Source organism: Scardinius erythrophthalmus (genome assembly GCF_964197995.2).
Source record: "Scardinius erythrophthalmus genome assembly, chromosome: 13".
Lineage (NCBI taxonomy): Eukaryota > Metazoa > Chordata > Actinopteri > Cypriniformes > Leuciscidae > Scardinius > Scardinius erythrophthalmus.
Genome location: NC_138233.1, coordinates 21104275 through 21248453, shown reverse-complemented (window position 1 = coordinate 21248453; position 144179 = coordinate 21104275). Strand labels below are relative to the sequence as shown.

At 36.8% G+C, this 144179-nt stretch overlaps 8 protein-coding genes across 16 annotated transcripts; 5 read left to right on the top strand and 3 right to left on the bottom strand.

Annotated features, from left to right (window-relative positions):
- The first annotated feature begins 30326 nt into the window (after nucleotides 1-30326).
- Nucleotides 30327-35051, top strand: asah1a (N-acylsphingosine amidohydrolase (acid ceramidase) 1a). Its single transcript, XM_081382312.1, has 14 exons — nucleotides 30327-30474; nucleotides 30564-30607; nucleotides 30736-30826; nucleotides 31015-31098; nucleotides 32082-32160; nucleotides 32378-32452; nucleotides 32550-32595; nucleotides 32697-32841; nucleotides 32921-32975; nucleotides 33177-33258; nucleotides 33581-33712; nucleotides 33794-33917; nucleotides 34083-34139; nucleotides 34312-35051. Exons 1-14 carry the CDS (start codon nucleotides 30406-30408, stop codon nucleotides 34399-34401), a joined length of 1173 nt encoding a protein of 390 aa, XP_081238438.1. The 5' UTR covers nucleotides 30327-30405; the 3' UTR covers nucleotides 34402-35051.
- Nucleotides 35052-36591: 1540 nt separating this feature from the next.
- fgl1 (fibrinogen-like 1) lies at nucleotides 36592-39925 on the top strand. Its single transcript, XM_081381992.1, has 7 exons — nucleotides 36592-36803; nucleotides 36932-37106; nucleotides 37228-37387; nucleotides 37465-37562; nucleotides 38947-39035; nucleotides 39275-39462; nucleotides 39613-39925. The coding sequence occupies exons 1-7, from the start codon at nucleotides 36735-36737 to the stop codon at nucleotides 39770-39772; spliced, it is 939 nt and encodes a 312-aa protein (XP_081238118.1). The 5' UTR covers nucleotides 36592-36734; the 3' UTR covers nucleotides 39773-39925.
- Nucleotides 39926-40516: 591 nt separating this feature from the next.
- mtus1a (microtubule associated tumor suppressor 1a) lies at nucleotides 40517-73524 on the top strand. Of its 5 annotated transcripts, none has more exons than XM_081381922.1 (15): nucleotides 40517-40590; nucleotides 48400-50069; nucleotides 51055-51274; nucleotides 51729-51890; nucleotides 54035-54145; nucleotides 54495-54596; nucleotides 61370-61590; nucleotides 64770-64836; nucleotides 68919-69133; nucleotides 69399-69504; nucleotides 69637-69707; nucleotides 69850-69945; nucleotides 71178-71291; nucleotides 71426-71523; nucleotides 72005-73524. In XM_081381922.1, exons 2-15 carry the CDS (start codon nucleotides 48510-48512, stop codon nucleotides 72216-72218), a joined length of 3357 nt encoding a protein of 1118 aa, XP_081238048.1. In that variant the 5' UTR covers nucleotides 40517-40590; nucleotides 48400-48509; the 3' UTR covers nucleotides 72219-73524. The 5 variants fall into 5 exon arrangements, with proteins under 5 accessions (XP_081238048.1, XP_081238047.1, XP_081238050.1 ...); XM_081381921.1 differs by having other exon boundaries at nucleotides 71175-71291; XM_081381924.1 differs by lacking the exons at nucleotides 40517-40590; nucleotides 48400-50069; nucleotides 51055-51274; ... (1 more) ...; nucleotides 54035-54145; nucleotides 54495-54596 and adding an exon at nucleotides 56984-57238.
- Nucleotides 73525-74839: 1315 nt separating this feature from the next.
- On the bottom strand, nucleotides 74840-81399 carry pdgfrl (platelet-derived growth factor receptor-like). The gene is made up of 6 exons (XM_081382502.1): nucleotides 81204-81399; nucleotides 80146-80425; nucleotides 76831-76982; nucleotides 76445-76744; nucleotides 76177-76313; nucleotides 74840-75162 (listed from the first exon to the last, which is right to left on the bottom strand). The coding sequence occupies exons 1-6, from the start codon at nucleotides 81256-81258 to the stop codon at nucleotides 74971-74973; spliced, it is 1116 nt and encodes a 371-aa protein (XP_081238628.1). The 5' UTR covers nucleotides 81259-81399; the 3' UTR covers nucleotides 74840-74970.
- Nucleotides 81400-83077: 1678 nt separating this feature from the next.
- Nucleotides 83078-99839, bottom strand: slc7a2 (solute carrier family 7 member 2). Of its 4 annotated transcripts, XM_081382765.1 has the most exons (14): nucleotides 99619-99825; nucleotides 99484-99515; nucleotides 97359-97746; nucleotides 97114-97269; nucleotides 96165-96330; nucleotides 95915-96051; nucleotides 95606-95828; nucleotides 92997-93133; nucleotides 91125-91227; nucleotides 87939-88138; nucleotides 87692-87858; nucleotides 86494-86602; nucleotides 86201-86341; nucleotides 83078-84417 (listed from the first exon to the last, which is right to left on the bottom strand). In XM_081382765.1, the coding sequence occupies exons 3-14, from the start codon at nucleotides 97726-97728 to the stop codon at nucleotides 84350-84352; spliced, it is 1977 nt and encodes a 658-aa protein (XP_081238891.1). In that variant the 5' UTR covers nucleotides 97729-97746; nucleotides 99484-99515; nucleotides 99619-99825; the 3' UTR covers nucleotides 83078-84349. The 4 variants fall into 4 exon arrangements, with proteins under 4 accessions (XP_081238891.1, XP_081238892.1, XP_081238894.1 ...); XM_081382766.1 differs by lacking the exon at nucleotides 99484-99515 and having other exon boundaries at nucleotides 99619-99839; XM_081382768.1 differs by lacking the exon at nucleotides 83078-84417 and having other exon boundaries at nucleotides 86065-86341; nucleotides 99619-99745.
- Nucleotides 99840-109517: 9678 nt separating this feature from the next.
- On the top strand, nucleotides 109518-118285 carry mtmr7a (myotubularin related protein 7a). Its single transcript, XM_081381941.1, has 14 exons — nucleotides 109518-109748; nucleotides 110462-110584; nucleotides 110709-110871; nucleotides 111821-111978; nucleotides 112065-112193; nucleotides 113757-113891; nucleotides 113981-114113; nucleotides 115117-115226; nucleotides 115310-115435; nucleotides 116473-116522; nucleotides 116613-116813; nucleotides 116916-117050; nucleotides 117273-117399; nucleotides 117576-118285. The coding sequence occupies exons 1-14, from the start codon at nucleotides 109725-109727 to the stop codon at nucleotides 117936-117938; spliced, it is 1977 nt and encodes a 658-aa protein (XP_081238067.1). The 5' UTR covers nucleotides 109518-109724; the 3' UTR covers nucleotides 117939-118285.
- Nucleotides 118286-119910: 1625 nt separating this feature from the next.
- Nucleotides 119911-126715, top strand: cnot7 (CCR4-NOT transcription complex, subunit 7). 2 transcript variants are annotated; one of them, XM_081382795.1, is made up of 7 exons: nucleotides 119911-120020; nucleotides 121031-121240; nucleotides 122732-122925; nucleotides 123110-123271; nucleotides 123453-123597; nucleotides 125218-125328; nucleotides 125417-126715. In XM_081382795.1, exons 2-7 carry the CDS (start codon nucleotides 121124-121126, stop codon nucleotides 125546-125548), a joined length of 861 nt encoding a protein of 286 aa, XP_081238921.1. In that variant the 5' UTR covers nucleotides 119911-120020; nucleotides 121031-121123; the 3' UTR covers nucleotides 125549-126715. The 2 variants fall into 2 exon arrangements, with proteins under 2 accessions (XP_081238921.1, XP_081238920.1); XM_081382794.1 differs by having other exon boundaries at nucleotides 119912-120080.
- A 107-nt stretch (nucleotides 126716-126822) lies between these two features.
- zdhhc2 (zDHHC palmitoyltransferase 2) lies at nucleotides 126823-142157 on the bottom strand. The gene is made up of 13 exons (XM_081382148.1): nucleotides 141794-142157; nucleotides 135976-136002; nucleotides 135461-135555; nucleotides 134832-134952; nucleotides 134560-134629; nucleotides 134438-134470; nucleotides 133352-133472; nucleotides 132695-132827; nucleotides 129559-129685; nucleotides 129382-129474; nucleotides 129053-129156; nucleotides 128825-128884; nucleotides 126823-128246 (listed from the first exon to the last, which is right to left on the bottom strand). Exons 1-12 carry the CDS (start codon nucleotides 141912-141914, stop codon nucleotides 128844-128846), a joined length of 1086 nt encoding a protein of 361 aa, XP_081238274.1. The 5' UTR covers nucleotides 141915-142157; the 3' UTR covers nucleotides 126823-128246; nucleotides 128825-128843.
- Between the last annotated feature and the right edge of the window lie 2022 nt (nucleotides 142158-144179).

Genomic DNA, 144179 nt, shown 5'->3' with positions numbered 1-144179 from the left:
GGTCACTTCAGTGGTTTGGGAAAAGCCTGTAAAAGTCCTGGCAGAAAGGGATGCATATGGATGTAGTGTAACGACGCCCAGTTCCAGGAATGCACTAATATTTTGTTGGTAGTAGCAGTTTGCAACAATTGGTGGTTAACACTAAGTTGTCAACACTTCGGAAAAAATAATAATTCGTCGTTACACTACATCCTTATGCATCGCTTTCTGCCAGGACTTTTACAGGCTTTTCCCAAATCACTGAAGTGACCTCGACGTCTGGGTTAGCAGTAGCATAAGCCATTGGGCAAGTGTTAATTAAATAAACTCCTGCTGTACTTACAAACTTTCCAATGCCTCGTTTTATGAGTACAGAACCTATTTGTACTTCTGTAGAAGTTTGGTACCATTCTGGGCATTATTAGTGGGGTAATTTACGAGATACAACCTTGGTTCTCTTAGCACCTGCACTAAGCCATTCGGCTGATATCTCTAAATAAGCTCTAACTTTAATAATGTTCGACCAAGGGAAAAAAGGCGTCTGGGGGGGGGGGGGGTGTTTGGCTCGAGGTCATGGTGCAAAGGACCTAGGTTTATTTTACTCCGAACCATCCCTTTAACTGTGTCTTACATTCATCGACCCACATCACTTGTGCTTAACAGAAGCTATAACATGTTTGCTTCACATGAAAGAACCAATGAGGTTCATTCTCGTGTGTTACACAGCACGTTTGAGCTTCCACAAGAACCAATGAGGTTCATTCTCATTTTACGCAGCATGTATGAGCTCCGCAAGAGGTTTGTTCTTGCGCGTCAAGCAAGTTCAGTTGAGCTTCTGATTATGTTTGCTGATCAATGTTTAAATGTGAATAAAAGACTAAATTCAATCTGTTCATCATATAAAGTGATCAAGTTTCTTCGGAAAATTTGGACTTAATCGATCAATTCATATGGATTAGTTTTACAATCTCTTTATGAACTTTTTGAAGCGTCAAAGTGTCAATGGAGGGACAGAATGCTCTCAGATTTCATCAAAAAGATCTTCATTTGTGTTCCAAAGATGAATGAAAGTCTTACGGATTTGGAACAACATGAGGGTGAGTAATTATTGACAGAAATTTCATTTTTGGGTGAACTATCCCTTTAAACCCTAATGAGCTAAGATATAAAATCAGTATGATTGCAGACATACAGAAGCAGAACAACAGAAATAGTGGTTATAAAAGGAATCCATCATTGACTGAATCATGACTCAACCCATTCAATAAGAAAAGAAAGCCTGTGAGATGCAATCAATAGATTACACATATCTTTAAGAGAGGAAAACTTGGATCATGGCTCAGTGAATAAATGAAAGACACTTTGGTGTGGAAAGAAACCATTTGTGTTGTTTTTTTATAGGTCTAAATTCAGTGGACGTTGATTTAGACAGCATGAATCATCCTCAGATAAGTCACACTCAGGGATTAATTAGTGGAATTTTCATATCGCTAGTGAAAGCATCATACACTGCCACTTATTTCAGCATACTATCAAGTCAGCACCCAGTGTGTGATATGAAATTAACTAGATGGTTTTAATTCTGAGCTTTAATATAAAATGGCATTGAGTATACCGGTAGTTGTTGGGCTTTCTAGTATTTGATTTATTGTGAACTCTTGGGAGGTTATTTGGACTCTGTGCCTGGTATGTGTGGCACACCTGCACAGCACAGATTAGAGAAGATTTATCTGGGGCTTTAAAAAGAACCAGTTTGCCATTGATTTGTGGTCAATCTATCATTTAATCTGGCTGACTGCAGCTGCCATTGCTGCTGCTTCTTAGGTGAGGAAGGTGTCTCTCTTTTACCCACCCAGGAACAGGATATTTTGTATGGCCTAAGGCATCCTTCTAAATGATTCACCCTTAGAATGTTTCTTAACATCTTGTCTGTTTACAGAATGTGAGTCAATGTAATGTGTTTACAACAAATGTACCTGGAATGATATTTCTAGGATTTTGTCCACAGTTGGGTTTATGAAAAGCATTTTTGAAGCCCAAAGTGGGCTGATCCGGTCATCGCCATCTTGGCAATATGTCACTGTGCGTCATTTTATGGTGTTGTGATTTTCTGCTGTAAAGTTTGTAGCAAATTAGCTCTATGAAATATTAATAATCAATAATAACTGGTTATAACTGATTATGAATATTTGTATTAGTTAATATAATTAATTAATCTGTCGTAAATTAATATTACAATCAATTAACCTATTTGTCCCGTGAACACTCAGGATTAATTGTTTATTAACTCTAAGAAATGTACATTTCCGGGGCATGGGAAATGTCTTTCTTAATTTACAGTACTACTAAGAGCAGTAGCAAAAATCTAAATGATTAGTGACTCCAGTTATGAGCTTGAGACAAGGACAACTTTACGTGTGACATGAACAAGATTTTATTGAGATTTTATTTTAGTCTAAACACTTAAACTACTCTAACATACACACACATACATGCATACAGTTTACCAAGGGAAAGAGGGCTGAAGCAGAATACAGGAAAGCAAGAAGTTATAGCATTGTTTGAAATCATTGTTTGTCAGCAGATCTACAGCCTTGAGGCAAACCATCAGTTTAGTTCTAAAACGCCCTTCTTTAAAGGGGTAAGGATACTTAATGTATCAAATAATGAGACTAAGTTTGATACTTGCATGTCTCGCCCATTTGAATTAAAATGTCCTGATGCAATTTGTTGAGGCTCCAGTTGATCTTTGCTGATGTGGTCTTGATGAGAGAGAGAACCAGTGGTTTTCAGAGTATCTTTGGTGAATGGAAAGACAAGGCCGCAGCCTGGCACAAGCTTGGTGGGTCCTTAGAGGCTTCTTCTTCACGTCATCATTTCAGAAAGGGACTAAAGAGAGAGCTAAAAGCAGATCAGTGACTTTAAAGCGTGAAGATGGCACAACCTCTGGAGGTCCAAGAGCCAATTAGAAGATTTCCCTTTGGAGGGAAATTTTACGACCCTTTGTGTTCTAGCAGGGCATTTGAATATGTACTTTCATTGGGTGTTTAAGAAAAGAATCTTTAAGATTCTTATAATACTAATGCATCACAAAGTTAGCAACATGTAATGTAAATTAACAAATCGGAGACGAAGATTGGATTTTTTAGAGACCAAACATGACGCACATATAATGTTGGTTAACCATAATATGCAAAGTCTGAAACATTAACCCAATTGAGTTTACAAGAATGCAAACGCCACATAAAAGGGAAAATCATGAGATGGGAAAATTAGATACATGTTTACACATTTATCAAGTGGTTATATATAGAATATATATATATAGGATTAATAGGGTTTTTATTTCTCTTCCTCTGCAAGAATTTAAATGAGAGTCACAGCTCTCAGGACATTCTTTTCGGTCGTAAACCCAGTCTCAGTGTGTGTCCTGTAACAAGACACTGCGTCCTGCCAGTGTGTTAGCTTCATTTGGGGAACGTTTCACAGGCCTTATTTGGGAGAGTGAGTTTGCTGGATTATTCATTAAATAAATGAATAATTTGTGTGTGTCTGATTGGTCCAGACGCTACATACCCCCTTTTCGATCGTTGTTGTCCCTCTCAAGGACAACCACGAACGACGTTGGAAGTGCAGAAAGATCAGACACACCTCTGTCATACAAGGTTGGAGGGCCATGGTGGCCTCTGGTTGTTTGTGTTTCCTGGAGTGGTGGTCGTTCCATCGGTTGATGTAGGCAGTAGCCAAGTCCAGGTCTCTGCAGCAGGTGCCGAGGCAACAGTTGCCTTGAAGGTGTGTCACTTGTCCTTTGAGGCAGGTGGTTGCTTGTGACTGCAGGGAGTGGTTATGGGTATTGTGTAGTGTGAAGAGAGTTTCAGACTGACCTAGTGTTGGTAGCAAAAGGGCAGCAGGTGGTCATTAGCCCTTTTTCCTGCACCCAGGGACCATGAGTCTGAAGTCTGCAGTGTTACTCTGCTCTGGCTGCAATGCTGACTTAAGCTTGCCCGAGCTGTGTTGGGCAAGAGTCAGAGGTTCGTTCTTCCCAGTACTCCTCAGGGGAGTTCTGATCAAGGATCTCTTTTACTAGTGCTTGCAGCTCTTGTAACTCAGAAGCAGGCATGTCCAGCTGTCTTTGTGCAGCCTCTGTTTGGAACCTGCGTGAAAGGTGTGGAGGAGGATGTTGTTGTTGAAGACTGCTGTGGGACGTCCTGTGGTGCTTGCTGGGTGAGGATGTCCTTTTCCATGGCTCCTCCCAGCGGTTGGTCTTGAGTCTAGATCTATGGCCATGGTGATGGTTTTGCCCTCTGCTGGCTAGCTTTTTGTTAAAGGCTCTTGCATTGTGGAAATGCTGGGTGCCTTCTGGTGTAAATGCAGGGATCTGTCTGGCCATTCGGTTGAGGTCTTTGAGTGTCACTACATGTGTCATTTCAGGATTCGTTTGAATCAGTCCTTTTCCTTCTGCGGCTGCAGAAGCTTTAAGGAAATTGTCTGATGACATGTTAAGCAGAGGGGTTTGTCTCCCCCCTTGGTAACTCTGTGCTTGGCTGGGGGAGGTTTCTCTGCTGATTGCAAGTGGGGGAGTGAGATGTCTCTCCTGCTGTGGTTCTTTTTGCAGCAGGTAAGAGTGTCTCAGTTCTCGTTGGACCATGTCAAGTTCATCTTTGGTGTTGTCCAGCTGCTGGGTCAGTGCCTCAATTTCAGCTCTGGACACCTTCAGTTGACCTTCACAGGCCATGATTCTGGCATCTTTTTCTAAGATTTCAGAATTTGCTGCTTTTAACAGTGACTCTGTGTGAAAGAGTTCCTTTTCCAGGTCCTCTCTGGCTGTCTTTTCCAGCTGCTCTTGTTGTTTAGCAGTTGTCAGTGCAGTTTGAAGACTGTGGATTTCCTCCTGTGTCTCTCTTCTGCCAGGGTCCTTGTGTCTGTCCTGAGCCTCCATCTCTAGCTGGTCTGTGCGGCTTTTAGCATGTGTCAGCTCCTTTTGGGACTCTATGATCTGGAGTTTGAGGTTGTTTACCTCCTGTTTCAAACCTGTGAGGTTGTGGGCCAGGAAGATAACCTCAGTCAGATATTTGTGGTCATACCTCTGGTTTGATTCATCTTTCATTAGTTGTCTTCCCTTGTTTTTCAGTTGCATTTGGCTCTTGTGCTGAAGGTCATCAGCAGCCGTGGGTAAAAGGGTGTTCTTCAAAACACCTAGCCAGTCATTTTGGTCTGCCATCTGGGCAGTTAGGCTGAGCATCTGCAACATTCTGGCACACTTGTGGTGAGAGTAAGGGCAAGAGACTAATGCAAGATCAAACAGAATTTGGAGCTAGAGGCAAAGTGAGACAGCTAGGTGTATAATGTACAGGTAGGTTTTGCCAGGTGTGGTTAGCAAGTGAAATGTGTGCCTGATTATTACTATCTTAGCTGCAAATAGCAGGATGCTCAGATTTGTTTGGATCTGAGTGGCTTTGCTAGAAGAGCGTAAGCCTAGATTTAATAAATGACTTAAGATGGTTCTTATGGTCAAATTATTTCTCAGAACTTACTGATAGCATACAACAGGCTTGATCTCTGAACAAATTAAGAAGAGAAAGAAAGAGGAAGAGGACAGCTTTCCGATTAGATTGTGTTTATTAGTGGTACTCAAAATTATGCCATAGCAATCGTCTAGATTACTTGTGTAGCTGGCTCATAAAATTGAAGCAACTGTTGAAAATAAACAAATCAAGAAGGAAAGTTGTCTAGTTACTTTTGCGGTTTTATGGGGAAATAAAACCACACTAGAACAAGTGGGTTAAATAAAAAAATTAATAGCTGACTTCTATTATGATTAAATTTAATAAAAAGATTTAAAGTGATTGAAACAGCTGAATAATCTAGTATTGGGAATAATCGATTGCACTTATGATCAACCATTAGATTTGCTTTGGACATCATTCTATAGTTAGTCACAGCTGCTGTGTGTTCAAGACCATACCATGTGTTTGTCCCTCCATAAAGTTTAGTCAACGTGCCATTGAAAGTTCCCAATAACTATAAAAATTCTTCTCTAGCTAAACAGTTTACATGTAATTAAGTTTAGATTTAATTAACAAAGTAACCGCAAATTTAGCTGAACAGCGTTCAGTAAGGAATGCACCTGAAGTGCAGGTGAAATTAGATGAGAAGAATAAAAGTTAAGGAAAGAGAAAGTGAGAATTCAGAAACCAGAAATGGGATTAAAGGAAAATGGTTTAGATAATTCACACTGCATACACACAAGCTGTAGTTAAAGGCTTCATGTAAATGATGCTAACAACTAACTGTTGAAGTTATTAGTTAGCTTAGCCCAAGCTGAAGGGCTGCTAGGTTGGGTTAGCTTAGCCTCTTCGGTTGTTTGTTTACAAAATGGCGTCGGAAGGTAACACATGTGCTATCTAGAGTTAGCACTTCCTGTGACAAGTCGTTGTCATGGGAACCAATGCACTTCAGAGTTTCAGTGAGTGAGACACAGTTTTGATCACCAGGTAGCTATGCTTTTTAAATGCACGGATAAAGTTTAGATGAATGACATCAATCTAACTATAATTTGTAAGGCTTCTACACTGTAAAAAGGGGAGCATCGCCCATATTTACATTTATATAACACTGTACTGAGATTCCTTCATCAGAAACAGGTTAAGCAATACTGCATTTGGAATTCTTTAACCAAAGCAGAATAATCAATTCTGGTACAGTTTATATGCCGCTGAGCTGAGATTCCTTCGTCAAAACAGACTTACGCTTTAATACTGAAATTAGGGTTTCTTCGCTAAAATCATATTACCCTTACACTGATACCATTTGAAAATATGCTTAAATGTGTTAAGACTTTTTCAATTACAGTAGCGATGTCAATTCAAATCATCATTTATCCGTATTTAAACAAGCCAGCAACTAGCGACCTTAATGCGGTATCGCATGTTGTGTCCTATTCTGACTAGAATTATCAAATACACACTTTTAGGTTGACAGTAATGTAGCAAATTAGCTCTATGAAATATTAATAATCAATAATAACTGGTTATAACTGATTATGAATATTTGTATTAGTTAATATAATTAATTAATCTGTCGTAAATTAATATTACAATCAATTAACCTATTTGTCCCGTGAACACTCAGGATTAATTGTTTATTAACTCTAAGAAATGTACATTTCCGGGGCATGGGAAATGTCTTTCTTAATTTACAGTACTACTAAGAGCAGTAGCAAAAATCTAAATGATTAGTGACTCCAGTTATGAGCTTGAGACAAGGACAACTTTACGTGTGACATGAACAAGATTTTATTGAGATTTTATTTTAGTCTAAACACTTAAACTACTCTAACATACACACACATACATGCATACAGTTTACCAAGGGAAAGAGGGCTGAAGCAGAATACAGGAAAGCAAGAAGTTATAGCATTGTTTGAAATCATTGTTTGTCAGCAGATCTACAGCCTTGAGGCAAACCATCAGTTTAGTTCTAAAACGCCCTTCTTTAAAGGGGTAAGGATACTTAATGTATCAAATAATGAGACTAAGTTTGATACTTGCATGTCTCGCCCATTTGAATTAAAATGTCCTGATGCAATTTGTTGAGGCTCCAGTTGATCTTTGCTGATGTGGTCTTGATGAGAGAGAGAACCAGTGGTTTTCAGAGTATCTTTGGTGAATGGAAAGACAAGGCCGCAGCCTGGCACAAGCTTGGTGGGTCCTTAGAGGCTTCTTCTTCACGTCATCATTTCAGAAAGGGACTAAAGAGAGAGCTAAAAGCAGATCAGTGACTTTAAAGCGTGAAGATGGCACAACCTCTGGAGGTCCAAGAGCCAATGAGAAGATTTCCCTTTGGAGGGAAATTTTACGACCCTTTGTGTTCTAGCAGGGCATTTGAATATGTACTTTCATTGGGTGTTTAAGAAAAGAATCTTTAAGATTCTTATAATACTAATGCATCACAAAGTTAGCAACATGTAATGTAAATTAACAAATCGGAGACGAAGATTGGATTTTTTAGAGACCAAACATGACGCACATATAATGTTGGTTAACCATAATATGCAAAGTCTGAAACATTAACCCAATTGAGTTTACAAGAATGCAAACGCCACATAAAAGGGAAAATCATGAGATGGGAAAATTAGATACATGTTTACACATTTATCAAGTGGTTATATATAGAATATATATATATAGGATTAATAGGGTTTTTATTTCTCTTCCTCTGCAAGAATTTAAATGAGAGTCACAGCTCTCAGGACATTCTTTTCGGTCGTAAACCCAGTCTCAGTGTGTGTCCTGTAACAAGACACTGCGTCCTGCCAGTGTGTTAGCTTCATTTGGGGAACGTTTCACAGGCCTTATTTGGGAGAGTGAGTTTGCTGGATTATTCATTAAATAAATGAATAATTTGTGTGTGTCTGATTGGTCCAGACGCTACAAGTTGGGATTGACTTTCTTTTGGAGCCTGTCTCTTACGGCCAGTCAATGAATTGATTCAAGAGAGAGACTGAAAGGTTGCCGCTTGGGCAAAACTCAGTTTAAGAGTTGGCTCCCTTTCAATTAAAATTTAAAAAATCAATGGAAAATTTGAATCAAATTGGCCACAACAAACAATAGATTGGAAATTGGCATTTGCTGAATTTACTGAATTGCAATACAAAATATATCCATCCATCCCTCATTCCATAAAGCCTACAAAACCTTGAAACTTTATTTTAATTCTTTACTTCCTTAGATTCATCTTGCATATTATTCATTATGGGTGTCTTTAAGTTGGAGCACATTGGCTAAGACAAACCTCATTATGAACAATTTGGATACTATGGACAAAATTTATTTCTTTCTGTATTCACTGTATGCACTACTCTAATTTGTTAAACTAATATAGTGTAACTAAAAAAAGCAATTAATGCATAAAACTGTGAGTCGTTGGATGCATAATGGCTAGAAAAAAATATACATTATTATAAATATACATTATGAACAAAAGGCTGATGAGACATTAACCTCACGCATAGCATGATTTATGAGCCGTAAATTCCTAATTCAGGGGTGTCATTGTATTACAGAAAATTAGCTCTTCAAGCTTGATTACAAAAGATGTATTTGTGTTATGGTAATTAATCAAAAATGATTTACAGTGAAGTCTTTTAAGTGGACATTAATAAGCTCTTAAATATGAAACAGATTGAGGTGACAAGGTAAAGCTGGCATTATACATTAAATCTGTGTACATAAAAGGACAAACAGATCCAGTGAGTCAAAAATACAATGGAAAGTGAGCATCTTCCATAAGCAATCCATAAGCACCTTCAAAGTGTTTTGACCAACAGCATCCTCTTCCCCCTCCTCCCCATCAGGAAGGTTGCGTTCTCATTAACTCTCTATGTGATAAACTTGGAAATAGGTAGCCATCAGGCCTGGAGAATGTACTCCATCAAACATGTCAACACAAATGTGTCCTTGAAAAGGTCTATTAGTCATGCACAATTTAACAAGCAACTGTGGGGATCTGTTAAGTAATCACATCACAAGACATTCCCCTCAACTTCCAGCTTTTCACTCACAGCTGTTACGCCAACTGAACAATCTCCTAGAGCACACAGTCCATACTAATCGCTCACTACAAATTACTCATCTTATTGAATTGTTGAAGAATCATTAAACTTGGACAACATTTTTTTTTTTTTGAAAGGAGACTGAATGTTAGATCAAGTAAGCAAATTTTACAGTATTAATCATTAAGCATTTACTAGTTTTTTGGTTCAGTGGTTTTCTGATTCATTCCCATGCATTGGGGCATGAATAATTAATATGGTTGCACATGGTTTTATATTCACTGATGATGATTTTATCACTTTCAGTGATATCTGGAGAGTTCGTTCCTAATTATCAGTCTACGAGAGGCATGGTATGGTATTTTATGAGTGTCTTTTGTCTCAGTGATGAGCATTTGTGTGATGTCATTAATTTAAGACTAGCACATTGCTTTGTATATTTCTCATCAAAAACATGTGGAAAACAATCTTGGAACAGTTTGCATGGAAACCTTTCAAGACAGTTTCTAAATCTAACTTTAGATTTTAAGTAATACTAACTTGGCAGCATTTTAAATCCACTTGAGACATACTGTCCATAAAATAATTAAGCAAATAAAAAAAAACTTTATTATTTTAAAACTTTTTTATTTTATTTTTACATTTAAACTGATGCAAGTTAAGCTCCATCCACACACAAAATAGAATCAGCATATTTTAAGCCATTACATCAACACCTCTCACAATGGGAGTGGGGGAACGGATTCTAACAGCTGTTTTTTTGCCGTCGGATTCTGTTCCCCCCATATTTCTGACACACTGAGGTTCTAATATTTATCAAATTGATGCTGTTTAAGATCCATCCACACACAGAATAGAATAAGCTTATTTTAAGCCGATACATCAACATCTCTCATCATTGGGGTGGGGGAACGGATTTCGTCAGCTGAACTATTTGCCGTCAGATTCTGTTCCCCCTATGTTTCTTACACAATAAGGTTCTAATATTTATCAAATTGCAGCAAATTGCTAGCCTCAATAGCCTAGTGGTCAGTGCCCTAACATTTTTTTTTTTTTTTAGCTTTGGGCGACCAGAGTTCAAGTCCTGGGTCGTCGAACTTTCTTGATACTATACTTTCCTATCATAATAAAAGGCAAAAAAATATATTCTTTAATTAAAGATTTAGTTTGAGTTATTTGTCAAGTTATGTTATCGAACTTCTGGAAAACTTCTTGGTCATCTTCCCCTATGATATTCAACAGGTGAGCCATGAATTATATACCCCACATAAGGAAAAGTACTATTTTGTCTCTTAAAAAGTAATAACTGAAAAGCTTTGTTGCTTTGTGAAAAGCCTTTGTGCTCCGGTTGAGGAATACCAATAGTTCAGTGCATTTGGAGTCACTGAAACTCTCGATTCAGCTGCTGACTTCTGGACTCCAGTGGTGAATGCCCCAGCTGCTATGCCAAATGGAGACTCAATCACACGGGCACTGGGGCTTAACCTGCGGTTTTCTCTATTTCCACAGCCTTGCCCTATCTGCCATCTATACGGCCCGACTCCTGCCGAAAGCTATTCATCACCCTGTCACCTGCTACAGTCTAACCCGCTGCCAAACTGAGCCATTCCTAATGGACCATCATATTCGCCTGACTTCGTTCCATTTAGCATGGAGCACAACTCTGCAAGGGCTCTGTCAGAGATGATATGCCGCATAAAGATGGATTTGTGGGCTCAGCCATGCCTCCCTTCAGTTGTATCTACTCAGCACTAAGATGACAGTAAAAATATACATGATTTGAGTGGAATGTGAGTAAAATTGAATGAAGCAGGTTATTTTTTATTCTGTTATGGTGAAAGAAATGCAAGTTTCGTAATAATCAAGATGATTTATAGGCAAGCATGCAAACAAAAACCAATACATTTAGCATCTAAAGGAGTGTGGTCTGCAGATATATGTTTGTTATATTTTTCAACTATAAAATAAATTAGTTTTGTTGATTTCTACATATTTTCATGCTGGATTTTATGCATAGTTTAATCCATTGCACTACATGTGTATTATAGCTCCCTGGAGTACTTAATTCTGATTGTTCAATCACAGCATTTAGCAGTCAAATATTTTTATAGTGACCACTGAACTTTATATTTTATAGTTTTTCTTGACAACCTCTTGTAAATTAATTCTGAAAGTCATGGTTGGCCCTAGAAAAATGTGCATATTTACCCTTTATTCAAATATTATCAAAAAGTTGTTAAAGATTATGGATCCATATTGTGTAGTTGCGCTTGGAGTCAATTGTTTAGACGTAATTTTTTGCCTGGCTGTCATACAGAAAATAAGTTATGAACGCAAGCAAAAACTACTTTTGGCCACTACTGTATTTACATTGACGGATCAAAAACATACAAAAGAGCTAGCGGTACTGTGGCTAAAATGTAAGTTCCTCGACATTAACTTCTTGTTTATTGACCTTTAAATCAAAATCACACTCGCAATTGTGATTTTTTCCAAATATCAGCACTGCGATTAAAAGGTAAACCTCATCTAAACTGACTTGACTCTACTTTTGTGTTTGGGGAAAGATTAATAGGATAGTGGTTTTCATTTGTGGCTGACAGATTGATCCAAGTATAAGTGGCAAGGAGAAAGAAAAGCACATCTATTGTGATGTAATTATTGTAGTACTTTTAATAAAATATTCAATTTGTTATCAGATTGCGGTATTCAGTGACCACCAGTATTGCTACGTGGCCTTAAAAAATGGGAGAGTTTCTTCCCGACACTCTCCCAGAGGACAAGTTCTGTCAGCTGTGTCTTTAATCTTTTCTCTTTTTTTAGGACTTTGTCTGGTCGAGATATGGAGCATTTTCGTGTTTTTTTCATCAGAAGAGACTGATGTAACGCTTCCACATGGTAGTATGGTATGGTGATAATTTGATAAATTTGATGTTTTAGCTGTTGTTTTTCATAGATGTGTAAGTGACTCATCTATTCTCTCCAGTTGTCAGGGACTCTTGTTAGGCAAATGATGTTATCTTTTGAAGTATTGACTCTTATAAAGAATTTTGTACAAATACAGAAGTTGAGATACTGTAGTTGGAATATGACTGACATTAGATGTTGTATTTGTAAATTGTTTTTTTTAACATGTTAATATAAAATTGATGTGTGATTTCATCGTTCATAAGCCTTCAAATAATTCAGTGATATATTTAATGCATTATCATTCCTTTAATGTGTAATAATACTGATTAAAAGTGTTGCACCATGGATATTTCAAGGCTAAATCTGTTTACTTCACAAGGCTAATTTGATTGTGTAAAGACAGAATTTCTCATTTCATCCTTGACATGAAACACAATGTATTATGATAAAATGACAGCTTATATGTCAAATAATGTGTTAACGTTGATTGTGCTTTCACTGCAGGAATATGCAAATGATTTTTCAAAAATATTCTGCATAAGCGATTTTCCATGACCATATCCCAAACGGAGGCCTTTCATCTGAGGTGAAGGATCAGAATAAATAATGATGAAGACACACCATCTGTCTCTCGTGAAAGTGTCTATACACAAAAATACTTGCTAGTATTTATATTTTTGTGCCCACTCACCAGTGATTCATTCAATTCATTGCATGCTCCATTTCCATGCATGCATTGTATTTTATCAAAAGGTGATTTTGTGCACATTTTTGTATGTTTTTTTCTTTCCGTACTCAGCAGAGGAAACTGGAAATTGGCAGGGGGAAAAAACTGTAGCTTTGATCAGATGCTTTGTTGAAAAGAAGCATGCTTTCTAATGGAACTCTGAGGTATAACTGCACAAATGCAAAATGAACAAATAATCAGAATTCAACTATATTTTCTAATGATGCATCAAGAGGTTGTTTTGAGAGTTCTATGGCAGGGGAAGGGAACTTTCTACTGTCAAGAGGCTTCATCACACCATCTGTTAGGGAGATGTGGTTTTTTTTTTAGTGTGTGTGGGATCATCATTGCAAATAGCTGCTTGATGGCTGCATAATATTTTTATTTATGTCATCTGGTATTAATGTGTTAATCTATTCTAGAGGAATTAATCATGCATTAATCACTTCCACCTGGGATGGACAATGACACTGGGAGTCTCCTCGCTCTAGTGCTTTATGGTGTATCTCCATTTAGGTCTAAAAATATTCAATCAAACCTAAAATAATGATTGCTTTAGTTCATTTAATGTGTATTTGTTTTGTTTAGAAGTTAAGTGCTTCCAAAACTTATCCTATAGCCCTATTTGGTCTAGTACTTCTGAACAACATTTGAGTTGAAATTCTTATCACCCCACATCTGTGATTTTACTGATTTTACTATGGGGTTACAATTGTAATCGCACCATGTCCAATGTAGACAGTGAAGGGGAAGGTGTGGATTCTTGAATCCACTTCAACAGTTTCACTGATTGTAATGGGTTCTATTTGCATTTGATGCGAGAGTCCACCCCTTGGTGATCATGATGCTTGGAATCTGTGAATGATCACAATTTGTGTATAATATGGTTTATCCTTATGGAAATATAAAGAAGCCTTTAACACCAACAATCTTTTGAAAAACGGGGTGTTTTAACCTCACAAAAACAGCACTTTAGCTCAGTTTGAATGAAGTGACCTTAGAATACGTTTCCTTTCAGACAGAGATGTAAAATCCAGGATCAGAAAGTCAAAGTCCTCCTCGGTATTTTGTTCCAATCACCTGGATTTGCTAATTAGCACAGTTTTTCAGCCAGGAGAAAGAACTAATTAGTGAAATCAGCTGGCTGAGTTCATGGGTGGAATAAACATATGGCAGGACTTTACACCTCCTTTCAGAGGTGCAAAATTGATTTGTTCCCACCCTGAGTGTAAAGCAAAACGAATGATTGGTAGCGAGAACGTGCTACGATTGGTCAGCGCAATGTTGCCATTATCTGATTGGCTTGAGTAGGCAGTGTGTGGAGTCCACCTATTTGTGGATTTGTCTGCACATCTTGACCTTAAAAATGTTTCAAAATCCACAAATGTGTGCAGCCATCCACAAATGTACAGGAAGCGATTCACAAATGAATGCCAGGCAGAGTTAGACTTGTTTGATGCATATCAATGCTACAAGATGCAAATCTCATTTTATTTATTTGTGAAATGAATTCATTTTTTGTGAAACTCCGATGTCATTCAAATAATTTGATGAGACGGAGTTAGATTTCTCAGAGGACCCTTTGAGTTTTCCGAAAACCAGTAGGTAATTTGCTCCGGAATTTTTACACAGACTTGGCAGTTTTGGTCAGATTAAAATCTCAAGTAGGCCTACATCTGTGAAACATGAATTTCTCTAACCTCCTCCAGGAAAAATATAGAGCTGGTAAGTCCCGCCCATCCGTAAAACCCCCAGTGGACCTCTAGGTTGAAAAATCGTCAATGCAAGTGAATGGGAGAAAATAATTATTTTCTGGTCCCGTTTGAATTGTGCCATGAATGTGAACATATGTTGTCTGTGAATTTTTTTATATAATTTTTCATGTTACGAGTTTGACAGTATATGTTATGATTCTTCGACTAGCAGTTGTGGAAAAGACATAACGAGAAAGACTACATGTCGCCTATGTGACGTCACCCCATAAAGTTGACTTACCCGTGGTTTTCGCCAACCTCAACGATTTTGTCCTCTCCCTGAAAGAAGGCGGTGAAGTGCACCAAAGACACAGCCATGTTTAGCGGGATCCGTGAGCTAGTGTCCGTGTGCGAGTGGTGGTGACGTTTCAAACGCGTCGAAAGCAGCGAAGAGTTGTAGTCCACAAAGTGCTCTCACACAAAGTCTAACCGTATCAAACTTCTACCCGCTAAATTGTAGCATTCTTTACACGAAAAAATATATAAAAAATTCACAGACAACATATGTTCACATTCATGGCACAATTCAAACGGGAACAGAAAATAATTATTTTCTCCCATTCACTTGCATTGACGATTTTTCAACCTAGAGGTCCAGTGGGGTTAGCGGAAGGGGCGGGACTTACCAGCTCTATAGTCCTAGGGCTTTAGTACGCTGGTCACAACATACCTTTGAAGTTCAAATATTAAGAACACACAAGAGGATCCATTTAGATTAGGATATTCTGCACACTCCTCCCTTACCTAGGGGCACATCACCTCTGTGTTCACATGTCTGAATTAATGAAGTTTCAGGGTTATATTGGCACACTGGCATAATCTGTAGTCACATAATGTAGTATAAAGCCAAAAACAATTACATGCATCAGTGACTCATAATGCGTTTATAATTCAAAATAATTTCATTACTCCCTTCCTTTTTTACATGATTTCACACTTCATTGTGCGGTATTAAATGATAACAATGGCACACATTAAATCCAATGTCTTTTTTCTCTCAATGTAACTATTATCATTATTAATATAAGCCAATTACTACAGTGCCTCTGTTTTCTAATTCATAACAGCAGAGCTATTAATGGCAGCACCAGCTGTTCTGTTATTTCACTGAAATCTGAAACTAAAGTAATCCATTTTTCTCATGATGTCTCTTGTAATCTGTCTGCTAATTAGGAAGGCCATTATTCATTATCCAAAACCACGTGCGCTTTCACGAAAGCCATTCCAAATTATTTCCGTCTAAAGACATATGGCTATTATTTTCTCTCCCCTCTATCCCACATATAGAGGTTCTGCTGTGGAAGCTTTCAGGAGGTATATCCCCTTTAAATACAATAAACCTAAATACCCCTGCTAACTACAGTACCTGTCTGTGGAACTTCCAGACAATGACGGATGAAAGCCTCCCTATCAGAACAACTGAAGGAACTTTCTGAGGTGCGCTCTCCAACCCTGCACTGATAGACACTTTCATTAAGTCCCTGTCCTGAAGTCTTTTGTCACTGGAAGACAATGACAAAGAACCAAACTGATACAATATTCTCCTTTCTAGCTCTGTGCCAGCCACTGAAACAACATATTGTACGTAGCCACCGACCACATAATATCCCGTGTAATGTCTCAAAGTAGTTAAAGATTAATGAACCTAATATTAGTATTACTTTCATCACATCTGATGCTTTTGAGTATTGAAGTAGGCTAATCACTATTTTGATGCATTGAGATTCATTCAATGTTCTGGCTTATCTTGTGTTGAAGAGGCTTCAGTTTAATCATTGTTCCTGTGTGCACGGCCAGCAAGGACGCCGATAAGGTTAATAACAAACTTGATGTGCTATTAGTGTCGTGTTCTCTGACAGAGCCTAATGGAAAATGAGTAGCTTAATTTATCTGGAATCATGTTGGTAATTAGGCTATTCATGACTATGAATATCTGTAATGCAATATGTTCTTAATGTTCGATTGTGTGGGTTTCTGTTGCAATTAATGAGTTTGGTAGAAGTGCATCACTCACAGAACTAAGACAGAAGCAATTACAACATGACAAGTTGAGAAATGTTCCAGTTTTTTTTATATCAGCAAGCTTTGTGTTATTGTTATTTTTTCTTTTCTTTTTTCTTTCCCTTTGGAGATTTTTTTTCAGATTTTCTTTCTTTTCTTTTTCTTAACTTACCCAAAGTAGCCTTTCTTCAAAGAACCAACAAATATATTTTTCAAAAATCTGATTCTGATTGGATAGGTGCAGCCTCGTTATGCATCATATTCATGCATGGGGTTTGAAATCAATCAAATCAAAACTGACTTATTTCCTGATCTCATGACAATGGATCTGGACATGTTATTCTGGTAAAAATGTCTTTGAAAATTTTCATCAGAATGTAACTTGCTCTGCCTTTGAAATGACTTTCATTGTTATCAACATTGTTTCATTCGCTCATTTATAGAGAGCTCTTTTCATAATATAATTTATTTCTGATGAATAAAAACAAGTCCCAACTGCACATTTATTTATTTATATACTTATAATGAAACAGATTTAAAATTTCATTAAATATAAGACAAATTGAAAGCAGCTCTACAGAAGATAATAGTGTCATTATTCAGCTCAATTCAGTTCAGTGTTGATTCAGTTCAATTCAATAGCTGTGTAAATTTCAACAATAATGAAATGAGTACATTTTAACTATACAGAAGACAATATTGTCATTATTCAGCTCAGTTCATTCAATAGCAATGTCAATGTTGCAAAATTCATTCGACTCGAGTAATTGTACTCTAAACCATCAGCGGTGAGAAGAAGAAAGCTACACAAGATTTTAAATGAACAATCTCTTAAATATTTTCTAATTTCACTAAACATTTCATTAAGTTTTGTGAACATTTGTACTAAACATGGACCTTTATGTTCATTAAAAATACTTGTATGCTAAATGTAAGCAACTAATTTAGATAGTCCATAATTATACTATACCAGAGATATGAACTATATGGAATCTATGCTTCACATATCACACAGTCCTGTTCTTTTTGCGTTGGTGTCAAACAGATGTCAGAAGTGTAACATTTCACCTCACTTCTTCCTTTCTCCCAGAGATGCTATTGATAGAGGCAAAAAAAGGGTCTGTCAACCTAAGAGTGTGTGACATTTGATAGATGCTTACAGAGGCTTAATTGGATCACCACAGCAACTAACCACTCCCTGTAGCACTGCCTAGTTAACTCCCTATTGTGACATGACATTGTTCCAATATATCACTTCTTATTACTGTCTGTAGCTGGCTTAAGCCTCAAAACAACGTCTGAGCTTGCTAAAGCTTTTTACTTTAACTGGATTTAGATCCAACAAGTCCAGGTGGTTGTCTTTCTGATCTGCTTAGGATTCACAAGCCCTAGATTAGTGTCGAAGAAGATTTGTATTTAGTCTACATTTGTAAGGAAGAATTATTTTATTTTATTTTATTTTATTTATTTTTATTTTATTTTTTACATATCTTAGGGAGGTCCAAATCTGCAGAAATTTGATGGATGGATGGATGGATGGATAGATTAAAAATGAATAAATAAAAGTTAAGAACAACAAAAGGAATGTAAAAATAAATACATAATAAATAAAGGGGGAAAAGTATTAATTCAGTATTATAAATTCAGGATAAAATTGTTAATTGTCTTATATTTGTTAATTTATTCCCTTATTAACTCCTATTATTACATTAATAATTATTAATTTTCCACCGGACAAAATTGCGATTGTTAACTCATGATTTCTGTTCTGTCTGTGCGCACCAATCTTGCACTTCTATCTCCTCCTCAACCAGACCACCTAGAGACTTCGGGTTTTCGCCATTATGTTAAGGAAGGCATCTCGGGAACGCACAAAAAAAAATCCTTTTAAGAAAGATTTACTATCTCTTAGTGTTGTGATCCCATGTCGTGAGAATATTGCGCTAAAACACTCACTGAGTTTTTATTACTTGTTTAATTGGAACACCAAATATTTAATTGTTATTATGGACATAAGAAACCTTTAAATTATGTGTAATCAAAGTTCATTTTGAATGTCAGTGCTACCCTAGTGAAAAAAACCTATACCAAAATATATATAATATATTTGTTTCATACTAAGTATACTACAAAGAAATGATCATATTTACTGACATATCACTTGAGACTTACTGATATAATTATTATTCAACTTTATTTGGAGTACTTCTTATTGCGCAATGCACATTTCTTAATATTAAGCCTTAAAATGTGTTTAATATCACTATATTAGCACCTCTGTATAATATCAGTCTGTATAAATCTGTATAAAAGTTTTTAAATGCAAGATATTTAAAGTGTACCTAAAGTATACTTGCAATGATTCCACTTTAGCACAATCAAATATACCGGTACTTACAGTAAGTTTATCTTTAGTTGGACCTCAGCACTATTTTCGGATTACTAAAGTGCATTAAGTACTAAATTGGTTGTTAAGTATATCAATTTAGTATACCAAAAGTACAATTGCAGGGTTTTTATATTAAGGTACATGTAAATGTAGGCTATTTACTCCATTAGCATTCAAGCTTCTGATTTATTGCCCTGCAACATAAATGCTTGAATTATATTCCGCTTTGACAATGAACCAGTGTACATCAAACACTTCGATCATCAGTCATGGAGAGATGTTACTTTTAGACAAATTTTTAAATGGTTTTAACGGAGCAGAATGCATACAATGATTACAGATTTTTCAAATACAGATTGTGTCCTTTTATATTCTATATTATTGTTGTAATATAAATATAGTATTTCACTTTTCATGAAAACAAGGTTAGATAAAGATGTTAATGGCATCAAGTAGGCTATAGGCTACATAACCTTGGCGTACAGATGCACAGTATATCAAACACAAGATATGCTATCATCAATGCCAGATGAATGCTATCTGTTACGGTACACTTAACATGCAGCCTGCACTGTGCTGGTGGAGCAACGTCCTCTGAAATCTGAGTATGATGGATGCTTTTGTGCTCTTTATGCTAGTTTTACCTTTAAAAGTCTTTTAAATATGATTAAGCCATGCACCCTATGCCTTATATTTCAGGGCATGCACAGGCAGGGCAAATTCGAGACATTTGGAGGCCCTTGGCAAAATTTGTGTTGGAATCCCCTCTGTGCCACAGCCCCTACTAAAAAGCACTTGAAACAAATATGATTTCTAACCATTTCATTTAATATATATATATATATATATATATTTTTATAACTAGTGAAAATACCAAATAAATATACTAATGTATTTGAAATACATTTGTTTTATGCTAAGTATAGTATAAATACATATATATATTTATGTACTTAATACATTTTTTCACTGTTGGTATACTGTGTTATCCGGAAATAGTGCTGAGGTCCAACTAAATTAGTATAGTATATTAGTATATTTGATTGTGCTGAAGTGGAACTATTGCAAGTATACTTTAGGTATACTTTAAAATTGTTGCATTTAAAGACTAATAGTGATGGACTTACTAATAGTTATATTAAAACACATTTTTAGGCTTAATATTAAGAAATGTGCATTGTGCAATAAAGAAGTAGTCCAAATAAAGTTTAATTTAAGTCTCAAGTAATATGTCAGTAAATATGTTAACGGATTTATAGTATACTTAGTATGAAATAAATATATTTTAAATACATTTTGGTATAGGTTTTTCTCACTAGGGTACACTGCCCCCCTCCACAAAGTTTCACAACCTTGAGGAAACTAACAAAGTCCTGAAACCGTCTCTGCGTCCTCCTGACTCTCTTATGCCGCAGATGCTCTTCTTGTGTTACTGTAGCAGGGCTATCTGAATGCAAAGCTTGAGAAGTTCAAGAACTGGTGTGGCTGCATGTAGGGGACTGGAAGTGCTCGACTGGGGTCCTGCCTCGGCTTCCGGGGTAGGCATTACTTTAGAGGAGCCCGGTGCCGAGGCTACAGCGGCACTTCACCTGTAAAGTGTCAGTCTATCTCAGTTCCCTTTATATAGGCAACTAAACACAGTAACCAACTTCTCCAATTCTCTCCTGCACAGTGCACAGCCCAATCCACTGGGAGTCAAGTTTAGGGCACCTGGCCTTCTTTCTCTGAGGGTACACCCACACCTACGGTGACCGGGAGGGGACATGTTCGGTTCACTTATTTTTGTCGTGGCCACAACATATAAACTCGTGGGAACGTGATATTAAGTCGTGGGAACGTCATAATATCTCGTGGGAACGTCATATTAAGTCGTGGCCACGAGATCATTTTGTTGAGGTAACGACATCATTATGTCGTGGCCACGCGATGCAAAGTCGTGGCCTCGAGATCATATGTTGAGGGAACGATATATTTTTCTCGTGGCCACGAGATCATTTTGTTGAGGTAACGACATCATTATGTCGTGGCCACGCGTTGAGGGAGCCACAGCGGCCAATACACCGTACCATAGACTGGGCTACAGCAGAGATGGAGATGACAGAAGAAATAACATTTTACTTTAAATTAGGAATGTCATATAAAGATATAGTGCGGTCTTTGGCATTAAGACATGGGTACGTTATAAAGATAAGCGCATTCTTAGACTTTTTTGTCGCACGCATATTTAGGGACCGTCTCAAAATTACATGCGACATTGGCATAAACGTTTCTAACTTCAATAGCATTTGAAGACAATGACTTACAGTCATAAAACCAATTGTACATTGTTCACCCAGGTCTCATGTATGATGCACACCTTTTAGATTTTTAATATTTATTACAATAAACTGCTAAATCATATGCAAATATTGTAGGCCTATTTCACATACTGTATGGGATCATACACAAAATATGACAATATTTAAAGCTCAATATCATTTGAAGACAATGACTTAGTCATAAAACCAACTGTATATTGTTCATATAGGTCTCATGTATGATGCACACCTTTAATATTTTTGATATTTATGACAATAAACTGCTAAATCATATGCAAATATTGCTATGAATTTCACTACTGTATGGGATCATATACAGAATATGACAATATTTAATGCTCAATAACATTTGAAGACAGTGACTTACAGTCATAAAACCAACTGTACATTGTTCATATCTCATGTATGATGCACACCTTTAATATTTTTGATATGTATGACAGTAAACTGCTAAATCATATGCAAATAATGCTATGTATTTCACTACTGTGTGGGATCATATACAGAATATGACCACATTTAAAGGTCAATAGCATTTGAAGACAATGACTTACAGTCATAAAACCAACTGTACATTGTTCATCTAGGTGTCAGGTATGTGGCAGTAGTGAAATATGCCTACAATATTTGCATATGATTTAGCAGTTTGTTGTCATAAAAATCTAAAAGGTGTGCATCATACATGAGACCTGGGTGAACAGTGTACAGTTGGTTTTATGACTGTAAGTCGTTGTCTTCAAATGCTATTGAAGTTAGAAATGTTTATGCCAATGTCGCATGTAATTTTGAGACGGTCCCTAAATATGCGTGCGGCAAAGTCTAAGAATGCGCTTCATGTGTCTTTCACTTATAACGTACCCATGTCTTAATGCCAAAGACCGCACTATATCTTTATATGACATTCCTAATTTAAAGTAAAATGTTATTTCTTCTGTCATCTCCATCTCTGCTGTAGCCCAGTCTATGGTACGGTTACAGTATTGGCCGCTGTGGCTCCCTCAACGCGTGGCCACGACATAATGATGTCGTTACCTCAACAAAATGATCTCGTGGCCACGAGAAAAATATATCGTTCCCTCAACATATGATCTCGAGGCCACGACTTTGCATCGCGTGGCCACGACATAATGATGTCCCTCAACAAAATGATCTCGTGGCCACGACTTAATATGACGTTCCCACGAGATATTATGACGTTCCCACGACTTAATATCACGTTCCCACGAGTTTATATGTTGTGGCCACGACAAAAATAAGTGAACCGAACATGTCCCCTCCCGGTCACCGTACACACCAACTCTCCAGCTGTGATATATTGCTCTTTATGTTCTGGTCGTAATTCTGCTTCTGCTGGGTCCCTGCTTTCAACAACTGCTTCCTCACAAAATTATGAGCGGCTTCCAATGAGTCCTGAAGCTTTCTAGCATACTCAGGGCCCGGTGGCAGGCGCATCAGGTGGTCTCCTGAAAGCCATTTGCCCAGGAGTTGGGCAATGTAGAATCCTCTACATCTCTCCTCACAAGCCCCCAGTAAAAACTCTGTCTGACACGTTTGAGTGTTTTTGAAACCCCAAAGTGTCCAGACCCCACTATTCCGTGGGCAGCCCTGATAACCCCCTTACACAGTGACCTGGGCACTACCACCTGCCACATCTCCTCCCCAGTGGTGGGGTCTTTCCACGACCTCTATAACACCCTGTCTTCCAGGCACAAGGCCTTAAAAAGATGGAATGGCCATTTCCTCCCACAAAGGTTGCTGCTGATTTTGGACCCACTGCATAACTGGCTAAAGGTCCACATCAAGAACGTCTCTTGCAGCTACTTCCAGTCCTCTACGCCCACTTTCCCCCTCAAGGGAGCACCACTGGCATCCAGGTTCTCCAGCTCTCTGTCCGTGGCATTCCTCTTGTCACAGTACCGACACTCATCGACTGAGAATGGGCGACAAGAAAAAGCATCTCCATTTGCATTGCCTGACCCTTAAGTTCCTCAATCCAGCATGCCATTTGCCCCGCTGGCTCTTTGAATGATTAGCCACTGCTTATGATCAGTACGTACAGTGAAATGTAGCCCGCACAGGTAATATTTTAAGTGTCTGACTGCAAAAATCACAACAACAAGTTCCCGTCTGGTGACACAGTATCTGCGTTCGGCCTTGTTGATCACTTTGCTGTAGTAGGCCATAGCTAACAAGTTTGGGAATATTTTAAATATTTTTGTGGTCAAATTCATTCATTAATGAGCAGTTTTTACATTATACAAACCCAGTGTATAAAAAGTGATACCCAACCAATAAATTATCCCTAAAATCTCAGGAAATTATAGGTGAATAAAACTGATGTTGCACCTATAATCTTGTCACATCCACCAGCTGGAGTGCCCATACCCACCAGAGGGCACTCCTCCGGAGTCCTTTGCTCTCCTACCATGAACTACATTTCCCACAATCCTTTGCCTCAACTCATTATGTGTGATTAGGTTCATTATCCTGTTAAGCTCAGCCTGTTTAAAGGCACACTGTGCAAGATTTAGACCTTAATATAACAGCTTCGAAATCATTTCAATGGTAAACAAACTCGTAATAGGGCGAATCATTTGCCGCTGGCAAAACTAGCAATGCAGGTTTGAGAGGTGGCGCCCCGACAAATCTCGCGAGAATCACGACTTGCTTTACAGCACGACGTCACATACATCAACAACATTTGAAGCAACCCGGAAGACACTAGCACGCATTTCAGACGTGAATCATGGCAGAGTCGGCGAAGAAAGCGCAGTCAGAAGAGTGTAGAGACGGCTCTGCGTGAGTGCACTGTAAAAAAAATCCCGTAGTTTTTACGGAAAAAAACTGGCAGCTGGGGTTACCAGAACAATTCCGTAAAATATACAACAAAACAGTAATTGCTTTTACCGAATAACATGTACATTTTACAGTTTAAACCAACATATAACACACTGGAGTTCTGTTATATTTACTGGTTTAAACTGTAAAATGTACGTGCTATTCTGAACAACATGTCAATTTTACAGTATAAACCAGTAAATATAACAGTAAATTTCAGTATTATGATATAACCTATTGAAGTATTAATATCTGTTTTGTACACTGATAACCACCAATCACAGCAGTGATGAGAGTCACATGATCAATCAAAGCTCAACACAAGCAGTTCTTCCACAAGAAAGTTAATACTAATATATATAGAATAGACATTTAATGTAACATAAACCCCTAATGTACATAACTGATTAGAAAAAACGAAGAAAACTATGAAGAAACATAGTTATTTCAACAAAAATACATCAAATGTGAAGTGTCACAGGCAGGGCCGTGCACAGACATTTTAAGGGGCAGTGGCCCATACCAAAAAAGGGGCACTATTTAGTTTTTTTGGGGGGGTTAGCACACTACAAAGTGTGCCAACAACATAAAATGTAGTTATTTGTATTAGATCTGATCGAGAGTACAATAATTTGATTAGACAAGCAGCTAATTCTAGAACGTGGATATGTTGTACACAGGGCTGGACTGGGGCAAAAAAAAAAAAAAAAAAAAAAATATCGGCCCTGGCATTTTGGCCCAGACTGGCCCACTATATGATCATAAACAGCACCCATCTTTGCACGCCCTTAAATATATGCATTCCAACTCCTATTCCTCAAAACCACTAATCCCATGTAATGAGTGAGTATATGAACGAGTGAGAGTTAACAGATGAAATAGTAAAAATTTGACATTTATTAATACAGTGATGAATCCTAAAACCAGCTGTAAGCTGCACTGGCATATCAATACCAGTGTTTCTCACAGGATTTTTGGTAAAACTGTGGTGGGTGGACCTCGGTCCTTCTAGGGGGGTTCGGGGACATGCCCCCCATGTAAGACAATTTTGTGCATTTTAATGTTAAATTCATCAATCTGGTGCACTTTGAGAGTTCAAAATTAAAAGCTCCAACCCATATTCAGTGTGCAAATTAAACAAAGAAAAATTCAAACCTCTTTTAGTTACAGTGTCTATTTACATTAAACCTACTACATAATAATAGTTATAATATTAATCAAATGACAGTAATAGCCATATTTTGTAAAACAATAAAGGAAACTTTCATAATTAGTTTTGTACTAATTTCTATACTTGAAAAGAGATAAGCACATGCTCTTTTATTTTGACGGAAACTGCATCAAGCTTTTATTTTGGCGAAAAACATGGTTTACATTAAATTTCTAGTGAATTGCGGTAATCGTCAAATATGCAGATGTGGAAATGATCTGTAACTGGGTTATGGGTTCCTACACTCATGACATAGCTGAAGTGTTTTGAAAGTAGTTCTGCTTACCGCAGGCTCTACACTCTCCTGATCCTCCTTACTATCATCATCATCACAGGAGCTGATGAAGGGAAAACATACACTACCATTCAAAAGTTTGGGGTCAGAAAGATTTTTAATGTTTTTAAAAGAAAGATCTTCTGCTCACCAAGGCTGCATTTATTTGATTAAAAATGCAAACAAAAACAGTAATATTCTGAAATATTATTCCAATTTAAAACAGCTGTTTTCTATTTGAATATACAGTAATGCTGTTCTTCTGAACTTTCTATTCATCAAATAATTTTGAAAAAAAAATTGTACACAACTGTTGTGTAACGAAACGAAATGTCAACATTAATAATAATGAATGTTTCTTGAGCATCAAATCATCATATTAGAATGATTTTGAAGGATCATGTGACACTGAAGACTGGAGTAATGATGCTGAAAATTTAGCTTTGATCACAGGAATAAATTACAATTTAAAATTAAAATAGAAAACAGTCATTTTAAATTGTCATAATATTCCACAATATTACTGTTTGTTTTTTATCAAATAATTCAGCCTTTGGTGAGCAGAAAGGCTACTTCTTTTAAAAACATTAAAAAATCTTACTGACCCCAAACTTTTGAACGGTAGTGTATATTTTGACACATTTTAAAGTATCTGCTTCAAGGGCCTGTTTTTATTTTTTCAAGCTGTTTTTCTGCACATTCCTTGTGTTTCCATCTCGCTGACTATTTTGACAGATACACACTGACACTGCTGCACGCTCGCTCACTCGTTTAAAAGTTGTGATTGGGCCAGCCCAGTGTCATTCAAGAAAAGAACCAATGGGCCGATGATCTACGTGTTTCATGGACTGGTCTGTCAGAAGAAAAAAAAAAAAAACCTAACGCTGACTTTTTCTGACCGATGCATTACACCGGCTCAAACCCAGCACCGCCAATTAAGCAAAACAAAACAAAACGATTGGGTCGCCGATGTACAAATTTTATGGGCCGTTAAAAAGAAAAAGAAAAAATAATAGGCCTAATAATAAAACTAATGTATGAGTATGAGATGTATTGGCCCAAAAAGCACGTCGGCCCACCGGGAAAGTGCCCGATGGCCAGTCCAGCCCTGCTTGATAAATCAAAGAAAGAGCCAGAAGCCAGAAGACCAAGAGCAAAACATTACCAACATAAATACAACAAAAACAAATTACTAATTTCGCAGATTCAACCACTGTCTTTCATAACCTACCTGTTAATGCGACAGCTTTCGTGAACTGTGAGTGATGCTGCGGAGCGAGCGGGAAAACCTGGAGCGGATTAGCGGAATCAGCGGAATGCTTTGAGCGGAGCGGTGGGGGTGGGGAAGAGGGGCACCTCAGTCGATGAGGGCAGAGGGGCAGTGGCTCTAGCCACCGGGCCACCCCCCTGTGCACGGCCCTGGTCAAAGGGAATTGTGGGAATGTCAATTTACGGTTTTTCACTGTAAATTATACAATGAGTTGTTTTTTCACTTTCAAAAACTGTAAATTTAACGGTTACATTAAATGTACCGTTAGATCTATCACAGTTATTTACCGTATATAGTACGGAAACTTTCTGTTAACCAATTAACAGTTTTTCACTGTAGCATTTTTACAGTCTTTTACCGTTAAAATTACGATCATTTTTTAACGTTAAATACAAGTACTCCACTGTGACTCTGGTGGTCGCTGTTTGAGAAAAACGGAAACTGAATAGTGTGCCTTTTAAGCCCTGTGTCTTCATTCACTCTTTGTGAACTCTTTTTCAGTCACACTGAAATTCTGAGTGCAATTACTATGGTTTTTGTTCTTCTGCTTGGTTTTCTGGATTTCCCTGTTTGCCTGTGTTTTCTGCCCGGTTGTTTATTAGCATTATCTGCTCTGTGTTTTTTGACCACACTTCTGGATTACCCTAATAAATCTGCATTTGGATCTTCAGCCCAAGTCTTGGGGCACTATGTGACACCCTGCTTTTAAGTCTAAACTTCACATAAACTGTAAACTGTCCCTCAAATCTGATTGGTTAACTGGAATGTTGTTCCAAGATCAACAAAAATGCACTTGGTGAAATCAGGTTCTGCGAAATGCCATGCATCACTTTGTGTTTGTGTTGACGTAACAACCCATTAGGTGGGTGCAGACCTGACTGGGTGCAGATAAGTTCTATCAGGGGGCCTAATCACAGGGAAGTGTTTAAGTAATTGAGGATTCTCAGCTGGCTGAGCAGCCAGTCTGCTTTTATCTCCTGTTCGTGAAAGGCTCATAACTCAAACTCCTCTCTGTGCTTCATTCACCTCTCTGCAGGGGGTTGTGCTTGTATTTCAAAGCTGTTTACAGGAACCTGAATGTTTATATAATCAATAACAGAAATGCTCAGATTTTGAGATACATACAGTTGGCTGCTCATAGTTTTGGGTTTGCATTTTTGTAGACTGAAAAATAGGGTGCTAATGATTCTAATCTGGGCTATTGCCAAATTCAAAATAAAACCAAATTAAACATAAATAACGCCAAGAATATCAATTAGGGGTATATCCAGTATGTAGGCTAGGCCTATTTTCAACATATAAACTATGCTGTCTCGTATTAAATGTTTCGGTGTGAGGAATCATCATTCATTTTATTACCATTTTTGAAAAAGTAAATGTACATTTTCATTAGTATTATTACTTTTTTTCTACTTTTTTTTTTTTTTTTTTGCAATTCACAGGCTAAAAAAAAAAAAAACGTCAGCACAAAATGTTTGCTGGGAGTTTATTCCCTGTACCCTGTCAGCGTGTACTTTAGGGGTTGTTATAAATCCGCTTTAGCCAAAGTTGAGAGTGTTTGTGTGAACCCTCTTTTGGTGGATTAGCAATACTCTTTCTCTGTAATGGAAACTGAGGTGGCTGGTGCTAGCGTGGTCAGTTTAGTGAGTTTGGATTTGTTTTGCTGAACAAGCTGATCTGTCACTTTGGTGGAAAGAAAATGCTTTTTCATGGCTTGAGAATTACACATTAAGCAGTGTTGTGTTGGCACCTCATTAGGAGACAATGTGGATCAGCGCAAATCAATTAAACATGGAAAAAAGTTTACAAAGTGTGGTAATGGTGCAGTCAGTGGACAACGTTATAAATTTATACTTAAAAGTTTAAATTCAAGTTCGAAATTGTATTGTTACCCAGCTTGAAATACCTACTTTATAAATAATAAATGGTTTTAAAACTGAATTGCTTACTCTTTCTTTTTCATTATAGGCTAGCTAGTGTATGGTTTTTCCTGAGGAAGCTTTTCTTTAATGATTTCAATTTGACTTAGAAAATAAACAGTAAATCCTCATATTGCTGACAAGGTGAGTTTGTAAGTTGCTAAATGTAGTAAATCATTTAAGTCCCCTTAAGAATATGTTCATGATAATCTTTTTTGTGACCGACAATATTTTGTCACCATACGCAGGATTATACTGCCTCCTGCTGGATATAGTTATTCATTAAAAGTGATTTATCCCAGTTATTTTCATAGAGAGACAGTAAAATAAAGGTTATTTTAGCGCCCTCATGAGATTCTATTCTATTCTATTCTATTCTATTCTATTTGTTTATTTATTTATTTATCATCCCATGTCTCCCCAAATCATTTAAAAAATGACTTCATAACCACAAAAAAGTGAATCTTTCCTATACATTTCCTTAATACATTGGATAAAAGTACAAAAAAGTCCTGGTTAGTCGTAGAGAAAAAGTCGAAAGTATTAGACAATTCAAAAATAAGATAAAAAGTCGAAATTAGGACATATGTGATTATGAGATAAAGTCAAAATTCGATGGGTTATTTCTTGACTTTTTAATCTTATAACTTAGAATGTCACGACATTTTTCTTATAATTATGACTTAATTACGTCATAAAAAGTCATAATTATGAAAAAGAGGTAGCTTTTTTCTTTTTAATGTGGCGGAATTGGGCTTTAAAAAAATACAGATGGTCAGATGCTGAAATGGCAGAAACAGAAACCTCGTGATTCTTTTATAGTGGGCGGCTTGTTAACAGGTGTCGTGACAGCTCCCTCGTGATTCCCTCGCTGGCCAAACTACACACACCCACAGCGAACCATCAGCGAACAAATCAAAACAAGCAAACTTGAACTTCCTTGTTTATCACGTGTGCCGACTCTGCCGAGGGAAGCTCAAGCTGCAGAATTGCAGGGGGCTATTAGTGCAGCGGGTGTACTCATAAACAAGCACAGCCAAACTAAATCAATTAAATAACAATTATTCCATGTCTTAATTATATTAATTAATATTTAAAATAAGGTTAACAGACGTTTTATTTTTCTTTAAAAAATTAAAGATGCATAACATTATCCGTGTCCCACTTACATCATGGTACATTCCGCCCTGAAGCTGATTTGATTTCCCGCACCTCCTTCCGCATTTGAATGACTGAACCTTTGGAAACCTTAGCGGATAGACAATGAAGCTAACGTCGGTTCCTAATATTTTGGTTATATCTTTATTTATTTTCTCACAGTTTGTTCGAGGGGTAAGAATCAATGCGGTTGCTGCACTATACTTCATTATAAAGTGTATCAGGCTGTTTTGAGATTTACTCATTACTATATATATTTGCAGCTGGAGGATTGCAGAAGTGGAATGTTTCCACCTAAAGGACCAACGTAAGTTACTGCTGTTACTCCTCTCATATGTCCAATTATTTGTGCTCCTACATTTCATATACTTCTTTGTGGTCTTGTCTGATTATCTGATTTGATAACATGTTCAACTTCTCTTGTCATTTATCTAGGTTTAAAGGTAATGTGAGCTGGTACACTGTAAATCTCGATTTACCCCCTAGTGAGAGATGGACGCAAGTGATAAAAGATAAAAACACAGAGGTAACTGTCTGCTTAATATAATGCATTAACTTTTAGGGGTCGGACCTTTGTTTCTGTCAGTATTGTATATGTTTATAATACTGATTCTCTGCTGTCTCATGTCTGGAGGATGCAACTTTCTTGTGTGTCTTGTGTTTCCTGTGATTGTTTTTACACCATTAACAACATTAAATCATGTTGATTTTCAGTTGTTCTCAATGGTACAGTCAATAAAAGACATCGCCAAGGGCTTTTTCCATGGAAAACTTATTGATTTAGTTGACGAGGAGCTGGTAAGCAATTAAACGTATGAACAAACTCAGACATCTATAAAAACTTTGGATATTTTGATTGTGTATAATACAGTACTGGTCAAAAGTTTGGAAACATTACTATTTTTAAAGTTTTTATAAGAAGTCTCTTATGTTCATCAAGCTTGCATTTATTTGATTAAAAATACAGAAAAACAGTTAAATTGTGAAATAGTATTAAAATTTAAAATAATGGTTGTCTATTTTGATATACTTTAAAATATAATTTATTTTTGTGATGCAGAGTTGAATTTTCAGCAGCATTTTTCTGGTTTTCAGTGTCACATGATCCTTTAGAAATCATTCTAATATGCTGATTTATGATCAATGTTGGAAACAGTTGTGCTGCTTAATATTTTTTTTTATAACCTGAGATAGTTTTTTCAGGATTCTTTGATGAATAAAAAGTTAAAAAGAACAGCATTTCTTTAGAATAGAAATCTTTTGTAACAATATACACTACCATTCAAAAGTAAAAAAAAAAAAAAAAAAAAAAAAGTTTTTGTTTTTTTAAGAAATTAGTACTTTTATTCAACAAGGATGCGTTAAATTGATAAAAGGTGATGGTAACTATTTATATTGTTAGAAATGTTTTTATTTTGAATAAATGCTGTTCTTATGAATAAATGCTGTTAACATTTTATTCATCAATGAATCCTGAAAAAAGTATGACAGGTTCCATGATTTCTGAAGTATCATGTGACACCGAAGACTGGAGTATTTGCTGATGAAAATTCAGCTTTGCATCACAGAAATAAATTACATTTTAAAGTATATTAAAAAAGAGAACCATTATTTTAAATTGTAAAAATATTTCATTATATTACAGGGTTTTTTTTATGAAATAACTCCAGGCTTGATGTGCATAAGAGACTTCTTTCAATAGTGATGTTTCCAAACTTTTGGCTGGTAATGTACAGTATATTGATATTTTGTTATTTTATATATTTCTCACTGTTTCATAGCCATTGATTGTGGACACACTTCCACACCCTTTCAATGAAGAAATTAAGGGAATAGCAGCAGTTTCTGGCATCCCTCTGGGTGAGATTTTTCTCTTTTGATTATTTTTGTTATTCTTTACATTTTATGTAAAACTTGACAATATACTAAACAATGTAAAATCAAAGAAAACACAAACAACAATGGTGCAATCCATCAAAACAAAGGCACTCACTAATTTAGCTAATAAAAGGACCCCAACTTTAATCTATGATTTACATATATATTTTATTTTATTTTATTTTTTATACCCCTCTAGGTGAGATTACGCTGTTCAATATCTTTTATGAGGTTTTCACTGTTTGCACATCACTTGTTGCAGAAGACTTTAATGGTGAGAAGATATCAATCAGTTCACATAATGTTTTTGATCAAATTAAATGACACATTTAGGTGTTTTATTGTGTATTTTCTTTCTTCTTTTTGTTCAGGAAATATTTATCATGCCCGGAATTTGGACTTTGGACTATTTATGGGGTAGGATGTGTTTATTTGCCAGATATTTGAGAACACATTGAATTTTCTGCAGCATGCATATTTTTCAAATAAAGTCATAAGAATTTTTTTTTTTTATGAAGGTGGGATCGACAGAATAAAACATGGACTTTAACCGAGAAGCTTAAACCTCTTGTGGTGAATGTCAATTTCGAAAGGAATAACAAAACCGTGTTTAAATCAACAAATTTTGCCGGATATGTTGGCATACTCACTGGAGTTAGACCTGTAAGTGAATAAACATTAAAAAAAAGATGATGGATGTGTTTGTTTAAATGTAAAGCAAGTAACTGTTTTACTTGTTTAGGGTGAACTGACCCTAACAATGAATGAGCGTTTCAACTTTGATGGTGGTTATATTGGTAAGATTTTATTCAAATGATCTTGACAATTGAAATCTAAGTGTCAAGTGTATAAACAGTTCTGCTTGAATGTTAAACATTTGTAAATAACTACAGTATACACAACAGTATTAATTTCTTCTCAAGATTAGCTACAAATCATGGGTACAGCTAGATGTTCTTGATGGTTGACTGGTTAGATAACATCGTGAACTCTCACAGGGATTCTGGAATGGATTATTGGCAAGAGAGATGGAATGTGGATGGGTTTTCTTACTCGCAAAGTCCTGGAAAATGCTACAAGGTACATTCAACAACACTTGCATAACATGAAAGCACAACTTCATTGATTTCGATGTCTTAACCAAGAGTCACATAGTTCTAAGTCACACAGTGTTATTGTAATAACAAAATAACATTATCAGAATAAGAGAAATTTACACAGTAGTGACCAGCATATGAAAATTGCCTTTATTCAAATAGTATTAAAAATGTGTTTTAGATTTTGTAAGCTAATTATAATTGTGTGTGTGTGTGTGTGTATGTATATGTATGTGTAGCTTATATTCAAAGTAAAAACAGGAGAAAACTAATAAGCAGCCTATTTTTTTTATTTTTGCTCTCAGTTACGAGGAAGCCAAAGCCCAGCTCTCTCTGACGAAACTGCTAGCACCTGCTTACTTCATCTTGGGTGGTAACCGAACGGGACAGGGTTGTGTGATAACCAGGACTAGAATAAACACGTTAGACATCTGGGAGTGAGTAAATCATATCACATTTCTATCTGCAATGTTTAAAACTGCCCTCTGAATTTGTTGTTAATGTTGGTGATGTTTAAGACTTGATATGGACCTTAAGAGATGGTACGTCCTGGAAACGAACTATGATCACTGGGACAAGCCTATGATCTTAGATGACCGCAGAACACCTGCAATGAAGTGCATGAATCAAACCACACAAGCGGTATGTGGCATTTTGTTTTAGAAATAAAATGGCTTTGTAGTAGCAATTTGGAGTAGTTGAATTAGTTTACAAGCACTTTTAAAATGAGCTCAATTTGTAACTGAACTTTCATAAAGACATGTTTAATAATAGACAACAAAAAAATCCCATTTTTAATTTCCACAGAAGATTTCTTTGTCATCTATATATGATGTTCTGTCAACAAAACCAGTTCTTAATAAGGTAAGTCTGTCTTTCAAATGAGTTAACAAAAGCCTCAAACTATATATGTCATGCTTTTTGTTTTAATTTATTTTATGGTATGAGTAGGAGAGTGTTTGAAAACATTTCTGCATCAAATGGTCAAGTGTTGTATAAAGTCGTAATGAAGCCATTTTCTGTCCTGTTTTCACAGTTGACAACCTACACCTCATTAATGGAAGTGTCAACTGGAACTCTGGAGTCTTATATCAGAGACTGTCCAAATCCATGTACACCGTGGTGATCTGCCATCACCTCTGAATGAGCTGAGGCGTCAGGCATAATATTATGGAATACTGTTCTTGATCTGTTATTACAGGGCCAATGTGCATGTACAGAAAGGAGTGTGTAAAAAAACGTAATGGTCGCAATTCTATGAACTTTCACATCTGTTCTCATGGACACGTCTGTTATAACTTAGAACTTTATATTATAACTATGTATTATAACTATAATTAGGACTGTTTTATCACTGCAACACTTTGTGAAAATCATAAATGTTTCTCTTGCATAACAAACTTTGAGTAACCATACATTTTAAATAGAAATGTTTTTGTGTGTTCTTTGATCGGTTTAATTTAATTTCAATAAGTGTTGCCTTTTTTCTATGAGGAAATCAATTTTTCTGAAATCCTTGGTGATGCCAAAAAGTATTTTTGTAATTTATAATTGTTAGTGTTTCTTTCTGGGAATGTGTTATGTAAATTCCGGAAATATTTTTTTCAAATCTAATATATAAATCTGGTAATTCTATAATAAAATGTTGCTAGTCATCTTTTCAGCATCATTGCTGGTCTAGAAAAAAAAAGAGCAGATTTACTTTTACTTTTGTTGTGTATATGCATGTCAATATGGAAGCTTGTTTCCGCCACAAAATAAAAAATTTTAAAAGATAATTGCGACTTTTTATCTCACAATTGCGAGTTTACATCTCACAATTCTAACTTTTTTTCTCAGAATTGCGAGATATAAAGTCAGAATTGCGTGAAATAAAGTCGCAATTGCGTCTTATAAAGTCAGAATTCTGACTTTTTTTTTCTCACAATTGCGAGTTTACATTTCGCAATTCTGACTTTATTTCTCAGAATTGTGAGATATAAACTCACAATTGTGAGATATAAAGTCCAATTCTAAGGAAAAAAAAGACGGACTTTTTTTTTTTACCTCAGAATAGTTTATATCTCACAATTCTGACTTTATAACGCAATTGCGACTTTATATCATGCAATTCTGACTTTATATCTCCCAATTGCGACTATTTCTCAGAATTGCGACTTTATATCTCGCAATTGCGACTTTATATTTCACAATTGCGACTTTCTCAGAATTGCGACTTTATATCTCACAATTGCGACTTTATTTCTCAGAATTGCGACTTTTATATCTCGAAATTGCGACTTTATTTCTCAGAATTGCGAGATATTAAGTCAGAATTGCGTGAAATAAAGTCGCAATTGCGTCTTATAAAGTCAGAATTCTGACTTTTTTCTCGCAATTGCGACTTTATATCACGCAATTCTGACTTTATCTCACAATTCTGAATTAATAACACGCAATTGCGACTTTATATCATGTAATTCTGACTTTATATCCCCAATTGCGACTTTATTTCTCAGAATTGCGACTTTATATCTCGCAATTGCGACTTTATATCTCAGAATTGCGACTTTATATCTCGCAATTGCGACTTTATATTTCACAATTGTGACTTTATTTCTCAGAATTGCAACTTTATATCTCACAATTGCGACTTTATATCCCACAATTGCGACTTTATTTCTCAGAATTGCGACTTTATTTCTCGCAGTTGCGACTTTATATCTCACAATTCTGACTTCATATCTCGCAATTGTGAGAAAAAGTCACAATTCTGACTTGATATATCGCAATTGTGAGAAAAAAAGTCAGAATTGTGAGATAAAAAGTCGCAATTATTATTATTTATTTATTATTCAGTGGCGGAAACAAGCTTCCATGTGTATGTCTACCATCAGCACAAAACATGCATTATTTTTGGGTGAAACATTCCTCTCTCTATCAATGTGCTTCACACATGTTTTTCCCATTTTGACTTTATGGGTGAATCAAATCAGGTATTTGTTCCTGTGGATCAGACATTCTTTAATCATCATTGTTCTATTTATTTTTAAATAAATATCCTCATGTTTTATATTCAATAAATATAGTCTATACATAAATACAAGTTACACAGCACTCTGACTTTTTCATTTAAAATAACTTCTTAACTGGAGTGTCATTAATTTGTCCAAATTTTACTTGAACAAATTGAAGGTCAAACTTCCCATAATTTTCACTTTCGTGGAACAGTTTTAGTGTTGTTTTTGACGTTAAATGTTTTTGGGAGCTGTTTGTAGTTATCTGCACATCTGTTTTGATCCAAAGTGACTCAGCCCAAAGTAGTGCACGTCCAACCACAGGAAATTTGGTCAGGCACCAGAACAGACCTCAGGAGCATTTGTACAAGCTGTTGAGTCTGTAGTTTCTTCTTTAGTGCACAAATTGAACTGAACACGAGATCACTTGGTGTCGATCTTTCATCTTTAAATACGACATTTAATGAGAACATCTACGATGGCAGTTTTGTTCATCATTTGGATGCTTTGTACTCTGGATTTGTCAAACTCTGTAAGTGACTTACAATTCATTCTGCTACTTTCTTTTGTGTTGAAATTACCTTTAGTTACAGGTAAATTAAAAAGTGTTTATTTTATGGTGAATTTACAGCTGTCATTCTGTGTGTCGTGTGCATTTAGGCACCTGACGAATGTGACGATGAGATAGAGCGTCTTCGAGCGGAGATTAAAAATTTGGAAGTTCGCCATTCAAAGCAACATCAACTTATTCAACGATTAATGAATCTCAACCAGATGAATGAACGTTCCCAAAAAGAGGGCTCGATTTATGACATGGGAGACAAACAGTACATGGGTCAAGGCTCTATATTATTTTATTAAGATATGGTGTGCACTGTCCTTGTATAAATATGTTGTATTTGTCTGATTATAACGGCACAAAGCAGCACTAACAAAAATCAATCTGCCATATACAGATTGTGCTCAGATCTTCAAAAATGGCAACATGCAGAGTGGATTTTACATGATTAAACCACTGCTGAGTCCAACCCTGATCAGAGTGTACTGTGATATGACAGAGGGGGGTGGATGGACAGTCTTCCAGAGACGCTCAGATGGCAATCAGTCATTTGACCGGTATGGAAAAGTTCATTGTTGTGACTGTGAGAAGAGATGTGCTTTTAAAAAAATTAAGCATGATTATTTTTTTTTAGAGATTGGAATGATTACAAAACAGGATTTGGTGACATGAAGTCTGCTAATGGAGAGTTCTGGTTAGGGAATGATAATCTCCATTATTTGACATCTCAAGGTGAGTAAATCTATACATCTAAAATGCATACAAACTGAGACAGATGTAATGCGTGTTATCTGAATTAGCCTATTATATCAAGGAGATGTTGAATGCTTGATTCTGATTGGCTGATGAACGTTCTAAGGTGTGTGCACAGCTAAAGTAGTTCCAGGCAGGTCTTGACCGGATTACAGTTCCATATATACTTCGCCAAATGATTGCAGTTATTTCAAAGGTCCTTACAGCCTAAAACTGGGAGATGATGAGTGGAGGCTGAACAGAGGAGGGATGAAGGGCCAGGCCCGTGTGGCAGAAGTAGATCTAGAGAACAAGACGGAGCCGGCAGTTCAGGAAACCATGGAAGCAATCACAGACAGATGACAATGGTAATCACTGTGAGACCACCGCACTTGGCGGCGCAGAGACCACCGGGATCAATTTTGCAGCCACTCGCACTGACCTCAGTTGTGGATCCATCACACTAGCGGTCAGTCTCGTTCATCCCGGGACTGGTCCAGTGATCGAGAAGATCTATGGAGAACCAATCTCCACAGCTGTTGGAGCATTCACCCCCGAAAAAATCCTCAGGGGAAACTTGATGTGTGCTGGTTATGACATGAGGAGACTATGGCATGGCGGCCATGATGTGACAAGACTATACTGCAGGATTGCAGGATTCCTCATCTGATATTCCCACAGTAAATGAAGAGCCACTCAGCATTAGGGCAAAGTCAATGTATTCAATGTATTCCAGGGAAAAATGGATCTTACCCTCTGGGATCCCCAAAAGAACGGATTTGTTTAAACCCGCACGGAATATGTCATTAAAATTATCATGATTTCATTCAAGTCCACAGTGCAACAGTTTACATAACTTCTCTACATACTCCTCTATGGTGAGGTCACCCTGACGAAAGCACAAGAGGCGAACTGCTGGTTCATACCTTTTCTTTTGTATGGTCTTGTGTTCTGTCACGCCACTGGCTTGACTTGATAATCCACAAAATATGCTTGACGCAGAAGAATGATGAAAACACATTTAACAAACTCCAGGAACCAAACAGAGATACATACCAGCACGAAACATTAACACAAAACAAAGAACAGACGAAGACTGAGGGTTTCAAGACACAAGATGACAAGGGGCTAAATGAAGGACAGGTGTAGGTGATTAGATGACATGGTAACAAACAAAGATAACTATGGAAACAAACAAGATTAAAATGGAAACAGGAACTAAATCACAGGAACAAAAATAAAACAAATAAAAGCAAATAAATATAACAAACAATATTTGTCTAATAATTTAACAGCCCGTCGTCAATTATTTCTTATATTATATTATATGACAATAGATTATTTGTCTTTCAGTTTTTTCACTAAAACACCTTCTGTTACACAGGTGATTACACCCTGAGAATCAGTCTGGAAGACTTTGAGGGCAGCTACCGTTTTGCAGTGTACAGAAAGTTCAGAGTGGATAATGAACAGGTTTTTATTTATTTTTATTAATCTCTTCATATTGTGATTAATGGTGTGTGAATGCCCATGATGAACCAACAGGTGGCTTGTGAAGTTTCTAATAAATCAATATTCTATTTTCACTAAGAACAAAAAGAAGGGGTTACACAATATCACAATTTTTATACTTCATTTTGTGATCTGAATGGTATAATATCTGTGTGCTGTTTAATTGGTCAACGTTTAAACTATCTCATTTGTCTTTTCAGAACCATTACCAGCTCCAGTTTGGTGCATACACAGGAAATGCAGGGGACGCTCTCTCTGGCAGTTATCATCCTGAGGTCCAGTGGTGGGCCAGCCACCAAGGAATGAAGTTTAGCACACGAGACAGGGATAATGACCGCTACGACCGCAATTGTGCTCAGGAGGACAAGGGTGGCTGGTGGTTTAACAGGTTTACGTCTAATAACATTGACAGAGCTTTTCACATAACAATGACAATTACAACACAGGTCATTTTTGTGTATGTAGGGCAGTTCTTCTCAAGTAACCACATTTCTAGTTCGTCACATTTTTGTATGTTGTTTCACCTGTATTCCTCTAGATGTCACTCTGCCAATCTGAATGGATTTTACTACCGAGGACCCTACAGCGCAGTCACTGATGATGGAATAGTGTGGTACCCATGGCATGGCTGGTGGTACTCCCTCAAATCTGTCCAGATGAAGATCAGACCAGCCATTTTTGAGCCTAATGATGTTTAACTCATGGATCTGACATCTAAACTACGAAGGCGATGAATTAGTGGATGATGGCAAATAATTGCAGTCCATATTAGTAGTCCAATTCTTAACTATTTACATATGTAGTTCAAAAAGCTATTTTACTGCATGTAGCGCAATAAAAATTTCAACACATCCTTGTTGCATCATTGTGTGTTCTATCACAGTATCTTTAATTTGATTCATTTGAAGAAATAAATAAACATGTAAAAATAAATCAAAAGGTTTCATTTAAAATAGCATTTCTTTAAATTATGAATAGAATATAGAATTTAACTGCCACAAAAAAATTGTAACTACAAAAATACGTTTTCTTTCTCTTCATAAATTATAGCAATATCTGTCAAGGTAGCCTAAATGTAATTAACACCTAATGAATATAATTCAGTTCTGCAGAAATCGCAAAAATCTATAGGCTAAAGATAAGTGTTTTAAATAAATAATATAATGTATTCTATAAAACTTTATTAGTGATTTTATATGTATAGGGATCACATTTTAAGTTAACTATAATAGCTATAGCCTGATATAATAACAAAAAGCTGAATGAAAACACTTTCAATACTTTAACTATTCAGACCATTCACTAAATATTGAAACATGGTTTAGATGTGCCTAATTTTCTTTCATGTAGCCTATAGGCCTAGTGAGTGACAGTACACTATAGCGGCTCGTGTCTTTCCTGCAGTGACGTCATTTAAGGTGAGCTCACCTGAACTCTCACTTGTCCTTTGCAAGCGCTGCTGTTAACGGTAGACATATATCTGAAATCGAGTTTAATCCCACTCGCGACGTGCGGGGTAAGTAGGCTACGCAATGCCACCAAAAGAAGTTGAGCAGTCTGAAAGTCTGTAAACCTTTCTACTAACACCCTCTTGTACCAAACATTTAATCGTGATTTAGTAGCGCGAGACATGTTTCTGCAGTTACTCGTGTCGCGTGAGTTGTCTTCCATGGTTTTTGTTTATGTTTTTATTACGCCTACTGAATGTCCATTTAGTCTGTATTGTCTGTACATTTATCCAGAGTGATCTTCTGCTTTTATAGCTTTACAACTTTGTTTACTCCACGTGTTATTTATAGCCCGAGCTGCCAGAGATCCCAAACAGGCCTCTGATATTTCTCTGTCAGGTGCACAAGACAATTTAAAGGCAGCGATCAGGAAATAGATTGTGTCTCAGAGGGAGGTATGAGGGAGAAACATGAGCTGGGCAGGAATAAGTTAGTAGATTTTAAGGCATCCAATAAGCTTGACCAGATATGGTGTTCAGAAACTGGGGAAACATAGCTAAAGCTTTGCTTAAAAATATATTGTATCCCAAGTAGAATGGTGCATCTGGAAAAGAACTGATTTTTTATATGACTGTTTAGCAACCTTTCAATAAATGTGTGAGAATCAGCAGGTGTTTATGGGTAAACATGGTTGTTACACAACTTTTTGTTGTTTGAAGGTTGATTTTTGTGAGGAGGGTAAAAAGGGAATGTTGATGGGGCATACATGCATCTAAGATTTCTTTATTTTGTAAAGTCTCATGCTCACCATGTCTACATTTACAAAATGCTTTTTAAACAGCAGTATTGTAAAATATTACAGTTAAAATAACTGTTATTTTAATATAATATTATTTTCAAATATAAATTATTCCTGGGATGTCAAAACTGAATTTTCAACTCCAGTATCCGGTGTCACGCGATCCTGAAATCATTCTAATATGCTGATTCGGTTCTGAAGAAACATTTTCCTATTATTATCATCAATGTTGAAATCAGTTGTGCAAGTCTTGAAAAGACTTGAACTCTATGGCCTATAGTGTCCAACACATTAGTGTCTTTTGTTAACCAAGATTATGGATTTCTACTGTGGTTTAAAGGCCTTTTAAAGACGGATTAGTCAGAAATAGTACTGTTCCCAATGACAGGATATAATACCCCTCATGCCTTCTGTTACATAACTTAAGGAAGTCGAGGTATTGCCAAGTATTTGTCAATACAAAGAAAGTGTTGCTTTTTATAGTAAATGTGCCTCATTGTCATGCATCGAAGAAGGATTGCTTTTATAAACGTATGACATTTCACTTTTTTGTAGTTGTTTGTTTTATAATTAATATTTTATATATAGTTTTCACTCTAAAAAATGCTGGATTGTTTCAACTTATGTTTGGGTCAAATATGGACAAACCCAACTGTTGGTTCAAATGAACCTACCTAAATTCTAGCTTAATTTAAACCAACAGATAGGTTTGTCTATTTGTGCGAGTGTAAAAAGTGTATTTAAAAATGGTGCACCCAATTTGTTTTTCATTATCTATTTTCCCTAATGTCACTGCAAACATGTGATTCTTTGTTCCATGGAACACAAAAAGTGAATTTTGAATTCTTTTAAAGGCTTCAGAGATTTTTCTACTCGAAAAAGAGTAAAGCAAAAGTTATAACAATATTTATAAGCTGATTATTTTTGAGTTGACCCAAGCAGGTTTTGAAACAACCCAGCATTTAAGTTAAAGGTTTTCTTCAGCAGAAAATAACTGTGTAGTTGACATCCAGTTTTGCACTATTTTTCCTCATTTATCCCTCTGATGCCTAAATCCCTTCAAAAATGCTATTGGCTGCTTAGCAACAGCGATTATACTGCTTTTGACCTGACATGCCCAGGCCACTCCCCTTATGTAGCACTTGTCTGGGATAGGGTAACCAGCCACTGTCCCTTGTAAAGTTAGCCTTGAGGCTTTGCAGTGTGTTCAGTCATGGCCTAGGCTGGAACTTGAACAGCGTTTTACGAGTAGAGGCGTGTTTTAGTATGCAGGGACAGCCCTAAAGTGTGCTGACAGCAGCCTGGACTGTGCCACATTCCTATGAGACGGACCATTGCTGCGAGCCAGGAGTGCTGCTGAAGGAGGGACTGCTGGGGCTCATGGGTATTTTAGAGCTGGCAGTCTTTATATGCGTGCGTTTAGTGTGGTGTAGTGTTTACCACAGCACTAATAGGATTGATCCTGAGATATGGAGCTGTGAGTGCTGCAGGGGCCTGAATGAGATGTGCTGAACTGACATGTTTTGCCTGGTAGGACTCTGGTTTTATGCTTTTTTTTTAAAAGAAAAATCTATTCATAAAATATTATAAATTACTCTCTATATAAAATAAGACAGCAAGTGCAAAAGTGCTATTAGAAAGCCATGGTTGTTGTTTTTTACGGTTACAAGCTCTGGCCATTTGATTTTAGAGAGATGACTTTATGAAATTAATTTGTTTTATATAATACACATGAAATAAATTTAAAGTAAATTTAGTTTTTTTGCTATCCCTCTGCATGTTTTCATTTTGCTTTTGTTTTATTTAACATTAACTGACATGCTGTTAAATTGAATTTTTGTTTGTTATGCCATATGCTATGTTGTTATCTTATGCCTTAAACTGAATTAGTGCCAGAGTTTTGACATTTTTCTAGTTTGGGTTCTTGAGAATTAGGCTGCTATAACCCTCAAGAATGAATGGTTCATTGTATTTCACTGTTGCTTTTTATGAGAGTTCAAGATATCAGTTTTATGTTCCTTTAAAGATGAAATAAGACGCATCCATCAATAATTCTCCCGGCGGTAGTGAAGTATTAACAGAGGGGCTCTTGTTCCTTTAATGCCCAGCCCTTGCATGAGCAGTCGGACTGTAAATGACTAAGCACACTGTTAGTTCCCTAGGTAACCTTTCACTCAGTCAGCGAGCCGAGGTAGGAATTCTTGCACTGCCTTTTTAATCGGAATATTTGGGAGAGAAAAATAGTTTTTATCATAATGCTTTTATGTGAGAAAATGATGGGAAATGGATGGTTTTGGTACCTATGTTCAATTGATTACCTTCAAAATTCTATGCATTTTTAATGTTCAAGCTGCTAAATAAGGATTTGCTTAAACCTGTGAGAGTGTAATATTACTGCATGACTATGATAAAACAGATAAGACACTAAACATTGAAGACAACATTGCTTACTGTCAGATGCTTAAATGTCAAAGTTTGCGTTATTAGTATTTTGCAACAGCAGATGAATATCTATTATTGATAGAGTTGACATTTATAAATGCAAATTCAAAGTGGTAATGTTGTGTGATCACATTCATCTTGTGAGCAGACTCTGATTCTGTCATTTGTGATACTGCTTTTTTGTGTATAGTTTAATCAGTATATCAGAGTTATCTTTATAGTTAGTGGCATGTTCACATGTTGTGATTGTATGGGTTTTGTTATTTCAAAAGAAGCTTGACAGAGAGCTTGTCTCTGCATCTGCATAACTGGCCTCTCTCCTCATTGTACCAGACAGAAGTGCATTAGAGCATGCAAGGCCTTTCCCTCAGCAGAGGCAAAGTATGCCATGACTCTTCCACCCCTGTGGAGTAGTGCAGTGATGTTAATGTGGGGAGACAGAGCCCAAAAAATAAGTAGTCTGGTCTTCAGAAATATTTGGGTCATTGTGTATTTTCAGCAGATTGCAAATTATGTTTATTAAATCTTGAAGAAACTGTATTGGTCATCAGATTTCATAAAATTAAGTGGAACATTTTGGAAGTATTAGTGTTTGTGTTAAGTCACAGCAATCCTTCTGTGTTTGAAAAAGGCATGTGAAGGTGAGCCGTTTTGTCACTGTCACAGGTGTTTTCACTAGCACTCAGGACTGGGGGGTCAGTAAGAATTATTTTTTTTTTTTTTTTGGTACAAAGTAATACTTTTATTCAGCAAGGATACATTAATTTTACCACAATTCTTATGTTATAGTATTTAAATAGTTTGTAAATGTATAATGTTTCAAAAAAGTTCTATTTCAAAATGAATGCTTTTACTCATGTGAAGTCATGGAACACTTAAGACTGGAATAATGACTTATGAAATGTAATCTTTGCCATCACAGGAATAAATTGTATTTAAAATAGAGGTGGGCATAGATTAATTTTTTTAATCTAGATTAATCTAGATTAATTTTGAAATTAATCTAGATTAAAATGGCTCATTTGAATTCTGCCGAAGGCATTCATAATATGTGTGCTACCCAAATAATGACTATAAAAGTAAGTCTTTGAGAACGGGTTTCTCAAGCCAGGTGGAGCATTAGACCAGGGACTCATCTCCTGTTTCCAAAATGCATCACAAACTGCTTGAGAAAGCTGTTCTACTCACTGTAAAAGGTTACTACTGTACTGTTACCGTCCGTAGGCAACATTAGGTAGACCTATGTTATTATCAACTAGGCCTACTATAGGCTATCAATTAGGGATGGGCGATATGGCCTAAAATCTATATTGTGATATACATTGCAGCCTCTTGCGACAACGAATTATGTTGTATACCTACAGTTTTGCACAATATATGTTCTCAAAACTACATACACCCTTTAAAAAAAATACATTTAGCAGTTGTTTAGCAGGGTCTGTGTAACCTGTTCTGAAATGGTTTTATTATAATATACTGTATGTAGTTTTGAGAACATATATTGTGCATACCTGTAAGTATACAACATAATTTTGCAGATAAATAAAATTGAAGTACACTAGCTGCAGAGACTTAAGTACGCATTTTCCGCACTATAAGGCGCACTTAAAAGCCTTTAATTTTTTCAAAAAACGAAAGTGCGCCTTATAGTGCGGACCGCCTTATATATATGGACCTGGCGCCTTATGTTAATGTCTGTAAAACAACCGCTGACTTAAAACCTTGTTTATACTGTCGGCTGGCACCGGAGCGCGAGCCTCCGCTGACTGCGCGCGCAACTCCCCAAACAGACGAGGCATTTATACTTGACGCAACTGTTTTGTTTTAGACTGAACACCAGACCATACAACTGATTTAGACGCGCAAACTGGGTGCCGGTGTGATGATGAGATGTACTAATATCCGTCTGCTCGGGCAGATTCGGCTCAAGTCGTGCATCTTCTGATGCGGAGGCGCGCGCGCTGTTAAGCCGAATCTGCCCGAGCAGACGGATATTAGTTTTTTTTTATTACCTTCGCGCTCATGCGGACGCGTCGAGTACAAGGTTTTACAGCTCAGCCACTTGTTTTTTTATATATTTTTTTGCAAGTGGAAGATCTTGGTTTACATTTCGACTTTGGATGTGATCTTAGGCTTGAAAAGGTTGGTGACCACTGCATAACGCAAACCCAGTCAAACGACTGCAGTATCTTCTATTCTATGCGCCTTATAATCCGGTGCGCCCTATATGAAAACAGTTCTAAAATAGGCCATTCATTGAAGGTGCGCTTTATAATCCGGTGCGCCTAATAGTGCGGAAAATACGGTAGGTCTAATGTTTATTATAGCTTGGAGTTTATGAAACCCCAAATTTAAAATTAGAATATTGTCTAACTGATGTCTTTTCAGTTAAAAAGAAACACAACAACGATTCTTAAAATCGGGCGTAGACAGAGATTATGTGTTAACGTTACACCACTAAGATATATTGGAATGGGAATAATACGCGCTGCTATTCAGTGATATAATGTTTCGTTTTGAATTTGAGGTGGTAGAACGGATTAGTCGTGTGTACTTACCAAACCGTTACCCCACACACTCTGTCTATAGTTTGCTGCTGTTTGTCGGACGGCTTAAATCTGAACCAAGTCCAAATAATGGATGTTGCAAAAGATGTGATCTTTTTCACCAGCTTATACTTTCAGCCGTGTTTACTTAAGATGACGACGAATATGCGTTGCAGCCGGGTTTACCTCGCGGCCGCGGGTAGATTGCGTCATCATAGCTTGTGTAGTTGAGTCATCTCCCAACCCAACTTGGGGAATAGATTAACGGCGATATTTTTTTTATCGCGCGATAAGAGTCTCGCGTTAACGCAGCGCGTTAACGCCGATAACGGCCCACCACTAATTTAAAATATTAAAATTTTCATTAGAAAACAGTTATTTTAAGTTGTAATAATACTCACTACTGTTTTTACTGTATTTCTTCTCAAATAAATGTAGTCTTGGTGAGCATAAGTGACTTTTTTTTTTTTACAAAAAAAACTAAAATCTTTGTGGTTGTGTAGGGGAGACCGGGGATGGTTGTAACAGTTTTGACCTTTCTGTCTATATCTTGTAGTACTTTGAAGTCAGTGTGTTCAAAATGTGATCCAAACTAGTTACAAGTGTCTGCTATTAAATGACATAGCTATTATCTTTGCAACACAAACAGAAAATGCATGGTTTAGTTTCAAACACGAGGAGTGAAATGTTACAATTCACCCCATAGTCTGGGTTAGTTGTAACATACCCTGGGGTGAGATGTAACATTATGATATCCACCGGGGTGATATGTAACATAATGAAATAAGGATTTTGACAAAAAAATTATTTTGAAAGGTTTTTATTCAACACTGACTTTTCAATATAACTGATGTGTGTGTGTCACTGATCGATATAACTGATGTGTGTGTGTCACTCTTAGTCTCAGTGTGTTTGTCACTCTCAGTCATAGTAATTGACCATTATAAATTGATAAAATTATAATAAATAATAAATAAAATAATAATAATAAATTTAATAATAAAATTGTAAATTTTAAATAATAATAATTAATAAAATTGAACACTTGAACAGTGTGTGTGTGTGTGTGTGTGTGTGTGTGTGTGTGTGCGCATGTGTGTGTGACTCTGTTGTTACTCTGTCATAGTAATTGACCATAATAAATTGAACTTGAACACTTGAACATTCTATTTGTGTAAGCATAGTTGTTACTGTCAGTCTATAGTATTGGCCATAATAAAATTTAATGTTTCATTGTTGTTACAACTAACCCAGAGTCTTGTTGTTACAACTAACCCAGAGTCATGTAGCCATGAACTAGCTCAACTTACAGCTAACAGGCAAAACATTAGCACTAACAACTTGCATGGAAAATATCTACACAGACACACAATAAACATAATAAAAGTTTGATGAGTTTAACTACAAAGCAAAAATTCCCATAACAAAAACAAAAAAAGTAAAAAAAGTAACTTTCTTATCTCAAAATTGTTTTTTCCACTCTAACATGTGCTGTGTCTGCCACAGGGCTCTACTTTATCACATGTGGAATAAGAACTAAACTGAGCGTGTGCGAAGTGAATCAGGTGATTTGTAACTAGTTCCTGATTGGACAGATTGGAATTGTTACAACTGACCCGTGTTACAACCATCCCCGGTCTCCCCTACACTAAATTTTTTTTAAAGATGTTTTATAAAACACTTCATAATTTGTTTTTCAGCTCCACATTAAGATCGACTAGAAGTTGATAACCGATGAGTAAGCTCTTGCATTTTTAATGGCGTTTCTCTAGAAGTCATAAAGAATTAAACAGGGGATCAATTTTCTCATTACTCTTATAGTAATTGGTCAGTAGATTATGTAACATCTGTACAAAGTAGACTGCATAACTTATTGCAACCAACAACACAACAGGTTGCCCAAATTGTAATTGGCAGCGTATGTGTTTGTTCAGTGAATTATTATATCTACAATAGCTAATAGCTAGCCCTCTTTTTTTAGCTACAGCACATTGAGTCACCTCTGTTATTTATAACCTCTCACATCAATCTAGACAATAGATGCATTGTTTGGAATTTCTGTACATTTGTTAACTATTTTTTTCTTTCAGGAACATTCACACAATGTGCTTCAATCAATAACCCTCTGCTGAAGTTCAGGAGACAAGTAATACAATTATCATAAAACAAGTGTTTCAGACAGTTCGGATGTGAAATTGCCATGGAGACTACGCATAGATCCATTAATCTTACTTTCTCCAGTGAGGACAAAAATGGAAATAACATCGCCTGCCCCAGTGAGCATTCCCCTGATTCCATGAGGAGCTCTAGCAGTTTGAGTTGTAGCAGTTCAGAGAGTCCTCCTGATGTCGAAATGGAGGACCGTATCACTTGCCCTGCAACAGTTCAGACTTCTTCCTCAAAGGTAGTGAAATCAAGCTCAACTGCTGTGGACTTTGCCAAATCAAAAATTGACAACTGGAATGAGAATATGGCTCTCTTAATAGTGAACCCCAAAAACACTGATTGCAATGAAAGAGGCAGTGACAGGAGCTCGGAAACCTCCCCTGACAGCGGAGAGCGAGAGCTATCTGAAGTGGACTCCTGCGAGCCATCGCGGCATGGATCAACTGAGAACTGCTGCTCCGTGAGCTCTGGTGAGATGGTGATGAGAAGTAACAGCTTTGTCTTGCATGAGACCGACCAGCCTCTTAGCATCTCGCTGATCGAGGAGTCCAGAACCTCCTTGGATATATCTTCAGACCTTGGCGTGGTATCAGGCATGCTACCTGATTTGTGCGAGGGCCTAGCCGAGGTGCCACAAGGAGAGCCCAAGAATCGGGGCTTGGAGTGTACCTACATCCAACCAAACAATCAGACCTTTCTCATAGATGAAAGGTCATTGAGCATTGAGAAACTTGAATGTGTCACACCTGTTCATTATCATAAATCTAATAAAGATGTGCAAAAGATGGCATGCAACACCAGTGGATCCAATCCCTCAACTCCAGTGGAGGGGAAAACGGTGCTTCTTACAGCTTTTGAGGATCTCGACATCAGTGGCAATGCTCAAACCTCAACTCCAGTGCAGTCTGTGAGTAACAAGACGTTTTGCCTCTCATCTCTATCTCAGTCACCTCTGAATAAAGATGAAGGGGATTCAGTGAGTCCAGTGGTTCAAGTTATAAGTCCGCAGCAAGACACTCTCTCTCAAAAGACCAAAACATCCTTGATGTCAGCGAGTAAAAGCAACAAGATAGAAATAAAACGGTTTCCTAAGCCTAACTTCAGTAATATAAAGTCTAAAATTATGTCACGTGCAACCAACCCCTTCAAGACACCAAAGACTTCATCAAGCTCCATAGCTCAAACTAATGAAAACCAGACTATGGACCAATCTAAGTCATCTCCAACCCAATCCACTTCTTCTGCAGTAACCAGCACTTCTGCCACACCAGCTCAAAGTGTAAAGAGCTCCAGTGCAGCTAAAAGAAATCGCTCCTCCACTTGCCAAGAAAATGGTCCAGCCTCAAAACTTCGACCTCGCAGATGGTCTGAAAGTGCTACCTTTTCTAAAACGAGTAAAGATGGGTCACAAGAGAAGAATCCACAGGTCAGAGGCGCCTTGAACCTCACCACACCACAAAAAAACACTAAAGGAGGTTCTCAAAATCAGGGTGGAAAGACCAAACCTGCAAACACACACGAGTCCACTGGAGAAGACGTGCAGGGGAATGAGTCTCTGAATGTTCGAGGGAAGAGTCAGAGAGTCAGTTTGTTGGTGAGTATGTTATGGCCAATAACCGATAATTGGCTGATATTAAAATGACATGAAGTAAAATGATTAAATCAATCCAAAATCAGTCTTTTCAATTGCTACAAGGGGATTTAGATAACACACCATCATAATGTATAGCATAAGATTTACTAAAGGTTACTTTATATTGAATTATTAGTGTAATCATTAGATGATGGAAAAGGTAATCTGAATGTAAAAATAAGCAAATGAGTATGGGGAAATGAATATGCAATTATAGGGATAGTTTATCCCAAAATGTAATTTGTCATTTGATAATTGTTGTTTATTTACCCCAGAAGACTTTCGTTCATCTTTGAAACACAAATTAAGTTATTTTTCACGAAACTTGATAGATTTCTGTCCCTCCATTGAAAGTCCGTTCAACCAAAAAAATTTGAGGCTTTACTATGTTCAGAAAAAGACAAAAGTGTCAAAGTTTTGCTTTAAGAGGGACAGAAATCTGACATGAGGGTGAGTATTTTTATTTTCCCTATTTATTATTCCTTTAAATATATATGTATAAAAAAAATAATGTTTACCCTAAAATGTAAACAAATCATTTCACAAATCATTCAAAGCTATACTTTCTATGTTAGGATTATGACTGCCATCTCAAACAAAGCACAAATCAAGTAACGAAAATCAAACAAAGAAAGTATTTACGCAGTGTGATTGCAGTTTTAATTACTGCTGGGAGAGGGCAGCAAGCTGAGTCTAGAAAATGCGTTCCATGTGAACATCACATCATGTTTACAGAGCTGGAGAAGGGAATGAAAAAAAGAAATTGGCAGTGACTTCAGAATTCCCATGGGGACTTCATTACAATAGCTGCTCGTGTCTCTGGTCCGTGTGAGTTTCAATCCCATTCTTCAGCTCTGTTATGGCCAACGCTGCCGTGAGCGTGGGGAGCACAGGCTTGGGGCGGCATTTGTGGGAGCAAGTTGCTGATAGGGAACTTCTCTTGCAGGCAGTGTCTGCCAGGCCTGCAGCGGCATCATCATGTGAGTGGAGCAGAGGCAGGCTTGGCCCCCAGCCATCCCCAGCCCGGACAGGAGGCGCTCATGTTCCAGCTGCAAACCTTCGACTGCCACTTTCAGCCTCTAAGCTCAAGCCTGGCACAGCAGGAAAAGATGGCAGCAGTACCACTGACATGCCTTCACCCAGAAGCAGACTGAGCACATCTGATGGTAAGGGCATAGTCCACTTTTTGGTTAGTTTGGCTGGATTGTCTTACTAATGGTTTAATGATCAAAGTGTATTTCTTATCTTATATGCACTGTAGAGCCGTTAGAAACACTAGTGATGCCAGATTATAGTAGAATTAAATGCATAATGTACGTTTCCTCATCTGTGAAAAACAATAGTTTCAAGGAGCACTTGCTGTTTTTTTTATTTTTTTTTATTGTATTTTTATTTATTTGTACAATACCGTTCCAGGTCATATAATAGACTTCTTTCAAAAACATTTAATTAATCTTATGTTCATCAAGGCTTCATTTATTTGATCAAATAATATGCAATAAAAACAGTAATATTGAGAAATAATTACTTAAAAATAACTTTTATATAATTGTACTATTATATACTATTGTTTTTTTTTTTTGTAAAATTGATTCATTGTTTGTCGCTTTCCCATTGCAGTTAAGCTCAAAATCCATTTAACTGAAGGTGCAAGTGCGCTTCCAGGATCCCAGTCCAGACCTGTGTTCACAACTTCAACATCAGCCTCCAAATTGCCAGTGAAGCCCAAAATACTGCCCAAGAGTTTCAGCACTCCTCAGACAAGTGGACATTCAAAGCAAGGTGAGCTTTCTGTCCGTCTCCATACTGCTTTTCCATTGCGTTTCATTGTGTAGAACGTAAACCTAGATTGCCAGCCTTGTGGAAGGTTTACAAAAATAATTATGGATGAAAGTGGCTGTTTCAGACAAGATCAACCTCATGCTATCCAGCTTGACCCACATTCCCTTCTAGGTCAGTGGTGCTTTAAAACCAAAGCCTGGAAATGAAATCCCTTCTAAAGGATTCAATCTACTTTGCTTAGATGTTTGAAAAATCTCGGCTTTTTGAATGTGCTTTCAGCTTAAATATAAAGTTGTTTAAGTATTAAGTAGATTCAGTGACCTGAAATCAGTTTGATCAGGAGAATCAAACATGAAAATATAGGCTGCTTTTTCAGTCTAGACTGATGCTCTTCTACCTTTTGTATAGTCTGCTGCTCTCATTGGTTTATGAACATGTTGTTTGTATGGATCGTGCCACTCAGTCCCAGATATCTGCAGGGCAGGGTTTGTTCTGCCTCAGTTCACTTGGAGGGGTATGAGAAAGCAATGCGCATGAAAATAACGAGGATCTACGAATGCAAACGGATATTTTCTCTTCATTATGTTTAACTCTCTATGGAAGGTCATGTCTGCACATGGAGGCACCTTGACTGAAATCCCAGTGCAGGTTTTTTCTAATTCAACCTTGAATCAGCAGCCAAGCTCTTGTGCTCAGTGTGATCTGACTCTCTTGACATGCCTCCTTATTGGATCTTATCGCATTTGTATTATTCCTTTGATGTCTACCTTTCATGGAAAACCTAAGACACGGTTATGGCGAAGTAAGTAGAGAAATGTTTTTTTGTTTTTTTGCTTTGTGAAATCCAGATGTGGAGTTCAAATTCAAATTTGTTTGAGATAAGGACAATAACAAAGATACCTTGTTATTTGATCAGATCGCAGCGTTTCTATATTGCTAATGTGGTAACAGAAGTCTTTTAGTATTATAGCTGCTGACTGTGGCATTTGGTAAAGATTCAAAAATCCAATCAAACCAAACCACAGCAGTGGCGGCCTATCAGAGAAGGTGCGATATCAGTGAGAGATCATCTTTTTATAGGAGTATGGTTGCTATCAAAAAGCAGAGGTGGACAAAGTACACAATTTCCTTACTCGAGTGAAAGTACAGATACTACTGGTCAAATATTACTCCATTACAAGTACAGAAGTACTTGTTTTTAAAAGTACTTGAGTATCAAAAGTAAAAAGTAAATGTCATTGCCTTGTTTTCTTATTGTTGCATTGTTACAGTACCTTATGCCTCTGAAGCAACTTCGTGAATACACTGACCAGCTTGTAGTATCTACGGAATTAAAGAGTTCTAGGTTACAAAACCTATAGAAATTAAACTGACAAAAAAAGACAGCCATAATCATCTTCATTTTTTATTTATTTAACACCCCTACCAACCCCTTAAAAGTACACATCTTTGTATCCATTCATGTACATTTGACTGTAGTGGTCTGTAAATACAGACTGATTAGAAAAACAACCCAGCTACACAACCACATCTGTATAACTGCCCAATAGCAATAGTGCTTTAACTTACAGCAAAACAGAAATACTTATTTGTCATGAAAACAAAACTTTCAAACCGTTAGTTGCGACAACGATACTGTCTCTCACAGATCACTAGTAGATTAACCGTAGGCTACTAATCGCCGAACTTCACCACACGTGACCCTACAAGAGTGATTACTGATAGGCTGTCTGCCACCCGCAAAAAAACAATCATGTTTTAGAGGCGAAAAAATAATGCCCTGACTAACATAACTACTTTCTACTCAAGGACCTTGACAGAAATGCAGTGGAGTAAAAAGTAAGATATTTGTCTTTCAAATGTAGTGAAGTTAAAGTAACAAGTTTCCAGAAAAAAATAATACTCAAGTAAAGTACAGATACTCTGTACTTAAGTACAGTACTCAAGTAAATGTGCTGTCCACCTCTGTAGATATGATGATAAAAGCTGCTTACCTTTTATTGCTTTGATCAATATTGATTCCCAGACAAGCCTCCACAGGAAATTCCATTGCAGACCCACAAATTAATTAATCTACTAAAAGTTTGTGGAAGATTTATATTAGTAATGTATTTATTTATTATTATTTATTTATTTATTTTCAGACCATGCAGAATCCTCTATGGGAACTTTTAGTAAACCTCCATCTAGCAGGACCACGCTGTTAAGAAGCAAGCTGCAGTGCCCACCTAACCGGAGTGTATCGTCAGGTATAGGTAATTACATTCAATAACATTCTGTGCGTTAAATTCACCTCAGATGAAGGGCTAGTACACAGACAGGCTAGGGCATGTCTTAGTCAATTCTCCCCAAATCAAAAGAAAGATATAAGAATTAACAAATGCTAAGAGACTGAAGCCTTTTTAGTTCCATTCAGATTTTTTTACATTGTGATATAAACACAAGTCAGATTTTGAAATATTATTTAGCTTTTTTTACATTTCAACTATTTAATCTATTTGGGTCTGTTTAGACTTAAGAAAATGTCTATAGTTATGTCTGTTTAGAGTCTGATTTACGCTAAATCTAAAGTAATCGGTCTTATTTTCTTTACTGTGGGAACAGGATGCAAAAACACATCCTCATCAAGTTCAGTGAGGTCTTTAAGCAGTCCTCTGAAAACCCCTACCAAAGCCCGACCCATGAGACCTGCTGCTACTCCTACAGGTAAGACACAATTTATAAGGAACTTGGAAGTGAAGTGTACAATTATTTAATTATTTGATTAATTATTTTAATAAATTATTTTGATTATTTAATAGTTTATTTAACAGACTGCCCCAGAATTAGCTCTAGAGCTCAATTTCATTTGCAGTCCATGCAGGAAGAAAAGAACACAGGATCTGACATAAGTCATTAATCAATAAGCAACAATTAAATTAAGACATACATTTTTAACCCTTAAATGCATGAATGTTTCACCAATCATTATTCTTTATCGACCATGGTCTATATCTAACACGGATGGATCTCTACTTGTTGTGATAATATAAAACTCTCCTCAAATTAGAGTAACTATTACAGAAGAATAAAATAAAGCATATTTTGTTACCTTTTGGAGCTTGGAAGGGTTCAGTTTGTGCAGATGTTTTGTTTCATCATCACTGTCCTCGTCAGAGCTCATTTCTCAGTACATTCAGCATCTGGCTCATTTTCGCAGTTTCAAACATATTCTCAAAACTATAATTTTCAACATCCTCAAAATCAATATTTTTATGAGTTTTGCTGATGATACTTCCTATTCTTTTGTTTTCTGCCTGCAGTATCTATAGCCCCTTTCACACAGCGCGTTGATCCCGGGAAATTGCCATAAATTTGCTAGAGTGCCTTCTGTGTGAACGCAAACGCGTCCGGGGACGTATATATAATTATTATTATTATTATTATATGCTGTATATAATAAATTGATTGAGGAATACTAAGAAGATTGATGTCTAACTTTAAAAAAAAATAATGAGGAGGAGGGTAGTGAATGACATCTTGGGTCACTAAAGACCAGAGGTATGAGTTTAAGTGTTAATTTATAAACTTTAATTTAGGTTTCAGATATATTCCTTCTCTAATTAAAATAATTACTGTTCATATACTGTATATTGTCTGTGATGTGTGAGTGGAATGTCAGTTGGTTTTCTCTGTGAAACACCCTCTCAGCAATGCACAAATATTTGTCCCTCTGTCTTGTCTCGGTCAGCCTTTCTCAACCTGGCACATGTAATGTGTGCTTTCTTACTCTCCTTAAGTACTGTAATTAAGAATGGACATTGCATTCCTTTCAGGGATTAAGTCTTGAGTGTATGCATGAAACTAAGTGATTTCAGAAAGTACCTTTTTTGGCAAGCCAACTTCCTCAAAGTCAGTGAGACTGGACCCTGCCATTACATTAATCTATGAGGATCTGTTTAGTTCCAAAGGAAGTTTACAATAAATTGTTATCCTACACATGTGGACAGAATCACTTTGAATTAATTTAGAAATACACTATATTGAAAATTGATTCATGCAACACATTAGTCATGTTTTTTTTTTTTACTTTAAATAAATGTTTAAACTGCATCCAACTTCTTTATGTAGGCATGTAATACAATCCAGTATTATATTTTTTTTGTTCTTATCTAGAAAAAAAAGTTATTTTAATTCCTTTCCTTTCCCTGAAATGATGCTGCTAATTTAATTTGTAATATTTATTCAATTAGAGAAGAATGCAAAATAGAACCATTTTCACTTGTTGTTCTCAGACTTTTGCACCCCTCTGTATGTTCTAGAATTTGTGATATGGCATATTCAAGTGAAAGCCTGATATTACTTGAACAGATTATATGTCTCCAGCCTCTAGTATTTGGACTATAGCCTGAGCTGTGCAGACATGCATTGTCTGCTGCCGTCAGCTCCTCATAAACATAATTGCATTTCAAACATAATTTTATGTCTTCTGTGGGTTGCACACTGCTTTTTTCGATTCTTGCTGGCATCAAAGGCTTGTGTTAGACAGTTTCTGTGGTTGCTTGGCACTGCTCTGTTTGTGACCACAAAGAAATCTGTTCCCTTGCCTTGTTAGGGCTCTTATTATGGAGGTTTAAATGGAATTTACACCTCGGGACAAATCAAAATAAAATGTATTTATTTTTTATTCATTTTATTTTAAACTAACCCTTCTTCAAAAAAAAAAACTTTTCGTTTTTTTTTAAGTACTTTTCTGGATTACGTGCTTTTCTTGTCAAACATCTTGCTTGAATGCTGTTATTTTCTCTCCCGCCATTTTTTTTTTAACCCTCCCCCATGTGTGAATGAGAACGCCAGCGAGAGCTAGCCCACCCACCCACTCCTGCTCTGCTGTTTACTCCTCCCTTCCCTCTCTCCTTCCTTCCGTTCACCCAGTATCCTGCACCTCCTTCGCACCCAGCGGAGAGCGAGAGATGCTGAGCGTCAGTGGATGAGAGCTCAAAACAGTGGATTAATGCTTTCTGTTCTGCCTCGTTTGTCTCAGGGGCTCCTACCCCTCTTTAATCCAGGCTGCTAAAGTGTGACGGGGAGACAGATCTTTTCATCCCCCCTCCCTTCATCACATTCTTTGCCGTTTGTTTGGCAGATATATATATTTTTTTTGCTTTAGCATCATGTGTGCACATTGATTTTTCTTGTAAAGAGTTCTTCTCTTTGCGCGTTTTTTTTTTGTTTGTTTTTTTCCGGCAAGATGTTTTTCTCTCCCAAATTCTCTCTGTCCAACATCCACGTGAGGCTGACTGCGAAGGGATTGCTCAGGAATCTCCAGCTGCTGTCAGGATGCAAGAGCACTGTGGTGTTTCAGGCAGGTCTGTTCCTCAGAGAACATTCTGTTGATGTGGCTTTTCCTTCATTCTGCACAGTGATTCTGTGTAGCTCTCAAGGTGCCGTCTTGGCTCATGTGGTGTTGATTCTATCTTTAGACGGTGCCTCTCTGCCAAAGAGTATTATATATTTGTACATGGCCAGTAGGCATCTTCTTGCTAACCACATATAGATCCTGGGATTGTTTTTGCAAATAACATGTTTATTTGTGCCACAATTTTGGTTTTGGTGATCACCTACCAAGTCATTAGATTCAGTAAGTTAATTTTTACCTTATTCATCCTTTCAAGCGAGTTGGTTCACAATTCTAGAAACCTAATTTCCCTGTTTGAAATGCTCAAAGGTTATTTTGGGCTGCAGACTGTAGGTTGAATGTAAACTTGTAAACATTTTGACAAGCTAAATTCCCACCGAAGAGATGCAGTACAGATGTCTGTGGCAGAAACTCTCCTTTTTATTGTGACTGGCCTAATAAGGACTATTACAAATAAGGAAACTTCTATTTATTCCATGTACGTAACATCAGAGAGGACTATATTTAATCTCAATAAATATTTGGGTAAGGTTTCACCTGTTGAAATATCTCTCCAAAAATAAGTGCGTATTATCAGTTTGCAGTTGCACTAATTTAATGATAAACTGATTGATGTTCAAATTTGTTTTGCATGTTTTACCTTTGATAGGACACATGTTATATAGGAGACTTTCCACATTAGTGATTTTTCATATTGCGTAGAAATAATTATTGTACAGTTAGCTGAACGCATAACATACTTGATTATTGCAATTTTACGTATTTACCGGTACTTCATGATCATATTATCCACGTTTCAATTTAGGCATTAGTTTATGTATTATGTTGCCAAGCACTATTTTATATTCTTAATTCTTAAAAACCTTTTATTGCAGATATTATCTATGGTATTGAAATATTGTAGTTGTGTAAACTGACTCCCATTAAACTGTGATTATTTACCTAAGTAGATCATACATCTTTACTAAGTCTTTAAAGGAGTCCAAGAGACTTATGTGTCTTACTATGTGTACTACTGAATGAAGATCAAGTGTTTGTCACATTTTTACCATTGTTAGTTTTAATAGTAGGCAAATATATTACATTTTGGGTCTAAAATCCATGAGCTGTATCACTGTGTATGTGGGATTCAAGGGTGTTCCCTTGATAACCCAAAGCAAAGCACCTTAATAATTGAGACTAATTAACTCCACTGTAATTACAATTTGGATAATCAAGTTTGGCTTAACCGTGTTGCAGGAAAAAAAAGAGGCTTGATCACATAATCTGATATTGGATTTATATCCAAAAATGTAATACCTGCTCTGTTGTGAGATGAGTAACTGAGGCCTTCTCAACAAAAGCAACATTGTTAAAAGGTTTTTTTCCACACTTCCCCTTTTGCTATTGGCTGGCCATACAAGTAGCCCCGCCCTCAAACTATTCATTGGACCAATGTTGCTATGTTGGGCTGGTCCTGATTCCCAAATAAGCAGATCAGTTGATAACACAACCGTTAACACATTTTAAAGGAACCTACAAATTTGCTTAATATAGTTGGCTGATTAGGGAAAATATTTGAAAAATAATAAAAGCTTACACATTTTATCTTTAAATAGGCTTTTGTGTTGCTTTATGTGTGTGGTCCTGGTAAACACTACATTATGACGACAGAATGTCTTCACAAAAATATCCCTAAAATCCATGTCCTTGTGGGGACATTTTTTGGTTCCTATGAGGAAAACAGCTAATAAATCATACTAAGTGATGTTTTTTTTGAAAATGTAAAAGTGCAGAAAGTTTTCTCTGATGGGTTATGGGATAGAATATACAGTTTGCACAGTATTAAGATCATTACGTCTATGGAATGTCCCCATAAAACATGAAAATCCATCGTCTGTCTGTCTAACCACAGAGGCCTCTGGTGACTGCTGTTGGAAGTACAACAATAAGAGACTAAAGTGAGAACTTGATTCCGTTCCATTCTGAAATTGAGTCCGTTCTCCATACCTCTGACCTTTACAGGACTTGGTATCTTTAATCTAGTTACATTCTCTGTCAGTGTAGATTGGCTAGCATGAAATTGGTGCAACTTTTAAGGAACTGGTTGAGTGTTTCAAAGTATATAAGGTTGCAGGGTGGATTGATTTGATACATTGATGTGTGTTTTTTTTTTGTGTTTTTTTAAGCTGCATAACTTGGTTTGTTCAATTTAGATTTAACATTCAGTGTTTGCGCTTTCATACACCTGCAGTTTGTTCTTAACACGAGTTGAGCAGCAGAGGGAGCCACACAAATGTTTACCCAGCAATGACACCTTATGGTTTGAATTATACTGCATTTCTAAAGTGTTGGCTAACATATGTGCCACACCAAGCTGATGACCTAAATTTTCGCCTTTTAAAAATGCTTTGCTAAATTATAAGAGAATATCATGTGTACAAATTAGGAGCACTATAATCCCATTCGTAAGACAAAAGCAGATCTTTATTCTGACTTCTACGTAGGCTATTGATTCCCCATTTATGTTTTTCCCATTTTTTTTTTTTTTACTTCGTTTAATATGTGCCACATAAAAGTATCTGAAAAAGACTGTCTGGATTAAATTTTATTAGCTAGTACAGCTTTTTAATCAGGACTGTGATGTTTTCAGTTCCTCCAATCCATGTGATAAGCTCAACAGCTCTGTTTATTTTATGGGTGGGTACAGTGAACTAACAGACCTGGAGCAGTTTGAGACTTTGTCTTGAAGGTGTAACAGGATGCTAGATAGGAAGAACATTCATATATACTGTATGCATTCTGAATCTATAGTCAAAGATCTGATCATCAGTAAATTTCAGCATTCTAGACAATGTCTGTTGGAAGTCGTTTATTGACATTTGGATCAAGTTCCTGAGGTGGTTGGCTTGCAAATTGGTCAATGTTCCCAACCTTATTTCTCAGTTGTTTCTCAAAGGACCCATCTGGTCTGTTTCCTAATAGTGTTAAACAATGCACATTTTGTGACTTGTAATGCTGTCTTGAAAAAGGACTATTGTGCATCCCAGCTTGCATTAATTTAGTAGCTGGTAAGTTGCACAATTAAAAATGTATGTGTGTAAGGCTGGTCTTTTACAGTGATAAAATGTTTTTTATGCAATTGGTGATTCCATTGCTTTGCCGAATCAATATGTTTTGTGTGTGTGTAGGTAAAAGAAAATAATGATTCACTGCTCACTGCTATATATATATATATATATATATATATATATATATATATATATTATAATTTTTTTTTTTTTTCACTGAAAGTGTTTCAAAGTGTATTTTCTCCATCATTTTTACCCCTTGTAAAAAACAGTAGTTAAACAGTTCAGGCAGCATGTTTTATAAATTTGATTTATAATGTTCAATTGTTTTATATAATTGATCATATATACATATGTACATGTTTAAAGAATATAGACATAACTTTGCATATGTAAACTGAACTTGGAGCTGTGAATCAGTTGACACTAGACTGACATTAGAGGAGAAAGGCCTCCTAAAGTTTGTGGGCCCACCCCTGCCCTATTAAAGCTGGTATTTCAGAAATGTCCAAGGCTGCTCACACTGAGCTGTTATGTAATTACTCAGCTAGGACAAACTGGATTAACAACATGAAGACTTTAGGTGTTGGCATAGGAAAAGTTTTGTATAAAAACTGCATGGACCTCACAAGGGTTTTACGGCCTTATACATATAGTGCCAAGTTGGCAACTAACTTTAGGTACCCTTCCTCTAGTAGTGAGGCCGCTTTGTTTGAGGGATTTGTGCCCTGACTATGTCCTGGTGTTATATTTATGAGATGATGTAAATGAAAACCACAGTGGCATAGCCCTGCTAAAATAAGAGGCCTCTGATGGGAAGATATTATTTGGTGATGGAGTGAGCTGTTATCTCATTCAGGGTTGCATTTGGTGGCTAGCTGGTCTTATCTGCTGTGTGGATCATCTCTGGGATTTAAATGAACGGACAACGTCTGTGATCGTTGGGTCTAAGGTCTATGAACCTTGAGGAGCACCTTGACGGAAAATAATGCTGAATGTTGTCACAGCACTAAATGCATGTTCTCTTACAGTTGACAAGAGCAAGTCAAGGACAAGTTCCCGCAACCAGCAGCCCCCGACAAATGGACAACCGGATCTGGTACCTCCAGAGAGTAAGTCCAGAAATGTGGAGTACTACAAGGCTTTGTGTGAGAAGAAGAACCAGACCATCCAACAGCTGGAGAACACGCTCCGATCCAACAACCGCAGGTTCGAGGCATTTGCTGTGGTCATAAAGCATCTATATGCTGGGGTGAGTATTATGATATTATATTGCTTATGTTGATGAATCATTCTGCTATACAGCAGACATGAATAATACATGAAGATGGTGTCTTCAGGCAGTTGTGGTTATCAGTTGTCAAGTTAAGGTCAGATTTCTTGGGTTAGGGATAGTATAGATATCTAGATATCAGGTTGTGATCTGACAGCCCAGCACTGATTGTATTGGTTTGTATAGTCCTGTTGCATGTGTTTGGGGTAGTATTGTGCTCCTTAGTGCTCTTTGTTTGTTTTGGTGATGTTCTTTTTAACGGTTTACCTCTTTGACACCACCTTCTAATGAACTGGCTTACTTGCCTCATGTTCACATTTTTAAATATAAATAATATTAATAATAATAATAATAATAATGATTTACATATATAACATCACATTTATTTACATTGTGTATATATATCTCTTACAGTTCACTTTCCACCCTCATAGACTTATCTGACTGTACTGACTCTGGACCGATTAGAGCTTATTAATTTTAGAATTGTCCTTGATATAATGGCAATATGAAGGCTGGTTGGATATACATGTTTAAAGTGAACAGTGAGAAAAAGATATCAGTCACAGTTGTCTGCTGCACAAAAGAATGGAAGAAGTGCAGTTTGTTTGAGCTGAAGCTGACAGGTTATACTCTGGAGTGCATGTTGGCTGATCCTGCAGAATCTGGACCAAGACCAACTTTAACTAAAAGGCACTACCATAATTAAGCTGCGGCACTTTTACAATCAGTCCATAAAAAGGGTGTATATTTTTAAAACAGTAAAAAAAAAAAAAAAAAAATCCTGCATGTCTTTGAACTATAGATCCTGGACAAGAAATTATATTAATTTACTCTAAGGTCCTTGGTTCACATTTTTACAGTCCAAGGTTGTTGTTTTTTTGCCACTGAAAACATGTTGTCCCATCTAGGAATCTGTTAAGCTTTATAATTGGCGTCTGGTCTTCAGCATGTCTGTGTGAGAATGTACCAGCTGCTGTCTTGATATGGTCAGAAGCATGCTGGGATGCCTAGGGAGCTGCTTCATATCTTTTGTTTGCAATGAGCTGTCAGCACACTGTGTACATTGCCATAATTTCACTACAAGAGGCCACACATGCTTTCCCTGAAGCAGTATCATTCATTGATTTAGTTTATAATGATAAATTAATGTGTTTTTAATCATTTCCCAGTGAAGTTATCGGTGTGATGACATCATTAGATAAATGGCTTTGGATACAGCAGTGACTCTATTAGCATTGCTTTACAGCACTTTTTAATATTTTGACATTTTGACTAACTTTTTATTTTCAATACAAAAATAATAGTGTTGTTGTAATTGTTTTACTGCATACATGTATTATAATAACAGCAATAATAATACTGATAAAAGTAACTTTTTTTAACATGATAATTTAGTTTCACTTTTACTATTATTATTATTATTATTATTATTAATAACATTATTAGGATTAGGTTAGGGATTTTTTATTATTGTCTTAAACAAGAATCTGTTATTTTCTACTGCATACAGAAAAAAAGAGCTGTTTTTTTATTTAAATATTATTATTATTAATAATAATAATTTATTGTAGTTTTCTGTAGCATATATACTTTTTTTGGCTTGCAATAACTATAAACTACTGTTTGGTAGGTTTGGATCTTAGTCATGGTCTACTCCATCTCCATATTTAAATTGACACCAAATGTTATTCTGACATCCTTGTTTTCATTAGTGTCAAATTTAAAGTGACATCCATGACTGAAGTGTATTGTGCAGTTTTTAACATTTAATAAGAGTAAATATGAATGTGAAATTATAACCTATACCAATTTCAGTCAGCAAATTTTGCAAGGGTGCTGAAAGGAAAGCAAGAAAAAGACAGCACTTCTCCTCTATCCTCATGCCCTGTGGGAAGGTCACTGCACACTTTTCCTGTAACATGCACCATTTCATTACGTGCCACTCAGTCAACCAGCTGTCAGACATGTCATTTTTTTCTACTTGCTGTGGGTGTCCCGAAGTACAGCATTCATGTAGCTTTCTCCCAAGCACAATACAGCCGCCTCCCTCCGTTGCCCTTCTTTTAGATGTATTACGGTATCCTTTCACCACTGAGAAAGCAAGTGGTTGGAGGAGGTGATAGCCAATGAGCTTATTCCACTAGTCTCTCCGATGTAGAGCGAGACGGCAGAGAGAGGAGGTAGAGGTGGCAGAGGTTCATGCATCTGGGCTGCTGTATTCCTGCATTCTGGACTGAAGTCACAGAGACGGGACTATGGGCTGCTCCGGCAGCAAAGTGTGCCTTAACTCTCCCTGCGCTGGACACAGGGTAAAGACATTATCCTCTCTGCAGGGTGCAGGACTGGATAGATTGGCATTAGAAATGGGATTGCTATGGATGCCTATACAAAGGATGTCATTTCAGTGAGATGAGGTTGTGTATTTAGTTTGAGCATTCTTAAATTTGAGTTTGGCTTATCCTAATGAATATGTTATGAATGCTAATGAGTTCATAACTGTTGTGTAAATGTCACTCTGGCATTGATCTCTGGGGGAAGGGGCTGGTCAGAACGGCAGCACGCGGTTTTTGAAGCGTCTTTGTGTTGGTTGGGGAGGCTGACAGCACTGCAGCTGTGGCGCTGACTATCCTCCACAGAGAGAGAGAGAGAGAGACACTGCTGATTTTATTGCTCTACATTCGGTTGTTGTCATTCATATGTTCGTTTTTAATTAAACGCTTGCAGAGCTGTCATAGTGGTGTGTAAACCACAAAGCTTTGCTGTGGGATTATTGCATGCCTGGGCAAATATCTGTCATGACTTTTCTGAATTCATGACTGAATTCTCTTTTTTAACGAGTTAGAGGATAGCCTGTTTTCTTTTTGTACACTGCTAGGTTGAAAATGCTTTGTTAATATATCATTTATGCCATGTTAAAATCTGAAACTCATCCTGTCCTGAAGACACCCTTCAGAGGAACAGTCTAATGCATGATTCATGTCTGCAAAAGGAATTCCAGAGTTGTTCTTTCATCATGACATTAGATTGCACTTGGCATTGCCTTGCTCCATGGCAACATACTTTTTGGCAGATTGTGTTTCTTGTGTAATTTGGGTAATGTGAGGCATGCGACGCAATGAAAATGATGCACTGATTTTTCTTGTGTTTTCCCGCAGCATGAGGAGGTGATGAAGCGGCGCAGGGAGCTGTCTCAAGAGCTGGTCACTTTACGGGAGGAGCTGGGTAAGTGTGTGTGAGTCACTGAAGAGTGCTTGGCTTTCACTGTCTGCGGAAAGAACGGAGAGAGCTGCCAAAATGTCGCCGTTTCTAATTAATGTAATATTTGGATACGCTGGTCACGAGTGGTAATCAGTGATGAACGGTGGGCGTGCTTTTTTTTGCCGTAACACGCAGACTACCATGACCTCTCAAGCTTCAGTGTTGGTAGCCTGCATCTGTCAAAAGTTTGGACACATGTACTTTTATTGTAGAATGCAGAATGCAAATAACACACACAGGACCAAAATATGTTTATATTATTGTAGCTCTACACAGTCGGGTATTTTCCTCCAAATTCATAGAGTGAATTCTGGGGTGGTTTTTAAATCTAAAATGTACTACCAATATCTTGTCAGTAACTTTTTTTAAAGAATACTTTTATTCAGCAATAATGCTGTTCTTTTGAACTTTCTATTCATCAAAGAATCCTGAAAAAATATATATTATGGTTTCCACAAAAAATTGTAAAGCAGTACAACTGTTTTCACCATTGATACTTCGATAAATAGATGATTAGAAATATTTTTAAAGCAATAAATCAGCATATTACAATGATTTCTGAAGGATCATGTGACACTGAAGACTGGAGTAATGATGCTGAAAACTCAATGTACTCAAATGTACAAGCATAATTTATATTTGTATAGAAAAAATGTCCGAAATGTATATTGTACCCAAGCTTTTGACTGGTAGCGTGTTTAAATTTACCAACCACTAAGCATGCTTGCTAGTACATGAACTACCATGTGGTTTTAGATGAGGAGGACGGTCTGTTCATTTTATTGGTCCTGTTGGAAGGACTCTCCCCTCCCATAGGGGTCATTTAGGAGACACACCTCCAGAAAGGCGTTCTGGTATGTGAAGGTCATACCGACAAGGTCAGACAAGTCTGATGTCCCTCACAGTCTAATGGGCAAAGTAACATAGAGAAATGTATTTAGTACAGGCCAGTGTTCACCCCTGAGAGACGTCTGATGCATTGATTTCACAGCTCATATTACCACCTGAAAACTGAGCATGGGGAGTGATATGAGATTTTTTTTTTTTTTTTTGACTGATGAGATACAGCAGCAGCTCTTCGGGATTAATGAATTTTTTACTAATCAAAGCGTTTTTTTCTGACTTTTAAGTCCTGCACATGATCTTTCTTTACTATTATAATCACTGCTTAGGCATATTAGCACATTCCAGCGCTTCTGACCATGTTAAGACCCCGTAAGAATTCTCCAGACCACCTCTTGAAGTCACAATATAGCTGCAGGAATATCTGCTAAATTTTGTCATTTACCCACAGCCTCAAGTATTCATTCCAGCTTTCGCCCTAGTATGACGCGAGTGATGTCAGTGCCATGCTTTTTGGCACACACCCAGAATTCCCTTATAAAACAAAAGTGTCTTTTAACACAGGACAACTGCTCTCTGCCAGTGAAGCGAGTGCTGTCTTCACACAAAACCTGCTAGAACTGTGTCTAATCAATTTAGCTTGCCATTTGGCATGTGACTGATTAACTTCTCTGTGCAGAATGGTAACTTCATTGCTGCTATAAGCCTTATGTTTTTATATTAAAACTATTCTCAAAATAACACGCATTACTTTTAAGAAAGGCATGTCTAGACGATGTCACATGATTTATTTAAGGCAAATTCACCCAGGCTTGTTAAACGCACAGTTTCGTTTTCTGTTTTGAAAACGCATTTTAACTCTAGATGTGAAAATGTGTGCACATACATATACTGTACATCGTTGAGCTTTCTACTCCCAAAAGCTTTCTGAAATAAGCTAAATATACTGTTTGGATGCTAATGCACAGTCATTTTTGCACAGTCATAGTCTTCTGTGAAAAAAAAAAAGGCATATTCATCCTACCTAACTGTCTGTTTTTCCTCTTGTTTGCATTATTTGTATTATTTATAGGCCTTCAGCCTTGCTCTGCATCATAAATATAACCTATAATAGAATTACGCTGAAGATGAAATGCATCAAGCCATTAGTGAGCTCTGGGTCTGGCTCATCTTCTCTGGACGGATCTGATCATGGTTTAGATCTGCTAACTGTCCCTTGTACAGCAGAGTCATTAGATACTGTTCTCATTTAACCCCTAAAAGCAACTTAATGATGATTCTGATTGTAACCCATTTTAAGACTCTCTTGTTTTCATCTTAGAACACAGATGATTAGGTTGCAGTGCCAGTAAGGGATATGACCCAAGTTTCCCCCTGGAGAACAACAGCCGTTTTTGTTGTGACTCATTTAAGTAATTCATTTTGCTGACATGCTGCTCTTGACCTTTTGATAATAAAGTACAGAAACGCCTACTGGTGCCTCAGTAAACAGATGAGATGAGCTGAAAAATACACTGTTAATCTACAGAATTTAGACATTGTAGCGCTTAAATCAAGCTTCCCTCATGCATATATATATATGAAAAACTTGCATACACATTAAGAAGTCCAATATTACTGAACGCTTAATGCATATAAGATACTTATACTAATGTGAAATACTGCCTCATACTGTACATCTCTTTGCATACATACACCTATGAAACACTTAAGTTGACAAAAGAATATGAGCCTCATTTCAGCCTTATGGAGCAAGTGGACTGATGAGCTGTCTAAAACAGCAGCCCAGTTTTCAGCTATTATTTCATTATATTACATTATATTTTTAAAGTGACTTACTGGCCTTTGTATGCTGGTCGCATCACATGACTTTGTTGGTCCCACCATATGTCTTGGATTTGGCGGATTAACATTTTCTAAATATTAATAAACCGTGAAGCAGCTTGTTGTATCACCCTGACATTTGACTTCACACCCCCTTAAAATAAAATCACAATAAATTTATTCAGAAATGAAAAACATGATCATCGTAGAAGGTGTTTTCAAGTCTTTGTATGTATGAATTTCATAAATAAATACAGGTATTTTAATGAATAAATAAATACCTGTATTCATTTAAATACCTGTATTTATTTAAAAAAAAAAAAAACAGGCATTTAAATGCATAAATATAAATAGAATAAATCTGTATTTATTTAAAATTGTATTTATTTAATAAATAGAGATTTGTTTTTTGAATGAATAAACACATTTAGATAGTTTAATGAATAAATACAGATACTTATCTACATGTTTATTTAAATGCATAAATAGTCATTTGTTTAAATACAAATATTAAAGTAAAAAAAAAAAATATATATATATATATATATATATATATATATATATATATATATTATTATTAATTTCATTGACTTTCCTTTTATATTTGTACCTTAATTATGGAAACCATAGGGTGTCCATTTAGCCAGAAATCCCAACCTCAAAAGGTCCCAAAAGAATAGCCTGTTACTTCATGAGCTGGATGACTTGACTGCACACTTGTACACTACAAAGACAGGAGCAGCTGCAGCATTCAGCTTGTGTGTAAACCACAGCAGTCCTGTGTGCCAGTGTGTTCTGTGCAGTGAAGTGTCATCCGTTTCTAAGAGTTGAGCAAACTTAGCTAATGCTCAGAGGGACAGTATCTGTGACAGTTCTGATGGAGAGAGTTAGGAAACATCTGTTCATTATGCCTCTCTGGATTAGCGTTCCTTTTGACGAACTTTCCCTCAGTTGTAATTTGACGTGTTTTGAGTAACAGTTGACGCTTTATTTACAGAACTGCTGGAGATACCATAACTGTAGAGACAACTGGGACTCAATGCAGAATACTTGAGTAATGATTCATAGCGTCTAGTGTTGGCAGGGCTTGAAATCAAAGCAACAAATGGACGTGTTGGCCTTTCAACATTTGCTCTGGTTATTCCACTGCTGTCTACTTATAGAATATCTATATTTTCATATCACAAACCGGTGCATAAGATATTAGATGTCCTACTTTTTTTCTTCTTTTTTTTTTTTTTCTTCAAGTTGAAGGGTTGCTGTCATATCATGCCCAAAAAAAGGCATCCTAAATGGTGCTCTGTGGGGTTGATGTTTGTTAACTGAATGAATCACTTAATCGATCTTCTAATGTCCAAATGGTCTGACCTTTTCCTCAGTGAGCTCGGTTTACTCTTGTGAGCGTCTGGAGCAGGAGAAGGAAGAGCTGCGTGCGGCCTTTGATGGAGTCCTGCAGAAGGTCCAGGAGCAGCACATCTTGGACCTCGCTGACCTTGAGGAGAGACTGAAGACCTTCTACTCAACTGAGTGGGAGAAGGTTCATCAGACCTACCAGGACGAGGCCGATAAGTGCAAAGCTCAGATGGAACAGCAGGTGTGGAGGACAGTTCACCTTTTTTGTCATGACACACTTTCTGTTGGATCGAGTTAATTTCAGATGTCTTCTAAAAACTTAGTAAATGATATTTTCATGATGCTTTTCCATAACTATGCAAAGTAATTTCATAACTTTTTGTTTTTGGCATATGAGCCTTTACCTTTTAGATGTTTGGACATATGACATCTCATTTCTTAATCATTTATACACTAAAATAAACCAATGAGACTTTTACAAAATTACTATATTTGTACTTGTCTAGATAGAAGAGTTACGATCAAAACATGAGGCTTTGAAGAAGGAACTGGAAGTCAGCCATATAGAGGAGGTGGACGGCCTTAAACAACACTTTGAGGAGTCTTTCAAGGGTAAATAATCTTGGGATTTGTTTTTTATTTTTCTCTCTAAAATGTGTGTAAATGTTGCACCTGTTACTTACATTTTGAAAGCCAACAACTTTACCTCCCACTCATTAATATATCCTGACTTAACTTTTGCAGAACTCAAAGAGTCCCATGAAAAGGAAATGCAAACTCTCAACACAACACTGATGGAATCAGAAACATTATCTGTAAGGCAATGACCAAAAGCTCAAATTCCAAAAGTTCTAAAAATCCACAACATTCTTGTTCCGTTTATTCTTCCTTTCTTGTTTTTTTGCCCTGTTGAAATTTAGCAAACATTTTCATATCAGTGTATTTCTCCTCAAACAGAATCAAATTCAGGAGCTCATAACAGAGAACAACAGCCTCAAAGAAAAACTGAACTGTGAGGTGAAGAGAAGGATGGATCTGGCTGAGAGAACGCAGGTACATAACACCCCTGTGTAGCTCCCAAATATATGTGTTATCAAACAGACTCAACCATTGCCATTGATAGTCATGCATCTCTGCTTTGAGTAGACTGTGTTTTCTATGAATAGCAGGTTAATATTAGACGGGTATTTCCAATCGGGACTAAGAAGATTCCGGAACTCTCAACATTCTCTGATAATTATTTAGATAACTACCCTGCATAAAGCTGCCAGACCCTGCCCTATGAATAGTGTGACAATGCAACAGAGGCAAAGTTCATATATGGGTGTTTCTTCTACTATAGACACTTGACCTTGTGGACTGGTAGAACATAAACTGTCTTACTGTACATTTACATGGATGCATTTAGCAAATACTCTTAAAACGCACTTCACATTCTCAATTCTTTTAGTTTGTTCACTAACAAATCCAGTAGTGTTTATGCATGTACACCACAGGAGAATTCTTATTAGTAATTCTATACTGCAGTGTTAAAAAGTTTGGCTTCAGTAAGATATTTGGGTTGCGCTTTATTTTAAGGTGTCCTTGTTACAGTGTAATTACACAAATAAGTACTGATTAATATTAATGAACTACATGTACTTACTATAGGGTTATGGTTTGGTTTTAGGGTTAATTACTTGGGTTAATTATGCATAATCTCCTGTTAATACTATAAGTACATGTAATGTGTAACAACGTCACCTTAAAATATTGTTTCCACTATTTGTATAAAAATTTGTTTTTAAAGAATTTGTACTTTTATTAAGCAAGGATGCATTAAATTAATTGAAAGTAAATAGAGATTTATAATGTTACGGAATATTTCTATTTAAAAAAAATATATATTTCATCAAAAAATCGTGAGAATTTGTTTCTGTTTTCACGAGAATACTAAGCAGCACAACATTGATAATAATAATAAATGTGGTCTGGGACAAGAGTAAAATGATTAAATCTATACTGTATATAAAATGCCTTGAAAACTAGCAAACATAAATGACACGGGTATGATGAAACATTTACAAGTCAGTTTAATGTGGTCTTCATGTAACAAAATATTCTGTGAATTTAAATATAATTCAACCCCTGGGCATAAAAGTGCCTGAAGTTAAAGAAAGAGTTTGTTTTATAAAGCCCACAAATGTAATCATGAAAATGTAATAATTCTTGTCTTAATGATGAATCCAGTTTAGGAAAGCCAGTGTATATCCCTGATCTTTCTTGTTTATTTTATGTTGAAGAAGGACTCCCACACTCTTTATCTGGAGCAGGAGCTTGAAAGCCTTAAAGTAGTGCTGGACATCAAAAGCAAGCGGATCCATGAACAAGACAAGAAACTCATGCAGATGGACAAACTGGTGAGCTCAATTTTGCATAAAGCATTTAGACGGAGAAATTCTCCTTTGTGTTCATTCTAATCACAGTAGAGATGACATAAATCTTATGCTCTTGTCTGTGTTGGAGGAACACTAAGACTTTGATTTATTCTTAGATGGAGAGGAATGTGAAGCTGGATGAATGTCTTAAGAAGCTGCAACAGGAGAACGAGGACCTCAAAGCCAGAATGGACAGACATGCTGCTTTGTCTAGGTAGCGTAATACAAAATTGTCTTCCTAAACTTATGATTTGAGACATAAGTTTGTTAAGTTTAGGTTTATGACAAGGGTTAAGTGCTTCTACATCAGTTTTATTCACCTATCATTTCCCTCTGATTTTAGGGATCAGTTATAGGTAGGGTTAAGTTTAGGGGTAGGGATAGGGTTAAGACTAAAACCATCCCTACCTTAGGCTTTTAGAAATGATTTTACTCAATCTACCTGTCTAGCTTCTAACACTTCATCTAAGTCTTTGAAGTTTCATAGTATTTGCATTTGGAATTTGCAAGAGAAATTTCACAAATTAGCTTCTGGCTATGCTTTGAAAATTGAATTACTTTAATTATTAGTTGTGCTCTTGTAACGGCAGGAAAGGTGCGTTTTCATTGCAGACGAGACACCTTCTCTTCTTTCATCTTGTCCAGTTATAGTGACTAATCAAGTTTACCTGAGCGCTGACTTGTTTTGTTTTCAGACAACTGTCCACAGAGCAGGCAGTTTTGCAGGAAACCCTCCAGAAGGAGTCCAAAGTGAACAAACGTCTGTCTATGGAGAATGAAGAGCTGATCTGGAAGCTCAACAACGGTGATCTGAGCAGCCCGCGCAAGGTCTCTCCTTCCCCGTCCCTCACTCTCCAGTCACCACGGAACTCTGCGGTGTTCTCCAGCCCCACCGTCTCGCCCAGATAACAGCAGCCTTCAGCTTCCAGGAAGCACTTTCATACAGGACGGAGCACTTCCTGCATGCTGAAGCTGGTCTGGACCATGTCAAAATGGAACAAACTCTCTTGTACAGACTAAAAAAAAAAACTGAAGAAAATATTGCACAGCAGCACTTACCAATGAGGCCACCCTCGTACGTTTGCCTTTCACGTCTATCTAAGGAGAAAAAAAGGAATATCTCAGGGCTAGAAGAAAGTTTCTCTCCAAGTACAGTAGTTGTTGTTGTTTTTCCCCCTCCTGAATTGCTTTGTTGCTTGAAGTTCCTGACTTTGGAGGACTGACATCAGAATTGGGCCTTTATCAACTTCTGAAGCTTTTTCACCAGACGCCTTGAAATGAACCTGTGTAAATCCAGATTTATCATTGCCCTGGGACAAATGCCCAAATGCCAGCTGGACATTTCCCAGATGCTGTTGCTTGTGAAGCATTTGGTTTCCCTTTATTTCATGTAGGAGCTCAGACCCCAGGTGAAATTTACGAAAGCAGCGCTTCATAGATCAACTCATGCCATAAACTGACTGTTACGATTTACTCCAATGGAAATATTCACTGACTTTAAAAACCAGGTGTTCTCAAAACCTTATGCAAAAATGTCTCGTCTATATCATGCCTTTATTTTGGATTTTGTAAATGGTATTCTTTTTATATCATCACACATTTTAAGAACTGTAACAAGGTGAGCTTTACCCAGATCATGATGCATGTTTCATCTCAGATATGCTCTCCATATCATTCATATATTGTATAGGAGAGACTCAGAGCAGAATGAATTATTAATAGTTGATTAAAAAGCTTTAATGTTTTAAATAACGCCTGTTTAAGGGTTGAATTATCCCTTTTCCTCACTTCCTTGGCAATCAGAATTGCTTGCAGAGTGCTTGATATTGAAATGGCATAATGACATGGGCAGCCCTGTGAATGAAGGCATGTACTATTGGGAAGCTGAATTCTTTTGTTCATAAAGATTTTCTTGAATACGGGTTTTGTATATTGTTCAGTCTGATTGAGCCCTAGGGGAAAGATTTGAGAGTTTGTGTGTCTTTATTTCTATATTTAAGTCTGATCATGAGACTAATGTAATTGACTGAGCATGTTCCAGTGGCCTCAGGAGCGCCCCCTCTGTCTGAAACCCTCCACTGCAGCTTTACATGCAAGCTACATGCAAAAGTTTTTTTTGTTTTTTTTTTATACGTATTGCAAGCTGTTTGTGTGGATGTTGGCGTGAAACTGAAACTCTTGAAAATATGCAATTAATAAAGAAATTCAAAATTCACCTGTATTTGTCAGGCCGTTTATGTGCGACGGCATGCAGGAACCTGTTGTATCTGTTGGTTTTCTTATTGCTCTTCATCATCTTTTGGCTGTAAGTCCATGGCAGCACTTAGAAGTGTATAGTAAATAGCTCTGTGAAATTTGGCATCATTTTACTATGATCTGGTGAATTCTACTGTAACTTATTCTTGAATTGCTAATAATTCAATAACAGAAATCTCTGCGAGAGGAGGAGAAACATACTTTGAATGTGTCGCACTGAACCAAAATAAGCACTGGGCTCCCGCTGCACATTCCACATACGGAGTCCATTAGAGCGGAGCACAAAGCCTTCACGGTCCTCAGTCATATTTCAAGCGTGTAAAAATATGCGTATAGACCTTAACACCTTCCATTTTGAGAATTACAGGTTAACACGGTTGTAATAACTGATTCTATTTCACTGGTAATAGTGCATAATATACAGTGAGGAAAATAAGTATTTGAACACCCTGCTATTTTGCAAGTTCTCCCATTAGAAATCATGGAGGGGTCTGAAATTGTCATCGTAGGTGCATGTCCACTGTAAGAGACATAATCAAAAAAAATAAAAAATCCAGAAATCACAATATATGATTTTTTAACTATTTATTTGTATGATACAGCTGCAAATAAGTATTTGAACACCTGAGAAAATCAATGTTAATATTTGGTACAGTAGCCTTTGTTTGCAATTACAGAGGTCAAACGTTTCCTGTAGTTTTTCACCAGGTTTGCACACACTGCAGGGGGGATTTTGGCCCACTCCTCCACACAGATCTTCTCTAGATCAGTCGGGTTTCTGGGCTGTCGCTGAGAAACACGGAGTTTGAGCTCCCTCCAAAGATTCTCTATTGGGTTTAGGTCTGGAGACTGGCTAGGCCACGCCAGAACCTTGATATGCATCTTACAGAGCCACTCCTTGGTTATCCTGGCTGTGTGCTTCGGGTCATTAAGACCCAGCCTCGACCCATCTTCAATGCTCTAACTGAGGGAAGGAGGTTGTTCCCCAAAATCTCGCAATACATGGCCCCGGTCATCCTCTCCTTAATACAGTGCAGTCGCCCTGTCCCATGTGCAGAAAAACACCCCCAAAGCATGATGCTACCACCCCCATGCTTCACAGTAGGGATGGTGTTCTTGGGATTATGTCTCTCACAGTGGACATGCACCTACGATGACAATTTCAGACCCCTCCATGATTTCCAAGTGGGAGAACTTGCAAAATAGCAGGGTGTTCAAATACTTATTTTCCTCACTGTATTAAGTATAGTGTTGCATTAACTTTCTTTATCAAGTCTCAGTCAAAGAAGCATTTTATTTCCAAGTCATATATAGAATACATGTTTTTCATAATGATTTAAAAAGCAAGAAGCCTGAAGTGTGAATGGAGTCCAGCTCAGCTCAGTATATAATCTTGATGTTCTATCTAGGCACGTGACTTCACCGATGTGGCCACCAATGTCTCTCCGTTCTTATTTTTGGTGGTGCAGATGTACTTTCCATAATCGATCGTTTCAACGTCATCCACAATCATGACGCTCTGGGAGATGCGTGTGGTGTGTCCCACGCCACGGTTTATCAGCCTCCAGGAGTCATGAATGCTCACTGGCCTCTGACCCTGAGAGACACACACGTCACGATAAGGACAACACATCAAAACCTATCTCAATCTACACTACAGGTCAAAAGTTTGAAATAATTATGAATTATTTTTTATTTTTTTATGTTTTAAAGTCTCATGACTTTCAAAGCTAATATTGTGAAATATAATAAAAAATTTAAAGAACCGATTTCTATTGCAAAATGTTTTAAAATGTAATGTATGCTTGTGATGTCAAAGCTGAATTTTCAGCATCATTACTCCAGTCTTCAGTGTCACATGATCCTTCAGAAATCATTCTGATATGATGATTTGATGTTAAAAAAAAACCATTTCTTATTATTATCAACTTTGTAAACAGTCGTGCTGCTTAATATTTTTGTGGAAACCATGATACACTACTATTCAAAGGTTTGGGGTAAGTAAGATTTTAAGAAAAGAAGAAATTAATTCAACAAGGACGCATTAAATTGATAAAAAGAGACAGTAAAGATGTATAATGTTACAAAAGATTTATATTTAAAATAAATGCCGTTCTTTTAAACGTTCTATTCATCAAAGGATTCTGAAAATAAAGTATCAGTTTACACAAAAATATTAAGCAGCAAAATCATTAATAATAATAAGAAGAATCATTATTTATAACTGAGCAACACTAATGATTAATGAGCACTAAATCAGCATATCAGAATGATTTCTGAAGGATCACGTGACACTGAAGACTGGAATAATGGCTACATTTTAAAATATATTAAAATAGAAAACAGACATTTTAAATTAATATTTCACAAAATTACTGTTTTTACTATATTTTTGATCAAATAAATACAGTCTTGGTGAGTATAAGAGACTTTTTTCAAAAACATAAAAAAATCTTATAATCTCAACTTTTGCCTGGTGGTGTATCTCTTTAAAGTTATCATGAGCAAAGCTGTAACATCCACAAAATGGCATAATACTGTGAAAACGATAGTCTCAAATCAACCTGAATCAGAAGCTCAGATGAGGGAAAATAACAAAAGTAAAACTCACCAGACCAGGATACCTCCAACTGAAGCTGACATTCATCTCAGGTTCACCCAGGACTGTGCATGTAACGTTAAAGATGTCTCCACCTCTCACTGTGTTCGATGAAGCCTCGATAGTCGCAAAAGGGGGGCCACTAGGCACTACCAGGGGAAAAACACCCCCAAAAAATAGGCTATATCTTATAGATTCATACAATGCCAAAAACATGATTAAAAACACTATAAAATGTGTGCTAAGTGTTATTAGCGACACTATTGTGTTCTCCTCTTACCCTCAACATACAGCAGCTGGTATTTAGTGGATATTTGCGGGGTGGTTTTCATGGTGCTGTTGGCCTTGCAGTAATAAGCTCCCTTATGTTCTAGACTGGGGTTTTGGATGATGAAGCCTTTGGTGGGATTGTAAGATATCCGAGTCCCATCCACTGCGATTTCTTCCGCGGGAACTTCCCTGTGCAGCGAGACTTTGATTTTGGGGTTGGTCACCCGGCAGGGGATGGTGGCGGGCTTGTCAGGGCGCAGGTAGATAATCTCAAAATGGATGGCAGAGGGGACGAACAGCTCATCTTTGTCTAGACACAAAGAGAATTGTAACAATGTATTTGGAGGTTCAAGATCACGTAGGTGTCTTTGTGTGATATACGACCAGACGCTGTACCTGTAAAGTATATGTAGGTGGCAGAGGTACTGTCTCCATCTTTTTCACATTCTACTCCATCACAGAGCAAAGCCCAACAGCTGTACTCCCCAGTATCAGCAGCAGAGGGCGACGCGAGGATCAACTGACTGTACCGCTCATGCTGCGTGATGCTGGAACATCAGAATCAAACAAGTATACTACACACTTTATACATATAGAGCTGGTAAGTCCCGCCCATCGGTAAAACCCCCAGTGGACCTCTAGGTTAAAAAATCGTCAATGCAAGTGAATGGGAGAAAATAATTATTTTCTGGGCCCATTTGAATTGTGCCATGAATGTGAACATATGTTGTCTGTGAATTTTTTATATAATTTTTCATATTACGAGTTTGACAGTATATGGTATGCTTCTTCGACTAGCAGTTGTGGAAAAGACATAACGAGAAAGACTACATGTCGCCTATGTGACGTCACCCCATAAAGTTGACTTACCCGTGGTTTTCGCCAACCTCAACGATTTTGTCCTCTCCCTGAAAGAAGGCGGTGAAGTGCACCAAAGACAGCCATGTTTAGCGGGATCCGTGAGTTAGTGTCCGTGTGTGAGTGGTGGTGACGTTTCAAATGTGTCGAAAGCAGCGAAGAGTTGTAGTCCACAAAGTGCTCTCACACAAAGTCTAACCGTATCAAACTTCTACCCGCTAAATTGTAGCATTCTTTAAGTCAAGTCAAGTCAAGTCAACTTTATTTATATAGCGCTTTTCACAATACAGATTGTATCAAAGCAGCTTCACAGTATTAAATAAAATAGTACATCAGTGTTTGTTTCTGGTGTAAAACATCCACGTTTGGTAATGCAGATCAATAGCACTGTTGAATCGATTAATCAATTTAAGTATCCCCAACTGAGCAAGCCAAAGGCAACAGTGACAAGGAACCGAAAAACTCCATCAGGTGACCTAATGGAGAAAAAAAAAAAAAAAAAAAAAAAAACCTTGGGAGAACCCAGGCTCAGTCGGGGGCCAGTTCTCCTCTGGCGTTTATGAAGTAGAGACCGGATTTAACTGTAAGATTAAAATATTATATGAATGCCTGGCTGAAGAGATGCGTCTTTAATCTAGTTTTAAACTGGGAGAGCGAATCTGAGCAACGAACAGTATCAGGAAGACTATTCCAGAGTTTTGGAGCTAAATGTGAAAATGCTCTCCCTCCTTTGGTGGATCTGGATATCCTAGGTATGACCAAAAGCCTCGAATTTAGTGATCTTAAAGAGCGCGATGGATTATAGGGCGATAGAAGATCCGTTAAATAAACTGGAGCTAAGCTGTTTAGGGCTTTATAAGTCAGTAGCAATACCTTGTAATTAATACGGAACTTTATAGGTAACCAATGTAGTGATGATAAAATTGGTGTTATATGGTCAAACTTTCTTGATCTAGTAAGAACTCTAGCGGCGGCATTTTGGACTAACTGTAGCTTGTTTATTGAGGATGCAGGACAACCAGCTAATAAAGCATTACAGTAATCTAGTCTCGAGGTCATGAACGCATGAACTAACTTTTCTGCATCAGAAACTGATAGCATGTTACGTAACTTAGCAATATTTCTAAGGTGAAAAAAGGCTGTTTTTGTAACATATGAAATATGATTTCCAAAAGACAAGTTACAATCTAATATAACACCCAGGTCTTTTACTGTAGAGGATAAAGTAACAGGACACCCTACTATGTTAAAGTTGTATTGTGAGAGGTTTTGTGGGTGGTTTTTTGAACCGATACGAAAACACGAAAAAATATATAAAAAATTCACAGACAACATATGTTCACATTCATGGCACAATTCAAACGGGAACAGAAAATAATTATTTTCTCCCATTCACTTGCATTGACGATTTTTCAACCTAGAGGTCCAGTGGGGTTAGCGGAAGGGGCGGGACTTACCAGCTCTGTACCATATATCAAGAATACCATATGATGTCTACTTATACTATTTCTGCAGTATTCTATGTTACATTTAATGTACGTTGATGATAACAATTTTCTTCAGAAAAAACATGTTTTATCCATTAAGGGAAATCATATTATAATCTCACACAAATGTTTTGTTTCAGTTTGCTTGAAATATCCTTGATGTCTGCTTTTGAAGTAGTTCAAAACAGGGTTATTATAGTTAATTAAAACTAAAACTAAGAGCATTAATAAAAATTCATTACTTGAAATAAAATGAAATTTAACTGAAATAAAAATATAAAAAGCTTTATTTTATTTAAAAAAAATAGTTATAAAATATAAAGATATCGTTAAAAAACACATAAAAAATACTAAACCTTTAATTAAAATTAAAATGAAAACAGAAAATGTGAAAAACAAAAACTAATTCAAAATATTAATAAAAATCTCAATGAAATGTTAAAGAATGAAATGTTTTTTTTTGTTTGTTTGTTTTTAGATAAAGATTCAATTTAATTTAAACAAATAGATATTTTTCTCATGTCTGCAAATGTTTAGTCAATTATGTTAATGAGAGAACAAACCCCTGCAACTAAAAAAATCTTCTGCAACCAAACGTTGTGTGACCAGCATGTCCAAATTATTTTTTTTTTATTATTATTATTTTTTCTGTAGTGGACATTTTGAACACATTATTGTAAGAGTTCTTTCATTTTTTTTATTTTCTTTTTCTAAAATAACTTATTGTCAGAAGGAACTTTTCCTCTTCGGTCGCCCTACAGGTTGGAAGCGGAATTGTCCATTACCGCTGTCGTATATAATTTCGCCGCCCACAGCCTACCGTCGCACGCACACTCGCTGTTTATCCAGCACCGGCTTTGAATGAACGATGTCCACAGACAAGGTAGAGTATGTTGCATGATTTCACGAAAGCATGATGTATTGTGACATCAGAAACGAAGGAAAACTAAATAATGACTATTGTAACGCTTGACGTAAAGCAAGTCAAATTTGTAGTTTTCTTATGTCTCATTCGAACTACAGAAACATGACCCGGTTTGGCAAACTTGCATAGCGCGGTTATAGCAGATATAGGGCTGCAAAGCGAATCCAGAAGTGCCTTTCACCCTGTTACGACTTGATGAACCACTGAAACCATTTTGGAAACATTATTTTAAGGTAAAAAATGTTCCTTAGTGTTGCTTTAACATCTCTATTTTGATTCTTTAACTAAATCTTTCACATGGAACGGAATCATGTGACAATGGAATCCTGCATCTTTGAAACACATGTATTCCAAACATAAGATACTCCAGTAGCTGTTAATTTCCAGATTTAGCCAAACTATTCTCAATCGAACACGTTAAATGAATGGATAAAGCGATACCTGAGGCGGTTATCATTGAAGGTGTCCAGGTAAGAGGGATATGCCCAGCCAATCTTAGTTCCTTTGCATCTCAGTTCCAATGTTTTCCCAGGATTCAAGGATAGGCTCTCGCCCAATCTGAGAAAACGGCCTTTATCAAGGACCTGGGTGAGAATAGACTGGCCCTTGCTTCCTGCCTCCTTTTCTTTAACTTTGGGGTAGCGAACCTTTGTCCTCTTTCTTCCTGGTCTTATGCGGTTCTCACCAGCCTCTTTTTTATGCTTGACCTGCTGACACACACCTGCGTAAACCAAAACAGAGTTTTCCTGGTCACCAGCAGATGCATTTGGATGAGAGTGGCAAACTTGGGGAATAACATTCAGTTCTGTATTATGCGAGCTAGGACATGAACATTATACAGCATGTGTGTTTCATTTCTCTCTTTGAGACACTTGATAACTCCTCTGCCTCCTATGACCAAGCCAAAGAAAAGAAGGAGAGAGAGAGAGAGAGAGAGAGAGAGAGAGAGAGAGAGAGAGAGAGAGAGAGAGAGAGAGAGAGAGAGAGAGAGAGAGAGAGAGAGAGAGAGAGAGAGAGAGAGAGAGAGAGAGAGAGAGAGAGAGAGAGAGAGAGAGATTCTGCCATCTGGAAATATACTTCTGCTCACAGCTGTACAAACAGCAATTGTGGAAACATGCCTTTCCTGTTCTATGTGCGAAAATGTAGAAAACTGAACAATATAGTGGTTTACTGAACCTTTTAAACCTTGACATCTAGAGGAATACGTTTGGATGGAAAAAAAGTAATAGCATCATAATAAAATGGCCTTGTTGATAAGCTCAATCAAATCTGATTCTCTGTCTTTTGTCTCTGCTGTATAATGTAAGCATACGTTAAAGTAAAACTGCCCTGATTTGATCTCTCCTCTTTCTGCTCTGGAATGTTGGTTTCTATTGGCAGCAGTGTCACCACTGGCACATCTCTCAACTTTTTTTACTATTTCAAGCATTGAAAGACAAAGTTTTGACTTTATGAAGAAAGAATAGCAAGGCAGATGAAACAAAGAGAGATCTGCTCACCATTTTGGACCTCCAGCCAAAGCAATACCAGTGTGAAGAAGAGCCAGAGCTTCATGATGGCTGAAGTGGAGTGTTTCAACAGGGCTGTGTTTTTAACTCTGCAGTGTTTCAACTCTTCGTCCACTGTCTACCTCGTTTACACACAGTCAGCTCCATCCTTCGCGAAAAAAAAAAGGAATTTTCCCAGCCCATCTGCAAACTCCCCCTTTAGTGTCAATCTATGAGTCTCATCCAACGATCCTCTAATGCCCTCTGCTGGACTGTAGTTACCCCTGCATGGGGTAGCCAATACAGTGAATGTCGTTCAAACTTTAAAGTGATAGTTCAACCAAATATGTCATCATTTACCTACCCTCAAGTTGTTTCAAACATTTATGAGTTTCTTTCTTCGTTGAACACAAAAGTATTTTGAAGAATGTTGGTAACCAGACCCCATTATTTGTTTCCCATGCTACGGAAGTCAATGGGGTCCATCAACTGTGTGGTTACTGTTATTCTTTAAAACATGGTATTTTGTGTTCAGCAGAGGAAAGAAATTAATACAGGTTTGGAGCAACTTGAGTAAATGATGATGGCAGAATTTTCATTTTTGGGTGAACTATCCCTTTAATGTCAATTATTGTGAGATTTATTTTGCACTCTTGCTGTAAAAGCAGAGGTCCACTATATGACTACAACATTAAAATGAAGTAGGCAGTGTTGGCTCATTTGATTTATGAAAGATATAGCTGAAATGTAATTGTTTCTTTCTGCAGTTTTGTAATAATATAATCAGCGTCTGATGAGGACATTGAACTTTACAAGAACTCAAATAAAATAGGTTGTTCTAATAGATAAGATGCATGTAGGCCTCACTGTAATAAAATACATGATCAATAAGTTATGACAATATAGTTTAACATTGCTTTAATTTTCAGCTTAAACTTGATTCAACTCAATGTTAAAGGGATAGTTCACTTTGAAATTAAATTTTGGTATGTTTTAGCTTACCTCAAGGGCATCCAAGATGTAGGTGTCTTTTTTTAGTAGTTTCAATTTTGATATTTTTAGGTCAAACCGTTCTTGTCTGTCAGTCATATAATGCAGGTCTATGGTTACTGTCTCAAAGAGCATGCACAGAGTCCAAATTAAAACAATTCCCCATCGTCCAAATTAAACAATTCCCCATCGTAAGTACACATTGGCCTAAGACACGAAACGAGCGGTTTGTGTGAGAAAACGAACAGTATTTATATCGTTGTTACCTCTTGAACACAGCCGCGTCCAAGTGATCTGAGGGCGCGGGCGGGTTAAGATATATAGGCCTACACTAGATGTCGCCTTGGCTACTGCAGTTCATTGGAACGAAACCGTAGCCAAGGCGACATCTAGTGTATATATCTATACCCGCCCGCGCCCTCAGATCATTTGGACGTGGTTGTGTTCAAGAGGTAACAACGATATAAATACTGTTCGTTTTCTCACACAAACCACTCGTTTCGTGTCTTAGGCCATCAATGTGTACTTACGATGGGGAATTGTTTAATTTGGACTCTGTGCATGCTCTTTGAGACAGTGACCATAGACCTGCATTATATGACTGACAGACAAGAACGGTTTGACCTAAAAATATCAAAATTGAAACTACTGCGGAAAAAAGACACCTACATCTTGGATGCCCTTGAGGTAAGCTAAAACATACCAATATTTAATTTCAAAGTGAACTATCCCTTTAATATAAGTCAGTTTAATGTAATTTAAGTTGAAATGACTTAACATTGTTGATGGTACTCAAAAATTTAAGGCAGCAACTTTTGGCTCAACAGACTAGCTAACCAAGAATGAATTATGCATTAAGTTTTTTAATGCATATATACAATGTAGGAAACCTTAGTTAAAAAGAAATATTTTATTGCTTTGTATGAAACCACTTTGTAATGTTTTGACAATGGCATAAACCACACATCATTACTAAAATAAAATAACTATACAAAGGCTCTAAACAGAATAGTTGATGTGCAGTATTTTTGATGAGACATTAACACATTTTTATTAATCCTTGTGCCACAATCTTAGCCTCTCCATGACTCGTTTACATTGCATTTACACCGAGTGTTTAAAGCAGAGAAGAACTTGAGTGCTAGTTTGCAGAAGAAACTCTTTCAGATGCTCAGGCTGTCCATTCTTAGACCCCTGCTGGCATCACTCAGTTAACTGGCTTACACAGATTATGACTGCAGTGAACTATGTAATGTAGACTGAAGATTATTCATCAAAAAAAAAGTTTTTGAAAAAGCCCAAAAAATATATAGTAAGTAAATAAAGTGAATAAAAGGGTAATTTTACAAGACAAAACACTGATTACATACATAACTTGCTCCTCTTCAACATCATCAGACCTGGATGTTAAACAACAGGTTGACCTATGAATACTGTAGACTGGATATGTCAAACATTTAACGATAACTACACAAACACATGTAACATGGATAAAAATAAGAAGTATGGTGTTTTTCAGAATACAAGAAATAGTGTTATCTGAGCAGCTTAACATCTCTGGCACATACAATAAGATGTGGTCAATAGAATTAATCCTAATTTTTAGAATGAAACACTTTAATAATAATAATAAAAAAAGGATTTTCACCAATATCAGCAATTATTAGTTTTAACAATATCTAGTCTAATGTTCCACATTATTTGATAATGCCACACATTTGTCCCATATCATAGTGAAGTATATGCTTTAAAAAAAAAATCTTCTTCCTTTTTTTAATTGAACAAACTACCAGTGGAAGTAACCTTGAGATACTGACTGTGGAAATCTTAATACTTTATAGAAAATAAAAACACGCTTTCCCCTTTCTCTTCCAAACACATTTAAAGCAAATTGCTCACATGTCCTACAGGGCTGTAAATGTTTGAACTAAACCAATAAGAAATTGCAACTCTGTAACAGTTTAAATCCCTGTTTAAGAACGAAACAAGCGATCTACAGTTCTGAAAACGCCCTAAGGGTGTATAAATAGAGTCAATTCCATAATCACTGCATTGAATTTTCATTGTCAGATCATACACCCCTAATGTCCGACATGATATGATCACAACACACGTGAGTGAGAACATCAGCACTGAGAGATTGTTCATGATGGCAGAGCTCAGTTCTGTCAGCTGGTTGGTGAATGCTGTAGATAACAGCTAGACACTGTCAGAGTTCGTCTGCTGTTCTTTAACCCTTAATCGCTGTTTGGGGTCATTATGACCCCACTGGACTTTTCTTTCATTTTTTAAAAATGTTACCTTCATATCAGGGGCATGAAACTCTGGGACTTTTCCTAAATAACCTATCTAAACATGCACAAAAACACTGGGCTTGATTTGGTTGTTCTAAAGGTGTGTAAAAAAAAAATTTACCGTTTAAGCTGTTTGGGGTCAAAATGACCCCACATTGAAAATGAATGGGAAAATGAAAAAAATGACTTTTTTTTATTTTGTTTGTCAAAAAAATAAAATTAAATCCATTATAAATCTGAAAATTTATACATATAAACCAAGGTCTGGTCCTAGAGCATAAATAAAAAGTAGAACGAACTTTCTATCTCATACACACACACACACAGACACACACAAACACATAAACAAACACACAAATGTATGTGTTTGCAACAGAGAGCATTTTTACAGAAATTGGTAAATAAAATAAACAAAACTGGCATAAATCTAAAAAAATTTACATTTAAATCAAGGTCTGGTCCTAGCGCATAAACCCAAAGTGGAACGAACTTTCTATCTCATACACACACACACACAAACACACACAAACACACACAAACACACATGTATGTCACTGCAACAGAGAGCATTTTTATAGAAATTGGCAAATAAAATAAATAAAACTGGCATAAATCTAAAAAAAAATTACATTTAAATCAAGGTCTGGTCCTAGAGCATAAACCCAAAGTGGAACAAACTTTCTATCTCATACACACACACACACAAACACACACAAACTCACACGTGTATGTCCCTGCAACAGAGAGCATTTTTATAGAAATTGGCAAATAAAATAAACAAAACTGGCATAAATCTAAAAAAAAATTACATTTAAATCAAGGTCTGGTCCTAGAGCATAAACCCAAAGTGGAACGAACTTTCTATCTCATACATACACACACACACACACACAAACACACACATCTATGTCACTGCAACAGAGAGCATTTTTATAGAAATTGGCAAATAAAATCAACTAAACTGGCATAAATCTGAAAAATGTCACATATGCAACATGGAACAAGCTTGTTCACACACACACACACACACACACACACACACACACCCCACACACACACACACACACCACAGTCATGTCATAGTGGTGACTTGTAATGGTTCTGCAAATGTATGTATAATAATTTGCAAAAGCAGATAATTCAAAATATATCAGAAAACAACAACAAATTCTAACTCTGACAAAAATACAGATTTTTTTATGTATTTCAAAATGTTTAAATAAATATTCACAAAATATATATATCAAAGTTGTGAGGAGAAGTTGAAGCATCACAAACAATAAAGTGAAAATGAATGAGTCTCTATGGCCCTCTATTGGATATATGTGGTCATTGCACTTTCTTTCTTTAATTATAATTTCTAAAGTTTTTCCACAAACCAGCAGATGTCAGTATTCTATCTCTAACACATAGAGCAATGTCCAAAAACTATTTAGATTTAATTAAGATCATCATTTAAGTGATTTTTTCTTTAAAAAATCATTTTTCATGAGCCAATTTATGGCCTAGTTATGTAATTGTGCAGTAAATAGGTAAAAAACTTCAAAATTTCCACAAAAACACAGCATAAATGTATAGTTGAGAAGTAAATAAAAAAAATGATATATAGTTTTCCATATAAAAAAATGTATATTTCCTTATGCAATTGCTCTTTAAAAGTTTGGGGTCAAAATGACCCCAAACAGCTTAAATGTTGTCCTTTTTTAACAGCGATTAAGGGTTAACATGGGCTAGTCTTCTCTGTGTGTGTCACATACTCCACACTGCATGTCAGTATCTTTTTCTCCATTGCAACACCACAGTTCTGTATATGCCTCTTGCGTTCATCGCTGTGCCACATTCCATATCCAAAATAAATGAGGAAGCCTGTGGATTGATATCAAAGTTATGATTTATATCAAACGTGCATGTCAAATTTAGTCATTGTTTACTAAAAAGGAGAAGAAAAAGAGCAATGAGACCTTTAGACTCACTTTAGACTGTGCACGTGTGTGTGTTTACTCAAAGATTGCACGTACCTATGGCCATCCAGATGGAGAAACGGATCCATGTGTCTCCGCTGAGCTGAACCATGAGATACACGTTGACAAATATACTCAAGATGGGTAGAAAAGGCAACAGAGGAACCTGAAGCAAAAAATACACACCGATTCAAACATGTGCTTGACTGCACTCTGCTCAACACTCACTTATGAAATGACCCAGACTGAAAAAGAAACAACACAATTAATGGAGGCTCTTTCGGGTCATATCACTTTGTTTTTCAAGTCAGATAAGGATAGCACACAATACGGCCCTCCAAAGAACACAGAGTGCTTGGCAAACACAGATATTTTATACAGGCTATTACCCTAAAACTCAGGGCTGTTCTGGGCAGAATACACATCAAGATAAACACAGCAGCAACGGTTCAACATGAGCCACATGTATTAAAGGGATAGTACCCCTAAAACGGAAATTCTGTCATTACTCAAACCTAAAAAAGAGAGATTTTATGCAGAATGTCCATGCTTTTTTCCATACAATAAAAGTGAAAGGCAGCAGTTCATACAACTTGTGTACTATATTGTGTACAAGTCTTGTGAGGTCATATGATACCAAAATTATGACTACTTATAGTAGCTTGACTGGTCACCATTCACTTTCATTGAATGGAAAAGAGCACATTCTGCCTCTTCTTTTTGTGTTCCATTAAAGAAAAAGGAAAAGAAAAAAAAATCTCTTTAAGAGTGTGACCGACCTTTTTACAGGAAAAATAATTTTGGTTACTGAAAAAATGTGTAACTGCCACAAATACTTGTATCTATGGTTGTGGATTTATTCAGCAGGACTCATATTGACCAAAAGTGCCAGCAAAGACATTAATAATGTTAAAAAAGATTTCTATTCTTGAATAGAGAATCACAAATGCTATTCTTTTGAACTTTCTATTCATCAAGGAATCCGAAAAAATGTATTGTGGTTGCAACAAGAAAATATTAAGCAGCACAACTGTTTTCAACATCGAACCAGATCAGCATATTAGAATGATTTCTGAAGGATCATGTGACTCTGAAGACTGGAAAAGTGTCTGGTGAAAATTCAATTCAGCTTTGACATCACAGAATTAAATTACATTTTAAAATATATTTTAAAATTTGTGATTATACTTCACAATATTACTTTATCTTTTAAACAGTATGTTTAGATAAACTTTTGGATTTCAAACCTACATACCATAAAGGAAACTTTCTTCCTCGTCTGAGGTTGTCTGCAAACTAGAAGGATGCACATGATGAAGATGAACAAAGATGCGGCCAAGACCCCCAGGGCCCAAGGCTCCAAGGCAATAATGGCCTGTCCGTAGTATGTGTTGAGTGTGCTCACAACACACACAATAATCACTGCAGGGAAAACAGACACAGATCAGGATGACTACATAACTAAACCTGTCAGACCAGTCTCTAACTGCTGCAGTACTAACCCACGATGATAACAGACGCATTGACGGCAGTGGAGGTCTGTTCGGTGGGCAGCACTGGAGGGTTGAGCAGAGAGCGCAGGGTTACGCCTCTATCCTTCAGCATGTTCAGATGAGACTCAGACTCTGTCAGTTCAGACTCCCCAACATCTTCCTTGCCTTCATTGATCCTAGACTTCTCGAACACAGCATCTGGCTGATACCTTCACACATACATTTTACATTACAATAGTTACTTATGCCACTAGAAACAGGAAACATGATTAAAACACTAATACATCTTTTTGTAAAACAAAAAAAAACATGACTCAGTATCATATCACAAGAAAATTGTCCATATCAAATCTGTCAAATCGTTCAAACACACATTATACAGTTGAGAACTGACACATAACCACTGTATGAAAGATTACTAATAGTACACACATCATTGTACCAACTAGTTGATTACGTGATTTCACCAAGTACAACATGTTTCTGGATCAACATTCCAATCAACCAATCAGATTTTAGGGACAAGTTTACAGTCTATGTCAAGTGTTATCATCAGTGTTATCATTTCCCTCTGAGTTTAGGGAATTTATGGTCAGGATGAAATTTTTAGGCAGGAATGTTGTTCCAGGATCAACTAAATATGTTGATACATGAACGTGTCTTACTTGGCAAAAATCACGGTGACCAGTTGATTAGTTCTGCCACTAGTCGGCGCATCATTAAGATGCATATTAATATTAAAGGGGGGGTGAAACACTCATTTTCACTCAATCTCCTGTTAATCTTGAGTACCTATAGAGTAGTATTGCATCCTTCATATCTCCAAAAAGTCTTTAGTTTTATTATATTTACAAAAGAAAGATAGGCTGTACCGAGTCTTTCCGGAAAAAAACGAGCGGCTGGAGGCGTGCCGTGTGAGCGGAGCTAAAGCTGTGCTTATGCGCCGATAGCTAACAACACACAAGCTGCGTTTCCATTACAGATTTGCGCAAATGTTTTGCGCTATTATCTAAATATCGATAAAAAACTATTGCGAAATGACGGCGTTTCCATTAACCGATGTTATGCGACTAAAACGTCCTTTTTTCTCTCGCGATAAGTCATTCCAAAAATCACGGCAACTGACGTTGGTTTATATAATATCACAGCCACCGCATTAGACATTATTATTATTATTATTAATGGAAGGAGACGTGGCGTGTTATCCAAGCATTAATGACAGGGAAAGACCCTTATAATGCGAACGACACATGGAGTTTCTGGGTGTTTCGCCCTCATTTCTGCTTCGAGGTTTTGATTGTGGCATTTCTTTGAGATTTAGAATCCAGTATTCCTATAGTCTAATTATTAGTATTTTTTTTAATGAATTTAATAAAGAACTCTGTCTCGTATTCTGTCCAAACGATCCATGTAGGCTATTTTGTGTCCATTCATTTTTCCTTTTTTAACCCGTAATTGAAAAACGAAAAATGAACGGTTGTTGTCTTTTTAAAACGCAAAGTTGAACACCAAAATTTTAATTTGAACTGGCTACACCAGCTGCTGCGCAAAAAAGTAAATATCGAAGAATTTTCAGATGTTTGTTTATGACTTTTTGCCCCTTTATTAAACATTTAAAATAGTCACAAATTAATATGGAAAACATGTCGATTTTACTGGTTTTCTAAGGCCAAATCAGAACCTGGATTTGATGTTTTTCCCGCAGTGCTGAATGAGAAGAGCCATTAATATTATTAATAAACTATGTTTTGGCTAAAATTACATCTCCATCTCCGCTGTTAAGCAGATGCGCTTTTAGAGAGAAATACCTTTCATACGAATTACAAAATCAGAAGGTAAAGCTTTCGATTCGAATTTGTTCGTTTTAAAGTGGACATTTAAGCTTTAGCCTATATTTTGTTTCAGTTCTCGCGCTCCAGTTTACGGAGATCATGAAAGTGCGTGATTGTTTTCTTTTACTTTACAAAAGCACAACGTTTTATTTTGTTATTGTGAGTTTACACAAATAAAAGTAGTTGAGAATAATGTATTATTATTTTCTGTATGACCAGAAATGATAGAGTATTTTTAAGTTGTTTCCACTGTTGATAGGAAAATGCAAGTGTTCGCGACCGCGCCTCCGTGCCATGCAGTGCGCGCTCCACGCTCAGCTTTGTTCTTTTTTTTTGCATAAAAGCGTCTTCTAAATATAGCCTATTAAATGTTAAAATAAAATAATTATTAGGCCTATTTGCGTAAACATTCATCAACTCAATAGGCCTACATGGACCTCAAACACAGCGTCTTCTAAGTCAGGTGACTGTAAATGCGCAAAAACTGTTTCCATTGCAGTTTTGCGAAATATTCCTTTTTCGAATTGCCTGAAAAACCACCTCATGAGAGCGTAAAAACTTTTTTGCGATAAATGGGAGTTTTTGCGAAATTGACGTGTTTCCATTAAGCGTATTTTCAATGCGCAATTTCAATTTGCGCAATTTGAAGGGTAATGGAAACGCGGCTACAGACATTTGAAGCAGTTTTACTCACCGCCTGCGGTTCCAACGCACCACCGTGAACCTTTATCGGGACTGCTCCATCCTTAAGCATTAGATCTGCAAATCCGGCGTCGAACTGGGCTTTGTTTATAAAACAATCATCGTCGAAATGCAGGTAACAAACAAGAACACTTGCACAACTCCATTGATGCTCTAGAAAAACAAACTCCATCCACTGGTCCCTTAACGCCGGGTTCTTTTGGAATTTGTGCATGGTTGTCTTGCCCTGGCAACCAAAAACCCACTTCTTTGGTGACATTGACTTCCCTAAAGCCGAGCACAGCGCTTAGATGAGGTACTGCTTTCGCTCTCTTCTCTCTCTGGTCTACGAGTGCGCGCGCCCGCGCTATTCCGGGAGAAGTGCCCTTAGAACCCATATAAGGAAATTCCGCCCCATCTGACGTCACACAGGCCCATACTCGAAAAAAACTTTCCGAAAATTGTGACAAACCGGAAGGAGTATTTTTGGTACAGAAATACTCCTTCAAACGTACAATTTAATTTTTGAAACTTTGTCCATGTTTAGCATGGGAATCCAACTCTTTAACAGTGTAAAAAACTCAGTATGCATGAAATAGCATTTCACCCCCCCTTTAACAAATTTTGGTCAAGACCATATAAATTCTTGAAATTAATCATTTGAAAATGAATGTTTACTAACCTGAGGATAAGAACACAAGCTGCCACTAATGAGTACGCCAGCAAAGTTCCAATAGACATCATGTCCACCAGCGCTTTCAAGTCAAACAGAAAAGCCATGATTGCTGTTGATATGAAACAATTGCTGATCAGGTGGAGTTTAAAAATAATACATCAAATGCATGCATATCACAAACCATACTTGCATAAATGAAATGGTTTACATACATTGGCTTATTATCATTCTTTAACTAATTAGACACTTAAGTCACATTTAAAATGCACAGATTTCATGGCATGTAAATATCTCTATTTTCTCAGAAATAATTTAAATTCTCTTAGCAATTTTTGCAATTGCTTGCAATGCGAACATACAGAAGGAGAATCTACTGTTTTGTATTGCATAATTTAAAACTATGCCAACTTTTTTTGCCAAATATGCTATTTAAATAAATCTGTTTCATATTATATTGATATTTAATCCAATATCATTCATACATTTATAAATGTGGCTTGGTTGTCAAAAATGCATAAATATGCCAACAGAGCATGCACAGTTTATTTCATTGGTATTCATTTAATAAATTAAATCTTCCTATTTTGAAGAGCCTGATTCCAAAATAATTCAAGTGTCATCATCAATGACTTTAGACTCAGGATGCAATAGCATTGGTATCCTCTTATCAAATCTACACCAGATGTGCCCTCTGACTTCATATACAGCTGCTCAGACTTCCCTCACAGTAAGAAGGCAGTGTACTAACAAACATACAGTGCTACGGTATGAGCTTAATATGTGCAACGTGCAGGGGGCTCCAAATATCAAATCTACCCTGCGTCCTCATCCCCCGGCTAAGCTTCACCTCTGCTTTTTCATTCTTTAGAAGTCATCAGAATTCATAAGCATGGCTGACCCCATGCTAGCATCAAAGTGCTGTATTAACACACTGTAGGGGGAAGTACTAAGAATCTCTCCCTGCAGCTTTCATCAGAAATCTGCACCTGGCACATCAGTGTATGCTGGTGTACATCTACATACAATATATATATACACCAACAAATCAGTAGTAATTTCCTTTCTTTTTCCGGCAAACTTCATCAAACGCTCTACATATCACTTTTGCATGCAATAAATAACATTTACAGAGAATTTAACTACGCACTGTATATTCCCACAGATTTTTATCACCACCACCAACACCAACACCAACACCACAGCAAAAGCTATGGAAGCTTGTTTCTGCCACAGAAGTAAAAACATTTAAAAGATAATTGCGACTTTTACATCTGCATTTTACATCTCGCAATTTTGACTTATTTTCTCAGAATTGTGAGATATAAACTTGCAATTGCGAGTTTTAAAGTCATATTTGTGTGATATAAACTCGCAATTGCGTGTTATATAGTCATAATTGTGTGATATAACTGACTTTTCTGTGAGATACTCGCAATTGTGAGTTATAAAGTCAATTTTTTTTCTCAGAATTACGAGGTTTTATCTCACAATTCTGTCTTTATAACTCGCAATTGAGTGTTATAAAAACAGTATTGCGAAATATAAACTTACAATTCTGAGAAAAAAAGTCAGAATTGCAAGATATAAACTTTGGTTGAGTTTATATCTCTCAATTCTGACTTTATAACTCGCAATTGCAAGTTTATATCACATACTTCTGACTTTTTTTCTCACAATTGAGAAATAAATAGAAAAAAAGTCAGAATTGCGAGATAGAAAAGTCGCAATTACCTTTTTTATTTTTTAGGTGGAAATAAGCTTCCATAGAAAGCATGCTTCCATTAACAGGGTAATAATTAAGCAGGCACACTGCACCTCCACCAGGCTGACACAAACAGGACAGCAGGCCATGCCAGGCCTACCTCGATCTTAGCTTACCCGCGGTAGTGCCCGCTGCCATAGTGGCAGCCACTGGCGACTGACGCTTACTCACTTTGGAAAGAAATCTGAATAGCACGCCATCTCTTGCCATGGCAAACAGAATGCGGGGAAGAGGGAACAAAGAACCCAACAGGCTAAAAACAAAAAAGGAGTCATGGTTCAGATACCTGCAACTCTGGAAGGAAAAGAACATATTAACCAACACCGGCAAGTGTGAAGGAGCAAATATTCACCTGAAATTAATTTTTACTAATATTTTGATAGAAAGTTTAAACTCAAAAAATAAGCATTTTCTTGCCAATAAAATATTTTAGAGGGGAATATAAATAGGCATTTATATTCACTGCCTTTACTTTATTCCATTACTTATTAATTTCCTTGATTTATCCTGGTCTTTAAAAAAAAATCTTGACATCTCCAGTTTTTTTGTGGCTGTTGGAACCCTGTAAAAGATTAATTTGATGCATGTTCCTAAAGAATAATTTTGTGTATTGCACAGTTACACTCTTTTTCACATTTGCCTGGTGGATCACATTGGCAGTTTGCATAGCAATCGTGCCTCCATCTCTCACCTGCAACTACACCTGAAGACATTGTAGCAATAACAGGGGTCTTCGTCTTAGGATTGATTTGGGCTAACGCTTTGAAAAGCACCCCATCCTGTGCCATAGCATAGATTACACGCGGCATTGGGAAAATGGAGCCCAGCAGACTGCATGTGAGGCAAACACATCAGCAGAAGCAAAGTGTCAATTAATCACATGCTGCAGATCTGATCCCAAACACTTCAATGCTGGCATCCACAAATAATGATTTTTATTTTAAAGTCAACATGAAATCAAAATTAACACCGTTTACTTTCTTAACACATTTCTGGTCTTTGCATGATTGATGAATGCATGTTATTCCACAGAAAACTAAATTGTTGTTTCGAATGACATCAACGGGCTTTTACGTTTTTAACTCCTGCCCTCCAATCACAGGATATATAGACAACATTTTCACTGAATCAATTCCCAAAGGATAGAATTAAGTCTGCTACATTTTGTTCTTTGTCAATATTCTGTTTGAGTCAACACAAAAAAACAACACATTACAGAAGTAATACAGGTTACTGTGTCATGTTGACTTTAGGAAATATAAAATTTGACAGCACATCATTGTATAGCGCTTAGCAAATGAAGCAAATGGGACCAGAGGTGCAGTTAAATCATCTTCATTTTTTTTCCTGGGAGTATTGCACAAGGCCTATTAGGCTATGGTATCCTAATGTTTTATTCAATTAAAAAAATGCCACAAGTATTCAAAGAAAAGTAGCTTGAATCAAAATGATTGGTCTTGGGTAATAATTTACCCAATTTTGGTCTTTTATAGCAATAGAGTGGAAAAAAAACTTCCTTTTTTCCGGAAGTAAAAACTCCATTCATTTTCTCCATAGGGAAATTGCTTTTTAACTATAACTTATAAACCTTTAAAAACAACCTTACTGTGAGCTACGAGGTTGTTAATCAATGGCATTGGCTTCAGTTGAAGACGTAAAAGCATGCATTATTTCAAATGCCACCAATCAAGCAAACCATGCCAAAAATATCTCGTTAGCAATAAGCTCATTGAAGTAATTAAGTTGTCAACACAATAATTACAATATAGAAATTCAACATTGGTGCATGTTGAATCAGAGTTTGCGTCATCTGAAGTTGGAGTCATTTCTTCACAGGTGTTGGGGCAACATTTTCAAATGAGTAGTTTTATATTTCTCCATCTTTCTTCATTTAATTATGCCGTTCGCAATGCTTCATGGGATTGTAGTTCTTTCTATCACTAAAGTCTTGTACCTTTGTAATTTTGTCTGAATACTTTTTTTGATTCAAATCAAAGTTTGTAACGTTATGATTCACTTCGTAGCTGGTTGGCTTGCTTCTTGGCTTAAAAAGCATTAACAAAGACTTTTTGAAATCCCTATGGGACAAATGAATGGGGAAAAAAATTACTTCCGGAACCAACAATGCTCAAACCACGGGCGGGCACTGTTGCACTCCATAGGTTCAAGATAAGAGGTTGTATACTTTACCAATCACACACCAGGATGTTTTTGAACATAATTAACATTAATATTAGAGAAAATCTAATAATCATTCATTACATAAATGCTGCTTTAGGGAGCCTTGCTAAATGCCAAACAATAGTCCTTACTGATTTATGTCACCAGGAAAAAACAGAAATCCTCATTCCACGTGAAAATTTTGTTCTGAAAGAGAGCAAGTTTAAATCTGTATCATATAAAAGCTAATAATAATATAATGTGATTAATGAAATGCTATGTATAATTATTTATATATGGCTCTCTTTCAAACAAACCACCATCAAAAAGTAATTAGGGATGCAAAGCATATAATCAGTCCACCACAAACCCAGCAAAGAACTCCATAAAAATTAATTAGGAAAGTGTTGTGTTTCACCGAATGACAAACAAATGACAAAATGAATAAATGCACTTTTATGCAAGTATTCACAATGTTTAATATGAGCATGCTATCTCAATATACAGTCTTGTGAGATGTCTTGGCCAGCAGAACAACATTATGGGAGCAAAGAAAGATGTTTACCTGGTTGAGAGAGCACAGAGCGATCCTGCCGCTACTACATATTTCGCAGGCCCCCAGCCCACATATTCAAAAGCCAAAGGTAGAGGACTCCTCTCATCCAGCAGGTAGTAGGGCATCATGAGGGTGAGGGCCGCTGACACTCCAAAGTAGGCAAGGAAGCAGACCAGCAGGGAAACAACTATACCGATGGGAATGGCCCTCTGGGGATTCTTCACCTCCTCACCTGGTCAGAATCACAAATACCAACACACTTGGAACTCAAGATCAGATTGGAGGACGGAAAATGACTGTGCATAAGTGACTTAATACCTGTGGTTGCAATGCAGTCAAATCCCACAAAGGCGTAAAAGCATGTGGCCGCACCAGCGAGTGTCCCGCTAAAGCCGTAAGGCAAAAAGCCCCCTACCCCGTAATCACTGGTGACATTAGCAGTGTGTGAGAGATTCCTGTAAGGAGATTGAAGTGTATTGAATGGTTAAGATCATAATTCACACATCAGGCTCGCATAATTCATCAACATATAAAAGAAGAGAAGGAATAAGAAAGAGATATTCTTCACCTTCTGACAATGGTGACGTTTATGAGAGATTCTTCTGAAATATTCCAATTGAGCGCGTCTCCTTTGACGAATCCAGAGATGATAACAAAGATCAGCACAAGCACGTTAACAGCTGTGAAAATTTTGTTGACCCAAGCTGATTCTTTCACCCCAAAGGAGAGAAGACCTGTGAAAAAAAGAATTACAGTGACAGACATGAAACTGAATGTGAAAGTCAGACATTATTTATGTAACCATTTGTTTAAAAGTTTTAACTTAAATGATGTACAAACATTTGTTCATTTAGCAGATGCTTTTATGCAAAATGACTTACAAATGAGGAATCTAACCATTGTTGGTAATTAGTAATTAGTTACTGTAATATAATCATTTTTCCCTTTAAAAAGTAAAGTAAGGGATTACTCTTAACTTTTCTGTGATTTAATTACAGTTACTTCTGATGTAATTGAATTAAATAGAGTAGAACAATAAAATAATAGTGGATTTAACGTCAAAATTTAACCTCTAATGTTAAAATGTATGTTTTTCATGTAACCATTTCCCTTTAAATACTTTGGTCAGTTCAAAAATAATTTATGCAATTTTATATTATTTATTTGAAAGAATTAAAAAAGCAGTTTCATGTCTAAACTTGTATTGTTCAACTGTTCGAGCGTGATATGGGATTTAGAAAGTAATCAGTAATAAGTAATGCAATACTTTTAAAAGGCAGTAATTAGGACCGTAATCTATTTACACAGTTGAAGATGTAATTGGTAGCTGGTAATTAATTACTTTTACACTGACAGTAACTTACCCAACACTGGGTTAGGGTTATATAACTAGCTGTTAAGAAGGCAATAACACAGAATGCATGCTAGAACAACGAGGAATATGTTTTTTTATGTTTTTTTTAAGATGAATGAAGTGAATGAATTTACTAACAGACTTTTCTTTTCTTTTTTTTTACCTGACAGGAGTAAGATCAGGCAGACAGCAAAGAAATCAGGGTACTCTGCCAGGCCAGGCAAATTCATTTTGAAGTACAATTTGCAGAACTTTTCAATGTGGCCCCCTATAAGTTCATCAAACGTCCCACTCCAGGCACGTGCCACACTAGAGGTCCCTGTGCCAACCAAATATCAGTTTATGTTTGAAAAAATATCATTTCACTTACTATATTATTGCTTTAAAATATGACTAATTCATAATTACCAATGACGTATGACAGAATGAGGTTCCAGCCTGTGATGAAGGCCCAGAGCTCCCCCACGGTCACATAGCTGTACAGATAGGCCGAGCCCGTCTTGGGTACCCGCGCACCAAACTCAGCATAGCACAGGCCGGCCATCACAGATGCTAGAGCTGCGATGAGGAAGGACACCACAATGCTGGGGCCAGAATTGCCTTTAGCCACCTCCCCAGCGAGCACATAGACACCGGCCCCCAGTGTACTTCCCACCCCGAGGGCAATGAGGTCGACAGTGGAGAGGCAGCGGCACAGCTTGGACTCCTCCAGACAGTCCTGGTCCACATTCTTCCTCCTCACAAGGGATCGGCAAAATGTGAAGCAATGTTCCAGCATTCTTCCTGTTAGCACAAACTGTCAAGAGAGTTTTTGTCAAATAAATAAATCAAGTACACTAACTATGTATATTTGTTTTTTAGAGTTGAGTATGTGCCAAAAGAAAGATTTCTGAAGATGATTTATTTTCTTTACTATGTTTTACATATTCATGGCCTAATCTTTTCTGTATGATTTGACTAACACTGCACAGAAGAAATGCGCAAAGTAAAGATTTCATTATGCAAGATCAGTAGTATTGGAGCTGAGGCATGCAAAAGGACAATTATTCAATAACACTTTCAGCTTTTGTTCTCACTTGCACATGTCTGCAGTTTAAGCAGCAGGTTTTAGTATTGCCCAATGTAGAATAATGCATAAGCCTTAGGCATTATTGCATAATAGTGGGATAAAGTTCTTTCATTTTGATAGGCGTAGGTATTTGGCATATCACTTATTGGCCAGTGGGCTTTTTTGCAATTAAAGCGTTAAGTTTGTTGGTTTATTTGAATGGCTTACAAGTTCATTATAAAAGTTAATTATAAGTGTATCAAGTATAATGAGTTTATATAAGGTTTATATAAAGCAGACTTGAACGTTTAAAGGATGTAGTCTGCTATTTGTTACATACCCTAAATTAAATCCATTTTAGTTATAGCACTGTCTCTTTAAAAATATATACAATATTATATATATATATATATATATATATATATATATAAATAAAAAAAATTACATTTTTTATAAATTTATTATATATATATATATATATATATATATATATATATATATATATATATATGCCAAAAGAAAGATTTCTGAAGATGATTTCTTTTCTTTACTATGTTTTACATATTCATGACCTAATCTTTTCTGTATGATTTGACTAACACTGCACAGAAGAAATGTGCAAAGTAAAGATTTCATTATGCAAGATCTATAGTAATGGGAACCAAATTGGAGCTGAGGCATGCAAAAGGACAACTGTCTTATATATATATATATAATAAATTTATAAAAAAAAAAATAATATATATAATAAAACTATTTTTGTTTCCTGAGCAGCAAATCAGCTTAGAATGATTTCTGAAGGATCATGTGACACTGAAGACTGGAGTAATGATCAGCTTTGACATAACAGGAATAAATTACATTTTAAAAGATATTCAAATAGAAAATAGTTATTTTAGATTGTAATAATTTTAAAGTGGTATTGTTTTGCTCTATTTTGAACAAATAAAGGCCTTCAAAAACATTTAAAAAATCTTAACAACCCCAAACTTTTAAATGGTAGAGTACATATTTTTATATACATACAAACAGCATTTAGAACAGCTTTAGAGATTTTTTGGCAGTCTTATTTTGCATGTAAATGAGGATGCAGACCAAAGTTGCACTAAAGCTGCTTTCTAAATAACTTCTTTTACATGCAAAACACATTTTATAAAAAAGATTTAGCACATTGTGATGTGTATGAGCAAATGGCTGTGCATTAGCATTACACTGCGTCTGCTTACAACCTGTGAAAGGTGTTAAAGAGTCACACAGGCAGAGAAGACTGACATGCATAAGGCGGTTGGCTGTACCTGAGGGGTCGGACTTGACAAGCAACTCTGAGGCTCAGTTACAGCACAGCATATTTAATAGCTGAGCCAAAATGTATTCTGTCTTACTATAATGAGAGAGTGGATAGGCTAATATCTCATTAATAGGCTACTACAGTAACAGGTACAAACTTTGCACATGCAACGATCATAAATTAATTTCATATCTTACTCTGCTTTTGGAATAATATGTCTTCAATGGATCTGATAAAAGTAATTAAGAAAAATATGGCTGTGTAAATGCACATGAGCAATGACAAATCATCTAAAATCAAATATTTGCATAAACACAGACACTAAAACTTACCGTCTGGTGAAAGACTGGCAGATGTAGAATCACGTTATGCAAGTAGTGCCTTTCTTCTTAGAGCTTTCATGCAAACACACACATACACGCCCCCCACACTCACACCTACACTGATTTCTTTAAAAAGCTTACAAGCTCTGAGAGATCCAAGTCAGTCCTTCCCAAGTCCTGTCTCAAGTTTGCCCCTGCCTTCCTCTAGCTCAAATGACATGTCAGCCCACAACCGCACTAGTTGTACTGGCTACTTTACTCAATCCTAGTTTGTCTTAACTTGCCCTGCCCCCTGTGAGGAGGACTTGTCTGGCAGCTGTGTGCTGTGCTGCCCCAAAGAGGAGGAGGGACACTTCACACAGAGGGAGGCAATGCTAATATCCCAATTCAAACAGGTCACTGGGATTTGTGAAAAAAAAAAAAAAACTTGTGTGTGTGTTAATAATGCTGCCTGATTCCTTTTGAACATGCTTTTTTTTTTTTTTTTTTTAACCCTCATGGCCGAGTAAGTCCCAGCTGCCAGTGCACTTACTGACCGCTGATAAACGGTTAAGCAACTGACAATGACAAACATTGAGACACACAGATCTGTTTGCCCTGTGCAGTCCGGAAGAGTTGCTAAAAGCATGAATGCTAATTGGACAAAGAGGTCTACAAGAGCAATCACAGGTAACGGGCTTTAAAGGGTGATTGTTTCCCTTATATATAAGCTCATGAGCACAGGGATATTGAATCAATAGGACTCTTCAAAACAGTAGTGCTAATATCACAAATCTGATATAGGGGAAATCAGGGTGAGTCACTCAGGGTAGGATTAATGGACAAAAACTCCAATAATCCATTTAGAAAGTTGTGAATTGTATACAGAGTTTAGTCTGCTTTAGTATACTTTATACAGAGCATGCCACAGACTGTATATCACTCACAGCCTCGTTTTTATCTGCATTCACGAGTTTTGGCCCGAACCCAGGGTACTCCCCCCGGTTGTGATAAGAATAGTTAGGACTAGAAGTGAGGAGATGGGGTGGTGGAGGGATGCTGATAAAATGTGATAGAATGTCAACGAACAGAGGTAAGGCTGGTGTATATATACCTCTTATTATTTGAGTTGATTGGCTGAATGTGCTCTTCTCGTGTTAATCAGGTTAATTAGCTGAACGAACGTGCTCCTCCAGAACTTTGTTAATAAAACATCATTTAATTCAATATAGCGTCTAACCAGACTATGGTGTTCATATAGAACACGATTTTTCATTCCAATGTGCTGCTTTTCAATTGTTTCTAAACAAGCCTTTAGAACTGCCAAAATTCTTAGTGGCATAGATTCGGTTCTAGAAACATTCCTCAGGGAATTTGGTCTAGACTGACATGATAGCATCACGTAGTTGCTTTAGGTTTGTCAGCTGCACATCCATAATGTGAATCTCCTGTTCCACCACATCCCAAAGGTGCGCTATTGGATTGAGATCTGGAACTGTCAGGGTCATTTGAGTATAGTGAACACATTGCCATGTTCAAGAACACTGTCACGACTGTTTCCCAAAACCTGTATTGTCGCAAATTGGTCGTTCAACCACGTTGTTTAATGATGTCACGCAGGTGGTGGAGTAATAACTACTTGTAATGAATCTGTTTGAGTTCGAATTAATGCAGTTTTGCTATAAATTATGGACAAGGCATCTGAGGACTATTTCTAATTTTTCTCAGTTATTTTCCTTTACTTCCAGATTCAATAATAGGCTCGTTCTTACGCACTAGAGCACGAACGCACATGCGCACTCTTCAAAAACGGTGCTTTAAAACTCTTGACAAACTAAAAGACATAAAATGACATTTGTATGTATTCTAAATAAAAGAAATAGATTGTACTGAATGTTAACTTGTTTATTTGGCTCAAGATAAGGATTTATTGAGTCCACATGTCATGCAAACAAGAAACTCTGCTTCTAACCACAGGTCGAAAACTGTAGTTCCAACCACAAAACTTTGCGATGCTGTTTGCGAATGTTCGTTGGAACTATGGTTTCAGGAAACACCGACTCGTTGAACTATGCTGATAACGATGGATCTTGTGACCATAGCTGGCTAACGATGCTTTTGGGAAACGCACCCCAGCCCGTATGGCAGCAACAAACCATGCCATGTTCAAAGAACTTTAAATCCCTATTTTCCCCATTCTGCTCAGTTTGAACTTCAGCAGATAGTATTGACAATATCTACATGCTTCAATGCATGGAGTTGCTGCCATGTGATTGGCTGATTTGATATTTGGCTTAACGAGCAGTTGAACAGGTGTACCTACTAAAGTAGCTGGTGAGTTTATTTCATACACTTAAAAGGGGTATGGATGTGCTCGCTCAATGATACTAAAGAGTGAAGAATTAACCTGACAATTAGGTATTTTGCATACCCCGCCAATTGTGACATGAACTGTGAAATCTTTAATGCAGTGTCAATCTGAAAAGGTGAAAGCATCTAGTGTAACTGTGTGGTAATGAGTCTTTCTCTGATCTAGCATGTGTCAGACTGAGATGTTTTTCTCCATCAGTTGTAAGGCTGTCCCCATTATGTGCCCTTTATCTATCTGAACACCACCGTGAAAGCAAATGCCATCCTGAATGGATGGGTAAGCAACCACAGCAAACATTCATCCACTTTCCAGGGAAACAGCAGAAAGACTGCTTTACAGACATTCAGGGAATGTGGTTTACAGCATTTGCCAGTGCTGGCACAGCCATCAAGTAAAGACAGACCTGACATGAAGCAAAAGAAATTGCATCAAAAGCCTGATGCAACTTCTTGCTAAAAGAACTTTTGAAACATCATGAGATGTGCACAAACAAAACCGAAGCTGTTGGTTCATTTCATATTAACAGCCTCTAAATTGCATAAAAACTAGTGAACGGGCACTGGTGAACATCTCTCACAGTTTTTCGGGCATAAAATCAAGTCCAAAGAGCAGCTGTATTCATCTGCCAATATACTGTAGTCCTACACAGCTTAGAGAACAAAAGACAAGATCCTTGGACAAATGGGATGAAACCTGTTGAACTGCACATTCATTTCATGTCATACAACCAATTTTTCCCAAAATGAGAGAGAGGTTTTCTAAATACTGTAGGTTTTCCTCTGCTTCTCAGGACAGGCCGGCACAAATTATTACAAGATTACCGATGTCACGCACATGACCGTAGTTGATGCATCTAATGCAAAAATATTGGTTCTAATGTCAACACCGCAGTACTGTTTGTAATGGGGACACTCCACACCACTTAACAGCTGTCACCAGGAAATGTTCAAGTCAATTATTAGTGGGAAGAAAGGACATTACAAGCTGATTCCTGCAGAACCATACATGGATGCAAATTGTAAAACTGCTGTGCAATCAACTTTAGTTTTAGTTTTTGTCATTGCTGTAAAACACATGCAGCTGTTACGAAGATGAACTGCCCTCTCTCCTTCTTTATCTATGAGAGCAAATAAGTTTCATGCAACGAACGTCAATTTGTGCTTACTTTTGTTTTGATGACGCACCAACGGTGGACACTGGCAGAGTCCATGGAGTTCAGTTCCCTGTTAACCATCCTGCATTAAATGACAGAGAACAATCTTTAAAATGTTCAGCCTGATAGATATGTTACTCCACTTACAGCTATCTGCTAGAAGATTATAAGTTTAGACTTGAATGATCCTGTGTGCTGACTCTGCTAAAGTTGAATATCTGGACAGGTTTGATCTGTTACAGTGAGCATTAGCATGGGAAACTGGTCAGCTATGACATCACTTTCTATTCCTAAGGCGCGATTGGTGGAGGTAAGACCATAAAAGCTTTATTTTTGTGCTAAGAAAGCATCATCTGATATCATAACATACAGTAAATGCAATAAGAGGGAAAATGAATATAAACTTACACAGTGAATAGTGACACTGACCCAAATCTTCCTTAATACCCATAATCTTGTTTATATTCAATGCCAATGTGAAGGCTGAAATGATCACCTGTGTGTATTGCGAGATATACTTAATGCTTTCTTTATTAAAAACATGCTCAATTTGTCTAATCTTCTGAAGCACAGTGCTCCTGTGAGAAACTGCCCCAAGGTTTTCTAGTTTAGTCAATTTTCTGTGCTAACCACACAGCGAGGAAATCAGTTACTAGGCCACAAGTTGTTGTTTTTTAAGACATTGAATACATTTGTTGATTTTTGCATGCCAGCTAATGATATAAAGATTCATGAATAATGTTTGGATATAGCTGAAGGCTAATGGATCAATCCTTAGTTACAGAAACCGGGCCATTACTGAGGTCCCAATCCTGCTTTATTACCCTTATGGCTGTGAGCAGAGCACTTAATCATAAGTTGGTCCTGCGGGTCTGCCCTCATTTCATATAGGCAACAATAAGATCTAGTGTGCTTTATGTTGAAAAGGGTGATAATTATTGAATTCATTGTAAGTACTGCTAAAATCTAGGACATGGATGTTATCAGAGGCATATTTAGAGAATAAGCGAATGAGAGCAACACTACGTATATGCTCTCAGGCAAAATGCATTATCATATATAGTAGGCCTACTCAAATTCTGCAAGCTTGAACAGGAAAGATGGGAGGCTACAGTATAAAATCCACCATAACAATTTTGGTGTTGTGAAACTGATCACTAGAAGTTTAGATGTATATGTTATACAACCCCAAATCAGAAAAAGTTGGGACACTGTATTGGAATAATTTACAAATCTCATAAACTTATATTGTATTCACAATAGAAGATAACATATCAAATGTTGAAAGTGAGACATTTAGAAATGTCATGCCAAATATTGGCTCATTTTGGATTTCATGAGAGCTAAACATTGCAAAAAAGTTGGGACAGGTAGCAATAAGACGCCAGAAAAGTTAAATGTACATATAAGGAACAGCTGGAGGACCAATTTGCAACTTATTAGGTCAATTGGCAACATGATTGGGTATAAAAAGAGCCTCTCAGAGTGGCAGTGTCTCTCAGAAGTCAAGATGGGCAGAGGATCACCAATTCCCCCAATGCTGCGGCGAAAAATAGTGGAGCAATATCAGAAAGGAGTTTCTCAGAGAAAAATTGCGAAGAGTTTGAAGTTATCATTATCTACAGTGCATAATATCATCCAAAGATTCAGAGAATCTGGAACAATCTCTGTGCGTAAGAGTCAAGGCCGGAAAACCATACTGGATGCCGTGATCTTCAGGCACTGCATCACATACAGGAATGCTACTGTAATGGAAATCACAACATGGGCTCAGGAATACTTCCAGAAAACATTGTCGGTGAACACAATCCACCGTGCCATTCGCCGTTGCCAGCTAAAACTCTATAGGTCAAAAAAGAAGCCATATCTAAACAGGATCTAGAAGCGCAGACGTTTTCTCTGGGCCAAGGCTCATTAAAAATGGACTGTGGCAAAGTGGAAAACTGTTCTGTGGTCAGACGAATCAAAATTTGAAGTTCTTTTTGGAAAACTGGGACACCATGTCATCCGAACAAAAGAGGACAAGGACAACCCAAGTTGTTATCAGCGCTCAGTTCAGAAGCCTGCATCTCTGATGGTATGGGGTTGCATGAGTGCGTGTGGCATGGGCAGCTCACGCATCTGGAAAGACACCATCAATGCTGAAAGGTATATCCAAGTTCCAGAACAACATATGCTCCCGTCCAGACGTCGTCTCTTTCAGGGAAGACCTTGCATTTTCCAACATGACAATGCCAGACCATATAACTGCATCAATTACAATATCATGGCTGCGTAGAAGGATCTGGGTACTGAAATGGCCAGCCTGCAGTCCAGATCTTTCACCCATAGAAAACATTTGGTGCATCATAAAGAGGAAGATGCAACAAAGAAGACCTAAAACAGTTGAGCAACTAGAAGCCTGTATTAGACAAGAATGGGACAACATTCCTATTACTAAACTTGAGCAACTTGTCTCCTCAGTCCCCAGACATTTGCAGACTGTTATAAAAAGAAGAGGGGATGCCACACAGTGGTAAACATGGCCTTGTCCCAACTTTTTTAAGATGTGTTGATGCCATGAAATTTAAAATCAACTTTTGTCAATTCATTGAAAAATCTAATTTTCCCTTAAAATGATACATTTTCTCAGTTTAAACATTTGATAGTAATCTATTAGAATGGACAAACAATCTCCATACTAAAAGGATAAACAGCATTGAACTAAATCCCATATTGTGATTGGACTTGAAATGGTCAATTGACTATCCTCCCCTCAACATTAATGATGTTTATACTGAACAAAACTGCACAATCAACTGTCTAAAAAAGGCTCACTGATTAACTCAAAGATTCATATGACGTCACAGCAGTGTCAATATGTATTTTGTGTAGAGAGATGGGGGAGAGAGTTATTGAAGGACAGGCAGAATGGAGAGTGTTTTTAAGAATGAAAGATAGTTATCTGTGAACTTAATTTAAGCTATTATTAACTAAATGCTCTGCAAGCTCATTTGGATTGATAGAAGTATTTACATGAAGGCTTTTCAGACCGATTGAGCCATCAATTCAAATGGTTTGTTTGGCTTCATGTTAACATATCAATGAGTAATTTACTAAACTCAAAAACAGACAAAGTATAGCTGGCAATATTGTGCTTAAAATGTAAGTTCCTAAAACTAAAAGAGTTAGCTCACCCAAAAATGTACTCACCTTCACAACGTTCCAAACCCTTAAGACTTTCGTTCATCTTCGGAACGCAAATTATCTTTTTGATGAAACCTGAGAGCTTTTTGTCCCTGAATTAAACCTGTTCATCATATAAATCGATTGAGTCTCTTCAGAAAATTTGGACTAAACTGCTTAATTCACATGGATTAGTTTTACAATCACTTTATGAACTTTTTGAAGCGTCAAGTGGTAGTTGCGTAGCTGTCAATGGAGGGACAGAAAGCTCTTAGATTTCAACATTATGTTTGTGTTCCGAAGATGACTTGATTTTGTCCAAGGGAAATTGGTTGGATCGCTGGATGGTTGTGGTTTGCTATTGCTGTGATGCCATGTGAGTAGGGTTGGAAACTTTCCATGGGAATTTAAGGGAATTAATTTGAGCCTGTGGACTAAACAAAGTGAAGTAAGTTTTGATGATATTATGGGGAAAAATATTTATTAAATGTTTAAATTGCAAATATCATATAAAAATGTATTCATCTAGAAGATAGCAAGCTGATAAGTTAGATGCTAAATAAGCTAGCATAACTTTATTTACCACATAAGTAGGGCTGGGCGCCGGCGGTATGATGGTATATACACCGTAATAACATGGGAATGGTTGATGATATTAAAGTCCTGTTTGTGGCACATTAGTATATGTGAGGGGGCAAACTCCTCAAGATGGGTGGTGACCATGACATATACTAATGTGCCACAAACAGGACTTTAATATCACCAACCATTCCCATGTTATTACGGTGTATCCATATAAATGGCCCACCCTGTAGGCTATATCCGTCTCTTATGTGTACAGTTACTTTCAGAGTGGACGCGCAAGCGGTTGTCGTGGTAATACATATTTCCAAAATTCCCCAGCTTAAAGGAGCTGTATGTAAGGAATCTATTTCAATTAATCATAAAATGGCCCTGATGTGTCACCAGACATTAAGAAATCATGTTCATTTCAAATACTTATATCACTGACAACAGTAGTATGGCTAGGATATTGTCATTTAAAAAGTGGACTTGCAGCCCTCAACTGATGTTGATGTTGTCATGTTGTGTTTTGGCCTGATGCGCCTCCCTCCACCTATCGACCAATCACGAAGTCAGTAGTGTTTCGGGATCCGGGTTGCCAGCTCTGCTCTTACCTACCCTAACTCTAGTCGGATAAAAATGTCTAACGTTACTAAATCAAAAAGACCTCGTTATAATTCAGAAATTCGTCGTGACAAAGTCCGAAATAAAAACAGAATTTGTATTGGAGATGCTTTTGAAAGATGGAGACGGCTGAAAATGGAGAAGAATTTGATCACAGACGCGACGTTGCTAATTTTCTCCTGGACAGGTAAGATTCATCTATGCTTGGCTAACTTGTACTTGATGTCAATGGACATTTCATATATTCATGACAGTCGAACAAAGTTATGCATGTTCGTGCAAAGTAACGTAACATTAGCTCACATGGACGTATTAGCAATGCATTATGGAGCCCGTTTCTCTGTCATTATGCGGAGACGCTGAGGAAAACAACAGAGACAGAAGCCTAACTTTACCTCAGAAAAAAAAAGATTCGTCATTCGTTCTTCACGTACAGTATATCGTGGACTAAGTTACTAGGGTTGCCAACTGTCCCGAATTAGGTGGGACGTCCCGTATTTTGGGCCTAATATATTTGTCCCGTGCGTGACCTCCCATGTCCCGTTTTTTGAAAAGCTGATCTAACCACTGACTGATACAATAGCAACAGCAGCAGTGCTGACCACGACACTTGAGAATGATCACCGACACCTGTCATCATCCAATCACAGTTTTTAGACAAATCATTGTTTGATTTGCGAACATAATCCTCTGCTGTCTGGTTGCTTCCGCTTCTAGCCGGACTCGTCTCGCGCTAACGGTAATAACCTTTTACTGTCCACGTTTTGATTTCGGCAAAACAATTTTGGCGAATGCAAACAACGTGATTATTGTTCATGCCATGAGTCTAACATCCAGCCACGCAAGAAAACATGTAATCTACCTGAAGGAATAATATGCTCAAAAAACATTTCTGATTATTATTAATGTAAAAAAAAAAAGCCTTAGAAAGTAAATAGAAAGCTTTTGTAACATTATAAATGTCTTTACTGTCACTTTTGATTAATGTAATGCATCCTTGCTGAATAAAAGTAGGCAAATACTTTCTTTAATTTTTTTTCCAAAAAAATAATCTCCCAAACTTTTGAACTGTAAGCCTATATAATGTTAAAAAGCTTTCTATTTTAGATAAATGCTGCTATTTTGAATGATGGTTTGTTTGTAATGTGATTTTTTTTTATGTATGACTTTTTGTATTTTATGTATGAATTAAATACATAAATAGGTAAAGCAATACAAATGTGTTCATGTCTGATAACCTTTTAAACACATATTTACACTGAAATGATGCACAGTTTTGAGTGTCCCTCATTTTCCTGTAAATAACCACGATTGTCCTGTATTTTCCTTTTCTGAAGTTGGCAACCCTATAAGTTACACATGCTGCAAGTTGACCTGTATGACCATTGAAGCAGCCTACGTTTCTGCTGAATCCTGCAGCTTATCTGGCAACCTTGAGTCAGGGGGGAGGGGGAGGGGATACACCTCTCTACAGTATTTTTAAAGTGATTGCAGATTCAGTTTTGGCCACAATCCTACATACAGCTCCTTTAACTTCCCATGGAAATTTACTGGAAACTTTCCGGAAATTTACCGGAAATTTTCCGCCCCTTTGCAACCCTACATGTGAGTGACAGGTTCCGCCCTCCTGCCAGTAAATATCTGCAAGAGAGAGAGAGGAATTAAAGATTACAAGGGCACATGAGTTAAATAAAAATACTGATGTGCATGGATTGTTTATTTATAATTACTGCAATATTCCATTCAAAAATGTTGATTTCATGGTGACTTTAAAAGCACCCCCTACCTGATACTCCCATTCTCCAGTAATTTCTGTAATTAATTCTAACATGATGTTTTCGGATTAGAAACAGAGGCTTTTTTGTATCCAGGAGTTAAACAATTGCATAAAATTAAGAAAAATACATATATACTCTATATACTCACACGAATACCTTAATACTTTTAGCGTACAGATATAAACCATACCGATGATGATTACATTTTCTTAGCTAAAATCACGATGACACGTGTTCGGCGCGGGCTTTAGGACCCTGCAGCGGGCCACGCACTGAGCGCAGCAGCGCAGAGACCTGACGGTGAATCACTACAGATGACGGGAGGAGCCATATCCCTATCAACCCGGATTCAAAGAAGCGCAGCGTTAATAACAATACTTGAAAATTATTGTATTTAAATTAACACTCGTTCAGCATGACACTAAGAAGTATTTCTGTACCCCGATAAGCTGCACGCGCCAGAGGTGCACAGTGGTCAGAGATGGAGCACATCAGAATGCCAAAGGTAATGTCCAGCATCCATGATACAATGATTCCCTTTACATGCCATGAACCACACATCTCCATGTATTGCTTCCACATGTTTCATCATTTGTAATTTGAGGTTTTATACTTGTAAATGGATTAATTTACTGGAATCAATGAAATCAGCACAGTCACTGAGACAAATGTTCAAGGGGGAAGGAAAAAAGTAAAGGCCTGCATCTGATCAGTTATAATTTAAAGGAGATTACTGAAAAGCCATATTCACATTGGGAATGAGTTTTGCAGATGATTTAAACACAGTATCACCACAGGGCAGAGGGATGCTCACTAGCCTAATGTCTAATTCAGAGGTTTTAAAACTGGGGTCTGGGAACCTCAGGAGGCCACAAGTGAAAAATGTGATTAGGGATTAATTAGTTCTGTATTCATCTGTTAAATATATTAAATTAGATTAAAATAAATAAGAATTCTCATTATTATAAATTAAAATTTACATTACTAAATTACACTATAGTAACATTACTATAGTGAGTACAAAAAATAAGAATGTAACTTAGTAGAAATTAATTTTAAATCTATAATATTTATTTTCCAGTGTATAAATTGGCCATTTATAAAAGATAGATGATTTTTTATATTTTACGATGGGAGTTCCTCACATGAGGGTGATCATATAGTGGGGTCTGTGGCATCGAAAACCCCTGGTCTAATTAACTTGGTTATATATTGCAGGTTGAAAATGTCTGGTTAGTGGATAGAAGTTCCTCTCGAAGAACTCAAGTGGGCACGCTCTACCTGACAGCCACACACACTATCTTTGTAGGTAAAGGATCTGAGAACAGAAATGAGCTGTGGGTAAGTGCTTGCCATGTCAAATGTATTAACTAATGCCATTGATATCTGCGGTTTATCATAATTGTCAAGTATTTATAAGTACTTATAAGTACAATAACTGACACAGTATGCTTGTTTTTCACAGGTTCTGCACAGTTTAGTGTGTAATGTTGTAAAGCATAAAGCATCTCAGAGTGGATACCCTTTATTAATTCACTGCAAGAACTTTCAGGTCATACAGTTTATTATTCCTCAAGAGAGCGTCTGCCATGATGTTTACATTTCACTTTCACATCTATCTAGACCAGGTGGGTCACTTGGCATACATTAAGAATATAATGTCAGTTTATTCCATTCTGCATATGAGTGTACTATTCTATACCATTCTGTAGTGTGTGTGTTGGTACGTTCACACTGAATATTCTTAAAAGAAAAATTGATGCACTTACCAGGATGATGCACTTACTTAACCGGAAAAACTAAGTGTGGGCTGGACAGTTCTGGCCTTCAAGATCCATTTCCCTGCAGAGTTTAGCTCTAACCTTATTCAAACTCACCTGAATGTAGCTTTTTAGTAATCCTGAAGACTTTTATTAGCTGGTTCAGGTGTTTTTGGTTAGGGTTGGAGATAAACTATGCAGGAAAATGGGTCTTGAGTGCCAGAGTTGCACAGCCCTGCACTACACGGTTGAGTACTTACTTATAGTGCAGGAATAGGCATCGTCGGTCCTGAAGTTTAGCTCCAACCCAAATGAAACACCTGAACTGGTTAATCAAGGTCTTACAAAGTATACTAAAAACTTCCGTTCAGGTGTTGAAGCAAGGGTGAGCTAAACTCTACAGGACCGAGTTTGAACACCCCCTGGTATTAGTGCATTCGGGACACAACTTCTTATTGAAATATTGTTGCAGACAAATCAGCATTTGAATGTTTAATATACCCCTGGCTTCACAGACATGGCTTAAGCCTAGTCCCAGACTAAAATACATGTTTGAGCTATTTTAACTGAAAGCAACTTGCACTGAAATATCTTAGAAAATGTCACTGCCATTGTTTTGTCACAAGATGCACACCAGTAATGCTTTTTTTTCCCAAGCCACGTTTAATTAAACTAAGACCTAATCCTGGCTTAATCTAAAGCCCTGTCTGTAAACCGGGCCATAATGTTCAAAACTAATTATAGTTCTTCAATACACTTTTCTATATTTTTAGTGTACATGGACATTTTGTCATGTTGTTTTCCCCTTGTCTTGCAGAAAAATATGAAGAGTTGTATTGTTTTTCCTTCAATCCTAATGCTGACAAAGCTGAACGGGAGCTCTCATGGGACTTTTTAGATATGAAGGCTGAATACAGTCGAATGGGACTTCCAAATAAGCAATGGCATGTCACCCCCATCAACCGAGAGTATAGAGTTAGTGCATCACCCACCAGCACTATGTAAACACAATCAGTATGTTGTTTAGTTTTTTTTTTATAACTTTTCTTTTTGTGACGCAGGTGTGTGATACTTACCCATCTGACTTGTTTGTGCCTAAATCCGTCACCCTCCCTGTCATCGTAGGGAGCTCTAAGTTTCGTAGCAGAGGTCGATTTCCCACGTTGTCATACTACTGCAAGGAAAATCATGTAAGTCTGCCTCCATCTGGCACATTCTCTCTGCAGTCTTAGCATTCATCGGCCCCTTTTAATGAGGCTGTGGAGAATTTTATCCTTTCTTTCATATGTCCTTGCCTGCCAAATACTTAGTCATCAGATTGAGGATGCGAGTTCAAGGTTCAAGAACATAGTGTTCTTGAGACTTGAGTGCTCGGTATAATAAAAAAAAAAAAACTCAAGAAGAACCATAATGTGATGCAGCTTGATTTAGTATTAAACTCCAGCTTGGTATGATTTCTTTACAAAGAAAGTGCTTATTTTGTTTTTTTGAATTACAATATAATGGATATTTTAAAAGCATGGTCAAGCCCCCTCTGTACCCTCTTGGGTTCGGCACTCTGTTAAAAGACATTTCATTGAGGTCAAATATTCCCCTTGGATTCTCTGTGTTTTCTTTTGGACACATGAATTCAAACCACATGGAGAAACTTGTGACCTCCACATAAGGATCATAATGGTGAGGCCCTAAGGGGTCAGTTGCAGTTTAATAATCCACCCCCCATTCATGGTCCGTTAACCCCAAAATATGATTAGAACAATGTCTAAAAATGTAATATTGCAAGCTCAGAGTTTTATGAGGCCAGGGCCAAATTCTCATGAAATACCCATTCCACTGAGAGAACATTGTAATCTTCTGTTCTTTAAGTTTAATTTATTAATCAATCAGGCTGGGAATTACTCTGAGGCTGTACGATAGCTTTATTTAAAGTATTAAAATATAATTTTGATTTTCAGATTATTCAAATTGAAATGAATAATTTTATACATTTTAATAAAATAATATATTGCTTTTTTTTAGCTCGGGTCCCCTTTCTATGGAAGTTTGTTTCCGCCACAGTCAGAATTGTGAGATATAATCTGAGAAAAAGTATTTTTTCCCTCAAAATTTGACTTTATAACTCGTAATTGTGAATTTATATCTCACAATTCTGAGAATAGAAGTTAAAATTGCGAATTGATATAAACTCGCAATTCTGAAATTTTTCTAGAAATTGCGAGTTTATATCTTGCAATTCTGACTTTTTTCTCACAATTGTGACATTATATCATGCAATTCTGAGAAAAAAAAGTATGAATTGCAAAATATAAACTCACTATTGTGAGAAAAAAAGTCTGAATTGTGAGAGAAAAATTGAAATTGCCTTTTTTTCTTTTCTTTTCTTTTGTATTCCATGGTGGAAAGAAGCTTTCCTTTGGTTCTTCAAGCTGAATTTTTATATTGAGCATAAAAGAATCAGGCTGGGAATTACTTTGAGGTCAGATGATAGTTGCATTTTTACTAGATTAGTTTATGGAATGTATTGTTTAATTAATTAAATGTAATTATGTATTTGTATACATACTACTAATAAAATTAAAATATATGTATTTATTTTTATTTTTATTGGTTTATTTAAGCCATTTTGCACACTAAAATAAACACTGACCCACTTAGTCTTGTCCTACACTAATATGAAGAACTAATGAGTAGTTTTCCGTGTTTTTTGGTCATGTCTTATCTTGACACCAACTCACATGATGTCTTTTCTTTAGGCCACAATATGTCGCAGCAGTCAGCCTCTTTCTGGCTTCAGTGCTCGCTGCCTGGAGGATGAGCAAATGCTGCAGGCCATCATGAAGTCTAATCCTGGCAGCAGATTCATGTATGTTGTGGACACCAGACCCAAGGTCAGTCCGCTTAATATCAGTACACGATGGACCCGATATCAGAATTACGCGTGAAAGACACTGTACGTGAGAATCTCATGTATTTCCAGCTGAACGCAATGGCAAATCGAGCTGCGGGGAAAGGCTACGAAAATGAGGACAACTACTGCAACATTAAATTCCAGTTCATCGGCATTGAAAACATCCATGTGATGAGGAACAGTCTGCAGAAACTCATAGAGGGTATTGTCTCCAATATTAAGTGAGAAAATGAATTGACCCATATTAACCAGTGTGTTAGATCCAAAGATCCTTCTGTTGAACCAGCTTGAATCAGTATATAACAGCTCCCCTTCAATTTTATGGGAGATCTTCAGACCACTTAGCGTTTTATCATCTATAATAAAGATGTTCTGCAATGAAGCCGTAGATTGTACCACAGGAGAGTTTCTTGGCAAAGCAGATCGTGTAGTAGGGGGTGCTTTGAATCCATCTGGCTTTTATTCCTCGCCTATTTTTGTTTTGTTGACTTGACGATCGGGGACCTTTTTCCCCCTGATTTAGAAAAGGAGGGCGTGAGAATGATATCGTCTAGTGTTGAAGAAATAATAACGGCACTGGGTGTGATAGCTTTTTGACCCGTAAAACATTAGGGAGTCATCTGGTCGAATAATCCTGTAGGCTTCCAGCAGAGACTGTTTGAGATCTCATTACAGCATGCTTGATTCTTCCTAGAAATACAGTCGATTTGGTCCCTGCCACCAAGAGTGAGCGGGTTTGTCAATATACTGGCTTCAGCGGCTGTCATCTGGAGTGTTCTCATGGGACGTCACCAGCCCTTAAATACTCTTATCACATTTGAACTGTTGACATATCAAAGCTTACAGTGCTCACAGGGAATGTTTATGTTGGTTTGGAGAAAAAGAATCAATGCTACTTATAGAAATACAAATGTATTTGGTTGTCATAATAACTAATGAGCCATAAGACAGAACTGTCATCAAGTCAATTTATCAGCAGTGCATATTTCAAGTAACATAAATAAAGAGGACACTTTTGTTAGCCACTAGCTTTCTTTGCGAAGCCAAAGTAAATATTGAGCACTTTAAAATGCCTCATATCATTTCCCTACTGTAAATTCTCAATAAAGCTCCTGGTTTTCATCATCGTCTTTTCACAGGATCGTATATAAACTTTAGTGGTGAATTTGTCTGGATCTTCTCAAAGTGTCTTTTTTTTTTTTTAGTTTCTGCACTGCGTTCTCCCACCATGAGAGAATTTCTCTTGGGCCTTGAAAATTCAGACTGGTTAAGACACATCAAATCGATCATGGAAGCTGGAATCTTCATATCTAAGGTAAAAGATCTCTTTGAGAGTCAGCCCATGCATGAGCTCTTGCTCCGGTACTGATTTCATGTTCTTACGTGACACGCGCACAGGCCGTGGCAGAGGAAGGGGTCAGTGTCCTGGTTCATTGCTCTGATGGCTGGGATAGGACGGCTCAGGTTTGCTCTGTGGCCAGTGTGCTTCTGGACCCCTACTACAGGACCCTCAAGGGACTCATGGTAAACGGCAGCATGCACATTTTTCATTCAAGTCACTGAGTTCACAGTGTAAGAAGATGCATAACTGACAGGCTGCCCGTGAGTCTAGCTCATTTAATCATAAGGATCGACTCAAGCCTGATCTCTGCTGGAGAGGTTTCATTCAATAGCAGAGCTCAGTTTAGAGAATCATCTCTTACTTAGAAATTTACCTTCATATGGGGTCAATTTAAAAAGAAAAACATAATTTCTAGCACAGATTAAGTCTGTCTGGGAACACTATCTCATTTCCTGATACACTAGCAGTAAGTCTGCAGATGCACAAGCACCATCAAACGGAATTGCAAAAATATTGCATGTTTTCAAATTCCTTTTCCTTTTATTGATCAGATGGTCAGAACGCTTAAACAAATAGATCAATGTTCTGCTAGCCCTACAGTGTTTGCACTTTCTGAAGAAGTCAGTTTACAAATTACTAATATTTGTCTCTGCTTATGAAACTGGGATATAAAGACTTTTAACACCGGAAATTGACATTTAAACTGTTCTCAAGTACACTACCACTACAAGGTTTATTAATGTTTTTGAAAGAAGTATCTTATGCTCACCAAGACTGCATCAAAAATACAGAAAAATATTGAAATGTTATTACAAATTAAAATAATTGTTTTCTATTAATATATATTAAAAATGTAACTTGTTCCCATGATGGCAAAGCTGAATTTTCAGCATCATTACTCCAGTCTTCAGTGTCACATGATCCTTCAGAAATCACTTTAATATGCTGATTTGGTGCTCAAGAAACATTTCTTATTATCACTGTTGAAAACTGTTGCTGCTTAATGTTTTTGTGGAAACCTAATATGGCTCAATATTCTTAAATGTATGGAAAGAACAGCGTTTATTTAAAATGGACATCTTTTGTAACATTATAAATGAGTTTACTGTCACTTTTGATCAGTTTAATGTTTCCTTACTCAATATAAGTATTCATTTCTTTAAAACAAATTCTGACTGAACAATAGTGTAAGTAAAACCCTGTTTTATTGTATGTGTAGGTGCTGATTGAGAAAGACTGGGTTTCATTTGGACACAAGTTTTCACACAGGTTGGATTTCATCTTAAAATTCACTCCGGTTTTCTGATGTACTTGATGCGATTGCTCATTGTAAATGTGATTTACTTCATGGCGTTTCAGATGCGGTCATCTAGATGGAGAAGCCAAGGAAGTGTCACCTGCTATAGACCAGTTCCTGGAATGTGTATGGCAGTTTATGGATCAGTTTCCCTGTTCTTTTGAGTACAATGAGAAGTTTCTAATCAGCATCCACAACCACGTTTACTCCTGTCACTATGGCAACTTCATTTGTAACAGCCAGAAGGAGAGGAAAGATCTGTGGTAATTGCCCTGTGTATTTGAGACATGAATGAAAAACTTGATTTTGTTGTTAAAATTTGGGGTATAGTAGATGTTAAAACTCTCTGCATGTTTTTTTTTTAGCATCAAAGAGAAAACCCATTCCATATGGCCTCATTTATGGGAGAACAAACTGGACTTCATGAACCCTCTGTATAAACCCGATCAGAGCCAGAATCAGAGACTTCTAAGGCCCAGTACTGCCCCCTTCTGTTTTAAGTATGTTAGAAAACAGTTTTCCCCTTTATGCATAGGCTTTGTCTCACAATTTGACCTGACAATACATTTTCCCTGTCTTGATTCTCTTTCTCATGCAGTTTTTTTCTTTAGTCCTAAGCACATATACATTTTCAACACAGTCAACACAGAAGAAATTGTTAAATGATATATATGCTATTTGTTTGTTTAACAGCAAAAATGGTTTGTCTTTTCTGTGTTTAGATACTGGAGAAGGCTGTATAATCGATTTGATCGTGAGTTGCACCCACGTCAGTCTGAGCTGGATTGTTTGATGACTATAAAAGAGGAAACACAGCAACTTGAGGAAGAACTGGCTGTCTATGAGCAGGTACAACATCAGATATTTGCCATGGAAGTTTTTATCATTTTATTTCGAATCTCTTTTGAATTACAATAAAATTGCGCAAAGACCATGTTGTTTACTTAATATGCATGTTCTACACATTTTTATTCGCACAATGTTTGCCATTTCAACTTTAGTGATCAAATATTTTACCTTTGCAGAAACTTGCTGTTCTGGGTAAGGAGCGTGCAAAAACGCTTTACATGCAGAAGGGTTTGTTGGACGGCAAACAACAGACGCTTTGGTCTTTACCTTTAGATGGAAGCCTGGTCAATACTCCTCAGGATTACATTGGTGGCTTTATAGGTGCTGCTCCCAATGTTCTCACCTTACAACAAGGAGAGAGAGAGAGCGCAGAGTTTAGCCTGTTTGGAGACAAACCAAAATGCTCTGATGCTGACAATAGTGACCAGGAGTCAGGAGTGGCGGATTTCAGCTCCCATTCTTCTGGTGAAGAGTCCTTGCCAAGTGAGGACAGTGTGAAGGATCCTGACTCGGATGAGACTGGCCCCAACAAAGCATGAACAAATGCGACAGTTTGCAAAATGAGAAAGCTTTAGCGTCTAAGAATGTGATCAAGATAAGAGTGTGGGCATTTCAAATTATGCAAAGATATTGGACATTGTGGACATGTGTCTCATGTGTATGGCAGTACAGAAGCATGTCTTTCTGTCTGGAAGTGTATTACGGGTGTACCGTGTAAAGAGTGATGATTTATTCAAGTATATATATATATAATAATTTCTCATTGGCATGAAATCTTTCAAAACATTAAATGCATGAACAATAAATTATCTCATTTTAATTTTTTGCACTTTATGCACTTGAATAAGGTGAATACATACATTAAACTTCAGTTTGTTGTGAAATTAATATCTTTAAGTGTGCTTAGGCCTGGCAAATGTTTGAAAACAAATTCAAAGAATCAAAAGAAACCATATGACAGGTTTTTTTTTATATAAATACTTGTTACATGATGTGAAATTTATTACATCATGCTTTTGGTAATTTAAGAAATTAATATTATTGCAAATAATTTTGAAGGATGGAGACAATATTTTGGTCAGTTTAGATCCATATTGAAAATTTGCTCACCTGTTTTAAAGTCTTTGTCACAAGGTGTGTAGTTGTTTTTTTGGTCTCAAAACAACAGTTGATTGTGATTTATACACACACACACATTATATATATACTAAATGAATATTATTTTACTTAAATTTCACTTAAATGAAACCAATGTGTTTATCCCTTAGAGTTATTTTTATTGCAAGAAATATCACAACATTTACAAGCAAATAAAATATAAACTCTTTTTTCTAAGATATATTCTATTCTAAAATATTTTAAGAGAAATGGCCTACTACAAAATCTGTACAAATACATGAAATTATGAAAAGAACTAAAACCGCCCAAAATAAACATTTTCTCATTTCTTACCATCAAAATTGCTTCAAACCTGTATGAGTTTCATTCTTCTGTTAAACACAAAAGAAGGTATGTTGAAGAATGTTTGTAACCAAACAGTTGATGGTAGCCATTGACTTCCATAATAAGAAAAAGATTACTATGGAAGTCAATGGCTACATTAACTGTCTGGTTACCAATATTCTTCAAAATATCTTCTTTTGTGTTCAGAAGAAAGAAACTCGTACAGGTTTGGAACAATTTGATGGTGAGTAAAGACGATAAGGTGTTCATTTTAAAAGGGGTGGTATAATGTCCTTTTCACAAGATGTAAAATAAGTCTCTGATGTCCCCAGAGTGTGTATGTGAAGTTTTAGCTCAAAATACCCCATATTGTATTTAGCATGATGTTAAAATTGTCACTTTTTGAGGGTACGCAAAAACGCACCGTTTTTGTGCAAATAAGCTACTGCTCCCGGCACAGAGGGCGGATGCACTCACACAGACATATACTGAAATTTTCAAAAACTTGTAGCGTTTTATGTTCAAACCAGAGTAAGACAATGATGGAGAGACTCAAGAAGTGACAACATGTAGACAACATTTCTGAATGGTTAGTTGATGAATTTATGTAGCTGATGTGTAGTGGGCCTATTCTGTCTTGATAATCTATAAATCGTGTTCCGGGTACATTTTAGGGTTAGTTGATCTGTCACTAACCCGGGAGGAATGTTTGTAGTCCCTACCAGCCGTTTGTTGTAGTCCTTAAAAAGCAACTTCTTTAAAATAAAATATCTCCCTTTTCTTTGAACTTTGAGCGTTGTAACTTTGCAGATGTTGTTTATGCTCAAACAGCAACATTACTCACGAACTAAAGTTAGAAAAGTGAAAATCATAATCAACCACCCCTTTAAGTATCACCACTGAAGATTCTTACAAAAAAATATATATAGTTCTTTAAAGAATTCAACCTTTAAAAGAGCTACTTATTTGAAAATTTACATATACAAATGAACATATACATAAATACAAATGTAGAACCCCACAATGAGTTCAAAGGTTACACCTTGTCGTCTTGTCATGACGTCACGCCGAAGCGCTGTGATGTAGTTTCAGAGGTGGCAGCTGGTTGTTGATATCGGTGTTAGCCCAATAAAACTATATAAAAGTATAGAGCAAGGTCCCAGTCCTTTCTAAACAAGGTGATTGTGTATTACTGAAGCAGTATAGGCTTTAAGTGTAACTACCTTGTTTGAGGAAAGGTAAGTCCTGACAGAAAAAGTGAACTTTGATCATAATATCAGGACAAACTTTTGTGGCTAGGCTAATAGCTAACATGCTAACCACATACACAAATAAACACTCATCCCGACACCAAACAGCATCATTTACATCTTACAAAGAAAGATAATTTACACAAACCTCCAAAAGCTGACTGTAGACATGCTTTCAGGACGTTTGCGGGGTTGTTTAGTTGTTTAGCAGATGTGCTAGCTGGTGCTGCTAACATGTCAACTTACAACAACTGACTTGATAGCTTAAGGACATATAAAGCAACAGATAGTAGGTTATAAAGGCACTTTAATGTGCATGTATGTTCAAAAGCATTTTCTGGCACACGACCAATCTTCCTACTAGTTTTGTTGGCATATTGAAGTGAATGCTGCTCCTGTTAGCCTGCGACCGTTTTGACTCATCTGGCACTTGTAATGTTTAGGCACATTACAACAGGTTTTTTTTTTGTGAGTGATATGAGTATGTCTGAATCATTATCTGTTCAGTGTTGTCATGAAGCAAGAATAGTAGATGAGTAGTCATGTTTACTAAGTAAAGTCTAAAGTGAAGTATTGCAGAAAGTCTCTCTGTTTATAGTCCTCATAATGCTGTTGGGGATAAGGAGGATACACTCATCTAACATCTAGTTTGAAGTCAGTAAACAACACATGGCTAATGATTTGCCAAAGTGAATCAGCCAGGGCATGACATAATCTACAATTAGGTACAAGTAAAGGGAACAATTAGGTCATGGCTTTTCAATAGCACATTTTTAATTGTCTCAAGTTACCCTATGTCTGTTTATACTGTGTGTGCATATTTGCATATTGTTTATTTTATACACTATCTATTACCTTCTTGTTTATGGTGTAGTGACAATAAAGTGATTTGATATAAAATGTCCTGATTGTGATGTGATTAGATCTATTTTTTTCAGGTAAAAAGAGGGAACAAGCGACTATTATTTCATGAGTATATCCCCTGGGGAGTGTTTTTTTGGTTTTGATGCCGTGAACCTGAGAGTGGAACTATGCCCGCAGCCACTGTGGATCATAGCCAAAGAATATGTGAGGTTTGGTCCAGCAACCTGGATGAGGAGATGAAGAGGATCCGACAGGTGACTCGAAAATTCAGCTATGTCGCAATGGTGAGTTTGAAGCATTAAAGTTTTGTTTAAATTCGTCCAGTTTCGTTTTTCTGTGATCTAGGACTGACCGTCTGCCTTGTCAATTTGCAAGTTATGAAATCAGATCCAAATGTTGAGACAGTGCAGTTAATATCTGGTATGTCTACATCAGTTGCCATTGTAATGACTTGAGTGTCAGCCTGATGGCAAGAGACGTGCGAGAGTCAATGTCATTGTGAAAAGAAAGGATGTACTGTAAAAAGTGGTAACCTGCAATTGTTACCTTAAAGAGCTGTGTTTTTTGGAAGCTTGTTTTGCCACAGAATAATAAAAAAAAAAATTAATTGCGATTTTTTTATCTCACAGTTCTGACTTTTTTATGAGAATTGTGAGATATTAACTTAAAATTGTGAGAAATAAAATCAGAGCTGTGAGATATAAACTTGTAATTCTGACATTTTTCTGCAATTCTGACTTTTTCTCACAATTGCGTGTTTATATCTATCGATTTTGACTTATTTCATCAGAATTGCAAATTTATATCTTGCATTTCTGACTTTATATCACGCAATTCTGAGAAAAAAAGTCCAAATTGTTTATTTCACACAATTCTGAGAAAAAAAGTGAAAAAATTGTGTTTATCCTGCAATTCTGAGAAAAAGTCACAATTGTGAGTTTATATCATGCAATTCTGAGAAAAAAGGTCAAAATTGCGAGATATAAACTCACAATTACGAGCAAAAAGTCAGAATTGTGAGAATAAAGCAACTATTACCTTTTTTATTGTTAATTCAGTGGCGGAAACAAGCTTTCATATTTTTTACTTGATTAAACCTATGAAAAAAAAAGTGTTGGTTTAGGTTGATTCAGCACTAGTAAATAATATTTTTGACTTGAACAAAACCAGTTAATTTATGTTAGATTTTTAGGTTACCAAATTTTTTTTCAGTATGGCAAAAAACTGGACATTGTAACTCATGAGGTGCATTAGACAACAAAAAAGGTAAAATGCCAAAACCGCTTGTTTGTTCGCTCGTTCATTCATTAATTATTCAATACACAATGAACGATTTGAGCAACATGAGTGAACGCCGATAAAGCTGCTCTTTGGGAATGACACATTAGTCACATCGCTTCATAAATGATTAAAATTTAACTAATTTGAAATCCAATCTGACACTTCCAGGGTTGTTATTGTTAACTAAAATTAAAACTGTTCAAAATAATTTTCGGCAATTGAAAAAAAGTTTAAACAATAAAATATCAATATTAGATGGAAAAATCTTAGTGCTTAAACTTAAAAAACGTACGAAAATTAAAAATGTTGCTTTGGCAACTAACTGAAATAAGTGCTAAAATTACAAAAACTAATGATAATAATCATAAAAAATATATATTTTTATTAAAAAAATGTGTCTGTAACGTCATATATTTTCTGGCCCTTTTTTTTATCATGCACTATAAATATACAAGTAACCATAACACTCATAAAGTGTTTTGTTGCATTTGTAGGACACAGAGTTTCCAGGAGTTGTTGCAAGACCAATCGGAGAATTCAGAAGCAATGCAGATTACCAGTATCAGCTGCTGCGGTGTAATGTTGACTTGTTGAAGATCATCCAGCTTGGCCTTACATTTATGAACGAAGATGGCGAATACCCACCAGGAACGTCAACGTGGCAGTTCAACTTCAAATTTAACCTCACGTAAGCATTGCACTTTGTAATTAAAGAGGTATTGCACTCATATTCAACAACAAAGCATCAATCCATGATCTCTCTTAAATGTGCATGTTGAAGACGTATGACAAGATGACTTTTCTTGTCTTCAGGTGTAACCATAGCCATCAGTGTGATTCTTTATGAAAGCAGGACATACTGTCTTTTGCAGGGAAGACATGTATGCACAGGATTCCATTGAGCTGCTCACTTCGTCAGGTATCCAGTTTAAGAAGCATGAGGAGGAGGGTATTGAGACACTGTACTTTGCTGAGCTGCTTATGACCTCAGGTGTGGTGCTTTGTGAGGGGGTCAAGTGGCTCTCATTCCATAGGTAATAATATTCACATACTGAAATCAATACAGTGTTTCAGTGGAGACTCAACTCCATTAAAATTGAAAGATTCTTGACAGCTTGAGAAAATGTACAGTACTGTTAAAAAAAAACTGTGACTAAAACTTCATGAACTATACGCCTCTATTTTCAAGCTAATTGTTGTGTGTCTTCCAAACAGTGGCTATGACTTTGGGTACCTGATTAAAATTTTGTCCAACTCGAAATTGCCAGAGGAAGAGGTTGACTTCTTCGAGGTTCTTCGTTTATTTTTTCCCATCATTTATGATGTGAAATACCTCATGAAGAGCTGTAAGAACTTGAAGGTATTTTAGCATTTGGAAATGTGCATGAGGTTGTTGTCATTAGAAATACAGGGCCTACAAAGTATTCATGACTGTGGACTTTTTTCCTCAGTGTTTTACAGCATTCAATCATGCTGTTTTCCTTGTGTCCCTTTTGTGTGTGTGTCCATTAATCAACAGAAAGAAGACTCAAAAACATATCTGGCAAAAAGACGGCCTGATTTGCAATAATCAGTTATTTATTTTTTTAATTTATATAGATTACTATTCAGTATTGATCAGTGTTATTTTAGTATTTGTTTATATCCTATTATAGTAGGTATTCATATTTTTGAGTTGGCTTTTGTTTATAATTTTAGTTTGTTTTAGTGTTATTTCTATTTATCTTTAATGTATTTTTATTTCAGTTTTAGCAATTGTAGTGCTTCAATTTTTTATTTCAGTGCCTAAAAATGTTTTTTTTTTATATATATATATATATATATATATATATATATATATATATATATATATATATATATATATATATATATATATATGTTTAAGCAAACCTATGGAAGCTTGTTTCCGCCACTGAATAAAACATTTTAAAAGATAATTGCGACTTTTTATCTCACAATTGCGAGTTTACATCTCGCAATTCTGACTTTATTTCTCAGAATTGCGAGATATAAAGTCAGAATTGCGAGATATAAAGTCAGAATTGCGTGATATAAAGTCAGAATTGCGAGATATAAAGTCACAATTGCGTCTTATAAAGTCAGAATTCTGACTTTTTTTCTCGCAATTGCGACTTTATATCATGCAATTCTGACTTTATATCTCAGAATTCTGACTTTATATCACGCAATTCTGACTTTATAACACATAATTGCGAGTTTATATCTCGCAATTCTGACATCTTTTGTCAGAATTGTGAGATATAAAGTCCAATTCTAAGGGTTTTTTTTTTTTACCTTAGAATAGTTTATATCTCACAATTCTGACTTTATAACACGCAATTGCGACTTTATATCATGCAATTCTGACTTTATATCTCCTAATTGCGTGATATAAAGTCAGAATTCTGAGATATAAAGTCAGAATTGCGTGATATAAAGTCGCAATTGCGAGAAAAAAAGTCAGAATTCTGACTTTATAAGACGCAATTGCGACTTTATATCTCGCAATTCTGACTTTATATCACGCAATTCTGACTTTATATCTCGCAATTCTGAGAAATAAAGTCAGAATTGTGAGATGTAAACTCGTAATTGTGAGATAAAAATTCGCAATTATCTTTTTATTTTATTTTTTTGTGGCGGAAACAAGCTTCATGCAAACCTGAGACTAATAGAGGTCAAGGTTATCTACTAAATACTTGCAATGATTGAATAAAACTAAAAAGTTTTTTTTTTTTTTTTTTTACTTTGACATTTTTGTTTTTTGTTGATCAGTACATAAAGCTAAATCAAATTTTCTGTGGTTCAGTGTTATTGTAAAACAATAAAACGTGAATGAGTGAGTATGTATAGCCATTGCGGGATCACACCACTGTCATCACAGCAGCATTTGCCTTGAAGTATACCAGGGGTTACTTTCATTTGTAGCAGTGTGTGAATAGAAGGAATCTGTGTCTGATTTCCATCATGTGATGTGCAGGGTGGTCTGCAGGAGGTGGCAGAGCAGCTTGAATTGGAGAGAATTGGACCTCAGCATCAGGCAGGGTCCGACTCGCTCCTCACAGGAATGGCTTTCTTCAAGATGAGAGAGGTGTGCCTTCATCCACGCTTGTTAAATATCACAAAAAGTGGCTTTGGATTCAGCATTTGTACTGACTGTAACATCATTGTCGTTGCAGATGTTTTTTGAGGATCACATTGATGATGCCAAGTATTGTGGTCACTTGTATGGACTGGGTTCAGGCTCATCCTATGTCCAGAACGGCACCGGAAATGCCTACGAGGAGGAGGCAAACAAGCAGCAGTCATGACACAAGAATCCCTCACCATAAAGAACCTCATATACAGGGCTCAAAACATGGGTTTTTAGTTGTTGTTGTTTTGTTTTCCATGAGCGATTTCATAGGAATTTGCACTTTAAAGCTCCCATCCAACAGAAGAAAAAAAACTTCTTCCCTTTGTTGCCTTCTCTGGGTTAAATCTTTTCACACGATGTTCATCTTTTATGGTTAAGGAAGAGGAACCATTTGGTGTTTGAGTTTTTCCTCCCCCCCCCCACAGCTCAGCCTTAATATTAAGCTACTTTTTATGTTCTTCTTTTTTATCGTTAATTTATTGGATTCGTTTCTTCTCGTGTACGGTTGCTTAATTCATTGACCGATTTGGCGAGTACACCAGTCACCTACTGTACGTGAACTGTCATTCCCTGATTACAGTACTGTTTCTCATACTTCGCAATAGCTTTAGACAGATGGAGGATCTCACAGACACAGGTAAATACAGGCACTTAATTGTAAAGTGAAGCCTCGCACTGATTTTACTCTTTATGTTGGGTTAGCACAGATTTTACCACACGAGTAAATTAAGAGTGATGATGTAACTGCCACTATTTAAGTGAACTGAGGACACCTCATACTTCTGCATCAAAATTGTCTTTCCGTTTTCATTTTTAAAAGAAGTGTAAAGGTTTTGTAGTATTTTAGAAACAAAAAGTTCAAAGCCTTTTATTCATTTAATATAAGAAATAATGACTCTTAAAGGGAATCTTATCCAACTCAAGTACTCAGTATCAGTGGAATTCGTTTTACTTGTAGTGCTGGTTTTCTGAATGGTGCACATTTTGTGCTGTTTGGGGTTTTCTCCTCATTTTCCTCTTTATTCTGTTTTTGTATTGTATTGCTTTACAATTCTGTGTTACCTAGATCTGCTGTATGTACTGAAAGATATTTGAATAAATGCTGTGTTAACTAATCTGAGCTTATATAGACATGTGAATCGCATGAACACAGCTTTTCTTTTTCTTTACTTTTTTTTTTTTTGAATGTGTGATTTGGTGAATAAGGATTCTGGTAGCTCTTAACCTCCCTCCTCCTGTTTGTCTGTCATCTTGATGTGTACAGTATCCACAATGGTATTATGCAATATAGAGTGACTGTTTTTAGAGCTTTTGGAAATAAAAGCCTGATTTTTCTAACATTTCTAACTGAAGTCTGTTCAGACATATGCTGTATTAAGGTTTGATTGCACAATTCCTAAAGTACAGTTACTAGTGGTAGATTGAAACAATACCAAAACAACACTGTAGCACTTAATAAAATATCGCTTTATTTCTCTTACAGTAACAATCATCAAGGCATATCGTTCAATGGCGTTGTCATACGGAGTGGAGTCTGAATGTATGAAAACATTAAGCTAGAGCCAGCAGAATTTCACAGACTCTCAAAGAACAAAAGCAGCAACGACAATCAGCTCGTCTACATACACAAAGCAAGAACCAGTAGAAATCTTGTATCACAGTTTTTTTTTAATGTGGTGTGTGAACCTAGTAATCACAAAGTAACAGAAATCCTATACGACATTTCCATAAAAACTACAAAACAGACAACACACCACAGCTCTTGGCATTTCTGAGGTTTTGTTCACACCTCAGGTCAAAATCAAGTACAAGTACATTTACATGCAATATATGGAATCAAATTCAGATAGAAATATGGTAAGTACTTTAGAAGAGCCCTTAGATAAATCAGATGCGACACAAAACCACATCTGAGTTTTGCATTAAGTGTGCAAACAGAGTTATGCAACGTATTCTAAAAATAATCAATATACTGACGTGAAATGTTCACTGCAGCTGCAGTATCACAATGCATATGGACAAGAGTTATCAGAATACATTTTCCTTGCATACCTGATTCGACAGAACCATCAGGAAAACAGCATTTAAAACTGAAATAATGTGCAGCTTCAAGCGCTGTTCAAAGTGCATACAGAGTACTTTTGTCTTCCCTCTGCTTGTCAGGTAAAAACTCGAATAAACAGTGTTTTTGTCTGGATATGCAGTGCTAAAAATGTTTTGCTACATCAGTGTTTTTGCTTGTGTACGACCTTTGCAAAACTCAGGACAGCTGGGATCCAGACTTAAGGGTGACGGACAAGATCCTCACTGACACTTTGTCAAATAAAACAGATCATAGACACGATGTGCAAATGCATCTGTGTAGTAATGAACAAAATTTGACCAAAACCGGTAAAAAAAAAAAAAATCTGTTGTAGTGTAGTGGGCTTTTCAGTTTTTACATTTCAAACATGACAAACGACTATGTACCACCATCACACAGCATGCATAAATACTTCACGTTTCCCAGACTAACAAAAAATGTCACCTTCTTAAGCAATGTCTACACCACACAAGCTACATTCAAGACATTTTCCGAACGAACTTCTACATTTTTTAAAATGTGGGTCCAGGAACCACCGTGATGTTACCTTGCTCAGCCACATCTGTGGGTATCTTTAGGCACGTTAAGATATCTCAGCCATACAGTGTCCAAGGAAGAGAAGAGACTGTGGCCCCTTATGAACGTACACTCCATTATCCTGCTTCTGTTAGCGCTTGTGAAGGGTCACAATTCATCAGGTAGAGAGTGGAAGGGCAGTGCAAGTCTGTGCAAGAGCAGCAGAGACGTCTTCACTGTTCCACTGACAACAGACATCATTAGGACAAAACTCCTAATGTATAAATATAAGAAATATAATACTCATATAATATAATATATCAGTATATGTGGTATGTACAGTACACTACCATTCAAAGGTTTGGGGAAAGAAATGAATACTTTTATTCAGGAAGGATGCATTAAATTAATTAAATGCCCAAGTAAAAAAACACGTGCTGTTATTTTTGAACTTTCCATTCATCAAAGAATCCTGAAAAAAACATATCGCCGTTTTCACAGAAATATTAGCACATCGCACAACTGTTTTTAACATTGGTAATAATAAAAAATGTTTCTTGAGCAGCAAATCAGCATATTAGAATGATTTCTGAAGGATCATGTAACTGGAATAATCACATCACCAGAATATTAAAAAAAATTGTTCATTTAAATTGTAATAATATTTCGTAATTTTACTGTTTTTACTGTAATTTTGATCAAATAAACGCAGCATTGGTGAGCATAAGAGGGAAAAAAAATTACTCCAAACTTCTGAACGGTAGTGTTACAGTACTATAATTCACTTTAAAGTTTAATTATCTGAAAATAAGTCAAATGTTATTGTAATATGTACACACAAAAGTAACAAACCTGTTTCATTAACATGTTCCTAAGTTTCCTTCTCAATAGTCAAGGCTGGGTTGCTTGTACCTGTCAAGAAAACACAGAATGAAAAGTGTACAACGTTGTTTCCCCACACTGTAATCACAGCACCAGGTTTACCTCATATCTATTAGTCATATCTATGGTCAAGACAAACAGAACGCTCAATGTAATGCTTTTGTAATGATCTCAGATGTGAAATAACTGTCCTGTCACCTCGCTTGTCTCTGTCTTCACTTCCCTCTGACTGTCCGTTATTCAGCAGCCGGCTTTGAGACTCTCTCAGAGGTTTAGGTGGAAACTGATGAGACTCTCCAGCACTGGAAAGATGAAAAGGCCATGAATAGAAAGCTCTGCTTATCATCAATACACTATCCCACAATGCAATGCACATTTCTTGAGTGACAGTGGAACCAGAAGTAATATCTACTGCAAATTTCAAGTTTGATTGGACTGTCAAAAGGTGGGACATTTTTTCTTATATATATATATATATTTTATATTGTTATATGTTCCTGAATGAATAATTCATCTGAGGCATGAACCTTTTGATAGAAGGGTTGCGTCCTGGAGGCAAGGAGGGTTGTTCGGGGTCCTGGTTCACTAGACATGTGGGGAATGAACAGCCGTCACCCAGACTGCAGAAACACAACGTGATACAGAGGGAATGAGATCGGCGAACACTGAGGCTAATATTTTCAGTGCTACTGAATATGACATACCTTGAGAAAACAGGCAGCAGCCAGTATTTCTTTTCTTCTCCAAACACTTGTCGAAAGTTCTTGTTCGTTCCTAAACTGAAGCCGTTCTTGTCTGGTCCATGCTGGAACGCAGGAGCTCTGAAAGCCTCTGACAGGAGAAACATTTAAACCGCATAAACACAGTAAAACACTTCATATACAATCCTACTAACATGATTTCCAATTTTCTCTTAACTTTTAACCCTCTAAATCCTAATATATGAAATACTAATCAGAAAAATGGCAACTAGTCAGTTCCATTTTTTTTTTTAATGGAGCAGGTCATTGAGCATTTAGACCAAAAATGTAAAGCTTTGTGTGTGTGTTTTTTTTTTTAGAGTATCATAGTTTTATGACTCATATTATAGTATGATATAGGAGAATATGGAGCTCATCCTCAAGAAGAAAAAAACGCCTCAATTTTATTCAGAGACCCAAACTTTATTGCTATTGCTGATATTTATGTATATCTGATTGCTTCTTACGGAAGCGTATTGCATTCATTTGAAGAAAAAAAATCTACTCTGTTTTTCTGAATTAATGAGTTAATTATCTCAGAATTACGAGATAATTTTTCATGAATAAAATTTTTTTGCTCTGTTTTTCTGAATTACGAGTTATCTCAGAATTACGAGATAATTTTTGATGTATAAAAAGTTTTTGCTCTGTTTTTCTGAATTAATGACTTAATTATCTCAGAATTATGAGATAATTTTTCATAAAAAAATATTTTATTCTGTTTTTCTGAATTAACGAGTTAATTATCTCAGAATTATGAGATAATTTTTCATGAATAAAAGTTTTTGCTCTGTTTTTCTGAATTATTGAGTTAATTATCTCGTAATTCTGAGATAATTAACTCATTAATTCGGAAAAACAGAGTCGATTTTTTTTCCTCAAGTGAATGCAATACGCTCAGCGCCGCCGCTCCCACCACGCGCATCACGCGCTGTGCGTAGGGCACCAAGTGCTGAGGGGGCACCAAAAATAGCCTAATGAAAAAAAAATTAGAATGCCGATATTATTTCATTAGCCTATAGAAATATTATTAGGCATATTTAGCCGTGTATATGTAACAATAAAGGGGGAACAAGATAATTTAATTGCTCTAGTCTAGAAAGTACCGACCCCCGCGATGGTCCGTGCCGGTTGTTCGCGCGGGCGCCTTTGGAAGGACGCGTTCGCGCTGACGAAGTTTGACAGACAGACAGTAGGCAACTTTTTGGAAAATGGACCAAAAAGCCCAAAAAGAAGAAACTGCGAGATGATGCCCGTGCATCACTTGCAGGTAAGTCCATGTTTAATCATTCTTAAATACGGGAAATGTGCTGCATGTGCTGCTGCTAATCGTAATGCGCCTGGAACTTGCTGACGTTAATGTTAGCAAACTATGTTATTATAACATAACTTGAAGCTAAATTGAGCTAAATTGCAAGCTAAATTGAGATTTTACTGTTAAACATTACCTATTTTACAAATAACTGACGCCAGCTAGCTGTTACTTTCTTTACTATCTTTCTTTAGATATTGAGCAGTAGTTTATGGTTTATTTTGACGTGACGGTGGTTAATACTTTCTCAGTAACAGTTAACGTTAGCAGTCAGTGCAGTGCACATGGTAGGCTAACAATTCCTGTTAAATATACAGTATAAAAAATATAAAATGTCATTATGAATGATATAAGGCAAACAATACTGTTTAATTGTGTGCATTATTGCACCTCATTCTATTATGCTTTTGTTTTATATTATATTAGATTTATCAAATATTTGATAAATAAGGAATAAAGGGGGAGAACTCCTTGGCTGCCATGCTTTCAGTTTTAAATGTTTATAATTTTTTTCCGGTATGAGATTCTTTGTTTTAATATTTTGTCTAATAAATGTAATTTATTCAAAGTGACATTGAATTTGGGAAAAACATGTCTGGATTATTTTGATAGTGTTTTTTTATTTTGCTATTCTGTTTACTGAAGAAAAGTTTGCACTTTCAAATGTGTAGTGTGTGTTGGCTATTCTACATATGTTTACAAAGTCAGCAAAGCTGTGAAGATTTTACTTTCTCTTTTTAGTGTTCTTAAGTTTTATACTGTAATGCTGCTATTGTGTTATTGGTATTGAGTTATATGTTTGGTAATAAAAAGTTAAACTGGCAAAAACAAACTTTTTTTTCTTTTTCTCGGGGTCGGGGTGGGGGGCATCATAAAGGAATTATGCTTAGGGCACCAAAATGGCTAGCAGCGGCACTGAATACGCTTCCGTAGCTTCTAATGTAAATCAATGAGATTGTTATAACAGTATAGCAGAATACTTACATGAAACGTATTTAAACATCAGTTGTCACTCTATTTCTCTCCAAAATATGTCTTAGTAAGATATTTAAATGTTTAGTCTTATGATCAAAGCTCTGTGTTTTAATTGTGGGGGTAAAGCATATAATGCAATGCAATGATAATTGAGAGATGAACAAATAAACATTTCTCAAAAGCCTGATGTTTCATATTTGATACTCAAATTTTAGCATGATTTTTCTAAAAAATAAAATAAAAAAAGTAATAAAAAGTAATAAAAAGAAATCAGATAAAAAAATAAGTAAAAATTTCACAGCAAAAAGACATGTGCCACAACCTGAAGGTGGACATTTTTAGAATCATTCTAAAAAGCTATTTACTTGCTAGTAAAGTATGAACTATCAATCAGACAAGAGAAGGCATGTAGTAGATTGTGTACAACAAAGATTTGATCGCGTTGATAATTTATTGTTCTTAGAAATTTGAGTATCAAATATGATACAGTAGGCTTAGCAGGGTTAAGAATAAAATATGTCTGATTCTGAGATTAATTTTTTAACATTTTCAACCATAATGCATCTTGACAGACTTGCTTTTGCCAGAAGACTGGGCATGTTACCACAGGTACATGTTCCCTTGAGGATCTGCCACAAAGGGCAGACGGCAGAAGACCTAAACACCACCAGCCACAGATCTGAGTCACTGGTTGTATGAGACGTATTTGATCAGGCAGTGTGGATAGATGATCGTAGAAAGCAAAATACACACTATTGAGGAGCCCATGTTTACTAGTGAAATCCAAGGGTAATTACAGCACAACCCACTCACCCAATGTGGATCTGTTCTTGCAGACAAGCCAGCAGTGATAAGCAAACAAAAACGCTAGGCTCACTGAGAACGTGGAGGCAGCGAAAAACAGGAACATGATGTGAAATTTGGCTTGGGTATCAGGCAGGCCATTCTGTGAGAAACATGGGGAAAACACCACAAACAGGCGTAGACAAACAAGAAAACAAACAAAAAAACAGCTCAGGCCTTATTCAAGCTATTGGCTGCTATATTATCTAGTTGATATACAGTTTTACAGAATATAGTATGTCTGGAATACTCAGTTACATAAAGTTGTGAAATTAAACTTGTGGGATACATGGTCCCTATGGACAGTCTATTCTAGACTAGAAAAACATTTTGAACAAACCTACATTTCCTTGTCTACTGGATCTAACAGAAAGTGTAACTAAGGTGTTATGCCGAGGGAAACTATCAAAACTACAGGAACTAATAATAATGTCAGTGATCGACTCAGTCCTACCAAATACTGGATTAGACGCTGATGTGTTTTACCATCAACCTTTTAAAATAAAAATAAAACATTGTTTTTATAGAAAAGATGATAGTACTCCAGTTGATTAAAGACAGCCTATCTGAACATTCAAATGATCTGTTTCCTAATATAAGCCTAATAAATTAATAATTCATACTTACAGTCCAGAACTGAATGAAATACTGCAAGTCTGTGGCAGTGACAAAGAGGCAATACAACAATGAATATGCTAGGAAGAGCATGAAAAACTTGTAGTTGGCGAAGCCCACGCAATTGTTCACCCTGTCAAAGAAGACAAAATGCCTATTAGCCTCAATTAAAATTGGATATTAATATCAATTTTTTTTTTTTTTTTTTTTTTTTGCAAAATACTGCCCAACATACACTATAACAAGGGAAATGGCTATTTCATTTCTACCCTTCTTGACTCTACTTTTGTTTGTGAAATGTAATGTAATCAGATTGATCCAGCTCATTTAAATAATATTTTTGACTTTGACATTTTTACAGTTTCGCATTAGTAACTAGCTACACTATGAATTTGACTATACTGTATGTGTTTGTGTGACCGAACCTGGCCATGGTTAACAGGTGATCATGTCACTTATGCAAACTAATTAATAAATAACAAAAGAAAGAATATAAGGAGCCCAGAACATGACGTGGACAAAAATATATAAATCATGGCCAATTTGTTCTCTTGTTTTAGTAAATTGTGGCCACGTAGAACTAAATCGTTATTTTAGGATGATATAATTATTACAAAGTGGCCATGATTTAGAAAAACGTGGGAACGAATTATTATATTGTGCACATGATTTAAAACGAGGGAACGGATTAGTAAAACAACTGACGTAGGCCATTTGTAAGTTGTGGGAACAAATTTCTAATTCATACATATCAAAAATATGATTTTTTAGAAAACATTTAAGGTCATGAAGGTCCATCCCTAAATCTAACCATCAGTGGGGTGTAAGCAGAGCGTAGAAATTCAAAATTAAAATTAGTCACTAATTCACCAAAATGTACAATTATACCACCAAAAATGTTCACTTTATTAGGCTACCTTATGGATTTGACCCTAGTGTAGCTTTAAATGGCAAAATCAAATAATGTGTGCTAGGAAAATAATGATTGTTTTGTTGGTCTAATCGAAACCAATAGAAATGTTTGGTGCATGTCTTCCTTCCAAGACCAAAAATCTTTTTATTCTTGCTTTGAGTTTAATCTACTGAGCTAGTACATACCACGGACAATGGTGATCCATCTTTAAAATGCACCTGTAAAACAGCAGAGGCAGGAGCTGTTGAAATGCAACACAGCAAAATCTAATATGTGTTGTGTCATTTAAAAAAGGAGAAAGACGTACATTTCACAGGCAGAGCAATGATGGCATCGATCAGGCTTCAGCAGCAGACAGCGATCACAGTAGCGGATAGCTGTATCAAGACAGCTTGTTAAAATACAGATCGATAGGATTCACTGAAGACTGAACACAGATTGAAACAAATGTAATTGTCTGCGGCCATTATTTGTTCCTGAGCCTAAATTTAGGCTGAATGGACTGTTACAGACTTGGCATGCTAACAGTGATGTCTTTGGCACCATTAGGATGTGCTGAACGTAAAGAAAAGTGCCCACCTCCTGACATTGTGCGCGTGTAAATGGGCAAATCCTTTGCAATTCTCCTCAAGACTTCCTGTTGAGATTCTCTCCGATCTTCACGCTCTAGTAGTTCCTTGTCAGGATGTGACAGGTGGAACTGAAAGGAACAGACAAAAAAAGCAAAATATTTTGATATTTCGTGTGTGACAAGCAAGCACGGTCTGCACTCAGAGAAGTGAGAGGAGTACGACTGATTGCCAGTTTGAGCCATATGTGGTTTCTCTATTACAGTTGGTTTCTCATACCCTCAGCATGAAATAATAACAGCTTCCAGTGAGGTGCTATAGTTACACCAACGATCACATGCAATTTACAACCCGACATGCTGTTTTTTCAATAAGCGTAACCAACAACTCATCCTAAAGGGTGTTATACCATACATTTACAAATATTACACTGCTAACAGGCAAATAATATTCATTATAAGCCAACACCTCATGAGTCATACTGAGTGTGCTGTGCAAAATAACATTTAAATTACTTAGAGATGGCACAGTTCACACCACATTCGGATGACTTCAGTTGTCTGCTATTAATTATTGGTGTTTACTTTGAAATTAATAGTTATTAATATATCATTTATTTCTATACTCTAATTTACTCACCTCTTTGAGGGGGTTCATGGGTTTTGTGAAGATGGTTTGCCAGTATGACCACACGAACATTATGAAAAGCACATGATAAACCAGGAGATAAACTACTGTGATACAAAAGAAATATTGAAAGCTGATTAAAAAAGATCATTGCATCATTAGTGGTGCTCCCTAAGGGAATTGCTCATGACTATGGTGGGGGATTATTAAACTTATTAAACTTTGGTGCATAGCATAACTCATTCTGCACTGTTAACTCAAATCATGTGGTTGGTTGAGGGGATGTGTTTTTTTTTTACAATTTTACCAAGACAAATGATAATACGGGTGAAAATGTCCGATGGACTTACATTAGCATAATTACGCCAGTCTTCAGTGTCACATGATCATTCAAAAATCATTCAACCATTTATAAACATTCAGAAAATGCACAAATCATTATAAATATTTGCTCCAATTAAAGGAAAGACATTGCCATTGAAATGAACTCTTTAAAAATAAAACATTGTAGGAAAAAGCTAACTTACTTTTCTCTCCCATGTTTTCAATAGATTCTGCAGAGGAAAGAGAAAGAAAAAGGTAACAATGTCTCTACAACTTTGTTATTAATGTATAAACAGTAGGATTGAAACTCCTTGTGCATTTAGAAGGTCAGCGAGCAGCAGATGGTTCTGATCGCAGTTGCTTGAACTCACGCTGTACAGAGACTCTTGATCACATGCCCAAATTCACTAACTCATGATTGCATCTCTTCAACTGGTGCTCTTTCAGGACGATGAGCTATTTTTTGGTGACGAGGTTAGAGATACTAACTATGACCACACAGGAACATGCAGAAAAAAAGCGGTTTCAAAATCAAGATTGGACCACACGCACTCAGATGACACAGAAGGAGGATTTTGTTTTTGCACTGTGTGTTTTTAAAGAAATATTATTTTGAGGTTTGACACATTCTAAGCATGCAGGCTCTTCAATAAATGTCTAGTTCTTTAAGTTTACTAAAAATGTCCTAAAAGCCGAATTAGATTAGCCTCATCTAATGTGACTTGGGATGCACTACTCTGTACTCTTTATCCAAAATATGCTCTTTGAAAGATCTGGCATATAAGTAAAAAAAAAAAAAAAAAACTCTGAAGCACAAAACAGAAATGAAATCCCAGAATGCAATGCATTATTGCAATATTAATTGAGTATAATAGATGCACAGTTTCAGGGGGTGCTTAAAAAGTTGTGATACGTTTGTGATTTTGTAATAATTCACAAAAGGCATGTAAAGAATAACTGCAAGTGTCCAGCAATCACATTATATACTGTATGTAATAAGGCCATTATCATCACACCTTATCATTGGTATACAACCCTCTCAATTCGAGCAATAAAAACTGTCAACAGATGACGAGACACATTATGACCAATTTCAGCAATTAAACTGTTTATTCTCCTGATGGCATCAGTGTTGTTTAAGAAATGTCAAATGTGGTTGTTGCTAAACTAAACGTGCAGCACAAGTGATTTGACAGCAGAAATAGGTCAAGTAGAGATTGGTGAGGTTGAGTTTGACAGCTTGGCTGTGAGATTACCTTTGAGACATAAGGATCAGCAGACAATATGTTTATAACAACCTTTGTAACCATGGGTTGGGCAATTATCAAAGCATGCTAAAATAAATGCAACTATAGCATAGTAGTAGTATTAACAAGTAAACAGATCTTCTTTTAAATTAACACTATCTGTTACGGTTTTGGATATTTGCATCAATGTTGCAATGAGCAAACTGCCCTGCTGAAAAATCCATCATAAACCAGCATGAATTCAGTGTTGGTCTAGGCTGATTTAGGCTGATTAGAGCTGGTCCACCATCACTCCCACTTCCCATGCTGGTCCCAGCATGCAAAACATACTTATACTGGTGACCAGCAATGCTGCATTTTTCAGCAGGGTAGATATTCCCATTGAACCCAAACAGACTTAATAGCCCTCAATTCATGCTCAAGTTCAGACATAAAAGGTATAGTTGAAAATTCTGTCAATAATTACTCACCGTCATTTCGTTACAAACCCGTAAGATCTTTGGAACGCAAATGAAGATCTTTTTGGTGAAATTTTTTAGCTTTCTGTCCATCCATTGACAGCTACGCAACTACCATTTTGACACAATAAAAAGTATGAATTGAGCGGTTTAGTCCAAATTTTCTGAAGAGACTAGATCGCTTATGATGAACAGATAATAGATTTAATTTAGGCTTTACTCACATTTAAACATTGATCAGTGTACATGAACAGAAGCTCAACTAAACATGCTTGACGCTCGAGAACAAACCTCTTGCGGAAGCTCAAACGTGCTGCGTAACACGAGAAGGAACCTCATTGGTTCTTGCGGAAGCACAAACAAACCTGCTTGACGCAAGAGAACAAATCTTGCGGGTTATTGCGGATATAAACATAGATCAGCGAACATAAACATAAGCTCAACCGAACCTGCTTGACGCGCGAGAACAAACCTCATTAGTTCTTGCTGAAGCTCAAACCTGCTGTGAAACACAAGAATGAACCTCATTGGTTCTTGCTGAAGCTCAAACGTGCTGCGTAACACGAGAATGAACCTCATTGGGTCTTGCGGAAGCTCAAACGTGCTGCGTAATACAAGAAGGAACCTAATTGGTTCTTGCGTAAGCTCAAACGTGCTGCGTAACACGAAAATGAACCTCATTGTTCTTGCGGAAGCTCAGTCGTGCTGCGTAATACAGGAATGAACCTCATTGGTTTTTGCGGAAGCTCAAACGTGCTGCGTAACACAGGAATGAACCTCATTGGTTATTGCGGAAGCTCAAACGTGCTGCGTAACACGAAAATGAACCTCATTGGTTATTGCGGAAGCTCAAACGTGCTGCGTAACACGAAAATGAACCTCATTGGTTATTGCGGAAGCTCAAACGTGCTGTGTAACACGAAAATGAACCTCATTGGTTATTGCGGAAGCTCAAACGTGCTGCGTAACAAGAGAATGAACCTCATTGGTTCTTGCGGAAGCTCAAACGTGCTGCGTAACAAGAGAATGAACCTCATTGGTTCTTGCGGAAGCTCAAACGTGCTGCGTAACAAGAGAATGAACCTCATTGGTTCTTGCGGAAGCTCAAACGTGCTGCGTAACAAGAGAATGAACCTCACTGGTTATTGCGGAAGCTCAAACGTGCTGCGTAACACGAGAACAAACCTCCTTGGTTATTGCGGAAGCTCAAACGTGCTGCGTAACACAGGAATGAACCTCATTGGTTATTGCGGAAGCTCAAACGTGCTGTGTAACACGAGAATGAACCTCATTGGTTCTTGCGGAAGCTCAAACGTGCTGCGTAACACAGGAACAAACCTCATTGGTTATTGCGGAAGCTCAAACGTGCTGCGTAACACGAGAACAAACCTCATTGGTTATTGCGGAAGCTCAAACGTGCTGCGTAACACAAGAATGAACCTCATTGGTTCTTGCGGAAGCTCAAACGTGCTGCGTAACACAGGAACAAACCTCATTGGTTATTGCGGAAGCTCAAACGTGCTGCGTAACACGAGAACAAACCTCATTGGTTATTGCGGAAGCTCAAACGTGCTGCGTAACACAGGAATGAACCTCATTGGTTATTGCGAAAGCTCAAACGTGCTGTGTAACACGAGAATGAATCTCATTGGTTATTGCGGAAGCTCAAACGTGCTGCGTAACACGAGAACAAACCTCATTGGTTATTGCGGAAGCTCAAACGTGCTGCGTAACACGAGAACAAACCTCATTGGTTATTGCGGAAGCTCAAACGTGCTGCGTAACACAAGAATGAACCTCATTGGTTCTTGCGGAAGCTCAAACGTGCTGCGTAACACAGGAACAAACCTCATTGGTTATTGCGGAAGCTCAAACGTGCTGCGTAACACGAGAACAAACCTGCTTGGTTATTGCGGAAGCTCAAACGTGCTGCGTAACACAGGAACAAACCTCATTGGTTATTGCGGAAGCTCAAACGTGCTGCGTAACACAGGAACAAACCTCATTGGTTATTGCGGAAGCTCAAACGTGCTGCGTAACACAGGAATGAACCTCATTGGTTCTTGCAGAAGCTCAAACGTGCTGCGTAACACGAGAACAAACCTCATTGGTTATTGCGGAAACTCAAACGTGCTGCGTAACACAAGAATGAACCTCATTGGTTCTTGCGGAAGCTCAAACGTGCTGCGTAACACAGGAACAAACCTCATTGGTTATTGCGGAAGCTCAAACGTGCTGCGTAACACAGGAACAAACCTCATTGGTTATTGCGGAAGCTCAAACGTGCTGCGTAACACAGGAATGAACCTCATTGGTTCTTGCAGAAGCTCAAACGTGCTGCGTAACACGAGAATGAACCTCATTGGTTATTGCGGAAGCTCAAACGTGCTGCGTAACACAGGAATGAACCTCATTGGTTCTTGCGGAAGCTCAAACGTGCTGCGTAACACAGGAACAAATCTCATTGGTTATTGCGGAAGCTCAAACGTGCTGCGTAACACAGGAATGAATCTCATTGGTTATTGCGGAAGCTCAAACGTGCTGCGTAACACAAGAATGAACCTCATTGGTTCTCGCACGTCAAGAAAACATGCTTGAGCTTCCGTTTACCACAACTGATGTGTGAGTTGATTAATGTTTATATGTAAATAAAAGCCTAAATTCAATCTGTTCATCATATAAAGGCATAGTGACTTCAGAAAATTGTGGACTAAACCGCTCAATTCATATGAATTAGTTTTATGATCTCTTTCTGAACTTTTTGAAGCACCAAAGTGGTAGTTGTGTAGCTGTCTATGGAGGGGCAGAAAGTTCTCAGATTTCATTAAAAAAATCTTCATTTGTGTTCCGAAGATGAACGAAAGCCTTATAGGTTTGGAAAGACATGAGGGTGAGTAATTAATGACACATTTTTCATTTTTGGGTGAACTATCCCTTTAAAGCACTTCATGGTTTTTATTCTGTCAGTTCAAGTACAAAGCAAGGGGTGGGGTGCCTGGAGTTCAGCATAAACCAGTATTTAAACTGCCAGTGGGAACAACCATTAGCAATGTGGCCTGGCCTTCACTCAGTGAAGTCTCCAAGGAACATCACAAAGCAGCTGTTTTCTGCACAGATATTTAAACGTCATTTGATTCTATTAAAGGAGTCCAAACACACACACAATTAGTCTTCAGAGAATAACAGGGCATCCTCATGATCATCCACCATTCAAGAGAACAATAAAGCCTCTTCATGATGTTTTTATGGGAACATGATAGCAGATGTAATCAAAGGAATGAATGATGTTAATGTGAACACAAACCTTTCCTTGTTGCGCATATACAAATGACACAGTAATAATAAAGCTTGAAGATGTTTTTTTCAGTGCTCAGAGCTCATATTTACAGCAACAAAAGAAGGGGGAGAAATCAAGTTTTGTATGAGGGTCTTAATGGGTAGTTATAGAGTGATGCCAAAATTTCTCCATACAGTATTGCATAGGGGTCAATGACATGATGCTAATTTTTTGTGGATCTACGGTATTAAGTTACTCCAAAATACATTAAAATTAAAATTCATTAAAATACTTGAATACACCTTTTCTAGGAACATATATGCATTTTCTGGATTATTATTGTTAGTTTTGCTATTATTAAAATGTGTGGGGCTTAAAGTCCAAAATGTCTAGGTGGTGTTAACTGTCCTAAGATTGTAATACAATTCAAAAATGAAAAATTTAATAATGTCATAAAAAAGCAATAAAACTGTTTAGTTTTTTAACATAGTTAATATTTTGAGAATGAACCCCTTATGACCCTCATAAGTTCTCTTAAAATATAACATATTTTGACTTTGAAAAGGTAGCCTACATTTTGTACAGGTCAAATGAAGCAAAAACATTTATGACATTAAAAAATCATTATAATTATGTGTGTGTGTGAGTTCAGGTTGATTGGGACACATTTTGCCATTGAGATTAGCAATATTTTATCATCTCACATGCTTATTAGGTACTGACCCATATATGTTGTTTTTCAGTTTTATAATTAAGATGCAGAGACATGCATAATATAATATTAAGGGGATATTGTAGGCTCCAGACACACATGCACATATAAAGAAAGGGGTTAAATAAATTAATCTCAAACAACTTGACACTAATTATGACCCACTCTTATACAGTCAATCTGTTTATAAGCAAATAGACCCGATCAATATCAGAGATATATTGCTCTAGCAGGCTAACAGAAGCAGACATATGCACATGGTCGATAAACCAGGTATTATTTATTCATTCACACCAACTTCATTCAGAGATCTGCTTCCAGTCTTACCTATGCAGAGCTGCACTACATACGCGTAGTAGGACCATGCCACGATCAGACTGATGAACAGCACAGGGATCCAGTATAAAACTCTCCAGCAGTCATCGCTGCGCGAGCCCGACGGCGCCATCTTTCTATTTGAAGACCAAAAGTGGTCAAAACGACAAGTTCAGCCTCAGCGATCCCGCACTGCTGTTAAAACAGCATCATGTCTTCTTCCGTGTGCAGATGCGGTTCGTCTGCTCCTGCATCCTCCGGTTCTTCGCTCGCTCTTGTTTGCAGTAGCACATCGGTACCGCCCCTTTCTACAAACTTACATGATGCTCACGCGATGCGGTGGTGTTACTACACTAAAGCTCGACTACCGCCGTCTATCAAGTCTGCTGTGTTTTATTTAGCAAGCCTGTTGAGATTTGCTATATCTATTAGATAGCCTATTTATAAATCTATTTGCTATAGCCTATTTATAATGTCGCCAACTCTCACGCATTCAGCGTGAGACTCACGCAATTGACACTTTTCACACGCTCTCATGCCACACATCCATTTTCTTAAAGAAAAATCGCGAAGAAGAGGACACTGATACCGACAGACAAGACAGAGCAGGTTACTTTTCATATGAAACAAATATGAACCTCTCAAATTCTGTCAATTTTATTACGAAATTCAAACAATAAATACACTTTTTTTCTTTTGTAAATGTGATGTAGATCGCTGGCGCCTCAGTTCAAGCGGCACATGAACCTATCATCTCTAGCCTAATTGTAAATAAACACGCATGAACAATAGGTATGTTGAAAGATACAGTACAACTTACCGAAATTTATATGCCTCATACATAATATCGATCAATCAGTGTTTTTCACCCGTGCAAATGGTCAATAAAAGAGCTGGAGATCGTCACATAACGATTTACCTCAGGAAAGCCATTTCATGACCATAGCACTTTAGTTTGCTAGAAAATAATTGATATAGAGAGGAGTATTTTGTTAAATTTTGCACCAATATTTTCTAAATGTCATAATCATTTGTTAACAAACATATTCATTAGCCTACTTCAATGGGCTCCTTGTTGTTTCTCCATTCAATTATTACATTGTTTAAATTAATAAATTTTTAGCTAACTGTGACATATATGTACATTTCTGAAATACTTAACTTAGACAGTTACCTCTGATAACAGATATATTTGACTTGTAATTTTTAACCTTTATCTAGGCTATTAACATGTATAGGCTACTTAACATTTATCTAAATGAATCGATATTGAATCAAGATCGGAATCAAATCACAAGAATTGAATTGAATTGAAATCATGAAATTTGTAAATTTGAAATCAAACAATAATAAAAACAGTGGCTACCAGTCATTGTACCATGTTGAAACATGTTGTCACTAAAATGGCCTGATTTCACAGACAGGGCTTAGATTAAACCAGGATTAGACTTGAGTCCAATTAGGATATTTAAGAAGTTTTTATAAATGTTCCTTAGAGAAAAAAAAAAAACATGGTGTGCTTCTTACAAAACAATGGCACTGACATATTTTAAGATATATCAGTGCAAGTTGCTTTCAGTTAAAACATCTCAAACATGCATTTTAGTCTGGGACTAGGCTTAAACCTTGTCTGTGAAACCGACCAGTTAAAGGGATAGTTCACTTTGAAATAAAATGTTGGTATGTTTTAGCTTACCTCAAGGGCATCCAAGATGTACTGTAGGTGACTTTTTTTCCGCAGTAGTTTCAATTTTAATATTTTTAGGTCAAACCGTTCTTGTCTGTCAGTCATATAATGCAGGTCTGTTGTCACTGTCTCAAAGAGCATGCACAGAGTCCAAATTAAACAATTCCCCATCGTCCAAATTAAACAATTCCCCATCGTAAGTACACATTGATGGCCTAAGACACGAAACGAGCGGTTTGTGTGAGAAAACGAACAGTATTTATATCGTTTTTACCTCTTATACACAGCCACTTCCAAGTGATCTGAGGGCGCGCGCGCATCCTGGTGTGTGACGTACACAGACTGGTGCATAGAAATATACACTAGATGTCGCCTTAAAGACATTCGTTCCAATGAACTGCCGTAGCCAAGGTGTCTTAGGCCATCAATGTGTACTTACGATGGGGAATTGTTTAATTTGGACGATGGGGAATTGTTTAATTTGGACTCTGTGCATGCTCTTTGAGACAGTGACCATAGACCTGCATTATACGACTGACAGACAAGAACGGTTTGACCTAAAAATATCAAAATTGAAACTACTGCGGAAAAAAAGACACCTACATCTTGGATGCCCTTGAGGTAAGCTAAAACATACCAAAATTTAATTTCAAAGTGAACTATCCCTTTAAGTAGTTCATTCTCTGCTGATAAACATTTTAAACCAGTCTA

Coding starts and splice junctions, on each gene's coding strand:
- mtus1a (XM_081381921.1), top strand. CDS start 48,510: ATGGAGACTACGCATAGATCCATTAATCTTACTTTCTCCAGTGAGGAC. Junction 64,837..68,918: donor CACTTTACGGGAGGAGCTGG/GTAAGTGTGTGT, acceptor CCTTTTCCTCAG/TGAGCTCGGTTTACTCTTGT. Junction 71,292..71,425: donor TCATGCAGATGGACAAACTG/GTGAGCTCAATT, acceptor ATTTATTCTTAG/ATGGAGAGGAATGTGAAGCT.
- fgl1 (XM_081381992.1), top strand. CDS start 36,735: ATGAGAACATCTACGATGGCAGTTTTGTTCATCATTTGGATGCTTTGT. Junction 37,388..37,464: donor GGCAATCAGTCATTTGACCG/GTATGGAAAAGT, acceptor ATTTTTTTTTAG/AGATTGGAATGATTACAAAA. Junction 37,563..38,946: donor CCATTATTTGACATCTCAAG/GTGAGTAAATCT, acceptor TCTGTTACACAG/GTGATTACACCCTGAGAATC.
- pdgfrl (XM_081382502.1), bottom strand. CDS start 81,258: ATGAAGCTCTGGCTCTTCTTCACACTGGTATTGCTTTGGCTGGAGGTC. Junction 80,426..81,203: donor TTGGCTGGAGGTCCAAAATG/GTGAGCAGATCT, acceptor TGGTTTACGCAG/GTGTGTGTCAGCAGGTCAAG. Junction 76,983..80,145: donor TTCAATGATAACCGCCTCAG/GTATCGCTTTAT, acceptor CTGATGTTCCAG/CATCACGCAGCATGAGCGGT.
- mtmr7a (XM_081381941.1), top strand. CDS start 109,725: ATGGAGCACATCAGAATGCCAAAG. Junction 110,585..110,708: donor AGAACAGAAATGAGCTGTGG/GTAAGTGCTTGC, acceptor TGTTTTTCACAG/GTTCTGCACAGTTTAGTGTG. Junction 116,814..116,915: donor AAGGAGAGGAAAGATCTGTG/GTAATTGCCCTG, acceptor TTTTTTTTTTAG/CATCAAAGAGAAAACCCATT.
- cnot7 (XM_081382795.1), top strand. CDS start 121,124: ATGCCCGCAGCCACTGTGGATCATAGCCAAAGAATATGTGAGGTTTGG. Junction 122,926..123,109: donor AACTTCAAATTTAACCTCAC/GTAAGCATTGCA, acceptor TGTCTTTTGCAG/GGAAGACATGTATGCACAGG. Junction 123,598..125,217: donor AGAGCTGTAAGAACTTGAAG/GTATTTTAGCAT, acceptor TGTGATGTGCAG/GGTGGTCTGCAGGAGGTGGC.
- zdhhc2 (XM_081382148.1), bottom strand. CDS start 141,914: ATGGCGCCGTCGGGCTCGCGCAGCGATGACTGCTGGAGAGTTTTATAC. Junction 129,157..129,381: donor CGCAACCCTTCTATCAAAAG/GTTCATGCCTCA, acceptor TCATCTTTCCAG/TGCTGGAGAGTCTCATCAGT. Junction 128,885..129,052: donor TGAAGACAGAGACAAGCGAG/GTGACAGGACAG, acceptor TTTTCTTGACAG/GTACAAGCAACCCAGCCTTG.
- slc7a2 (XM_081382766.1), bottom strand. CDS start 97,728: ATGCTGGAACATTGCTTCACATTTTGCCGATCCCTTGTGAGGAGGAAG. Junction 96,052..96,164: donor AACGTCACCATTGTCAGAAG/GTGAAGAATATC, acceptor ATCTCCTTACAG/GAATCTCTCACACACTGCTA. Junction 87,859..87,938: donor TGCGTCTGTTATCATCGTGG/GTTAGTACTGCA, acceptor TTTTCCCTGCAG/TGATTATTGTGTGTGTTGTG.
- asah1a (XM_081382312.1), top strand. CDS start 30,406: ATGAAGCTAACGTCGGTTCCTAATATTTTGGTTATATCTTTATTTATT. Junction 30,827..31,014: donor TAAAAGATAAAAACACAGAG/GTAACTGTCTGC, acceptor GTTGATTTTCAG/TTGTTCTCAATGGTACAGTC. Junction 32,453..32,549: donor TGTTGCAGAAGACTTTAATG/GTGAGAAGATAT, acceptor CTTTTTGTTCAG/GAAATATTTATCATGCCCGG.